The 144,179-nt window shown below is 38.6% G+C and overlaps 3 protein-coding genes and 1 pseudogene across 6 annotated transcripts; 1 reads left to right on the top strand and 3 right to left on the bottom strand.

Annotated features, from left to right (window-relative positions):
* Positions 1 to 53,562: 53,562 nt before the first annotated feature.
* On the top strand, positions 53,563 to 75,808 carry LOC122010422. 4 transcript variants are annotated; one of them, XR_006119887.1, is made up of 6 exons: positions 53,563 to 53,754; positions 65,850 to 65,915; positions 66,796 to 66,945; positions 74,957 to 75,024; positions 75,209 to 75,392; positions 75,666 to 75,808. XR_006119887.1 is itself a non-coding variant. In XM_042566953.1 (6 exons), exons 1-5 carry the CDS (start codon positions 53,647 to 53,649, stop codon positions 75,249 to 75,251), a joined length of 435 nt encoding a protein of 144 aa, XP_042422887.1. In that variant the 5' UTR covers positions 53,563 to 53,646; the 3' UTR covers positions 75,252 to 75,298; positions 75,666 to 75,805. The 4 variants fall into 4 exon arrangements, 1 of the variants encoding a protein (XP_042422887.1); XM_042566953.1 differs by having other exon boundaries at positions 75,209 to 75,298; positions 75,666 to 75,805; XR_006119889.1 differs by lacking the exons at positions 74,957 to 75,024; positions 75,209 to 75,392; positions 75,666 to 75,808 and adding exons at positions 71,135 to 71,647; positions 71,732 to 74,942 and having other exon boundaries at positions 66,601 to 66,945.
* Positions 75,433 to 77,732, bottom strand: LOC122010421 (UPF0481 protein At3g47200-like). Its single transcript, XM_042566952.1, has 2 exons — positions 77,316 to 77,732; positions 75,433 to 76,860 (listed from the first exon to the last, which is right to left on the bottom strand). The coding sequence occupies exon 2, from the start codon at positions 76,802 to 76,804 to the stop codon at positions 75,461 to 75,463; it is 1,344 nt and encodes a 447-aa protein (XP_042422886.1). The 5' UTR covers positions 76,805 to 76,860; positions 77,316 to 77,732; the 3' UTR covers positions 75,433 to 75,460.
* Positions 77,733 to 81,556: 3,824 nt separating this feature from the next.
* LOC122010420 lies at positions 81,557 to 95,345 on the bottom strand (annotated as a pseudogene).
* Positions 95,346 to 129,161: 33,816 nt separating this feature from the next.
* LOC122007898 (UPF0481 protein At3g47200-like) lies at positions 129,162 to 130,839 on the bottom strand. Its single transcript, XM_042563434.1, has 2 exons — positions 130,726 to 130,839; positions 129,162 to 130,543 (listed from the first exon to the last, which is right to left on the bottom strand). The coding sequence occupies exon 2, from the start codon at positions 130,538 to 130,540 to the stop codon at positions 129,281 to 129,283; it is 1,260 nt and encodes a 419-aa protein (XP_042419368.1). The 5' UTR covers positions 130,541 to 130,543; positions 130,726 to 130,839; the 3' UTR covers positions 129,162 to 129,280.
* Positions 130,840 to 144,179: the final 13,340 nt, after the last annotated feature.

Genomic DNA, 144,179 nt, shown 5'->3' on the forward strand with positions numbered 1-144,179 from the left:
TAGAATGGGTCACTTTGACAAGATTCTTCATGATTAGAATTGCCCTCACGGTTGGAAACTTTTTCTCCTTCAAGTCGGTCCATCCTTTCATGTATTTCTTCAAGTTGTCTTTGGAGCATTCTCTCAAACTGTTGAGTAAGTGCCTCCATTTGAAGCCTATTAAGATCTCGCCTAGGGGAATGAGGTGATTTTTCTCCACTCATGCTTGCAAAAAAAAAAAATAGAAGATGACAAGGAAAATTACAAAAGAAATGTTAGACGGACCTCACCACTCTACTCACATGGTTGCACTTAAATTTATCCACTCAGCTTCCTTTATAAGCTCTTAAGGAAAGAGCCTTATCAATATCTTTCTCAAGACAACAAGTAGACAATCAAGTGAATAAGAAACCAACAAGAGAAATATGAGTAGAACAAGAGAAATAAACGGATAAAACGAGAAATTCAGCAATGATCAAGAGCAATGGAAGGAATATATCTTTGAATTCAGATTTCACAAAGAAAGAATATTGAGTCCTTTCAATTCACAAATCCTCCTCCTTTTTTTTTTCCTTTTTTTTTAATCAGAAATCAATGACTCTAATGATTCTTTTTTTTTGTTCTTTTTGTTTTTTTTTTTCGAATTTTCCTTCTTTTTTTTTTTTTTTTTTGAGTTGAGGACCCAAATAGCGAATAGAAATTTATGATAGAAAGGGACGAAGAGATCAACAAATATGGACAAGAACAAAGATGAAAACAAGACACAAACCTGAAAATCAAGGAGCCAAGGCTCTGATACCAAATGATAAAGAAACCTTGTAAATGGATCGCCTTGAAATTCAGCTTGGGGAAGGGTATTGATGCCACACTCAAGCAAGATGATAAGGTGAGTGATAAGTCATGGAGTTTTGATCGCCACAAGTTGCCTTGATAAGATCGAAATTAGTTCTTTGCCTAAGAACAAGAAGGAAGCTCTCACAAAAGAGGAACTCAAATTTTCATTCAAACTTACCTGATTTGTCATACAAGAGTTCTCCTATTTAACATCCCTTAAGATCCCCTATGCACTAATTATGTAATAAATATCATGCTTGCATGCATGGGTTTTATTATCCACTAATGCAACCACTAATCCCTAATACTAGCTTAATGCAACCATGCATGCATGGTATTTGTTATACTAGCTTAGGAACTTTCAAAAATGCATTAAAAACCCACAAAGGACATCAAAAGTCACTTTAGAAATCCCCCCATGCATGCACATGAAAATGGTCCTCATGTTGGTCCAATTTCACTTTCAAATTGAAGGAATGTGATCCACTTAGTTGTTGCCTCCATTGTGCATTGATCCTCCTTTTCCTTGAGCCTCATTATTAAGTCTTCCAAAGCTTGCTTCATTCTCTTAGTCTTGGACCTTGTCATGGGTCCCCCAATTCCCTTCAATGCCTCTTCTTGGCTCACATCAGGTTCCAGGCATTCGGAATGGGCCTATATAAGGGCCTTTGACCAACAACTTCAGAAGATCATCTGCTATAAGCTTTCGAAGTTCGAAGAATGAAAGATTTCAATTTCTTTTCTATTTGTCAATAACAATTAATTTTAGTTCTTGTACTTAATATTTGTAACTCATTATTCTAATTAATAGTGATTGCCCAACGAAAATGATCGATGATCGCCGACCTTGGAGTAGAAGTCATCAGATGCTCTAAACCAAGTAAAACTTGGCTTTGTTAGAATTGTTTTTTGTTTTCTTTATTCTACTTTGTAACTTGTTTTAACTCTCAATTTTTGACGAATGTTATTCACCCCCATCTAGTGTCTTTATGATCCAACATGTTATGTATATCCTAGCCGGCCTTATAGGTCGGTCATCTTTATGCTTGGAATATGCTGGAGGTTTGTTTGAGAAGCAACATGATGCATCAGGCATGCTGGAAATCTGTTTGGGGATTGATATGAAGCTTAGTGGATTAGGTTAGACTGGCCTTTTATCTGACCTGGTCTATAAACTCATTCGGTTATGTTACAGAGCGGATACACAGGTATATTGTTGTGCAGATACTTATAGGGGCAACCAGTAATAAGATCAGACATTCTAGTTAGCCCATAAGGTTGGCCATCTCTTTAGCTCGGTTGGCTATTAAATAATCGGATATGCTATCTTTTATGTGTTGGGTTTTTCGGGCCGCAAAAATCACTTTTTGCGTTGCGAAAACCCCGAAACCCCCATGCCACAGATCCGTGCGAAGAATAAAAGTAGTAAAAACTTTGAGTATGAGTTTTCTAAGCCTAGATCTACAAGATAAGATCTTTACCCTTGATGCGAAGCCCTTCGCGTAATCCCGCTCGTCCTAGTTTCGCCGGATCTCGAGAGTATCAAGGTAGATTCTCCTCTATGTGTATCCACATGAACAAATCGATGGAGGAGAAACTTTAGAGTGTGCTAGCACTCTATGAAGTTTCGACCAAGGGTGGAGGAGAGGGAGAGAAGAAGAGCTTGAGGAAGAAGAAAATGGAGTTACCACACAAAATGAAACTCCTCACTAGCACTAAAGTGGTCGGCCACTTTTCATGAGGAGTTATATACTCCATGGAATTTCAAGAGTAAAAAACTCTTGATCTCCCTCATGAGGTGGCACACACATGTGCTATCCTTGATGATGTGACACATCACCATTAGCCACTTAATGCCAACTCATCAATGAGGTGGCAAATGGTCAAGTCAAACTTGACCCTTCATCTTCCTCTCAAGTCAAGTCAAACTTGACCACTTCTCTCCCTTGGTTGATCTAATCTAACCATTGGTTCAAGTCAATTTTAATTTAATAAATCTCTATTCATTGAATTAAATTAATTAAATGAGTCTAAGTCCAAATTAGACTCACTTAATACATGAACCAAATTGAGCCCAACTCAATTAGCACAATTTGGATTACTCTTAATCTAATTTGGTTCATCACATGAACCTAATCTCCATCTAATTCTCCTTTGTGTGTGACCCTATATGTTCTTATAATGTTGGCAATGCTCCTAAACCAATTTAGAAGCATAAGTAATAAGCGGTATCTAGCAACACATCATTACTACCCAAGTTATAAGAATGTTGAGATCGAACATCACCTTGTGACTACTAATTGTGACTTTTCACAATATATGACAAGTGTCCTTCTATCCTAGACATCTAGATTGATCAATGTGAGGTACAGACCGTGTCATCCTCTAATCAATCTAAATCTTGAACTCCAAGTAGACTCACTCAATCAAATGAGCTCAATATCTCATATTGACTCATTTGGGCATGGCCATGCACTTAGTGGTCTCACTCTATCAAGAATATCGATGTCACTCTCGTCATATAGGAGGGATAGATCTCATCTACATCACTCACATCCCTCTGCATAATTCGTTACATACCAGTAATCGCCTTTATAGTCCACCCAGTTACGGGTGACGTTTGACGAAGCCAAAGTACGTAACTCCTTATGTAGGGAACCATGGTGACTTCAGGTCCAAGGACTAGTAGTCATACTAATAGTCACATGAGAAAGTATATGACACTCATATAACGATCCATGATACTTTCTCATGGCGGGTCATTCAATATACATTCTCCAATGCATACCCATGTGTCAACTTGATATCTCTATATCAATGACTTGTGAGATCAAGTCATCTAGTTGACCTACATGCTAGTCTCATCGCATTAACATTGTCCCTGAATGTTAATACTCGACTAGGAATGATTAAGAGTAGTGTTCCCTATATCATCTCACTATCGGTTCAACTAACCGATTGATATAGGTAAGAAATCTCTACTCAAGGACGCTATTATACTTAGTTATTTGGCACCAATACAAGTAAGTATAATAACCAAAATAAATGCCTTTATTTATATATACAAGAATATGATACAATGAGTCCATACAACAAACATCAAATGATTGACTCTAGGGCTCTAACTAACAATCTCCCACTAGCACTAGTGTCAATCAGTGTAGGCTCTAAGGCCTAATGACCTAGTGTGACCATCATGCTTTCTATGTGCCAAAGCCTTGGTCAAGGGATCTGCGATGTTAGCCTCTATGGGTACTCTGCAAATCTTCACATCTCCTCTATCGATAATCTCTCGAATGAGATGGAAGCGCTGTAGTATGTGTTTGGTCCGCTGGTGTGAGCGAGGTTCCTTCGCCTGTGCTATAGCTCCATTATTGTCACAATAGAGCTCAATGGGGTCAGCGATGCTAGGAACCACCCCAAGTTCAGTGATGAACTTGCGGATCCAAACTGCCTCCTTTGCTGCCTCTGATGCAGCAATATACTCGGCCTCTGTTGTAGAATCAGCGACTGTGTCCTACTTCGAACTCTTCCAGCTCACAGCACCACCATTTATGCAGAATACGAACCCTGACTGCGATCGATAATCATCCTGGTCGGTCTGGAAGCTGGCATCACTGTAACCCTTTACAGCTAGCTCGTCATCGCCTCCATATATCAAGAAATATTCTTTAGTCCTTCTCAAGTACTTAAGAATATTCTTGACCGCTATCCAGTGACTTTCACCTGGATCTGACTGGTACCTACTCGTCATGCTCAAAGCATACGAGACATCAGGACGAGTACATAGCATGGCATACATGATAGATCCTATGGCTGAGGCATAAGAGATCTGATCCATGCGCTCTCTCTCCTCTCTAGAAGAGGGACCTTGAGTCTTCGAAAGACTCACGCCATGTGACATCGGTAGAAATCCCTTCTTAGAGTTCTGCATGGAAAACCGAAGTAATACCTTGTCAACGTATGTACTCTGACTTAGGCCAAGCAATCTCTTAGATCTATCTCTATAGATCTGTATGCCTAGAATGCGGGATGCTTCACCTAAGTCCTTCATTGAGAAACAAGTCCCTAGCCAAGTCTTGACAGACTGCAGCAAAGGGATGCCTTTCCCAATGAGTAGTATGTCATCCACATACAATATAAGGAAGGCAACTGTGCTCTCAACAACCTTCTTGTAGACACAAGGTTCATCTTCATTCTTAATGAAACCAAACTTTTTGATTGCATCATCGAATCGAAGATTCCAGCTCCGAGAAGCTTGCTTTAGACCATAAATGGACCTATGCAGCTTGCATACTCTGCCAGTATGCTGTGGATCTACAAAACCGTCAGGTTGTGTCATGTACACATCCTCGAGCAGGTTTCCATTCAGAAACACGGTTTTGACATCCATTTGTCATATCTCATAGTCATGGTATGCTGCAATAGCAAGCATAATCCGAATGGACTTAAACATCGCTACTGGAGAAAATGTTTCATCATAGTCAATACCATGAATCTGCTTGAAACCTTTAGCTACCAAGCGACCCTTATAGATAAGTCTATCCATGTCAGTCTTTCTCTTAAAGATCCACTTGCACCCAATGGGTTTAACCCCTTCAGGTGGATCAACCAAAGTCCATACTTGGTTGGTGTACATGGATTCCATCTCGGATCTCATGGCCTCTAGCCATTTCTCAGAATCTAGGCTCATTACAGCTTCCTGATAGGAGGTAGGCTCATCCTCTATGAGTACAACGTCATCATGGTCAGACAAGAGAAATGAATATCTCTCAGGCTGACGACGTACTCTATTAGACCTGCGAAGATGTATGTCTACTTGAACTGGTTGTTGTTCCTCAACTCCTTGTGGAACAACATCATCCACAACACTTTGTGGTTCCAGTTCAACTTCCATCAAGGCTTCAGTGCTATTGTTCGCATCTTGAACTTCTTTAAGATCGAACGTGCTCCCACTAGTCTTTCTAGAAACAAAATCCCTTTCTAGAAATACCCCAGTCTTAGCCACAACTACCTTGTGTTGACTGGAAATGTAGAAGTAATATCCCTTACTTTCTTTGGGATATCCAATAAAATAGCACTTGTTGGATTTGAGTCCCAGTTTGTCTGAGACTTGACGTCTAATGTAAGCCTCACAACCCCAAATCCTCATAAAAAACACTTGGGCATCTCTCCCAGTCCATATCCTATATGGTGTCTTTATCACAGCCTTGGATGGAACTCGGTTGAGTATAAAGGTTGCCGTGTCTAGAGCATAGCTCCAAAGGAATGTAGGAAGATCTGTGTGACTCATCATATACCATACCATATCTAATAGGGTACGATTCCTCCTTTCAGATACACCATTCCACTGTGGTGTTCCAGGAGGAGTGAGTTGGGATAGAATCCCACACTCAGCTAGATAGTCACGAAACTCATAGCTAAGGTATTCACCACCTCGATCTGATCGAAGTATCTTAATACTCTTGCCAAGCTGGTTTTGTACTTCATTCTTGAATTCTTTAAACTTTTCAAAGGATTCTGACTTATGTGTCATCAGGTACACATAACCATATCTGTTGGAACCCCAAGGTGTTTTGATGTGATCAAACAAGCTAAGTTAGGTCCTGCGTTTGTTTAACCCTTGTGTCTAAGTGTGCAGGAGCTTAGGAACACAGGAAGTCGAGCGGAAGACGCGGCTAACGAGAAGGACGACACGGGGAGAGAGCCGACGGGCTTGGTGCGTCCGAGGGACGAGAAACCGGGAAGGAAGGTTGCTCAAGGAGAAGGCCGGAACATGGGTTCGGGTGAGCCCTATTTCGGAAGACCGAGATCACCCAAGCAAACGAAGCCGGAGCGAACAGACCCGGACCGAGATGAGCTGGATCGAGACGAGCTGAACCGGAGTCAAAAAGTCAACCTATGTTGACCTTAGGGCTCCGGGCGCCCGGAACCGACCGGGGCGCCCGGAACCCTTCCGGGCGCCCGGAATCGACTTTTGAACAGGATCGAGTTTTGACTCGATCCGACCGTTGGGGGATAAAATTTATCCCCCCGAGGGCGCCCGGAACCCTTCCAGGCGCCCGGACCAAGACTATAAATATAGCCTTGGTCCAGAAGCAATCAAATTAAGAACAACTACTTGTAATCCAGTGCTTTCATTTGTGTTATTTCTTTCTGTGCTTTCAACGCTGTAAGAGGCTACTCCGCCCAGAGGAGAATCAATTAGTGCGCCTTCTTTGCCTTGGATTAGCAATCCTCTGATTGCAAACAAAGTAATTCCTCTGTGTCTATTTTCTGTTTTAATTAGTCTCTGCCTTTTTAATTACAAGTTCTTTTAAGTTAGTTAAATATCCGAGAAGGGTTTTTGGTTTTATTTTGTAGGGCAATTCACCCCTCCCCTCTTGCCGGCCTCCAAAGGGACCTACAAGTGGTATCAGAGCGAGGGCGCTTCAGGAGGACTAACCGCCGATCGAAGCAACAAGATGGTCGGACCAAGCATCGTTCCACCAAAATTTGAGGGGAACTTCGCAGACTGGAAGCGTCGTATGGAGGTATTCCTAAAAACAGATTTTGAAATTCGGTTTATTATGAAATATGGTTTTGTAGCTCCAATAGATAAAGATGGAAAAGAAAAAGAAGAGAGTGATTGGACAAAGAAGGAGCAGAATGAGTCGGTAGCAAACAGCCGTGCGGAACATCACCTGCTGAGCGTGTTACCGCCTCAAGAGGTCAACCGCATTGGAAACTATTTATCTGCTAAAGAACTTTGGGTGAAGTTCTTGGAACTCCATGAAGGCATGTCCGAAGCAAAGCTCGCTAGAAGGGACATCCTCCGCAACAAACTGATGAACATCCGTCTGGAGAAAGGTGAGAAAGTAGCTAGTTTACACACAAAGGTAAAAGAACTAGTTACTGGTCTCAAGAACCTCGGTGAAACGGTAACAAACCGAGACACTATACGCTACGCGCTCAACGCGTTTCCAAGAACTCCGGAATGGACATCAATCGTCGACGCCTACTACATCTCAAAAGACCTGGAGGTAAGCACTTTAGAAGAGTTGTTTTCTACTCTTGAATTGCATGAAACCAGGTATGCAGGAACGACAAAGGATACAACCCAGACTATGGCGCTGAACCCAACCCAGAAGGAACTCGAGTAGACTCCGAAGACGATCAAGAAGCATACATGGTAAGAAATTTTAAAAAGTTTTTTAGATCTAATAAATTTAAAATGCAGAATAAAAGGAATCAAAAAGGTGGAAGAAAGGTGCGGTGCTACTAGTGTCAGAAGGAGGGACACCTAAGAGAAGACTGCCCAGAACTCAAAAAGGCCAAAAGGAAGTCTCCCAAGAAACACAACCTAAAAGCAACTTGGGACGACACTTCTTCATCCGAATCAGAAGCTCAAGAATATGTCGGAATAGCACTAATGGCAAGCTACGATAGACAAAGTATATCAGAACCTAGCATCGATGAAGGGGGAGCGACCTCGGATGAAAGCAGGGGGAGATTCAGGCTTCAAGTCCGACATGGTAAGTGAGGTATGCCTCTTACCCCCTGATCAACTTTACTCTGGTATCAAAGCTATGACTAAATCCATGTATAAATTAGAAAATAAAAATGCCAAATTAGAAAATGAAATTTTAGAAACAAAGAGAATTTTGGCAAAATCATGTCTTATAGAGGATTTTGAAAAATTGAAAATTGAAAATGAAAAATTAAAAGAAGAAATAGAAAGATTGAAAAAATCTAATGGTTCAAATATTCCTACTTTTAGAAATTTAAATTGGTATTATAGATTTCATCAAAGTCAAATTAGAAATATATCAAAAATCTATATACCTAGGAAATACTTGGTTAATCCTGTAGGTAGGAACCTTTACTGGATTCCAAAAACCTGTTTAACTTAAAATTAAAGTCAGACTTAGCATTTTCAGCAAGGAAATTAAACAACTAATTTCTTTATAAGGCTTTGTCTAAGGAAGTGGTTGTTGCTCCAATTGTTAGAGTGTATACTAAAATCCTAGCTTTTGGTATAAACATTTATCTAGAAATAAGAATCACATTGGTCAAATGTCTACATTTGTGATAAATGTAGTTGTTCAATTAATTTATATTGTAGATAACATGGTGTGTGGTGTCACACACAGAGGATCATGTTATCAGTACCTTATAAATTATAAACAGTAGCTCACGACCGAAATGGAAAGGAACAAACCATTAGAAGGTCGTAGTGTAATTAGGTATCAGTTTATCTTGACTGTATAATTACACTAGTACACTTAGAGTGTATTGAGTATGACCATTTGAGGTCGTTTCTTTTATACTGATTTTATAAAGAAACAAAGACCTCGGTTATTATGGAAGTGTGTGCTCTTAATCCTAATATAATAACAAGCACATATATTTGATATTTATTTCTTTAATTTATCAATGGGTGAGATTTAGTTCGATGAATCAATAAGCCCGATAAGTTGGGAAATGGTATCACTTATAGTGTGTGTTGTTGATTATAGAAGGAAACTGTGTCCTAGAGATACTAGGTTGATAATGTCCTCAAGAGGAGCTCATAAGGATTGTCATGTTAAACCCTGCAGGTGGACCTAGTCCGACATGATGATAAGGTTGAGTGGTACTACTCTTGGACTAAGATATTAATTAAGTGAGTTGTCAGTAACTTACTTAATTAGTGGACATTGTTTATCTTAAACACAGGGAGACTAACACACTCATAATAAGAAGGAGCCCAAAATGTAATTTGGGATTGGTGCGTAGTTCAATAATAGTTCTCTAGTGGAATGAATTATTATTGATAAAATTAAGTTGTGTGTTGGCGAACACGGGATGCTTAATTTTATCGGGAGACCAAAACCAATTCCTCCTCTCGGTCCCTATCGTAGCCTCTAGTATATAGAGATTTATACCCACCGCATACCCACCTTCTTACCCATCCAATGGGGCCGGCCAAGCTAGCTTGGAACCCAAGCTAGGGCCGGCCAAGACCAAGTGGATGAGCCAAGAAGGTGGCCGGCCAAAGCTTGGGTCCCAAGCTTAGGTGGCCGCCACTGAATATTAAAAAGGATTTTTATTAAAATTATTTCTTATGTGGATATCATGTTTTTAAAAGAGAGTTAAAAAATTAAAATTTCCTTTTATAACTTTCTACAAAAGATTAAGAGAAGAGATTAATCTCTTTCCTTATTTGTAGTTTAAAAGGATGGTTTTAATTTTGGTAAAAACTTTCCTTATTTGTAAATCATCTACATGATTAAAGAGAGTTTAAAATTTGAAATCTTTCCTTATTTGTTGATTAAAGGAGGATTTTAAATTTTAAGAAAACTTTCCTTTTAAACATGTTCATGATTTAAAGAGAGTTTAAAATTAAATATTCTCTTTATAAGTTTCTACAAAAGATTAAGAAAAGATTTGATATCTTTCCTTATTTGTAGATTGAAAGAGATTTTAATTTTTAGAGATAACTTTCTTTTTATCCACATGTTTAAAAGAAAGATTTTAATTTATTAAATTTCCTTTTTATAAACCAATCATGAAGGGATAAAATTATTGGAGAAATTTTTATAAATTTCCGAAACAAATTAGGAAGTTTTAATTCTTGTTTAAAACTCTCCTTGATTTGAGGAAATAAGTGGCCGACCATGTTTTAGTGAGAAAAAAATTATTTTAATTAAAATAAAATTTTCCTTTTCATGGCAAAAGAATTAAGGAAGTTTTTATTAAAATTTCTTTATTTGCCAAGACCAAGGATTATAAAAGAGGAGGTAGAGGAGCCTTCAAGGGTGAACAACCTCTATTATTTTCTCCCTCTTTTCTTCCTTGGTGTGGCCGGCCTCCTTCCTTTCTCTTCTCTCCATCTTGTGGCCGGACCTCTCTTCCTCCTTGAAGATCAAGTGGTGGCCGGATTTTAGCTTGGAGAAGAAGGAGAGAAAGCTTACATCCCTTGGAGCTTGATTGATGGAAAAAGATCTTCATCTCTTGGAAGCATAGTGCTTGGCCGAAACTTGAAGAAAGGAGAAGAAGGTGCTTTGGTGGTTTCTCATCTCGGAAGATCGTTGCCCACACAACGTCCGAGGTTAGAAGAGGAATACTGTAGAAGATCAAGAGGTTTTTCTATAAGGTATAACTAGTAATTTTCTTTCCGCATCATACTAGTTATTTATGGAAATAATACCAAATACAAGAGGCTTACGATTCTAGTATTTCGAATATGTTTTTCGAAGTTGTGTTCTTTTATTTTTCTTTTCCTTGTGATTTGATTGTTCTTTTTGGTTGACCTAAAGTTATTTTAGGAAATTAAATATTAGCTTTCCATAAAAGGTTTTGTCTAGTCGGTGGTGGTTGTTCTCATATCCAAGAAGGCCATGTGCCTCGCCACGTCAGTACTGGGAACCAATTATGGAAATTAATATTTAATGGAATTAATAACTTAGGTGATTTGGATCAAACGTGTTAAGTTCCGCAGGAGATCCAAGTCTAAACCTTAAAGAACAAATAGATTAAGTTTTGGATCAAACGTGTTAAGTTCCGCAGGCGATCCAAAATTTAATTTAAAAGAACACATGGTAGCTAGGAAAAGGTTCAGACCTTTGTACAAAATTTTTGTACAGTGGAACCTCTAGGTTTTCCGAGTAGCAACCAACACCAATAACCAAGAAGGCCTAGTGCCTCGCCACGACCTGGAAGCCAACTATCGAAATGAAAAGTTTAATTGACTAACTGAAAAAGCATTAATTTAAATTACTTAATGCTTTAAAAGAGTTATTCAATTTATGTTAGAAAAATAAAAAAAATTTAATTTTTTTTTAACCTAGAATTTTTTTTTATCTTAGAAATTTTTATGAAAATTGACTTAGAATTGTTTCTTATGAATATTAACTCAGAATTTTTTTAAATTAGAATTTTTTTTTTTTGAATGTTGAGCTAAGTTTCAAAACTTAAAATTTTTTTTTTTCAAACGAAAAATTCTGAAAAGTGTCTTTACTAAATATTTTACACTTAAAAGTTCTTGTTTGAATTTACCTTAGACTTGCTTATAACCCTAATTTTTATGTGATCAAAGGGGGAGAAGTATGTTAAGTCTAGGGGGAGGTACTATAATTTTTCAATTGAAAAATATTTGGACTTATTTTAATATAAATTGTTTTTATTGCATATGGTTACCCTAACTTAACTTGGGTTGCTCACATCAAAAAGGGGGAGATTGTTGGAACCCCAAGGTGTTTTGATGTGATCAAATAAGCTAAGTTAGGTCCTGCGTTTGTTTAACCCTTGTGTCTAAGTGTGCAGGAGCTTAGGAACACAGGAAGTCGAGCGAAAGACGCGGCTAACGAGAAGGACGACACGGGGAGAGAGTCGACGGGCTTGGTGCGTCCGAGGGACGAGGTGACCACGGAAGAGTACACCGCGAACGAGAAGAACGTGCACGGCGTTCGAGGGATGAGAAACCGGGAAGGAAGGCTGCTCGAGGAGAAGGCCGGAACATGGGTTCAGGTGAGCCCTATTCCGGAAGGCCGAGATCACCCAAGCAAACGGAGCCGGAGCGAACAGACCCGGACCGAGATGAGCTGGATCGAGACGAGCTGAACCGGAGTCGAAAAGTCAACCTATGTTGACCTTAGGGCTCCGGGCGCCCGGAACCGACCGGGGCGCCCGGAACCGACCGGGGCGCCCGGAACCCTTCTGGGCGCCCAGAATCGACTTTTCAACAGGATCGAGTTTTGACTCGATCCGACCGTTGGGGGATAAAATTGATCCCCCCGAGGGCGCCCGGAACCCTTCCAGGTGCCCGGACCAAGACTATAAATATAGCCTTGGTCCAGAAGCAATCAAATTAAGAACAACTACTTGTAATCCAGTGCTTTCATTTGTGTTATTTCTTTCTGTGCTTTCAACGCTGTAAGAGGCTACTCCGCCCAGAGGAGAATCAATTAGTGCGCCTTCTTTGCCTTGGATTAGCAATCCTCTGATTGCAAACCAAGTAATTCCTCTGTGTCTATTTTCTGTTTTAATTAGTCTTTGCCTTTTTAATTACAAGTTCTTTTAAGTTAGTTAAATATCCGAGAAGGGTTTTTGGTTTTATTTTGTAGGGCAATTCACCCCTCCCCTCTTGCCGGCCTCCAAAGGGACCTACAATATCTACTGAAGTCATCAGTAAATGTAATCAAGTACCTATAACCACCTCTAGCAGTGACATTGAAAGGGCCACATACATCACTATGTATAAGACCTAACAAGTCAGTCGCTCTCTCACTGTGTCCACTAAAGGGAGTCTTGGTCATCTTGCCTAGAAGGCATGACTCGCATGTCTCATATGATTCAAAATCAAATGAGTCCAGCAAACCATCTTTATGGAGCTAGGATAAGCGCTTTGTTAGGATGTATACTAAAAGCCTAGCTTTTGGTATAAACATTTATCTAGAAATAAGAATCACATTGGTCAAATGTCTACATTTATGATAAATGTAGTTGTTCAATTAATTTATATTGTAGATAACATGGTGTGTGGTGTCACACACAGAAGATCATGTTATCAGTACCTTATAAATTATAAACAGTAGCTCAAGACCAAGATAGAAAGGAACAAACCATTGGAAGGTCATAGTGTAATTAGGTATTAGTTTATCTTAATTATATAATTACACTAGTACACTTAGAGTATATTGAGTAGGACCATTAGAGGTCATTCCTTTTATACTGACTTTATGAAGGAACAAAGATCTCAGTTATTATGGAAGTGTGCGCTCTTAATCCTAATATAATAACAAGCACATATATTTGATATTTATTTCTTTAATTTATCAATGGGTAAGATTTAGTTCGGTAAATCAATAAGCCCGATAAGTTGGGAAATGTTATCACTTATAGTGTGTGTTGTTGATTATAGAAGGAAACTGTGTCCTAGTGATCTAGGTTGATAATGTCCCCAAGAGGAGCTCATAAGGATTGTCATGTTAAACCCTGCAGGTGGACTTAGTCCGACATGACGATAAGGTTGAGTGGTACTACTCTTGGACTAAGATATTAATTAAATGAGTTGTCAGTAACTCACTTAATTAGTGGACATTCGACATCTTAAACACAGGGAGACTAACACACTCATAATAAGAAGGAGCCCAAAATGTAATTTGGGATTGGTGCGGTAGTTCAATAATAGTTCTTTAGTGGAATGAATTATTATTGATGAAATTAAGTTGTGTGTTCGGGGTGAACACGGGATGCTTAATTTCATCGGAAGACTAAAACCAATTCCTCCTATCGGTCCCTATCGTAGCCTCTTGTGTATAGAGATTTATACCCACCACATATCCATCTTCTTACCCATCCAATGGGGTCGGCCAAGCTAGCTTGGAACCCAAGCTAGGGCCGGCCAAGACCAAGTGGATGAGCCAAGTTGGTGGCCGACCAAAGCTTGGGTCCCAAGCTTAGGTGGCCGACCACTAGAATATTAAAAAGGATTTTTATTAAAATTATTTCTTATGTGCATATCATGGTTTTAAAAGAGAGTTTAAAAATTAAAAATTTTCTTTTATAGCTTTCTACAAAAGATTAGGAGAAGAGATTAATCTCTTTCCTTATTTGTAGATTAAAAGGATGGTTTTAATTTTTGGTAAAAATTTTCTTTATTTGTAAATCATCTACATGTTTAAAAGAGAGTTTAAAATTTGAAATCTTTCCTTATTTGTTGAAAAGGTGGATTTTAAATTTTTAAGAAAACTTTCCTTTTTTAACCATGTTCATGATTTAAAAGAGAGTTTAAAAAAAATTTAAATATTCTCTTTTATAAGTTTCTACAAAAGATTAAGAAAAGATTTGATATCTTTCCTTATTTGTAGATTAAAAGAGATTTTAATTTTTAGAGATAACTTTCTTTTTATCCACATGTTAAAAAGAAAGATTTTAATTTATAAAATTTTCTTTTTATTGACCAATCATGAAGGGATAAAAATTATTGGAGAAATTTTTTATAAATTTCTGGAGACAAATTAGGAAGTTTTAATTAATTAAAACTTTCCTTGGTTTGGGGAGAAGAGTGGCCGACCAAATTAATTGATGAGAAAAAAATTGTTTTTAATTAAATAAATTTTCCTTTTCAATGGCAAAAGAATTAAGGAATTTTTTATTAAATTTTCCTTATTTGCTAAGACCAAGGATTATAAAAGAGGGGGTAGAGGAGGCTTCATGATGAACGACTCTATTCTATTTTCTCCCTCTTTTCTTCCTTGGTGTGGCCGGCCCTTCTCCTTTTCTCTCTTCCTCTTGTGTGGCCGAAATCCTTTATCTCTTGGAGCTTGGAGGAGGTGGCCGGATCTAGCTTGAGGAAGAAGGAGAGAAAGCTTGCATCCCTTGGAGCTTGGTTGGTAGAAAAAAGTTCTTCATCCTTTAGAAGATATACTTGGCCGAAACTTGAAGGAAGGAAGAAGAAGGTACCTTGGTGGTTCTCGTCTCGGAAGATCGTTGCCCACACAACGTCCGGGATTAGAAGAGGAATACGGTAGAAGACCTAGAGGTTTTTGTTTGTAAAAGAAAAGGTATACTAGTATTTAATTTCCGCATCATACTAGTTTTATTTCTTTGTAAAAATATCAAATACAAGAGGCAAGCGATTCTAGTATTTCGAATTAGTTTTCGATGTTATGTTCTTTTATTTTTCTTTTCCTTGTGATTTGATTGTTCTTTTTGGTTAACCTAAAGTTATTTAAGGAAATTAAATATTAGGTTTCCTTAAAAGGCTTTGTCTAGGCGGTGGTGGTTGTTCCCATATCCAAGAAGGCCATGTGCCTCGCCATGCAGTCCTGGAAGCCAATTTTGAAAATTAATATTTAATGGAATTAATAACCTAGGTGATTTGGATCGAACGTGTTAAGTTCCGCAGGAGATCCAAGTCTAAATCTAAAAGAACAAATAAATTAAACTTTGGATCAAACGTGTTAAGTTCCGCAGGCGATCCAAGTTTAATTTAAAAGAACACATGGTAGCTAGGAAAAGATTCAGACCTTTGTATAAAATTTTTGTACAGTGGAACCATTAGGTTTTCCGAGTAGCAACCAACACGCTTGTCATTTATATGACATAAGCGACAGTGCCAGAGATAGGCTTGGTTCATGTCATTTGACTTGAACCTCTTGATACTTATGTTATAGATAGGGCTCTCAAACTCTAGAATATAGAGTCCGTTCATCAGAGGTGCACTACAATAGAAGATATCATTTAAATAAACTTGTACAAAGTAAAACCTAAAATCTCGTATCTTTAGGAACCACGAGTTAGGCCTTTATATAGAAAAGAAGAAATAAACCAAAAGACCAAACTACCCCTATACTTATTCTAACACTCCCCCTCAAGCTTGAGAATATAGATCATATACGCCAAGCTTGTTACATATGTAGTCAATCCGAGGACCTCTAAGTGATTTAATGAATATATCTGCTAGCTGATCATTTGAGTTGACAAAACTAGTAGATATTTCTCCAGATATGACTTTCTCTCTGACAAAGTGACAGTCAACTTCAATATGCTTTGTTCTCTCATGGAAGACTGGATTTGAGGCAATATGCATAGTGGCATGGTTGTCACATATGAGTGACATTTGTGTAACCTCTCCAAACCTTAGTTCCTGAAGCAACTGTTTTAACCATATAAGTTCTTGACTAGCAATAGTCATAGCTCGATATTCTGCCTCTGCACTGGATCTTGCCACAACATTCTGTTTTTTGCTTTTCCAAGAAACAAGGTTACCTCCGACAAATATACAAAATCCAGAAGTGGATCTTCTATCAGAGGGAGATCCTGCCCAATCTGCATCAGAATATCCCACGACTTGAGTATGTCCTTTGTCTTCATATAGAAGACCCTTTCCTGGTGCGCCCCTGATATATCGAACAATGCGAGTCACTACATCCCAATGTTCTTTGCATGGAGAGCTAAGAAACTGACTTACTACACTCACTGCAAATGAGATATCCGGACGAGTGACAGTAAGGTAGCTTAGTTTCCCTACCAATCGCCTATACCGTTCAGGATCTGAAAAAGGCTCCCCCTGATTTGGTAGGAGCTTGACATTAGGATCCATGGGATTGTCGACTATCTTTGAGTTTAACATTCCTGTTTCTTCCAAAATATCCATTGCATACTTCCTTTGGGATATAATGATCCCATCTTTAGACTGTGCCACTTCTATCCCTAGAAAATATTTGAGTTTGCCAAGATCCTTTGTCTGGAAATGTTTGAAAAGATGTTGTTTTACTTGTGAAATCCCAAGATGATCATTACCTGTGATGACAATATCATCAACATAAACCACTACATAGATGCAACCAGTAGACGAGTGGCGATAAAAAACAGAATGATCAGCCTCGCTTCGAGTCATGCCAAACTGCTGAATTACGGTACTAAATCTACTGAACCATGCTCTGGGTGACTGCTTGAGAACATATAAAGATTTCCGCAAGCGACATACAAGACCAGAAGACTCCCCCTGAGCAACAAAACACGGAGGTTGCTCCATGTAGACCTCCTCGAGCAGGTCACCATGTAAGAATGCATTCTTGATGTCCAATTGATGAAGAGGCCAATGGCGAATTGCAGCAATAGACAGAAAAAGACGCACAGAAGACATCTTGGCAACAGGAGAAAAAGTGTCTCCATAATCCAATCCAAATACCTGAGTATAGCCTTTAGCGACAAGACGAGCCTTAAGCCGATCAACCGTGCCGTCTACACCAATTTTTACCGTAAACACCCATCGACAACCAACCACTGACTTCCCAGGGGGTAGAGGAACGAGATCCCAAGTCCCACTGCTCTGTAAGGCACTCATTTCATCAAGCATAGCATGTTTCCATCCTGGATGAGCAAAGGCATCACCTGCAGTCTTTGGAAGAGAAACAGACGACAGGGAAGACAGACAATAATAATAGGATGGGGAAAGACGATGATAGCTTAAAGAAACATAGTGAGGAGAAGGATTACGAGTGGAACGCATACCCTTTCGAATTGCAATAGGAACATCAGAGTCAGGAGATGGGACCGGAGGAAACGACGAAGGACTTGGCTCCAAAGATGTGCCCACAGCAGTGTCAGTGTTGGTCGGCGGCAAAGCAGAACGAGGACGACGCTGATAAACCTGCAAAGGAGGAGATGAGGCCGGCGGTGATAGAGGCGCCTCCGGAGGGTAAAAGATAGTCACTGGTGCAGGTGGAGAGGGAGAAACCTGTGAAGCGGAAGGACCAAAAAAGGAAACCGACTCAAAGAATGTGACGTCAGCAGAGATGAAGTATCGACGAAGAGTAGGGGAATAACACTTGTACCCTTTCTGAGATCGTGGGTACCCAAGGAAGACACACTTATGCGACCGGGGAGAGAGTTTGTCAATGCCAGGATCAAGAGCATGAGCAAAACAAATAGAACCAAAGACCCGAGGTGGTAGAGGATGAAGGGACTGATGTGGATAAAGTACCTGATGAGGTATTTTACCCTGGAGAGTGGACGAAGGCATGCGATTGATGAGATAACACGCAGTAAGTACCGCATCACCCCAAAACTGATGAGGGACATGAGAATGGAGAAGAAGAGTCTGAGTGGTTTCAAGGAGATGACGATTCTTGCGTTCTGCAACCCCATTCTGTTGAGGGGTATGAGGGCAAGACGTGTGATGCAGTACACCATGAGATGTCAAGAAGGTACGAAACTGAGTAGACAAATACTCGCGTGCATTATCACTTTGTAAAGTTCGAAGGGAAGTACCAAATTGAGTTTTTATTTCAAAGAAAAAGGATTCAAAAATAGAAAACAATTCTGAACGATCCTTCATTAGATATAACCATGTACAACGGGAAAAATCGTCTATAAAAGTAACAAAATACTTGCCCCCATTGTAGAGGAAACACGACTCGGACCCCAAACATCAGAATGAACCAAAGCAAAGGGAGACATAGCCCGACTTTTAATACGAGGAGAAAAAAAACTACGAACATGTTTGCCTAATTGACACAACGCACAAGATAAAAACTCTAAGTGAGAAAGACTAGGATGTAACTGTTTCAACTTATTAAGACCTGGATGTCCCAACTGAGCATGGATAAGAAGTGGAGATGCCGCCGCCGAACCAACAAAAGAGGGTTGTTGAAGTCGATATAGGCCATGAGATTCACATCCGAAGCCAATCATCCTCCCCGTACTCCGGTCCTGTAAGGAAACAGACGTGGTAGTAAAAGAAATGACACAATCAAGAGATCGAGTAAGTTGACTTATCGACAATAGATTAAAAGGAGCGTCGGGAACATAAAGAACATTATGAATTGAAAGAGATGAAGAAGGATGAACAATACCAATACCCCGGGATTGAGTTTGGGAACCATTGGCCATGGTGACCATTGGTAAATTACCAGAAGTAGTGAGAGAGGAAAAAAGTGATTTATTACCAGTGATATGATCGGTGGCCCCAGAATCAAGAACCCAAGGACCTGAAGAATGAGATATGCCAGCAAAGGAAGTACCAGCGTCTGCAATGGTAGCAGTGGAACCCGAAGCCTGTCGATCCTCAAACCATTTCAGAAAGTCAGTATAAGAAGGTGTTGAAGTCGAATCAGGTGTTAACTATGAAGTGGAAGCTGAAGGAGCAACAGAACTCTGAACAATCTGAGCAGCACGAGGAGGACGACCATGTAAACTCCAGCATTTATCAATCGTGTGTCCCGGTCGGTGGCAATGATCACACCAAGGGCGTCCTTTGCCACCCTTGCGAGGTGGAGGTCCTTTGTGTCAAGAGACTAAAGCTGACGAGTCGACAGGAACAGAAGAAGGCATCGTCAAGACTTTGGCCGGGACACGGAGAAGAGTTGCCTAGGTATTTTCCATGGTAGCTTCTGTAGGGCTGCCCAGGATCTGGTCACGGACATGAGAATAATCTGTGGGCAGACCATATAAAGCCAAAGACATAAAAAATTTCTTCCGATTTTCAAGCTCTTCAACAGGATCAGCTGCAGGTGGAAGCAGTTCATTGAAGTCACAAAGAAGGCTAGACACTGAACCCAGATAAGTTGACATTGAATCCTTAATCTGATTGGCGTTGAGGATAGTCATGAGATCTTCACAAACTTGATAGAGTCACCGAGAAGTGTTTGTAAAGAGTTGTTGAGCTTGTGTCCAAACAGCTTTGCAGGTTTTGTGAGTACGGAAGACATTCCTAAGAGATGAATGGATGGTGGCTCGGATAATACAACACAACTGAGCGTCAACCTTCTTCCACAGAGGACGATCGACGTCTTGAACATCTTCTTTAGTTTGAGTGAGATGTGTCTCATACCCCTATCCAACAAGCCAAAGTTCAATGTGAGATGCCCAGGAGATATAATTTTTACCATCCAACTGCTCGGAAGAGAGGGGTGCAGTAATATGGTTGGTAAAGATTGAGGTATCTGGCTTTGGAGCGCCAGATGTAGCCATGAATAGAACTATGAACCAAACTGCGCTTGCTTGAACTCTCAAATTGGAAACAACAACCGGAAGGAGCTCCACCTCAATCGGAAAGGGCAAGGGCTGCTTATGACAGAGATGCTGCTGGTGGAGGTTCTTGGCTGCTGATGACAGAGATGCTGCTGGAGAAAGGCTGTTTGCTTGATCTTGGCGATCTCATAGACGTGGCGGAGGGTGAGGGAGGACGCGACCACATGACCGGGACGCTCGCTACCCAACTCGAGGCCCTATGATGGACTTGCAGATGGCCTCGATGGAGAGATGCTTGCAAGAGACGTCTGCTGGAGAGGCCACAGCAGAGGGAGACGACGCTCGCTGCTGGAGAGTTTGCAGCAGAGAAAGAGAAGGCGCTCGCTGCTGGAGAGCTCGCGCGGCAGAAAAAGAGAAGGTGCGCGGCAGCGAGGAAGGAGGCGACGCGGAAGGAGGCGGTGCGAGAAGACAGCGGCAGTGGGTGCGCGTTCGACGGAGGGCAGCGAGGCGACGTAGGCGGCGGCGTGTCGTCGACCGTCCAGGAGAGGAGGAAGCCGCGGAAGGAGTCACCGACCGCGTTGCCCTTGTTGAGGAAGGAGATGCTCGCGGCGGCGAGAGAGAGAGACGCGGTGAGAGAGAAGCGGCGCCGAGATAAGGGAATTAGGTTTAGGGTTTTAACCTCGCTCTGATACCATGTACAAAGTAAAACCTAAAATCTCGTATCTTTAGGAACCACGAGTTAGGCCTTTATATAGAAAAGAAGAAATAAACCAAAAGATCAAACTACCCCTATACTTATTCTAACAAAACTGAACAACATTTGTTCTTTATTATAAATGAGAAGCCTTTCTTGTCTAAACAAGAAACTGATATAATGTTCTTAGTCAAAGCAAGCACATAACAACAATCATCCAATTCTAGTACAAGCCCAGAGGGTAGAGATAGATAGTAAGTCCCTACAGCAACAGCAACAACCCGTGCTCCATTGCCTACTCGTAGGTCTATCTCGCCCTTCGTCAATGCTCTGCTATTTCTCAGCGCTTGTACATGTTAGGACCGAAAAGTAGCTAGAGGGGGGGGGGGTGAATAGCTCTTCGCGTGCTCGTTGCTCGGCGTTGCTTGTTTCTTCAAGGATGCGCAGCGGAAATACAAAGAAACAAATACAAACACGCTAACACTTGGATTTTACTTGGTATCCACCTCCAAGGGAGGTGACTAATCCAAGGATCCACACAACGCACGCACCCTCCACTAATGAAACTCTCCTTTATGGTAACTACCAAGGGCGGAGAAGCCCTACAAGACTCAATACAAGAAGAAGAAAGGGTAGTAAAGAAATACAAGCTTACAAGCTTACAATGAGTGCACAAACCCTAACCCTAGTTTCTTCTTCTTGCTTTGATCCGCCTCTTGACTTGGAAGAGCCTCCAAGAACCTTCAAGAACTGGCGATCTCGAGCTTGAGAAGAGTTGTGGAGGAGCTGGTGAAGATCTGAAATGAATCTGTGAAGTGATGCTGAAGGAAATGACCAGCAGCTTAAAACGACGCTAACGGCCGAATCCCAATCGATGGATTGCTCCCAATCGATCGGAGGCTTGGATCGATCCACGGATCGATCCGGAGCGCCATTCATCGATCGATCCAGATGCCTTCTGTGATCGCAAGAGCGTCCCAATCGATCCATCGATCGATTGGGACTGGATCGATCCACGGATCGATCCGGAGGGGTTCGACGCAGCATCACCGGATCGATCGGCGGATCGATCCAGATCTTCTGGATCGATCCACTGATCGATCCAGATCTGCTGGATCGATCCACGGATCAATCCAAACCTGCTGGATCAATCCACGGATCAATCCAAACCTGCTGGATCAATCCACAGATCAATCCAGATCTTGGTTTTTGCCCAAAACCAAGTCTAAAGCCCCCTAAACCAACATCTAGTCAATCATGACTTGTTGGTACATAAGACCTAGCATCCGGTCACCCTTGACCAGCTAGGACTCTCTCACCAAGTGTCTGGTCAATCCCTTTGACCCACTTGGACTTTTCTCTTCTTGCCAAGTATCCGGTCAGTCCCTCTGACCTACTTGGACTTTTCTTTCTCATGCCAAGTATCCGGTCAGTCCCTCTGACCTACTTGGACTTTTCTTTCTCGTGTCAAGTATCCGGTCAATCCCTTTGACCTACTTGGACTCTCACCAGATGTCTGGTCAACCTTGACCCATCTGGATTTCTCTTGCCTGGCTTCACTCACCAGGTCTTTCACCTGGCTTCACTCACAAGGATTTTCCTCCTGCCTAGCTTCACTCACTAGGACTTCCCAATTGCCTAACTTCACTCACTAGGTCTTTCACCTGGCTTCACTCACCAGGATTTTCCTCCTGCCTAGCTTCACTCACTAGGACTTCCCAATTGCCTAGCTTCACTCACTAGGTCTTTCACCTGGTTTCACTCACCAGGATTTTCCTCCTGCCTAGCTTCACTCACTAGGACTTCCCAGTCAAGTATCCGGTCATCCTTGACCTACTTGACTCTTCTTCAATCAACCTTGCATTGTCAAACATCGAAATCCAAACCAAGACTCAAGCTTGGTCAACCAGGTCAACCTTGACCTGAGGAATGTTGCACCAACAATCTCCCCCTTTTTGATGTTTGACAATACCAACACTATCACTTACAATACCACATGTAAGTTAGGCTAATCCCATAGCCTAAACTTTCTTCATGCCACTAGGTAATGAATACATAAGTTAAGCCCTTCATTCTCCCCCTAAGAGGGCAAACTCCCTCTAGGTAATGAAAGCCTAACTTACTCCCTTTCATTCTCCCTCTATTGGCACACATCAAATCATGCCCCATTTTTGGGCACATATCAACAAATTCACTTGTTGAAAACTCTCCCCCTGAAGAGTTGCTCATCGTTGTTCACAACTTCAAAACTCTCCCCCTGAAGAGTTGCTCATCGTTGTTCACAACTTCACTCGTTGTGATCAACACGATAATGAAGGTCACATACCCTTCATTAACCTTAACCCTACATTCTCCCCCAATGTAGGCAAATGCCCATCCTTGAGCATTATCCACTTGAAGCCACTTGAACAATGAGGATATCCACTCCCCATTAAAGTTCAAACGCTCAACCTTGAGCATGTTCTTAACGGAAGGTTGACCGCCTTCCAAGGTTCATGAAAAATAATTTTCATGTCTTTAAAGAGTCCCTCCCTCTAAAGACATGGTGGTAACTTCTTTCATTGCACCAACAATGACTTGGAATCCCCAAAACTTTAGGAAACCCAATTTTAGAAGTTTTGAGGTTCAAATATTCAAAATTTGAAACAAACCTCAACCTAAACTTCAACTTAGCCTTCCTTAACCAATCCATCCTTGTTTTCCACACGAAAACACCCTTTTTATGTATACAAATGTATTTTCAGGGGTTTAGAATGGTTACCTAGACTAAAATAGGTTTAGAGTGCTGAAAATAAGCTTTCCCAGCCAAAATCAGCATCTTCGATCGATTGGAGTTGGGTTCCAATCGATTGAGCCCTGCTGAATCGATCCACCGATCGATTCAGTCTTCTTGGATCGATCGGCTGATCGATCCAGCGAGCTTCTGCTCGCTAGAATTGCCTTCTGAATCGATCCACTGATCGATTCAGACACTCCAATCGATCCATGGATCGATCGGAGCTCTGATAGTTGCTGAATTTCAAATTCAGCCAACTTCAGAAACCCCTAGAAAATTCTACAAAAATCCAAAAATCATGAAATTTCGTGTAGACATTATTTAGGGCATACTTTATCATGGAAAAATAGTTTTCTATGAAAATATATCATATCTTCAAAGATTGACACAAGCTTGAAAACTTGCTAAAACTTTAGCGTTTTCTTCAAGTTTGTGTCTAACTATTCAATGGTGATTACTATCAAAAGATAGCCTTCACCAAGGTTTTCCAAAAGTCTTTTAAAATAATTTTCAAAACCAATATCCCATCACATTCCTTGGGCTTAATGCACATGACTTGTACATTAGCTTTCCCAATGATGGGAAAACACATAACTATGTGTTTTGATGAACCTAAAACTCAAAAGAATGCACTAAATCAATATGTTGAGTTTTGTTCATCATCCTAACATCTCACTTGTATCTATTGTGGACAAAACACATACAAGTCATCTTATAGGTCTTTGTGAGATGTAAAATTTGGTTTTGCCCTATTCTAGGGATCATGCATATCTATCTAGGCATTTTAGAAATATTAGACATCCACCCAGGATGTCACTTGTTAATAAGTGTTGTTAAATGTCATTTGTCCTTAATTACAAGGAATTAAACTTAATGCATGATCATGCTATGACATACATCAAAATGAAATAACTTTCAAAAGAAAGATTCCTATAATTACATGATGTATGTATGACATGACATGGTATTTTTGTATTTTCATAATAAGTCATGAATGCACAAATAAAACATGATGTCATGGCATATAATGGGCAACCAAACATGGCAAGATTTTGCATAATTAAAATATACCTAGATTATCTATCTAAATATCCTTAACCCTTAGCTAATTCTAAAGCATAAACCCTAGATTGCCCAATTTCCTTAGGAAAATGCCAAAACCCAACTTGACATTTCTTTAATCTCTTGAATTAATTATGCCAATTAAAAATTTTAAAACATTCCTCAAATGTTGGCATATTTCATTTTCCCATAAGAGTAATCACTTTAAATTAAGGCTTAGATTTGCCTTAAATTCCTAAGAACACTTGATTTCTTGTGCCATTTTAAAGTCATCTCAAATTTCTTCCTTTATAGCACATTTTACTCTTTCCAAGAGTAACAATAAATCCATTTCATTTTCAAAGGTTAACAAAAACCTTGAAAATGCTCCTTGAGTGTCAATTTCTTCAAAGTTGGGTTAACTACCTTTCTTCTCAGAGTTGACACTCTCTAACCCATCTATGGGATAGAGAAAATGCTCCTAGGAACCCAAAACCTATTGGTGCTCCTTGGATGCTCTAGGTATTCACTAGGGATAACTTCCCTAGATACCTTCCTAGTGACCTTGTGTGGTTTCTTAGAAGTCTTGGTCACTTTTTCTAGGTCAACTCTAGGGATTGCTTCCCTTGTAACCTTCTTTGTGACTTTCTTAAACTTCTTAGAAGTCTTAGTCTCATTTGTTGCAAAAATACTCTTAGGGATAACTTCCCTTGTATTTTTGGCTTGACCACTAGACCTAGGGTTGGTTCCATAACTATATGGAACCCTATGGTAAGAGATTACATCCTTCTTAGCCTTTGGTTTGTATCCCAAACCCCTATGGCCATTAGATGACCTTTGTGCTCCTAGACCTAGGCTATGCTCATTTTGCCCTTTTAGGATATTTTCCATCCTTTTTAGGGTCTTTTCCATTTTATCAAGCCTTGACCTCAAGACTTGATTTTCTATCACTAAGTCCTTAGTTTTTGGTTTTCCATTAAATTTATGAGCATTTTTATTTCTAGGCTTGTAGCTAAGGTCCTTAGTGTGTTTGCCTAGATTTTTATCTACCTTCCTAATCCTAGGTGTGGTAGTTTTAGCATGGTAAGCTACATTATTTTCCTTAATTTTACCATGCTCTCTATTCTTATGATAAATAGCATTAAAATGATATAAGTTAGAACTAGCATGCTTTTTATCATAATGTAAAGGGATAGGCTCAATAAAAGTTACCTTCCTTTTTACCTTAGAGGCTCCCCCTTGACTTGAGCTTCCTCCTTGAGCCTTGACCATCTTCTTCCCCTTAGGGCATTGACTCCGATAATGCCCCTTTTGATTGCAAGAGAAGCACACAATGTGCTCCTTGCTCTTCTTTGTTCCGGGGATGGTCTCCTTTGGCTTCTCCTTGCCCTTAGGTGCCACTTGGCCCTTCTTCTTGGCCAATTTAGGGCACTTGCTTTTGTAGTGCCCATGTTCCCTACATTCAAAACATATAATATGATTCTTATTATTAATTGAACTATTTATACCTTCTTGTGTAGGGGTGGCACTTGCTCCTCCATTTGATATGAATGTAGAGGCTTCCTCTTGATCCGAAATCGATTTCCCTCCAATTGATTTATCTTGACTTGTGGAGGTGGAAGCTTCTTCATCCTCTTCTTCTCTTGACCCGGATGTGGAGGATTCTCCTTCTTCTTGATCCGGTGTCACCAAGAGTTGCTCCCCCTCAATCCTAGTGGTGGAGGCTTCACCTTCTTCTTCATCCTCTTGTACATGAAACAAGGAATATGCTCCTTCCTTGCTCTTTTGATTACACTCCCTTGAGAATGAAGCTTCTTGGATTTCCTCTTCTTCGGAAGTTGAGCATCTCTCAACTTCGGAGTCCTCCTCTTGATCTTGCTCCAATGAGTCACCCTCTTTGGATTCTTCTTGGTTAGGTACAGTGGAGGGATCTCATGAGCCTTTTCCAATTTGCTCCATAGCTCTTTGGCATCTTCAACTTCTCCAATTTTCTCCAAGATGTTGCTCGGCAATAGATTGACCAAAAGCTTGGTCACTTTGTCATTGGCCTCACATCTTTGGATTTGTTCTTGGCTCCATTTACTCCTTTTGAGAACTTTGCCCTTTGAATTCCTTGGAGCCTTAAAACCTTCCATTAGAGCAAACCATTGCTCTATCTCCATCATCAAGAAATTTTCAATTCTTGATCTCCAAGAATCGAAGCTTGTGGATGTGTATGGTGGAGCCACCCTTGTATCAAATCCAAGTCCATCTTGGAATTGCATCTTGAAGTTGAGCTTCTTGAATTCTTTGACTTTGATGAATTTGCTCCAACTTCTTCACCCTCTAGCTTTGCTTGTTATGTTTGCCCCTTCCGGCGGTGATTCCGGTGAAGAGCAACCTTGCTCTGATACCACTTGTTAGGACCGAAAAGTAGCTAGAGGGGGGGTGAATAGCTCTTCGCGTGCTCGTTGCTCGGCGTTGCTTGTTTCTTCAAGGATGTGCAGCGGAAATACAAAGAAACAAATACAAACACGCTAACACTTGGATTTTACTTGGTATCCACCTCCAAGGGAGGTGACTAATCCAAGGATCCACACAACGCACGCACCCTCCACTAATGAAACTCTCCTTTATGGTAACTACCAAGGGCGGAGAAGCCCTACAAGACTCAATACAAGAAGAAGAAAGGGTAGTAAAGAAATACAAGCTTACAAGCTTACAATGAGTGCACAAACCCTAACCCTAGTTTCTTCTTCTTGCTTTGATCCGCCTCTTGACTTGGAAGAGCCTCCAAGAACCTTCAAGAACTGGCGATCTCGAGCTTGAGAAGAGTTGTGGAGGAGCTGGTGAAGATCTGAAATGAATCTGTGAAGTGATGCTGAAGGAATCGCACGCCAACAGCTATAAACGACGCCAACGGTCGAATCCCAATCGATTGGATTGCTCCCAATCGATCGGGGAGGCTTTGGATCGATCCACGGATCGATCCAGAGCGCCTCTGTGCTCTGGAAACATGCCTGGATCGATCCACGGATCGATCCAGCGCTTATCGCGCGAAGCAGCAGCGTCCCAATCGATCCACTGATCGATTGGGACCTCTGGATCGATCCACGGATCGATCCAGAGGGGTTCTGTTCACGGAGACTCACCGGATCGATCGGCGGATCGATCCAGATCTTCTGGATCGATCCACTGATCGATCCAGATCTGCTGGATCGATCCACAGATCAATCCAAACCTGCTGGATCAATCCACGGATCAATCTAAACCTGCTGGATCAATCCAGATCTTGGTTTTTGCCCAAAACCAAGTCTAAAGCCCCCTAAACCAACATCTAGTCAATCATGACTTGTTGGTACATAAGACCTAGCATCCGGTCACCCTTGACCAGCTAGGACTCTCTCACCAAGTGTCTGGTCAATCCCTTTGACCCACTTGGACTTTTCTCTTCTTGCCAAGTATCCGGTCAGTTCCTCTGACCTACTTGGACTTTTCTTTCTCGTGCCAAGTATCCGGTCAGTCCCTCTGACCTACTTGGACTTTTCTTTCTCGTGTCAAGTATCCGGTCAATCCCTTTGACCTACTTGGACTCTCACCAGATGTCTGGTCAACCTTGACCCATCTGGATTTCTCTTGCCTGGCTTCACTCACCAGGTCTTTCACCTGGCTTCACTCACAAGGATTTTCCTCCTGCCTAGCTTCACTCACTAGGACTTCCCAATTGCCTAGCTTCACTCACTAGGTCTTTCACCTGGCTTCACTCACCAGGATTTTCCTCCTGCCTAGCTTCACTCACTAGGACTTCCCAATTGCCTAGCTTCACTCACTAGGTCTTTCACCTGGTTTCACTCACCAGGATTTTCCTCCTGCCTAGCTTCACTCACTAGGACTTCCCAGTCAAGTATCCGGTCATCCTTGACCTACTTGACTCTTCTTCAATCAACCTTGCATTGTCAAACATCGAAATCCAAACCAAGACTCAAGCTTGGTCAACCAGGTCAACCTTGACCTGAGGAATGTTGCACCAACAGTACATTAGTACAAATGTGAGAAGTACATCCGGTATCTAATACCCATAATGAAGAAATAGATAGATTGACTTCTATAACATATATACCTGAAGTGAAAGTCTCACTTCTCTTCTTCTTAAGATCTTCCAGGTACACCTTGCAGTTCCTCTTCCAGTGCTCGGTCTGACCGCAGTGGAAGAAGGTAGCATCCTTGGCGACCCCTTCTTTAGGCTTCAGTGCTTTGCCTTTGCCCTTGGCTTGGGACTTTCCCTTGCCTTTAGGCTTGCCCTTGCCCTTAGGTTTCTGAACCATCAGAATAGAGTTGGGCTTAACCTTCTTAAGGTTGAGCTCAGCAGTTCGTAACATACTAAGCAGTTCGGGCAATGGCTTGTCAATTTCGTTCATGTTGTAGTTCGTGACAAACTGACTGTAGCTCTCTGGCAAACACTGCAAGATCAGGTCAGTGGCCAGCTCTTGGCCAAGTGGGAATCCCAACCTCTGTAGATTCTCTATGTACCCAATCATCTTGAATACATATGAACCTACGGGAGTGTCATCTGACATCTTGCACTGAAATAGTGCCCTTGAGATCTCAAATCTCTCGTGACGTGCTTGTCCTTGATATAGTTGACGAAGATGTTCAACCATATCATAAGCACCCATTAACTCATATTGCTTCTGAAGCTCAGAGTTCATGGTCACGAACATTAGACATGATACATCTAATGCATCATCTTGATGCTTCTTGTAAGCATCTTTGTCTGCTCGCGTGACATTGGTAGGAGGAGCCTCCGGAATGGGCTGCTCTAGAACGTACAGTTTACGTTCTTGGGTGAGAACTATTCTCAGATTCCTGTACCAGTCCAGGAAATTTGCTCTGTTGAGCTTGTCCTTGTCAAGGACAGAACACAGAGAGAAGGTGTTCGTGTTTGACGTCATGGTAATCTACAATAGAAAAATGCAAAAAATAAATAAACATCATATTCTAGTAATCATTTAATTAGGCATTTTAATTAAATGATGCTCCCATTGAATTCTATAATTTATGTGGGACAAGATCCACATCATACTACGCCTTGAGTTAGCTTTGGCTAAATCGTCCAAGACTTAATATGATCGGTAGGTAACTAATTTACCAATTACATCTCTATACAACTCTTGTTTATAGGATCAAGATCCGCATTTATATTAAAACTCGAGTTAGCTTTGGCTAATACGCCCAAGAGTTAATATAAATGTGATTTTATCCTATCTTCCAACTATTGGATACATGCCCACAGTTAAACTTGATTTAAGTAGTTATACTCAATCTAATTGAGTTTTACTCACCCATGCGTTGATAGGCGGGACCAAGATTGTCCCTCCGTACCCTACCAAGATAATATGTGTTGCTTTGCTTTGGCAGATTCAACAACTACATGTGATCGAGGTAGTGATAGGTATCACGGCATGGTAGGCATTACGATTTATCGTGATTAAGATCTAATCTAATCGACGAGGTGTATCATATACTCGATTTAGATCTAATTTAATCGTTAGGACGCATCATGTACGCGATTGATCGAATCGAATCGTTAAGGCGCTAATTAATTACTTATTCTAGCATGCATCACATATACACACACAAGCAATTAATTAAATGTTTTGTGATTAGTCATGACCCTACTACGATCTTCTCAAGCCAATGAGAAGATCGGATGGTCAATCTAAGGTTAACAGCTTCTCAAGCTCCTCCCTTTGACCAACTTGTGTTGCTCGCGCCCTCCTCGTAACTCCATCTCGCGTGGACCTTCCACCGCTCCATTTTGTACATTACAAAAGTGAAACTCGAGTTACATTCGAGTCTAAACCAATTTACAACATGAAATATAAAATAGAGGAAGGCACGACGCGCAGGTCACGAATCAAGTACAACACGCACAAACACAAAATGGCACGCAGACCATATTATGAATTACAACACAATTTTTCAATCTAATTGGGTCTTTTGGGCCATGACCATCATAAAATAATACATAATTCTAAATTATGTAATTTCTATAAATTTCTGTAATTTTTATTACAATTTTTTATGAATAAAAATTTCCGGTGGTCCCGTTTAGCGATTTTCGGGCGCAATCGCGAAACGAAGCCCCTTGCGGGGTCAGGGGCAGCGCCCCTACCCGTGATATAACCATTACGAGTGTTCCTAAGCGATCCTACAGCGCCTTAGTCCGCTGTCCCAAAAGGATTTGGGGCGAAACCTTGCTGTTTTGGAAAAATCTTCTCGGTAGTCGAAGCCTACAAGTGTCTAAACACTTGTGCTTCGCTTCTACGAGAAAAATATCCAGAAAAACTATAAAAATCATAAATTCACAGAAAGTTACAGATCTGTAATTTTCATAAAAATACAAATTAAAAACCATACTCGCTTCGCACGTGGCTCTAATACCACTGTTGGGTTTTTTCGGATCGTAAAAACCGCTTTTTGCGTTGCGGAAACCCCAAAACTCCCATGCCACGGATCCGTGCGAAGAATAAAAGTAGTAAAAACTTCGAGTATGAGTTTTCTAAGCCTAGATCTATAAGATAAGATCTTTACCCTTGATGCGAAGCCCTTCGCGTAATCCCGCTCGTCCTAGTTTCGCCGGATCTCGAGAGTATCAAGGTAGATTCTCCTCTATGTGTATCCACATGAACAAATCGATGGAGGAGAAAATTTAGAGTGTGCTAGCACTCTATGAAGTTTCGGCCAAGGGTGGAGGAGAGGGAGAGAAGAAGAGCTTGAGGAAGAAGAAAATGGAGTTACCACACAAAATGAAACTCCTCACTAGCACTAAAGTGGCCGACCACTTTTCATGAGGAGTTATATACTCCATGGAATTTCAAGAGTCAAAAACTCTTGATCTCCCTCATGAGGTGGCACACACATGTGCTATCCTTGATGATGTGACACATCACCATTAGCCACTTAATGCCAACTCATCAATGAGGTGGCAAATGGTCAAGTCAAACTTGACCCTTCATCTTCCTCTCAAGTCAAGTCAAACTTGACCACTTCTCTCCCTTGGTTGATCTAATCTAACCATTGGTTCAAGTCAATTTTAATTTAATAAATCTCTATTTATTGAATTAAATTAATTAAATGAGTCTAAGTCCAAATTAGACTCACTTAATACATGAATCAAATTGAGTCCAACTCAATTAGCACAATTTGGATTACTCTTAATCTAATTTGGTTCATCACATGAACCTAATCCTTTAGGTTCATCAAATGAACCTAATCTCCATCTAATTCTCCTTTGTGTGTGACCCTATAGGTTCTTATAACGTTGGTAATGCTCCTAAACCAATTTAGAAGCATAAGTAATAAGCGGTATCTAGCAACACATCATTACTACCCAAGTTATAAGAATGTTGAGATCGAACATCACCTTGTGACTACTAATTGTGACTCTTCACAATATATGACAAGTGTCCTTCTATCCTAGACATCTAGATTGATCAATGTGAGGCACAGACCGTGTCATCCTCTAATCAATCTAAATCTTGAACTCCAAGTAGACTCACTCAATCAAATGAGCTCAATATCTCATATTGACTCATTTGGGCATGGCCATGCACTTAGTGGTCTCACTCTATCAAGAATATCGATGTCACTCCCGTCATATAGGAGGGATAGATCCCATCTACATCATTCATATCCCTCTGCATAATTCGTTACATACCAGTAATCGCCTTTATAGTCCACCCAGTTACGGGTGACGTTTGACGAAGCCAAAGTACGTAACTCCTTATGTAGGGAGTCATGGTGACTTCAGGTCCAAGGACTAGTAGTCATACTAATAGTCACATGAGAAAGTATATTACACTCATATAACGATCCATGATACTTTCTCATGGCGGGTCATTCAATATACATTCTCCAATGCATACCCATGTGTCAATTTGATATCTCTATATCCATGACTTGTGAGATCAAGTCATCTAGTTGACCTACATGCTAGTCTCGTCGCATTAACATTGTCCCTGAATGTTAATACTCGACTAGGAATGATTAAGAGTAGTGTTCCCTATATCATCTCACTATCGGTTCAACTAACCGATTGATATAGGTAAGAACCCTCTACTCAAGGACGCTATTATACTTAGTTATTTGACACTAATACAAGTAAGTATAATAACCAAAACAAATGTCTTTATTTATATATACAAGAATATGATACAATCAGTCCATACAACAATCATCAAATGTTTAGCTCTAGGGCTCTAACTAACATTATGTTGAAGAGTTCCCTTACGTTCGACCGACTTAAGGGTCGGTCGAACCTCTCCCGAGTGACTTATAACCTGGTCGAGCAGGCGCTAAGAGCCTTAGCGTTGGGCAAACAACAAAGCCAGGTGGAGGATGCTCTCTCCCCTTGACTTTGACCGCCACATCTCCTTGACTTTGACTGTCACATCGTCGTGACCTTGATCGCCATGTCACCTTGACCTTGACCGCCACGTCCTCTTTTAGGTTTGCTCATTACAACCCATATCGCTAGCCTCCTCTCCAAGTTTAGTCAAAGGAGGTGTAGCCGACTGACTGAACCCAAGTCGAATTCCTATCCGCTCACCTCTTCTACTGAGGCCATCCGGGAATTCATATTTTATTTGTACCTGAGGCACTTAGTAATATTTTTTCAAAAATTTCTTGTCAAAGACGTGTTGCTTAGAAGTGAATACCGAGAACGCGTGGAGAAGTGCTTTGACAACGGAATGATTTGGTTGTCACCTCCATCATAAATACTCATTTATGGGTGGATATCACTGTTGGTGAAATTGACCTCTAGGGTTTTGATATTTCATAATATACCTAAGTCTGGTCAGTTTGACCAAGGGTTGATCCAAACAAGATTTGATATTTAGAAGAAAGAAGTCTAGTCAGGACTGTTGGTGCGGTTAGCACTAACGGTCTAACTCAGGTTTTGATGAATGACAAATCAGGTTAAGTTAGGTTTGTCGTGATCTAACACTCTGACCGAGTGTGCAGGCGAAGTCCAGACAGGTCGACGGGCTGACCGGATGTCTGGCACGAAGTCCAAGCGGGTCGACGGGCTGACCAGACGCTTGGCACGATGTCCAGCTAGGTCGACGGGCTGACCGGATAGCTGGCGAGAAGTCCAAGCGGGTCGACGGGCTGATCGGACGCTTGGCGAGAAGTCCAGCTAGGTCGACGGGCTGACCGGATAGCTGGCGAGAAGTCCAGACGGGTCGAAGGGCTGACCGGACGTCTGGCGGGTAAGTAGGTAGGTCACTGGAAGGGAGTGACTGTGAGGACGCGTTCCCGGGTAGGGAACATTAGGCGTCGATCTGACTTAGATCCATTTCAGATATCTAAGTCGAGATCGTGACTATATTCTGGTCTCGGAAAGACGGAATCTAAGTCATACTCTTTTTGCTAAACTATAAACTGAAGTAACACTCTGTTTTGCAGGTTATAATTTATATATTTGCCTCGGACTAACCTTGTTTTGCAGGAAAGGTGCTCCCTAGAAAAAGGTGGTCCGGGCGCCCGGGAGGAAAATTTCATCCAAACACATCTTCGCCACGTGGAGCTCACTGGTTAGACCTGCCACGTCCCACCAGGACGCCCGGAAGGGATCCGGGGCGCCCCGAGCGTTATATAAAAGAAGGGGCAGGGGTGGAGCTCAAAAAACAACAAAGAATTGACGATCTGCTCTCCTTTGTTCCTGCGACTTTGCGACGCTACTCCGACAAAGCTCTACTCCTTTTTATTGTCTTACATTTGTCGGTATTTTCATTCTATTAATTCCTGTACTTCAACATTGTAACTCTATTTTCGAATTGATAGTGATTGCCCATCGAAAGCACCCTCGTGTGCGGGCCTTGGAGTAGGAGTCGTCAAAGGCTCCGAACCAAGTAAATCCTTGTGTTCGCTTTGGCTTATTGTTTTACTTTTCCGCTGCGTTTACTTTGTTTAAACGTTTTTCGATATTCACCCCCCCCTCTATCGAATCTCACGGTCCAACAAGGACTAGATGACTAGCAAGGGTAAGTTCTAACTGAAGGATAGGCAGGTGAGAAGTCTACTGAGTGACTAGTCATAACTGGAGGTTAGGCAAAGGGAAGTCTTGGTGAGTGAAGCCAGCCCCTAGTGAGTGGAGCTAGATAGTGGAAGTCCTGGTAAGTGAAGTTAAGCCTTAGTGAGTGAAGCTACATAGTAGAAGTCGTAGTGAGTGAAGTCGGGCCCTAGTGAGTGAAGCTAGGTAGTGGAAGTCCTGGTGAGTGAAGCCGGACTCTAGTGAGTGAAGCTAAGTAGTGGAAGTCCTGATGAGTGAAGCCAGACCCTAGTGAGTGAAGCGAGGTGGTGGAAGTCCTGGTGAGTGAAGTTAGATAATGGAAGTCCTAGTGAGTGAAGCTGGACAACCCTAGGGGGAGGTAATCCTAGATAATATGTGACCGACTGGTTTCCGGTCGACCACGAGCGGTCGACCAGATCAATGAATTATTACTGGTAACACTATTATTTTTACCATTTTATATCTATTGTGCTAACTCAGTGTTGCAAGCAAGTCTTACTAGATCATCTTGGTTAGATACTAAGCAAGGCCAGAGAAAGTCCAAACAGGTCTAAAGGACTAGATGTTTGGCAGATAAGTGGAGGTAAGTCATTAGAGGAGAGTGACTCAGTGAGGATGCATTCCTAGTCGAGGGAACAGTAGGCGTCGATCCAGTTTAGATCCATTTGGAAAATATAAGCTGAGATCTTAACTAGATCCTTGTCTTAGGGAGACATGATCTAATTAATACTACTATCTTATTATGATAATTTTATTTTGTAGGATAAACATATTTTTATTGCCTAGAATAACTTTTTTTACAGAAAAATAGAAGATTGAAAAAGAGTGGTCCGGGTGCCCGGAGTTGATCCAGGCGCCCGGAGTTGATCCAGGCGCTCGGAGTTGATCCAGGCGCCCGGACCAGTTTTTGCCCAGACAGGTGCCTGGCCAGGCACCCAGATAGTCTAGGCACCCAGAGTTAGTCCAGGCACCCAGGCGGTCTAGGCGCTCGGAGTTTGTCAAGGTGCTCAGACCAGAAAATTCATCCAGAAGCTGAGTTGGAATGCGACGACTGACCAAACTCACGTCAATGGTCTAGTTATCCAGAGGGAGTCTGGGCGCTCGGAGGTGGATAAACTTTGTGGATGAAGTTTCGACAAGAGCTTGTCACGTAAGCATAGTCCAGGTGCTCAGGAGGGGATCCAAGCACCTGGATGAGGCTATAAAAGGAGCCTTCGACCAGCAGGTTCAGAACATCAAGTGCTACAACTTTCATTCCGCGCGCTGCTCCAGAAAAGCTCTTACGACACTGTAACACTCCTCTGACAACCAACGATTAAATTATATTTATTTTCTCTATTGTCAGTAACATTTTCTTATAGTTCTTATACTTAAATTTTGTAATATTTTGAACTATTAGTTGATTGCCCAACGAAAGCACTCAATGAGTTCAGTCCTTGGAGTAGGAGTCGTCAAAGGCTCTGAACCAAGTAAAAAACTATTTGTGTTAGAGCTTGGTTTTTCTTCTTTCTCTCTTCCTTCTTCTTAGCTTTATTTCCGCTGTGTATTCTAGACTTTCAAAAAAGCGACAATCGCTATTCACCCCCTAGCATCTTTAGATCTAGTAAGTAGTATCAGAGCAAGGTTTGATCTGAATTGGTGCAACCACCAATCAAGAAGGGGGCTTTTTTCTTTGTTTTTGGTTTTGAGAATTTTTTTCGATTATATCTAAACTTGTACGATTACCCCTTCAGATAAATCTTTCTTCGTCGTGGTTTTTGCTCGAAGTTGGTGCAACACCACTTGAGATATTTTTTACCTTTTTCTCCCACACTACTAATCCTAAGACAAAGTCTTGGAAATTGGATCTTGCATATATCTATCTTACAAGATATTCTCACATCAATGGCTCAAGGCGAAGGATGAAACATTCACGAACCTCCAACATACGAAATTGATTACTTCAAAATATAGAATTATTAGATAGAGTGTTTCATCATAATGGGTGACTTCAACTGTGGAATAGTATTAAAAAGATCCACCTAAAATTCAAAAGCAAACCACAAGATAATAAACTTTATTTTAGAATTATTTCCTAATAAAATTGTGTGCAGAATCAGAGAATTCAAATATGCCTATGACTTTAGACCTAATGAACTTCACGAGGATCTATCACAACTAGAAGATCAAGTTGAACTCGAGCTTGGATCTGAGTCTGAATCCCCATTCATTCTCAGAATCATACTTAGGAGAATCAAACCAAACTAGCTTCATGACATTAATGGCAAAGGAGGAGGTAGAAGGATCTGAATCATAATCAGAATAAAAGTCAGAATATGAATCTGAGACGATGGTGGACAAGGAGAAGAATCCTAATGAGGATTCAAAAGGTAAATTTATAAATTCAAAATTTAAAAATCATATAATATGTTTTAAATGCAGTGAAAGAGGGCATTACAAAAGTAAGTGCCCCACCTATAAGACTCGAACCACATAATCTGAGGAAAAGGAGAAGTCGACATCAAAAGTTCAAAAAGGGAAGGAGCATATCCAATGCTTCAAGTACAAAAAGATGGGTCATTACAAATATCAATGCCCAGAAAGAAGATCCAAGGATCTAGGAGGAGTAAAGGTTAGTAAGTTTACAATACATAAAAATCTTATTTTTTCTACACATCTTAATAACTTGGATAATCACTATTGCTCAAGTTTAGATTCTCCCTAGAAATTAGATATGCATGCTCACTCAAACAAATTAATTAATTTAATTAATCAAGCTAATTCAAAATCATTTAATAATCTTTCAAAGTTTAAAAATTTATCTTCAAGTTTTAGAAAATTAAAAAAATAAAATAAGCTTTTGAAAGATAAACTCGATAAACTAGAAAAAAAAGTATTGATAATTTCATCAACATACAGAATTTAGACTTGGGTTATAAGTCTAAATCAAATTTAAATTTAAACTACACAAATCTAAAGTTTAATAATTTAGGGGGAGACTCCAAATTAGTTGACACCTCTAATATAATAATTTACCTGGCTGGGTAATTAGGACTAAGTTAAATAAGAATAAAAGTTTAACTTGCTAAACAGTACTAGAGAAGTTTTTGATAATAGTAGGTTAGAGAAGCTCTGTCTATGCATGTTTATGAAGATATGACTTCGATCTGGTGCATTTGACTTAGTGGAACTAACTGAAGCTATCCCTTACTAATCCTAACTACTTAGACCAAAGTTTTGTATTAAGTTCAGTGGACATGACTATTTAAAAATTTTTGAAGGCATGATTACTCTAATGATGTCCAAGTAACTCACCACAGCTTAGACGCTTATCCAAATAATACCGGTTTGTTGAACTCAAAGCTAAACTTGAATCTAATACAAGTTAAGCCAAATCCTAAAATTTAATTTAACTCATCTCACAAAATTATAGGATTCCCCTGATTAAACATATAGATCGGGTGAGATGAATAAAGAATAAATTTAAAATTAAATTAAATTAAACTAAAATTTAAATTAAAATAAAAGTTAAAATTAAAATTTAAACTTAAAACTTAAAACTTAACTAAAACCTAAAACTAAAACTAAAACTAAAACTAAAACTTAATTAAATAAAACATAAATTAAATTTAAAATTCAATAATTGTTTATCTTATTTAATTATTTCAAAATCTATTAACTTATCTGAATTAAATCTATTAACTTACCTGAATTAAGTTAATTCAAGTAATAATCAATTAACTTAAATTTTAATTAATTAATCAACTGAATAAAGTTAATTACTTTTAATAATAAATTAAATGTTTACTATTAATCTAAAAATAATTTTAACTTATTTGTTAATTCAAATTAAGATTAAATTATAGTTAATCCTAATTAATAAGTTAATAAAAAAATTTAACTATTAACTCAATCTTAACTTAATACATTAACATTTGATTGATTCATTTACTCTAAAATTAATTTAATTAAATCACTTAATATAGAAATAATCTTAAATTTAACATCAATGCAACTCAAGATTAATTTAAAATTTTATTTCAAAATTCAGAATAACTAAGTAATTGACCTGATACTTGGCACAAGGAGAAAAGTCCAAGTAGGTCAAAAGATTGACCTGACACTTGGCATAAGGAGAAAAGTTCAAATGAGACAAAGGGTTGATTGAACACTTGGTGAAGAAGTCCCAGCATGTTAAGGTTGACCAGATGCTAGGGAATGAGAAGTCCCAATAGGTCACAGTTGACTGTATGTTGGGTAAAGGGAACCCTAGACTTAGGTTTGGAAGTTAGGGTTTAGTAATCGATTACAACATGTGTTAAGTGATTAAGCTATAGCTTAATCGCTTAAGGCTCAAAATCGCGAGAACAGAATGGAGTTGAATCGATTATGATAATTAATTCAGCATAGCTCAATCGACTAGGATAGTCGATTAAGGCTTTCCTGTGAGGAAATTGAAAGGGTCGTAATCGATAAGGGTAATCGATTACGACATGCTTAATCGATTATAGTAATCAATTAAGCCAGTTTCCATGAGTGAATAGAAAGTTTCCTAATCGATTAGGAAAGTTTAATCGATTAGGATAATTGTTTAAGCTTCAGAAAAATAGTCGTTATGCAGGTTGCTGACGTGATAGTCGATTAAAGAAAAAGTTTAAGCGATTAATGTTGGTTGCTACTCGGAAAACCTAGAGGTTCCACTGTACAAAAATTTTGTACAAAGGTCTGAACCTTTTCCTAGCTACCATGTGTTCTTTTAAATTAAATTTTGGATCGCCTGCGGAACTTAACACGTTTGATCCAAAACTTAATCTATTTGTTCTTTTAGGTTTTGACTTGGATCTCCTGTGGAACTTAACACGTTTAATCCAAATCACCTAAGTTATTAATTCCATTAAATATTAATTTCCAAAATTGGTTCCCAGTACTGACGTGGTGAGGCACATGACCTTCTTGGATATGGGAGCAACCACCACCGACTAGACAAAACCTTTTAAGGAAAGCTAATATTTAATTTCCTAAAATAACTTTAGGTCAACCGAAAAGAACAATCAAATCACAAGGAAAAGAAAAACAAAAGAACACTATATCGAAAACAAATTCGAAACACTAGAATCATATGCCTCTTGTATTTAGTATTATTTCCAAAAATAACTAGTATGATGCGGAAAGAAAAATTACTAGTTATACCTTTTAGAAAGACCTCTTGATCTTCTACCGTATTCCTCTTCTAACCTCGGACGTTGTGTGGGCAACGATCTTCCGAGATGAGAACCACCTAGCACCTTCTTCTTCCTTACAAGTTTCGGCCATCAAAACTTCTCCTAGGATGAAGAGGTTCGGCCACCACCACCATGCTCCAAGGGATGCTAGAAAAGAGGCTTCTTTTCTCTCCTTCTTCTCCTTCTTAGTTCCGGCCACCAAAGCTATCTCCACCATGAGAAGGTTTCGGCCACACAAAGGAGAGGAGAGGAAAGAAAGGGCCGGCCACACCCAAGGAAGAAAAGAGGGAGAAAAATAATAGAGTTGTTCATCCATGAAGGCACCTCTACCCCCTCTTTTATAATCCTTGGTCTTGGCAAATAAGGAAATTTAAATAAAAACTTCCTTAATTCTTTTGCCATGAAAAGGAAAATTTATTTAATTAAAAATAAGTTTTCTCTTCTCAATTTACAATGGTCGGTCATTATACAAATCTCCAAGCAAATAAAATTTTAAATACAAATTAAAACTTCCTTATTTGCTTCCGAAAATTTATAAAATTTTTCCAATAATTTTATCCCTTCATGATTGGTTAATAAAAAGAAATTTTATAAATTAAAATCTTTCTTTTAAACATGTGGATAAAAAGAAAGTTATCTCTAAAAATTAAAATCTCTTTCAATCTACAAATAAGGAAAGATATCAAATCTTTTCTTAATCTTTTGTAGAAACTTATAAAAGAGATTATTTAATTTTTAAACTCTCTTTTAAATAATGAACATGTTTAAAAAGTAAAGTTTTCTTAAAATTTAAAATCCACCTTTTAATCAATAAATAAGGAAAGATTTTAAATTTTTAAACTCTCTTTTAAACATATGGATGATTTACAAATAAGAAAAGTTTTTAATAAAAATTAAAACCATCCTTTTAATCTACAAATAAGGAAAGAGATTAATTTCTTCTCTTAATCTTTTGTAGAAAGCTATAAAAAGAAATTTTAATTTTTAAACTCTCTTTTAAATCATGATATCCACATAAGAAATAATTTTAATAAAAAAAAAACCCTTTTAATATTCTAGTGGCCGGCCACCTAAGCTTGGGACCCAAGCTTTGGCCGGCCACCTACATGGCTCATCCACTTGGTCTTGGCCGGCCCTAGCTTGGGTTCCAAGCTAGCTTGGCCGGCCCATTGGATGGGTAAGAAGGTGGGTATGCGGTGGGTATAAATCTCTATATACTAGAGGCTACGATAGGGACCGAGAGGAGGAATTGGTTTTGGTCTCCCGATGAAATTAAGCATCCCGTGTTCGCCCCGAACACACAACTTAATTTCATCAATAATAATTCATTCCACTAAAGAACTATTATTGAACTACCGCACCAATCCCAAATTACATTTTGGGCTCCTTCTTATTATGAGTGTGTTAGTCTCCCTGTGTTTAAGATAACAAATGTCCACTAATTAAGTAAGTTACTGACAACTTACTTAATTAATATCTAGCTCCAAGAGTAGTACCACTCAACTTCATCGTCATGTCGGACTAAGTCCACCTGCAGGGTTTAACATGACAATCCTTATGAGCTCCTATTGGGAACATTCTCAACCTAGATCACTAGGACACAGTTTCCTTCTATAATCAACAACACACACTATAAGTGATATCATTTCCCAACTTATCGGGCTTATTGATTTATCGAACTAAATCTCACCCATTGATAAATTAAAGAAATAAATATCAAATATATGTGCTTGTTATTATATTAGGATTAAGAGCACACACTTCCATAATAACTGAGGTCTTTGTTCCTTCATAAAGTCAGAATAAAAAGAATGGTCCTACTCAATACACTCTAAGTGTACTAGTGTAATTATATAGTTAAGATAAACTAATACCTAATTACACTACGACCTTCCAATAATTTGTTCCTTTCCATCTTGGTCGTGAGCTACTGTTTATAATTTATAAGGAACCGATAACATGATCTTCTGTGTGTGACACCACACACCATGTTATCTACAATATAAATTAATTGAGCAACTACATTTATCATAAATGTAGACATTTGACCAATGTGATTCTTATTTCTAGATAAATGTTTATACCAAAAGCTAGACTTTTAGTATACACTCTAACAATCTCCCACTTATACTAAAAGACTAAGCTGTCATATCTGCTGCCATACATCTGATTCCCATGCCTTTCAAAAAGCTCTTGCCTTAAGGACCTTAGGTTATCATCTGATGCAATCTAAGCGACAACAACTTCTCCTCGTTTATACGATTTCTCGTATTGAGTGGTACTTGCGCTCTATTGTGTTTACTTGCCTTATAGACTTATGGTTTCTTCGAGTTTGCTACTGCACCAATATTATTACAATAAATTGTAATAATCTTTGGGCAAACCAGAAATCATATCTAAGTCTATCTTGAGGTTATTGAGTCATTCAGCTTTTATGGCTACCTCAGAGGCTTGCCATATACTCAGCTTCTATGGTGGAGTCCAGAAAAACACCTATGTTTATCACTCTTCCATAGTTATAACTTTTCCTCCTAAAGTAAACACAAAAACCCGAGGTTGACTTATTATTGTCCCTATCCGATTGGAAGTCAAAATCCATGCAACCCACAAGGACTAAATTAACTGCCTTGTAAGCTAGCATATAATCTCTAGTGTCTCTAAGGTACTACAATATATGCTTTACTGCAGTTCACTGTCCTTGTCCAGGGTTTCTTTGATATCTGCTAACTATGCCCTTGGTAAAACAGATTTCTGATCTCGTGCATAGCATACATTAGGCTTCCAACAGCCGTAGCATTAAGAACTGCCTTTATTTCCTTTATCTCCTTTGATGTCTATAGAGACATATCTTTAGATAAAGTTACTCCATCCTAAAAAGGTAAGAAACCTTTCTTGGAGTTTTGTATGCTTAAAACGAGTAAGGATTTTTCCAATGTATGAAGCTTGGGATAAGTAAAATATTCTTTTCTTGCGATCTCTTATTACTTTGATCTCAAGAATATATGCATTCTCCCAAGTCCTTTATATCGAATTGTTTGGACAACCATACCCTTACTTCTGACAACATTTTGATATTGTTTCCAACTACCAAAAATGTTATCTAAGTATAGTACAAGAAATATCACCACGTTTCCATCACATCTTTTGTATACACAAGACTTATCCGTTACTCAATAGATGTCTGGATTACTTTGATAAACCGGATGTTCCAAGACCTTGAAGCTTTGCCTCCCATAGATCGATTGAGCTTGCACACAAGATGCTCTTAGCCCTTTGCAATGAACCCTTCTGGCTGCTTTATATGGATGCTTTCTTCAAGACTTCCATTAAGGAATACTGTCTTGACATCCACTTGCTAAATAGATAAAAGAATCAGGATAGAATTAAGCATGGCTACCAGTGAAAAAGTTTCCTTTTTCATCAAGCATTGCTTTGAAAGTTTTTACCTTCCTGTCTATCCCTCTTTTCCTAATATAGACCTTTTTCACCCAAAGGCTTTTACATCATTTGGTGGTTCTACAAGCTTCCAGATTTTATTAGAATACATATATTCTAATTCTTTTATTCATTACTCTTTGCCAAGATGCTGCATCTTTATCTTGGAGTGCTTCGTCATATGTCCGGAGATCAGGTTCATGTCCTCCAGGGATCGAGTCCAAAAACTCTCCCAAAACATGAATCTTTTTAGGTTGCCTAACAACCCTCCCACTACAACGAGGCACTATCTGCAATTGTGTATCATTTGTGATACGTGATGTAGTTTTCTTGTGGTATCTCATCTTGTACAGTTGGTACTAGATTAGATATGTCTTTTATTATTTCCTTAAGAACAAATTTTCTTATGGGCACGTGATTTATTACATAGTCCTTTTCTAAAAATCGATAATTGATACTAATAATGACCTTCTGATTTTTAAGACTATAAACCTACTTTCATTTCTCTAGGATAACCCACAAACAAGTGAATTCCTGTCCAACTTATCATTGTCTCTCTTCAACATATTTGCTGGACTACCTGAATCCGAATATGCTTCAAAATAGGCTTACTCTTATTCAGCAATTCTATATGAGTAGAGAGTTATGACTTTGGAAGGTACTATGTTCACTTCCGTTTCCAGAGCATATCCTTAAAATGAATTTGGTAATTCATCATCAATCTCCTTATTTCTATAAGAGTCTTATACCTTCTTTCTACTACACCATTCTGTAGGGGTGTACCAGGTGCAGTTAGTTGGGATTGAATTCCTACTTCTGATAAGTGACTCCTAAATTCTCCCAAGAGGTACTTGCCACTACGATCTTACCATAGTGACTTTTACTTTAACATTTCTCTGCATCAGTCTTGTACTCTTTGAACTAATCAAAGTACTTAGTCTTGCGGTACATTAAGTAAATTTATTTGTATCTTGAATAGTTGTATATAAAATAGACGAAATATTCAATACTACCTCTTGTCTGGATAGTCATAGGATCACACAAATCAGAATGAACCAATTTTAACATATCTTTGACTCTATACCCCTTAGACTTAAAAGCTTCTTGGTTATTTTTTCTTCCAAGTAAGACTCGCAGGTTGAAAAAATTTTCCCTACTAATGAACCCAAAAGTTCATCAGCTACCAATGAATCCTACTCAAGTTAATATAACCTAGCCTTAGATGCCAAAGATATAATTGGTTCATTTCCGTATGTTACTTTCTCTTAAAGTTAGAAAATGTGTTACTAATTTCCATTTGTTGCATCATGAGAGTTTTTGGATTTATAAATTGCCAACCAACGTACCAGAACAGATAACTTCCCTCTCTTTCTTAATAACAACTTTGTTATTAAAAGAGACAGAATATCAAGTTCTTTGAATAGTTTAGAAACTGAAAACTAGTTCTTTCTAAACTTGGTGCGTAAAGACAATTACTCAAAAATCCATGTTTTATTCTTATCAAAAGATAAACATCTCCCACTGCAACAGCTACCATTTTTACAGTAGTGCCCATGTGGACGGTGTTTTAATTTTCATTTAGTTGCTGGGTTTCCTGGAACCCTGCAATGAATTGCGAACATGATTAATGGCATCTGTATCTACACTCCAGGTTCTGATAGATAATACCACTAAACATGTTTCAACTAATGAATTAAATACACCTATATTGTTCTTAATTCTAAGAAGACAGACTATCTTAATGTCCAAGTCCTATTTTCAATCATTACAATTGGGACTACTAAGTCTTTTCTATAGTATGACTACTAGGGGATTGACAAACATTTTAAATCCTAAGAATCACAAAAATATTTGGTCAAGATCAACTCCTAAAAATCCCCATGAATTTTGTATGCCACGATAGTGTGAACGTATACAAAATCGAAGAGGAGATTTTATTCATTAATTTTATTATCTCGTCAACTTTACTTTATGACGAATAAATTTAATAGTTGATCTGTCTTTGATCAAATATTTGGTCAAAACTTTTTGAATTTAAAATAATATTGATTCCTCAAACAATATTATTTAAATTCACCAACACCTCAAACACCGTGAATTTTGCATGCCACGTTAGTGTGGACGTATACAAATTCAACATTTGTAAAAGGAGGGTTTTAACCCATTAATTTTATTATCTTGTCAACCTAACTTTTTGACAAATAAAATTAATAGTTGGTATCATTTGGTCATACAAATAATAGCAGTGACTCCGATGGGAGGATACTATTAGATGTGTCTAAGTGTATACCATTACTTGACCCTAAGTCCATTAATAAGATTATGCCCCTTCCGTTGGGGAAGATCACACGCTCTTAATTAACTTCCTATAGTCATCCAAAAATGGAAGTCTGTTCTAGTGATCCACAAACAAGCTCATCCGTTATGGAGGAAGGCACTCAGAGCCAACGCGCAAGCTTGTTTGCATCACTTACAAACCAGTAATGGAGACCATGGGATTTACTTAAAAATCCCTCTCCCACTTAGTTATTTATAAATGAGGAATTTTAACTATGCTAGCCTACTAAATATGTAAACTAACATGCATATTAACACAATATAAAAGCAATAAATAGAAAATCTAATTTTCAACTATTATGGCTTTTATCTCTTGTTGTCCTCCGTGTTGTCATCCCAAGCTACGCCATATTTGGCCACCGCCACCAGCTGTCGCATCCATCTTGCTCCTAGTTCCACTGCGCCTCTGGTCCTTAGAAGGTTCCACGCTTTGCAAGATTCGATCCGCGACATAAATAGAATTTTACATTTTGATCCTATATTCCTCGAAGGAATGTACATGTAAACTAGATCGAACATAAAATAAAATTTACATTCATCGATCCTATATTCCATAAAAGGAATGTACATGTAAACTAGATCAAAAATAAAATCCTAATAAAACTAAATACAGCTCCTGCTGTATTTTATAATACAATCATGCACACACAATAAATACCCTTGACATGTCCAATGGTCCAATCACACACATAATAACTATAAGCCATAATAGTTGGATCCTGCATCCACAAAGTTAGCACATCCTACTATTATCCTGCCTAAATTATGTATGACATGTGCATAATTAAACTAATACTAAATACACAGAGGCAAAACCCTAGCTCTGATACCAATTGTTGGTTGCTACTTGGAAAACCTAGAGGTTCCACTGTACAAAAATTTTGTACAAAGGTCTGAACATTTTCCTAGCTACCATGTGTTCTTTTAAATTAAATTTTGGATCGCCTGCCGAACTTAACACATTTGATCCAAAACTTAATCTATTTGTTCTTTTAGGTTTTGACTTGGATCTCCTACGGAACTTAACACGTTTGATCCAAATCACTTAAGTTATTAATTCCATTAAATATTAATTTTCAAAATTGGTTCCTAGTACTGACGTGGCGAGGCACATGGCCTTCTTGGATATGGGAGCAACCACCACCGACTAGACAAAACCTTTTAAGGAAAGCTAATATTTAATTTCCTAAAATAACTTTAGGTCAACCGAAAAGAACAATCAAATCACAAGGAAAAGAAAAACAAAAGAACACTATATCGAAAACAAATTCGAAACACTAGAATCATATGCCTCTTGTATTTAGTATTATTTCCAAAAATAACTAGTATGATGCGGAAAGAAAAATTACTAGTTATACCTTTTAGAAAGACCTCTTGATCTTCTACCGTATTCCTCTTCTAACCTCGGACGTTGTGTGGGCAACGATCTTCCGAGATGAGAACCACCTAGCACCTTCTTCTTCCTTACAAGTTTCGGCCATCAAAACTTCTCCTAGGATGAAGAGGTTCGGCCACCACCACCATGCTCCAAGGGATGCTAGAAAAGAGGCTTCTTTTCTCTCCTTCTTCTCCTTCTTAGTTCCGGCCACCAAAGCTATCTCCACCATGAGAAGGTTTCGGCCACACAAAGGAGAGGAGAGGAAAGAAAGGGCCGGCCACACCCAAGGAAGAAAAGAGGGAGAAAAATAATAGAGTTGTTCATCCATGAAGGCACCTCTACCCCCTCTTTTATAATCCTTGGTCTTGGCAAATAAGGAAATTTAAATAAAAACTTCCTTAATTCTTTTGCCATGAAAAGGAAAATTTATTTAATTAAAAATAATTTTTCTCTTCTCAATTTACAATGGTCGGCCATTATACAAATCTCCAAGCAAATAAAATTTTAAACACAAATTAAAACTTCCTTATTTGCTTCCGGAAATTTATAAAATTTTTCCAATAATTTTATCCCTTCATGATTGGTTAATAAAAAGAAATTTTATAAATTAAAATCTTTCTTTTAAACATGTGGATAAAAAGAAAGTTATCTCTAAAAATTAAAATCTCTTTCAATCTACAAATAAGGAAAGATATCAAATCTTTTCTTAATCTTTTGTAGAAACTTATAAAAGAGATTATTTAATTTTTAAACTTTCTTTTAAATAATGAACATGTTTAAAAAGTAAAGTTTTCTTAAAATTTAAAATCCACCTTTTAATCAATAAATAAGGAAAGATTTTAAATTTTTAAACTCTCTTTTAAACATATGGATGATTTACAAATAAGAAAAGTTTTTAATAAAAATTAAAATCATCCTTTTAATCTACAAATAAGGAAAGAGATTAATCTCTTCTCTTAATCTTTTGTAGAAAGCTATAAAAAAAATTTTTAATTTTTAAACTCTCTTTTAAATCATGATATCCACATAAGAAATAATTTTAATAAAAAAACCCTTTTAATATTCTAGTGGCCGGCCACCTAAGCTTGGGACCCAAGCTTTGGCTGGCCACCTACATGGCTCATCCACTTGGTCTTGGCCGGCCCTAGCTTAGGTTTCAAGCTAGCTTGGCCGGCCCCATTAGATGGGTAAGAAGGTGGGTATAAATCTCTATATACTAGAGGCTACGATAGGGACCGAGAGGAGGAATTGGTTTTGGTCTCCCGATGAAATTAAGCATCCCGTGTTCGCCCCGAACACACAACTTAATTTCATCAATAATAATTCATTTCACTAAAGAACTATTATTGAACTACAGCACCAATCCCAAATTACATTTTGGGCTCCTTCTTATTATGAGTGTGTTAGTCTCCCTGTGTTTAAGATAACAAATGTCCACTAATTAAGTAAGTTACTGACAACTTACTTAATTAATATCTAGCTCCAAGAGTAGTACCACTCAACTTCATCGTCATATCAGACTAAGTCCACCTGCAGGGTTTAACATGACAATCCTTATGAGCTCCTATTGGGAACATTCTCAACCTAGATCACTAGGACACAATTTCCTTCTATAATCAACAACACACACTATAAGTGATATCATTTCCCAACTTATCGGGCTTATTGATTTATCGAACTAAATCTCACCCATTGATAAATTAAAGAAATAAATATCAAATATATGTGCTTGTTATTATATTAGGATTAAGAGCACACACTTCCATAATAACTGAGGTCTTTGTTCCTTCATAAAGTCAGTATAAAAAGAATGACCTCAAATGGTCCTACTCAATACACTCTAAGTGTACTAGTGTAATTATATAGTTAAGATAAACTAATACCTAATTACACTATGACCTTCCATTGGTTTATTCCTTTCCATCTTGGTCGTGAGCTACTGTTTATAATTTATAAGGAACCGATAACATGATCTTCTGTGTGTGACACCACACACCATGTTATCTACAATATAAATTAATTGAGCAACTACATTTATCATAAATGTAGACATTTGACCAATGTGATTCTTATTTCTAGATAAATGTTTATACCAAAAGCTAGGCTTTTAGTATACACTCTAACAATTAACGCACCAACGGAAACCCTATAAAAGGGTTTGCATCCATTGTTCATCACAACTCTTCACTCCATCTTTTTTGGGCTAGGTGTTGTTGCATTTGCAAGCTTACAAGAGACATCAACAATCAATAAGAGATCAAGTAAGATGGTTTTTCATTTATATTTGTGTGTTTACTTCTTATTTTGAGTTGTATGCTTGTGTAAGTTGTACGAGGTTTCTCAACTTGTAGATTGTTTCTGAGAATGAGTATTTTTGATAGTAGAGAGTGTGCTCGGCGTGGATCCTTGGATTAGCCACCTCTTCTTGATGTGAATACCTAGTAAATCCTATTTATTAGCATTGGAGGAGCTTGCTTCGAGTATTTTCGCTGTAAAAGATTATCATCGACTAAGCGAGCAAGCTATTCATCCTCCCCCCTCTAGCTCCGAAGTGTCCCAACAGCTATGTCTTTCGCTCGACTTCTTGTGCTTCTAAGTTCCTGCACACTCAGACACAAGACATCAAACACACAGGATCTAACTTAACTTGGTTGATCTTATCAAAACTAATCTGGAATACTTACAATCTCCCTCTTTTTGATATACACACCCCGAGTTAAGGTTAGGGCAAACCAAACAAATAAATAATGAAAGCAATTATAATATCAAACATTGTATTTAAGTACAAGTATAAAACAATCAAAACATATTGCAATTGAAGACAAAAAAATATATTTTAAATTGTAATTAAATCCTCGTCCTAAACTTAACACTTATTTATTCTCCCCTTTTGATCACGTCAAAAATATAGAGAAAAATAAAAAATTATAGTAGGAAATTTGAGAAACTTTTCTAGGGATGATATATAGATGATCTGAGGTTCTGTAATTTTACTGAAATTATTTTTCAAAATCAAATAAATTTTAAAAATAGAATACCATAATGGCCAAAAATAATTTAAAATTTATTTTTAATTTTTAAAAATGTTAAAACTTTTTGTTAATGTCACACCGAATAATTTGGATCACAATTAAACTTTTCACGAGCAAACTGTATTTCTTATAATTAGAAATAAATATTTTGCAAAAAATAATTCTCTTTGGATTAAATCATTAAAAATAGATTTGAATTTTTAAAAGATCATTTTTTTTAACATCGAAAATATAATGATTATCTACAAATCATTAAAAATAGATTTAAATTTTTAAAAAAAATCATTTTTAACATCGAAAATATAATGATTATCTACCAGAAAAATAAGTTTTTCAAAAATCAATCTTTAAAATATTTTTAATTTAAAAATTTTAATTTTTGTTAATAAATTCATAAAATATTATATAACAGTCAAAATATTTTGAAAACTTTTATGTTAATAGATATCATCTTTATTTTTCACAAAACAAATTAAAGAAAAACTCAAAAAAAAATTTGCAAACCATTAATTTAGCCATGCTTTTAAAAATTCAACTAAAATGAATTCAAGCATACACATAAAATTAATTCAATAGGCTAGTACAGATTTTGAAATCCAAAATAAATTATTATTTACTAGATTAATTAAATATTTCTAGGGATATTATTCTTTTATATTTTTATAATTTGGACCCTATAATTTTTGATATACCAATTAAGTCCTCCATTATATCTAAAGTTTGAAACTTGTAAAAAAAATTGAATTTGAGCATACCCTTTTCTAATATTTCTATTTGTTCTTTTAATTTTATATTTTCATCTTTAATTCTACCAAAATGTCCTAGTAAGCATGCCCTTTGTTTCTTTGAATCAATATACTTATTTCTCATTTTGCAAAGTGATGTACTTAACATCTTTATAGTATCATATAGTTTATCAGGAGGTAAGATTTGTATCTCACTTACGTGTCGAATTTGTAGGTTGACGCTCCTCCTTCATCGTTGCTCTCCTCCGAAGTGGATTCGTTGTCTTATTCTTGGTGGCTAGCCATTAGTATAAGTCTGGTTTATTGTTCCGTCTTGAACTTCTCCGATGACGACTTGCTCCACTTTACTTTTAGGTTATTGTGCTTGGACTTTCTTGACCCTTTTTCTTTTTCTTTTCCTTTGCTTTTTAGTCTTGAACAATTGTCCTTTATATGTCTTTCTTCTTGACAATTATAATATCTCACTTTCCTTTTACCTCATAGAAACTTCTTGACTTGTATCTCATTAAATTTGTTAGTTTTAAAAAATGATTAACCTTAGCTAAGACTTCCTTTACTTAGCATTCAGTTAACCTTAACCTACCGATACTTTAGTATTACTTAGCATCCAATTAACCTTGACCTATTGGGATTTTATTGATGTCTATTATTCGATCAACCTTGTCCTACTGAGATTTTACTGTTGCTTAGCATCCTGTCAATCTTGACTTGTCAAGATTTTATTATTGTCAAACATCTAGTTCTCCTTCACCTATTTGGACTTTTCTCATTATCAAGTGTTCAATCAGCCTTGACTTACTTGGACTTTATGTTTCATGCCAAGTGTCTGGTTCTCCATGACCCATTTAGAATTCACCCTTACCAAGTCTATGTTAAACTTTCAGCCACCAAGTAGTCAATTCTGTATTACCCACTTGAATTTTACCTCTCATGTTAACTTCTTGCTAAACTTCCAACCACAAATGTCCACTCAACTGTAATACACTTTGACGTTTCTCTTGTCAAATTTCTATTGGACTTTTAACTGTCAAATATCAGGTCAACCGTGATCCACTTGGACTTCTCCACTATCAAGTATTCATTCAACTTTGGTCTACTAAATTTTCATTCAATCATCCACATCTAAATCAATCTTGCTCAATTTGACTTGAGGTCAATTGCATTAAAAATCTCCATCTCTAACAAACTTTCCTTCTACTTATGCTCTGTTTACCTTGAAGGTAAAGGCACGTTGGTGGCCCAACTCATCACTTCCTGGCCAGATGCTCTGCCACTTATCGATGGAGAGGCGGCAACTATTTGATGGTGTTGGTCTTGGGCTTCTTCACCACCACTTTCACAGAAGCCTCTATCTAAGACTTGAACTGCCACCCGCTGCCTTTCCTGATGAGCACGATGACGATGTGGAGCGCCAAGCCTTTTTTCTCAAAGATCTGGATCTTCTTGCAGCAGATCAAGCCAAAGCACATGCTGGGTGGTCGTCTGCCACAGCCTACTCCACCATTCGCACATGCAAAAGCATATTTTTCATGTCGAATTCTACTTGCACGCATAACTACGGAATCGATTCAAGAAAAGATGAGTTTTTAGCCTACCAAAGCTTCAAAAAGATAGCAATTGGCACATGCGAACATCCGTTGGGCAAAGCATCAAAATGGTGGTGAGCATTGGAGAAGAATGTCTTCGGCAGTTGATAGCCCATGTTATGTTCACTGTGGAAGAGGCGGTGGAGATGCCCTGGCGACTGCCCGATTTGGTGGAGATGTGGAAAGGAGGAGAAGAGAAAGGTGTTGGAGATGCCCTAGCGACCGCCTGATTTGGTGGAGATGTGGCAAGGAAGAGAAGAAAAATGTGTTGGAGATGCCTTGGCAACCACCTAATTTGATGGAGATACGACAAGGAAGAGAAGAGAAAGACCTTCCACCCAATTTGGATGGATGAAAATTAGTAAAAAATGATCCACGGATGGATTTAAGAATCTATCTGTGTTTTTGATAACGAGTAGACAGAAGAAAGGAAGTCTAATCCATCCTTCCTTGTGAAGTAAACTGTGAAATTTTTTCTTACAGAAACTTTTCTCTCACATTTTACATCCACCGTCTCAAGTAAACAAGACATTAATGTCTTATTTTCATCAATAAATATATTGATCAAATATCAAAATTTAATTGATCAACTTTATCAAAGGTTGATTGTATCAACAACTCATATATCAAGCTTTCTTACAAATGTTTAATTCATTTAGAGTTCTAATGACAATCCCAAACTCCGTACATTGAGTATATCATCTCATTAGAATACTTAAAAAATTTAACTTTTTTTAAAAAAAATATATATGATATCCATTTTATAAAAATTATAAATATGTATCATTTAAAAAAAATATTTCTACCATTTTTCATTTTTTTAAAAAAATCTTTTAATACTTTCATGTTGTAAAAAAAAAATAATAATAAAAGAGATGAACTTATGCGGCTATTTGAGCACGGCTCAATCGGGCCCGATCGGATGGCCAGCTACAATTCACAAATCTATGACAGTGAGTTAGGCCCGGCCCGACACGCGCTGTCAGGTGCCAAACACAGGACACCTCCATATTCTGCGATCTTTACGCTGATTCCTACTCTGTACCACGTAAGTAGCTCCTCAATCCTCAGTAGGGTAGCGCTCTAAGCTTCTCCCTTTTGTCATCAATGGCAATCGGACCCAAGATCTCTTCTCGGTGCCCTATCCCCGACTCGCCTACCGCCTACTCCAGCATCCCTTCCAAGGAGGATTCGGCCTCGGAGCAGCAAGGAAAAGTAAGAACCCACCCTCGATTTAATTTCCTCCTCCGTCCTCTATATCTTCTTATTTTGTTTTACAATTTTTTGGAATTTGGATGTGCAAAACTAAAATTTTGGGGGAAAACGTATTAGAGGTTTGTTTCTTGTTGGCAAAAATTATTATCACTTGTGAAACTATCTCTGATACCATGAGCTTGGAAGCTTACACGTTTATGGATCCAAAACCGACGCTTCTAGATTGTGGAATAACCTTTTACTCGTGATCACATGGTGAGATCCTTCTCCTTCCTTCGTAGAATAACAAGAAAATGCCAATTTATTGAAGTGCAGTTCAGACCTAGATCCACATAGACAATACCAATTTAGGATGTGGTTGTGAAAGTGAAATTGGTATGATCTAGAACATGAAATGTTTGTCTTGTCATACAGTTACTTGCAAATCTAGTTTGTCTTGTCATCGTAACCTTAGTCTTCATGGCGACGAGACATACATCCAGTATTGAATTTGGTGGTTAAGCATAGATGCACAATTCATAAATTTGTGTTATGCTTTATTTTTTCCTAATTTTCATCTAAAGGCATCTGGTATGCTCATTGATGTGCTTTTACTTCTTGTCATGCCCTCATTAAATAAAACAATTGGTTTGTGCACTGAATTTGGGAGCAGCCTACCTTACATTTTAGCTACAATTCACCCCAGCCAATTCACGAATCCCAATTAATTGACATTCTTGACTTTTCTTTCCACAGTCAAAACTCTCCCCCTTTTACATCTTAGTTTGGAACTAAAATTGGTTACAAACTGTTATTTTTAATAATGCTTGTTCTTATCAATAGCAGAATTGTCACACCCCAGATAATTCCTGTTAGAAGAAATTTCAGCAGCATCTCTTCTATACGGATGACAATCTAAAATTTCCTACAACACAACCATACACGGCCAACACGACCAGAAACATATATATAAATAATAAGCAAGCACCCACGCAGTTTAATAGTAAAAGCTAAAGCTAAGCAAAAACAACGATAAAAAAATCATCTTAAATATCCTACTCCACTACACCCATAAAACTCAAATTATATTCCTACTCAACTACACCCATAAAACTCAAAACTTATATTCTACTCAACTACACTCATAAAACACAAATCATAACGACGCAAATAAAATTAACTCACCTCTTCTGCCGTCCAGGCAGACATGTAGCAGAACATATCCAAAAAATCCATCGACAAATAAAAGACTATACAGTAATCCATAGAACAAAACTAGTACAAGTCTAAAACGTAGTCTATATAGCATCATAAAAAAAATCAAATGATCAAATAAATATCCTCGCGATCTGCAGGGGGGACTAGTGATTGGAGATCTCCGGACAACCTCAACCTAAAATAGTAATATCAACGGGGTGAGTCAACTCCTCAGCGGGTAACTACTGACATGCATAGTAAGAAATAACTAATAGCAATAACTATGCGTACAGTCTTCTGATATAAGAATGATAAATGCAAACTGAAAGGAATAGGGAGTATCTGTACTAACCAGGACCTGGTGTATGGATAATAGACCGAGAAGTATAGAAATCCTGTATGCATGTCAAACATATGCATCCACCAAATATGCAACATATAAGTGCAGCAAACACAAGTAATAAATGCATCAATGCGTATGATGCCAATGACATGTCCTGGTCACCCGTACTGCCAGTCAGTCGTCTCACACACGATGGTGAGACCGAGTGGGTAGGGTTGTGACAACCGTGCACTCTGCCATCACTGCTCCTGAGTGACCGAGTGGACGGGATGCTGTCGGAGTACACTTATCCTCCTTGCCCCAAATCATAAGTGGGGGAGCTCAATGATCTCATCTCCCTGAGCCAGTCCAGAGGAGGGATCCCTGCCGGCTACCACGCTGTGTCACACTACCCATGAGCGGACCAACGGAGTCAAACAGAGCAAAACTGTCTGCCGGCTACCACGCTGCGTCACCAGACCAGCAAAGCCTAACAGAGCAGAACTGTCTGCCGGCTACCACGCTGAGTCACCGGACCAGCGGAGCCTAACAGCAGAACTGCCACACACCATGTCTGACATACCACTAACCCATGAGTGGTGGTGTGTGCAGATCTATATAACTGGCGATGTGCTTAACAATAATGGAGTCAACTATCGCACAGCATGCAATCATGCGAGATGGTGCATCACACTAAGCATGGAAATATCCTGATCCTGTCCATCTCTACATAATGTGTACCATAGGATAAATAAATCCAATCAATGGTCTAGGTACACAGGACAAATATGGTATAAAAACCTAGGTCCTGAACATAATAAGACATGGTTATGTCACTACCTCTATAAGCATATATAATCATGTGGGTACTAACATGGAATGCATAACAAGTAAGCAAAAACAAGCATGTAACAGGTATTCGGTAGTGACAAACCGATGCAGATAAGAAACATAATTATTACCACTTGTTAAAACACTACTATACATATCAAATGACATATCTAAAAATATAAGTCAAAGTACTTGCTTCCAATAAGAGGATCGTATCCGAAATAGATCCCTCGTCGAGATACCGTCTTGAGTCAAAGTCCTGTGTCAAACAATACATATATATTTTTTATTTAGCTAAATTCGTATAAATAGCTAAATAAAATTTCTAACCCTAAATTAGGACAAAACCCTAATCAACACATAAACATAAACCTAATTCACACTTAACCAATTTGTATCAAATTCCCCTACACCTTACCTCAATTCACAACCCCCTGCTGATGCTAGAAAGAGGGGTTGTCGTATCCAAGAACAACCCACAGCAAAACCTCCCTATGGATTCCTCTCCCAAAATTCGGCAAGGGCACACAACTCTCTGTCCTTGAAGCTGTGTCTTCTCTGTGGAGGAGGCAAGGCACGGGAGGTGTGACCACAGTGAGGGAGAAGGTGCGGAGGCAGTAGCGTGAGGGAAGAAAAACTCGCCACTGGATGGCTAGTCAACCGGCGCTAGGGCACAAAAACGGTGGCGCTGCTTGGGTCAAGAGACGGCAGCGGCGTCATCAGGGCACAGTGGCGGCAGCCGACGTTAGGGCAGAGGGAAAGAGAAGCGGAGGTCGGCGAGGGCTCGTCTAGGGGAAGGGCGGCGCCGTTGGGTGGAGGAGAACGAAGGGATCGGGAGGGCGGCAGGAGTCGGCGCCGATCGAAGTCGAGGAAGATGAAGAGGAATGGGAAAGTGACTCTGGGGCTTCGGCTTTCCTTTGGTCGGGGGTTATTAATGTGGGGGAGGCGAGCAACCGTCGCGTGCAGTTAGGGCAAGGATCGGCGCGAGTTCGACGTGAGGAAGCATCAGGGACGACTCGGGCACGCGGAGGGGGGGGGGGGGGGGGGAGAAGGAAACGACGAAAAAGGAATAAAATAAAAAGGAAAGAAAAAGGAAAGGAAAAGGGAAAATCCAACTTTTCCTCGTTAAAACGGGATAGTCTAAACAGGTTTTCCCGGACCCAATATTTGATCCCCTTAAACTCGTCATACGAGCTCCGAAAAATTCTCGGAAAATTTTTAAAAATTTCAGGTATCCCCTTATGGTGATTCACCCATTTCCGGTATTTTACATTCTCCCCCACTAATAAAAATTTAGTCCCCAAATTTTCGTTATCTACCATCAGCAAGTACTAACAACAGATAAAGAATACAAATGCTGAATGGTAAATTAACCCACATACCTCAAGTGAAAAGATGGAGGTATCGAGGTCGAATCGTATCCTCGAGCTCCCAGGTAGCCTCCTCGTCCGAATGATGCTGCCATCCGATTTTAACCAGCCGGATAGTCTTGTTCCGCAGTTGACGCTCTTTCCGATCCAGGATCTGTACTAGAACCTCTTCATAAGTAACGTCAGGCTGAACAAGAACTGAGATATCTGTCAACATATGTGTCGGGTCGGATATATATCTCCTCAGCATAGACACATGAAATACGTCGTGCACGTCTGCTAGAGCCGGTGGTAGCGCCAGACGATAAGCTACTGCTCCAATCCTCTCCAAGATTTGGAAAGGCCCAATGTATCGTGGAGCTAACTTACCTCAGAGGCCAAATCTCTTCACCCCTTTTGTGGGTGAAACACGCAGAAAAACATGGTCGTCAGTAGAGAACTCCAGTATCTCCGTCTCCGATCAGTATAACTCTTCTGGCGGTCCTGCGCTTCTGACATTCTCCGTCTGATAGTACGGACCAACTCTGCCTCCTGCTGAGCTCTATGAGACCCTAGCAACTGAGCCTCCCCAACCTCCTCCCAGAGGGTGGGTGTCCGACAAGGCCTACCATACAATGCCTCAAATGGTGTCATCTAGATAGTCGAATGAAAGTCGTTGTTGTAGGCGAACTCTACGAATGGCAAATGGTCCTCCCAACTGCCTCCGAAATCCAATATACAAGATCTCAGTAAGTCCTCTAGAGTCTGAATGGTCCGCTCTGACTATCCATCTATCTGCGGATGGAAAGCTGTACTGAAACGGAGGTGAGTGCCCAAGGCCTGCTGCAGACTCTGCCCGAATCGGGATGTGAACCGAGGGTCTCTATCCGAAATAATACTCAAAGGAACTCAATGTAATATGATAATCTCTCGGCAATACAGATCTACCAATCGATCCAGGGAATCAGTCTTCCGGATCGCTAAGAAGTGCGCGGATTTGGTTAATCGATCAACGATTACCCAAATCGCATCATGGCCTCGTCGTGTCCTAGGTAAACCCACCACAAAGTCCATGGTAATATGTTCCCATTTCCACTCAGGAATAGGAATCCGTTGAAGTAATTCGGCAGGTCTCTGGTGCTCAGCCTTCACCTATTGACAGACAAGACATCTGGCTACGAATTCCGCGATGTCTTTCTTCATACCATTCTACCAGTAGGAACACCTCAAATCTCGATACATGCGGGTCTCGCCTGGGTGGATAGCAAATCGGGAGTGATGAGCCTCCTGAAATAGCTCCTCCCTGACTGGGTGAGATGGAGGTACGCATACCCTGCCTCGAAAGTAAATAATGCTCTCCTCATCTCGAGTGAACTCGGTATGCTGCCCAGAAGCTATCTGACTGCCAATGGACTGAAAATGCTGATCATCAGCCTGGGCCTCTCGGATCCTCGTCCTGATCGACGACTGAGCAACCATAGTAACCAAAACACCTCGCTCTGTCTGTCCCTGCTCCTCAAGGCCCAACTCGGAGAAACCTTGAATCAAGTCCGTGACTGAAGCTCGGTGGCAAGCCAAAGTCCCTCTGGACTTTCTGCTGAGTGCATTGGCAACCACATTAGCCTTCCTTGGGTGATAGCTAATGGCACAGTCATAATCCTTCAGGAACTCCATCCATCTCCTCTGTCGGAGATTAAGTTCCTTCTGAGTAAAAATATATTTGAGACTCTTATGATCCGTGAGAATCTCAAAGGTAATGTCGTACAAATGATGCCGCCAAATCTTCAAAGCAAAGATGATGGCGGCTAACTCTAGATCATGTACAGGGTAGTTCTTCTCATGCTCCTTCAACTGACGAAAAGCATAGGAAACTACCCTGCTGTGCTGCATCAGGACAGCGCCCAACCCCTGAAGAGATGCGTCGGTGTAGAGCACGAATCCGTCCTCTCCGGAAGGTAAAACCAAAATCGGAGCCGACACTAATCTCCGCTTCAGCTCCTGGAAGCTGGTCTCGCAATCTTCTGTCCAAGTGAACTTCACGCCTTTCCTGATTAGGCGTGTCAGCGGTATAGCAATCCGGGAGAAACTCTCGACGAATCGTCTGTAATATCTAGCTAGTCCCAGAAAACTGCGGATCTCCTGTACTGATTTCGACTGCTCCCAACTGGTGACAGCCTCGATCTTCTGAGTGTCTACTGAAATACCTCGGCTAGAAATCACGTGACCCAGAAAATCGACTGAAGATAGCCAGAAGGCACACTTGCTGAACTTCGCATATAGCTGATGTCGTCGAAGAGTCTCCAAGACTGTGCGAAGATATTGTGCATGTTCCTCCTCGGAACGCAAGTAGACCAATATGTCATCGATGAAAACAGTAACAAACTGATCAAGATACTCCAGGAAGACGCGGTTCATCAAATCCATAAATACCACTAGAGCATTGGTAAGCCCAAATGATATTACCAAAAACTCATAATGGTCGTATCTGGTATGGAATGTTGTCTTCTGAATATCAGATTTTTTGACTCTCAGCTAATGATATCCGGACCACAGATCAATCTTAGAATACACTGAGGTACCTCTGAGCTAATCAAATAAATCCTCGATCCGAGGTAAGGGGTACTTATTTCTGACGGTCACTGCATTCAGCTGTCTATAATCTATGCACAACCTCAGAGTACCATCCTTTTTCTTAACAAATAATACCGGAGAACCCCGCGGTGAAGCACTAGGGCGAATGAATCCCTTGTCCAATAACTCCTGGAGTTGGACCTTTAGCTCGTCCAACTCTTTTGGTGTCATACGATATGGAGCTTTCGATGCTGGCGCGGTCTCCGGAATCAGCTCAATAGCAAACTCCACTTGCCTTCTGGGAGACAAACCTGATAGCTCCTCTGGAAATACATCCGGATACTCTCGAACTACTGGAACGTCGGAGAGTTGAGAACTACTGTCGTCTTCAATAGTAATCAAAGATAACAGAAAATTCTGACAGCCATGTGACAGTATCTTCTGGGCCTGAATCGCTGAAATAGTCGATATGTCGTCGTCTCTGATGTAAGTGAAATTCCACGAGGGTTGGTTCGAAGGTCGGAAAGTAACCACCCTCGTTTGGCAATCAATAGTGGCATGATATGCTGACAGCCAATCCATGCCAAGAATAATTTCAAACTCAACCATTTCCAGTACTAAAAGATTTACTGTAAGTATCTTGTTGCCAAAGTCTAACGGGCAACCTCTGACCTCCTGGGTGACGTCCAAAGTATCACCGGATGGTAGAGAGGCGGTCAATCGCTGTGGTCTGATAGTGGGTAATCTACCAATTTCCCTCATAAAGGTACGAGATATAAAAGAATGCGAGCTACCAGTATCTATCAGCATATCAGCAGATAAGGCATAAATGGAAATCGTACCATGGAAAACGGATCTGTCGGCCCGCTGCGCATCCTCTCTGGTGACCGCATGTATACGTCTAGTCTCTGGCGGCGGTGGAGGTGGCAGCGCTGCCAGAGGTGGTTGCATTTGAGCAGGAGTCGGCCAGTGAGGTGGTGCTGGATACAAGGCCAGAGGTGGAAGAGAGGACTGCGACTGATACTGTACTGGTAGTTGGGACTGCGTCTGGTACTGAACCAACGGCTGGGGCTACAAATACTAGGCTCGGGGGCTGAGGCTGCAGCTGATACTGAGGTCGCACGATAGAACTCTGTGGTACTATAAGGGCACTGGGGTGCTCCTGTCCATACATGTCATAAGCAGCAGCAGGGGGAGCTGTCCTCTGCTGACGATGTGAAGATTGGGTTCTGTGCCCTCCTCGTTGAGTCTCTGTCTGACTGAGTTAAACTCCGTGACCAGAAACTCCGGAAGCAATATGCTGAGCCTTCAGCAAACAATCTCGGCTCAGGTGCCCAGGCAGTTTGCAATAATAGCAAACTGAATGTCCCAGGGAGCAGGCTGAGGTGATGTGGTCTCTGGACCCACATCTGGTGCAGCGAATGTCGCTGGCGGGTTGTTTCCGGTTCTGCTGAGAAGACCGTAAACGTCCTGATGTAGATCGCTCTGACTTTTGAGGTTGACCGGATGCCCTAGAAGTACCCTGACCTGGCCGACCGCGACCACTCTACTGCTGTTTGGTAGCCTGTGGCGGCTGAATCTGCCCTGATGTCTGACCCGTCTGCTTCCTTTTCTTGTCCGAATACGCTCTCTGGTGAGCTGACTCTAGCATCAGGGCTCTGCCCAGTGTCTCTATATAAGATGAGTTCCCAAAACCAGCAAGCTTTACTTGTAGATGTCCATCCAGTCCCTGAATAAACTGCTGCATACGGGAACTGTCCTCAACAATTAGTTCTGGACAAAATCTCGTCAACCGATTAAACTCGGCATTGTACTCTGTCACCAAGCGGTTGTTCTGTCGCAGACTCAGAAAATCCTGACGGCGAGTCATCTGATATGCTCGTGGGAAATAGCGGCTCTCAAAAGCCTCTCTGAATCTAGCCCAAGTGATGTTCTGCTCGCCTATACTGGAACGCTGCGAAACCCACCAGGTGTCGGCCTCATCCCGTAAATGGAAAGCAGTCAGCTCTGCTTTCTCCCACTCGGAGCAAGCCATGTAGAAGAAGGTCCGCTCCATGGTCTCTATCTAGGACTAGGCCACACTCGGATCAATCTCTCCTCGGAAGAGTGTGAATCGACTCTTCATCGACTCTGCCAATGCTGGGACCCGGGCTCGTGCCACGACAATATCTGTGAGGTGGGTAGGGATCGACGCGAAAACTGGCAGAATCCCTGAAGCTGGTGCTACAGGTAGTACCGCTGGATAGACCGGGGGAGGTACTCCCGGTGCTGTTGCATAAGCTGGAGCATGTACCACTGGTGGTACTGTAGGGTCGATATGGGTGGCCGTGGCTGGAGGTACGGTAGGTGGTGGTACCGAAAATGGAGCAACCGGTACTGCTGGTGCGGGCGCTGGGTACACTGTAGGCACTAGGGGCGTGGGTGCTGCTGGTGTCGGGTACACGATAGGTCCAGGTGGCGGTGGTGCCTGGTACGCCGTAGGCTCGACCGGAGCATGTGTCGATATGCCGGTGGTACCCCTGGTGGTACCGTAAATATGGTAGGGGTGGGTACAGTGGGTGCAACCGAGGTAGGTACCTCTAAAGGAGCCATCGGGGTCTGAGAGCCCGACGCGCCTGTAGTGTCATGAGTCTGTCCCTAACCGACAGACTCAACCCCAGTAGGGATCTCTGGCAAGTCTGTTGCCAGAGATTCCAAAGTCCTCTTACGTGGTCGTCCAGCACTACGTCTCGCAGCTACTCGTGTAGATCTCCTCATATCTGTTAAGTTATAACTCAGATATTAATACAAGTCAAAAAATTATAAAATTACCTTTATACCTATTTGTCGTCTAGAGATGTTCCGTCGCTGTCCAGTCCCCCTTTATGACCTCAGAACTCCGAAACGAGAAAATCGATGAAAATCCATACAAATCCAAAACGGAATTCTGAAACATAATCATAACGGAAATTCGTACAAATCCGAAAATACCAATTTGACTCGCAAACCTGGCTCTGATACCAAATAAATTGGTATCAGATTAACACGCAAAACCAAAATACGAAAACCAGCATCCAAAACTTGGCTCTGATACCAAATAAATTGTCACACCCCAGTTAGTCCCCGCCAGAAGAAATTTCGACAGCATCTCCCTTATACGGGTGACAATTTGAAACTTCCTACAACACAACCATACACGACCAACACGATCGGAAACATATATATAAATAATAAGCAAGCACCCACGCAGTTTAATAGTATAACTAAACCTAAGCAAAAACAACGATAAGGAAATCATCTTAAATATCCTACTCCACTACACTCATAAAACTCAAATCGTATTCCTACTCAACTACACCCATAAAACTCAAAACTTATATCCTACTCAACTACGCCCATAAAACACAAATCATAACGACGCAAATAAAATCAACTCACCTCTTCTGCCGTCCAGGCAGACATGTAGCAGAACATATCCAAAAAATCCATCGACAAATAAAAGACTATACAGTAATCCATAGAACAAAACTAGTACAAAGTCTAAAACGTAGTCTATATAGCATCATAAGAAAAACCAAATGATCAAATAAATATCCTCGCGATCTGCAGGGGGGACTAGTGACTAGAGATCTCCGGACAACCTCAACCTGAAATAGTAATATCAACGGGGTGAGTCAACTCCTCAGCGGGTAACTACTGACATGCATAGTAAGAAATAACTAATATCAATAATTATGCGTACAGTCTTTTAATATAAGAATGATAAATGCAAATTGAAATGAATAGGGAGTATCTGTACTAATCAGGACCTGGTGTATGGATAATAGACCGAGAAGTATAGAAATCCTGTATGCATGTCAAACATATGCATCCACCAAATATGCAACATATAAGTGCAGCAAACACAAGTAATAAATGCATCAATGCGTATGATGCCAATGACATGTCCTGGTCACCCGTACTACCAGTCAGCCGTCTCACACACGATGGTGAGACCGAGTGGGCAAGGTTGTGACAGCCGTGCACTCTGTCATCACTGCTCCTGAGTGACCGAGTGGACGGGATGCTGTCGGAGTACACTTATCCTCCTTGCCCCAAATCATAAGTAGGGGAGCTCAATGATCTCATCTCCCTGAGCCAGTCCAGAGGAGGGATCCCTGCCGGCTACCACGCTGTGTCACACTACCCATGAGCGGACCAACGGAGTCAAACAGAGAAAAACTGTCTACCAGGTACCACGCTGCGTCACCAGACCAGCAGAGCCTAACAGAGCAGAACTATCTGCCGGCTACCACGCTGAGTCACCGGACCAGCGGAGCTTAACAGCAGAACTGCCACACACCATGTCTGACATACCACTAACTCATGAGTGGTGGTGTGTGCAGATCTATATAACTGGCGATGTGCTTAACAATAATAGAGTCGACTATCGCACAACATGCAATCATGCGAGATGGTGCATCACACTAAGCATGGAAATATCCTGATCCTGTCCATCTCTACATAATGTGTACCATAGGATAAATAGATCCAATCAATGGTCTAGGTACACAGGGCAAATATGATATAAAAACCTAGGTCCTGAACATAATAAGGCATGGTTATATCACTACCCCTATAAGCATATATAATCAGGTGGGTACTAACATGAAATGTATAACAAGTAAGCAAAAACAAGCATGTAACAGGTATCCGGTAGTGACAAACCGATGCAGATAAGAAACATAATTATTACCACTTGTTAAAATATTACTATGCATATCAAATGACATATCTAAAAATATAAGTCAAAGTACCCGCTTCCAATAAGAGGATCGTATCCGAAATAGATCCCTCGTCGAGACACCGTCTCGAGTCAAAGTCCTGTGTCAAACAATACATATATATTTTTTATTTAGCTAAATTCGTATAAATAGCTAAATAAAATTTCTAACCCTAAATTACGGCAAAACCCTAATCAACACATAAACATAAACCTAATTCACACTTAACCAATTTGTATCAAATTCCCCTACACCTTACCTCAATTCACAACCCCCTGTTGATGCTGGAAAGAGGGGATGCCGTATCCAAGAACAACCCACAGCAAAACCTCCCTATGGATTCCTCTCCCAAAATTCCGGCTAGGGCACACAACTCTCTGTCCTTGAAGCTTTGTCTTCTCTGTGGAGGAGGCAAGGCACGGGAGGTGTGACCACAGTGAGGGAGAAGGTGTGGAGGCAGTAGCACGAGGGAAGAAAAACTCGCCATTGGATGGCTAGTCGACCGACGCTAGGGCACAAAAACGGCGGCGCTGGTCAGGTCAAGAGACGGCAGCGGCGTCATCAGGGCACAGTGGCGGCAGCTGACGCTAGGGCAGAGGGAAAGAGAAGCGGAGGTCGGCGAGGGCTCGTTTAGGGGAAGGGCAGCGCCGTCGGGTGGAGGAGGACGAAGGGATCGGGAGGGCGGCAGGAGTCGGTGCCGATCGGAGTCGAGGAAGATGAAGAGGAATGGGAAAGTAACGCTGGGGCTTCGACTTTCCTTTGGCTAGGGGTTATGAACGCGGGGGAGGCGAGCAACCGTCGTGTGTGGTTAGTGCAAGGATCGGCGCGAGTTCGCATGAGGAGGCATCTGGGAAACGACGAAAAAGGAATAAAAGAAAAAGGAAAGGAAAAGGGAAAATCCAACTTTTCTTCGTTAAAACGGGATAGCCTAAACAGGTTTTCCCGGGCCCAATATTTGATTCCCTTAAACTCGTCATACGAATTCCGAAAAATTCCAGAAAATTTTCTAAAAATTTTGAAAAATTTCCTTATGGTGATTCGCCCATTTTCGGTATTTTACAAGAACTGCCTTGCAAGCATTGTTAAACATTATGCCTATTTCAGGTTGCTACTAAATCAGTTGATGCAAAAGGAAGAAACTCTAATGGAGGCATTGCAAAATCTATATGGGTATGGACCTCATAAGAGCACATTCCCTTTTCATTCTCTCAATTGCCATGACATGTACATGAATGAAAATTTCTAGTTTACATGTAATAATCTCTCAATGAGATAGAAGGTCACATAATCCAAGACCTTAGTTAGACTAGTATTGTGTGATTGAGTACTTCTGATGATATATTTTCTTTGATTCATTGTCTTTTCACATGTCGCTATGGCTACTACATGTTCCATCAACATTGGAGACCATGTTGTAAACAGGAACACATTTGACATTCGATGATAGCAGTGCAGGCGTTCTATATTTCTCCTAGCTTTCATACAACAACATTGGCATATGATATTAGTCATTAATAGGCTATCACTCTTTTGCTTATGCTCTCAATAAATCAAAGAAATAAATTCTGTTGCATGTTCGTAAACAATATAGTTTACATGCTTGATGTTGTTCTATGCTTTTTTGTTAGGTCTACAATTTTTTCCGTCTCCACGTTTTTCATATTTGGTTGTTAACTAGCTAGCATGTGGTATCGTGTGTCCACCCATGCACATTTCATCTATACTCGTATCTGTATCCTACTTGGATTATATTTATAGATTTTTTTATGAACTACTTATTTGTAGAAAATAATCCATAGATTTTTTTATGAACTACTTATTTGTAGAAATGTTATCTGTTTTCTTGGACATGTAGCCTCCTTTTCTGTGTTGTTAAAGGCGCGCCCGAGACGTTAGGCGCATGAGGCGCCGGGAAAAAAGCCTTTTCCCACGCGAGGCGGGCGATGTTCGTCAGGCGCGTGCCTAGGGCGCCTTCGCACCTCAACGGAGGCGCGATCGTAGGCACGATCATGATCAATATCTAGATTCTTAAAAAAAAAACATGAATTAGGGCATGGGGAGAATAAAAGAACACAAGAAGGGAAGAAGAGAACGCAAGAAGAAGAAGAAAGGGATAAAAGAGAACGCAAGAACTAAGACGAAGAAGAAACTTGAACCGTTCGCCGTCGCCGTTGCTGAGTCGTGTCGTTGCCCAGCCCAGGTATGTGTTTTTTTCTTCCTTTTTTGTTTTTCTGCTCTTCACTTCTTCCTCTCTTCTTCGTCTTTCTTCTGCTATCTTCTTCTTCTCTTCTTATTTCTTTTCTTCTCTTTTTCTCTTCTTCGTTTTCACTTTTTCTTCGTTTCTTCTTCTTCTTTTCTTTTCCATGGTCTGGTATCTTCTTTTCTCCTTTGTTTTCTGTTTTTTCTTCTCGTTGAGTTGCTTTTGTGTTCTTGCTGCTACCATATTTTGTTTTCTTCTCCCCGTTTTTGCTATTTTTGCAGGTTGTAATATTGCTTGCTGCCCGTTTTTGCTATATTTTTTTATCCTATTTTATCATTTTTGCTGGTTTGTGCTGCTGTCAGTTTTTTATTTATTTATTTTCCATGTTTTTTCATTTTCTATCCTGTTTTTTTTTTTCCATTTTTCTATTACTGGTACAGTATACTTGTGCTGTCCGTTTGCTATATTTTTGTTCCTGTTCATCCGTGCGGCAGTTGCAGTTGCTGTTCGGTTATTAATTTGTTTTTTTTCCTGTTTTTCAATTTTTTTTATTCTGTTTGTTTTTTTTTTCAATTTTTCTATTACGGGTTCTTGTTGTACTGTCCGTTTTTGTTGTATTTTTTGTCCTGTTCGGGCTGCTGTCCTATTTTTCATTTGTCTTTTTGTTCTCTTTTTACTGGTACAGTGCTTTTCTAATCCAACATTGGTTTTATTTTATTTTTAATTTTTCAGGCTATTTTCTTATTCAATTATCATGGAAGGTAGTAGTGATACTCCAACATATATATCAAATGATCCTAGATGGAATTATTTTCAAAAAGTTAATTCGAATAACAAAATGATTTGATTTGTAACTTTTGTCAAAAAATTATCAAAGGGGTATCTATCATGCAAAACAACATCTTGTTGGAGGGTTTCGAAATACTACGACTTGCAAAAGATGTCCGCCTCATGTACGTGAAAAATTAAAATTTTCATGGAGAAAAAGACGGAGAAAAGTAATCTTTCTAAACTTGCAACATTGGACTTTGAGGATGTAGACCCTCTTGGTGATGATATTGATATGGATGATATTGGAGCTAAAGTTGTGCTGCCTATAAGTACAAGTACAAGTTCTAGATCAGTGAATATGCAAAAAAGGTCAAGACAAATAGGTCCAATGGATACGTATTTTGCTCTTAATGTGCAAAAAAATATTGAAAGCAGAAAGAGTAAAGAGAGACAAACTACGATAAATGAGGCATACAAGAAAGAATTGAGGGAAAAAGCTTGTATGACCATAACTGAGTGGATGTATGATGCGGTGATTCCTTTTAATGTCGTTAATTATTCAAGCTTCAAAAAGATGTTGGACTTGGTTGGCCAATATGGTATACGTCTAAAAGAACTTAGTTATTATAAGGTGCAGGTTCCTTTTCTAAAAAAAAGTTGTTGATAGTGTGACAAATGATTACATTAAGTCGTGTGAAACAGAATGTGCCAAGTATGGTTGTAGTTTGATGGCAGATGGGTGGACAGACAAAAGGCATAGGACATTGATTAATTTTTTAGTGAATTCTCCTAAAGGTTCTGTTTTCATCGAATCAATTGATGCTTCTGATTATGCAAAGACTGGAGAGAAAATATTTCAGTTGCTTGATTGATTTGTGGAGCGTGTATGTAAAATACCGAACCAGATAAAAATTAAATAATAAGGCTTAATAGGCTAATAGCCTTAACGGAAGTTTTAGGAATTTTTAGAAATTTTTCTGGAATTAATCGGAGCTCGTACGACGTATTTAGAGAGGATGCACTTATGGGCTCGAGAAAAGCCTATTTAGAATACCCCTTGAGTAGAGTTAATAAATTTCATTAACGCCCAATTAACCTAAGTGCTATATGAAAACCCTAAGTTTTCTTCCTCTCATCCCTGCCGAGATCTCCTTGTTCCCGTGCCCTAAGCCCGACACGCCACCATCCCTCTCCCTCTCGCGACCTTGTTGTTCCACCCCTCGCCGCCGTGCGCGATCATCAGCCGCGACCGCCCCTCCGCGTCGACCGCCTGTAGCCGTGGGTCATCGCCAGAGAAGAAGACGCCGCCCCCTCCTTCGTCGAACCCTTCTCCCCAGACCCACCGTCGGCCTCTCTTCTATCCGCAAGCAACAGCCGGCGATCTTTCCCTCACGCGAGCACCAAGACGCCGCTGACTCTCCTCCTCACGCAAGCACCACAGCTACGGCTCTTCTCCCCGCTCGAGCACTACATACCACAGCCGCCGATTCCTTTTTCTTCGAGTCGTGCCCTAACCGATCCAGTAAGTAGATCTCATTAGTAGGTATAGAATGAATGTTTCTTCTTGTAGGATTTCAAATGATCCGAGTGATGTCCCTGTTTTGGCACAAGGTTTTCTTGATTTTCTACTGAGATTCGGGGAGGTGTGTTTGAATTTTACGTTCGCATTGTCTCCTCATAATAGTTTGATTCATCGGGATAAATTTGAGGGATTTGTGATCGGTTTAGTTTTCTTGCACGACCTTTGGAAGGATTTTGATTTTGGCTTAGATTAAGAGGATGTGGTTCGAGTTTGTTGATTGTTCTTGCTTCCCAACAAAAAATTAGTAGTTGTGATTTGCTTCAAGGCTACTCTTGTTTCTTCACAATGACCTCTGATTTCTGGATCAGATTGCGGTGAATGTGATTTGGTTTTTTGATGATGCTTTGCTTCTTCATGATGATTTCAAATGTTGGTTCCGAAATAGAATACATAGGTGGTAGTTCGATTATGATGTTTTTCTTATGGCTCCATGACAGCTTTGGGATTTCCAGATAATTATGGGGACTTTTGGTTCGATTTGGGTGATATGAACGCTTGCTTGTGTTGGCTAAATTTCGTGGGCAGTTTTAGTAGGGGGGTAGCAAGATTTTAAATATGGGTTTGCTTTATATGATGGCTTCGGGTTATTTGAATAGATTGGAAGATGGAGGAATTGTTTTGAGGATAATGATGCTAGGATTGGGTTAGACATGGTTTGAGAATTGGTGTTAGCTATTTAATTCATTTGAAGATAGCTAATTTGTGTGCGCTGGTGCAGGACGTTGATTGAGACGGTTGTCGTGACAGGGCATGATTTGGTTCAGACTACATATAAAGGCGGGTACTTCTTACTTTGATTCTTTAGTTCTTTGAACTTAGTGCATGAGCTATTTTGGATAAAAACTACTTTACCTTGACTCCACTCGTAGTTTTTCCTAGCTTGATACTTCCACTCAAAACTTTTGAGATATTCAATTTTATATCCATACAGTCTCTTATTGTTATCAATGTAGCAGATACTCTATACCAACCTTGTATGTTTTGTTGGTTGTTTATTTATGTACCGTATTTAGCATGCTGGCTTCATGTAGCATACCTTATACTAGATTTTAGCTTATGTTTATACGATGATTGTTGCATTGTACGCATCATGTCATTGCATGCATGCAGGCGACCACTTCTTCCTTGTGGGGGAGTGAGCCGTCGGGCCGCACCGCACACTCGGCCACTCATGGGTAGTGGTAGCTAGAGGAGATGCCGCTTGACTCGGCCACTCATGGGTAGTCAGGGATCCCCTTCGCTTGGTAGCTAGATAGCTACTTAGCATCTGTCCATCCGGTCACTCGAGAGGAGTGGCGGCCTTTGGGTGGTACAGTTGTCATCGATCCGGCCTCTCCACCATACAGGGGTCGTGGTGCAGAGAGGTGGGCGGGGTGACCATCCGTGCATACGCTGTTATTATATTTGCTGTGCCTGTTGCTGTTTACATATGCTGTTATTGCTTATTTATGTTGCTGTGGAATATTTATGCTACCATTGCTTTTTGCTGTTGTTCACTTATGCCGATAGGTTGTCTTATGCTGAGATATGCTTTCGTTGTAGGTGGTTAGACCTTGGTTTATTTATTGGAAATGTTTACATACCTTACACATTACCTCTGTAGTTATGGGCAGTACTGTAGCAGAATAGTACCATTTCTGACCTTCTATATCTAGCCTAGGATATGGTTTTAGGTATGAGCATCTAATGTGGTTCTGTTTTAGTATCTGCTATTTCTTTTATGAGACTGTATACTCTTGGCTCACTTTTTAGTGGTATGTTATGTTTATGCATTATCTTTCTTTACCCGCTGAGTTCCAATACTCACCATCCCATAAAATGATTTTCTTTCACCAGGTAACAGGTAGATGATTGAGAAGTTGCTTGGAGAGATACCGGCTGTCAGTCCCACGTCACACTCGACAACAGTTACTTTTTGATCTTATTTCTATTTGGTATTATAGTGGTTTTGTGCATTTTGTTTTTCAATAAGTCGATGTGGATTTTGGGGTCTAGTGTGCCGGATTGCAGGTATTTTATTAGTGTCGTCATTGGTCTTATGTTCGTATGATTTTGTGTTTTCCGTTGTGCATGTTTACTTTCAGCCGTGTAGGCTTATTAAACTGTGTGGTTGTGTTTATTTTGTTCCAGTCGAGTAGATTGATGATATAAACTGCGTGGTTGTGTATATATTCCAGCCGTATGTGGCTAATGTATATTTTGTATGTAGTAATACTTCAGATTGTCACCCGTACAGGGGAAATGTTGTCGGATTTTTGTCTGACAGTGACTCCTCTAGGGTGTGACAGTGCAGGAGAGCAAATGTTGTTAAAGTTGTTACGGATAATGCAAGTAACAATGTACTTGATGGTAAGAATCTATCTAATTATTTCTTATCAATATGATTTTTCTTATATATGTTAAACTTATCTAGTTTTCTAACTTCTTTTATAGGAAAATTATTAGAAGCAAAAAGGCCACACTTGTATTGGACTCCTTGTGCTGCTCACTGCGTCGACTTGATCTTAAAAGATATTGGGAAATTGCTTGATTTTAAAGCAACATTGAAGAAGACAACGAGTGTAAATGTTTACATTTATGTTCACCCAAGCATGGTAAATATGTTGAGGCAATTCACAAGACAAAAAGAGCTTTGTCGGGCGGATGTCACAAGATTTGCTACTGCTTTTCTCACTTTTGAAATGATGCACCTACAAAAGCAAAATTTAAGAAAAATGTTCATTTCAAAGGATTGGACAGAGTAAATGGACAAAAGAAGCGGCGGGGAAAAAGGTAACTAAAATCATCATGACACTTAAATTTTGGAGCAGTGTTGTGCATATTTTAAAGATATATGGCCCTTTAGTTCGTGTTCTGAGATTGGTTGATGGGAAAAGAAAACCTGCAATGACTATATTTATGAGGCTATGGATAGGGCAAAAGAAATAATTATGAAGGCCTTTAAGGAGAAAGAAGAGAAATACAAAGAAGTGTTTGAGATCATTGATACGAGATGAGAATGCCAACTTCATCAGCCTTTGCATGCTGCAGAACATTATTTGAATCCAGAATATTTTTACTCATACACAGATTCAAATATCTATAGAGAAGTGGATGGTTTATTTGAAACTATAGAGAGATTGGTTTCAACCGCTGCTGAGCAAGATAAAATTACTACCCAACTCTCTATATATCGAAAGGCAGAAGAGCTATTTGGGAGGAATGTGGCAATTAGACACAGAAGAGCATTATCTCCAGCAGAATGGTGAGAATGCTACGGAGCAAATACCCCAGAATTGCAAAAGTTTGCTATTAAAGTGCTTAGCCTCACTTGTAGTGCTTCCGGCTGTGAACACAATTGGAGTGTGTTTGAGCATGTATGTAATAAATATAAATATATAATACTATTAGTATGTTACTTTTATAAGTAGAAAATATTCTTTGTTATTTTATTATACTTATTGTGATTTTTGACATTTTGTAGATTCACATAAAAAAAAGAAGGAATTGACTAGCTCAACAACACTTAAATGATTTGGTGTTTGTGAAATACAATTGTGCCTTAAAACTTTGGTATGATGCACGTGATAGGATTGACCCCATCTCGTTGGCAGATATTGATGATAGTAATGAATGGTTGATGGGTAGAATGGATGGAGAAAGTGATAATGAAGAAGATGAGTTGGTTTTTGAAGGTGATGACTTGATATGGGATGTCGTTGCTAGGGCTAGTGGAGCTGAAGAACCTGAATATTGTACTAGAGGAAAAAGCATTGCATCCCTGGCCTCTTCTTCACATGCTAGGCCTAAACAAGTCGAGAAGGAAAATACATCTTCCTCTATGAGACACTCATCTCTAAGACTTAGAGATGAAGAAGAAGAAGAAGAAATTGAATTTGAAGAAGATGGAGATAAAGAAGAAGAATACAATGAGGATGATTTTGAGCTTGATGATTAATTTGACTTATTGCGCTTGTTTTGATGAACTTCGTTAGTTTAGATTAGAAAGTTGAAACTTGAAAGTTTAAAACTTTTATTAATTTTATCATGATGTTATTTTGCTTGTTATATTTGATATTTGTGTGTATGGAATATTAATAGTTATCATTTTGACATATCATATGAGTGTGTCAATAGTTAGTAATCACCCTCATGTTCAAGAGGCGCGCCAATTTAATAATCAACCTCATGTTCAAGAAGCGCGTGCCTCGGGTGCACCTCGCACCTCGGGCTCTAGGAGTCCTTTTGCGCCTCGGTGCGCCTCGTGCCTCTAACAACACTGCTCCTTTTATAGATGAACTTGTTCTTATAAGATCCATTAAATTCGGGATAAACTTTCCTACTTCAGTCTTACGGATAATTCTGTACAGAAAACTAATTAAATAATTCAGATTTTATTCGTTGCTTCGGTTCAGTCTGTTTTGGTTCGATCCGATTCGATTCACTTCATCCACTTGAGGTGCCTCCCATCATAGAGCAACACAACAATCTTCCGGAGGTCATATCTTTTGACTCCGAAATCGGAATCAATCTCTGTTAGTGGCTACGCGTACAGAATTTGAAGATCTGCATATTTAGCTACTTAGAAAAATATATGCACAAACAATTTATTTATGAGTTAGATCCTGTCTTATCAAAACCAGGATCTAGTCATGGTTTCAACTTAGACTTCCAAAATGATCTAAGTTGTACCACCATCTACAGTCCCACTAGGACTCGTCTTCACTAGATCACTCTCCTCCAGTTTACTTACCTCACTTACCATTTACAGTCTCTTGACTTGTCTCTTAACCCACTAGGCGTCGGCCAATTGTATGGAATCGAACATCCCGACTGGATTTCAGCCAGCTGTCGGGTCCCGCAAACCCAGCTGGACTTTCTGCCAGAATCGTACATTCGGGCTTCATTTTGGTGTCAAGTCTTCTAGACCCGTCAATTCTTGCACACTCGGTAAAAAAATTAGACAAACATAACATCTAACTTTAAATCATTTGTTATTTATCAAAAACTGAGTTTGACCATTAGTGCTAATTGCACCAACAATTAAGACTTTCCTTTGCTAATGTGTGGTCCTTCTTGATTCACTTGGACTTTCCTTTGCCTAATCGCAGTTAGAACTTCCTTTTGTCTAACCTCCAGTAGGACTTTACCCTTATCTAACCCTCGGATTAGGACTTTACCTTGCCTAACCTCTAGTTACTTTTTCCTTATCTAACCTTTGAGTTAGGATTTTGTCCTTGCCTAACCTCCAATTTTGACTTTCCCAGTTAAGTATCCGGTCCTTCATGACCTACTTGACTTTTCTTTCACACATTGTCAATTATCCGGTCAACCTTGACCTCGTTTCAAATATTGTTCAAATATTAAAACTCAAGCTCGAATTTACTCAAGCTTAGTCAAACTGTTCAACTTTAACTCGAGAATGATTGCACCAATAATCTTCCCAGAAGTTGTTACTTTGTTGGATGGACTATTCTATTTCTTAGTTTGTACGTATAAGAAAAGACCGTCCTTTTACGAGCACGGACCTTTGCGAATCCCAATTATCCGACATACTTGACTTTTCTTTCCACAGTCAAAACCCTCCCCCTTGGTTACGAAGTATTTCTGTGTAATGTCCTTTCTTACCAGTTGCAAAACTGCTTTACTAGCATCCTTACAAAATTATGTCTACTTCAGGCTGCTATCCTAAATCTGCTCGCGCAAAAGGAAGAAACTCTAATGCAGGCATTTCAACATTTAGATGGGTATGGACATCATAAGAACACATTTCCTTTTCATTCATTTTCTCGCTCTCTTTCTCAATTGAGCACTGGCTTATGGAATACAGCTAGCTACTCATACTAAACTGATGAATGACTTGGGATTGTCATTTCTAGTTTATAGTTTAATCACTTGCCAACTAAAAAAATCTCCTTCATGCTTTGCCAGTGACTGTGGAGTGGGCGTTCCAAAAGTTGCTCCAACTGGGTGAAAGACCATCCCTTCAAAAGGAAGAATCTCTGATGCAGTCATTTTGAGGTTATCGAGAAAGTTATTGGCTTAGTGTCAACCAATAATCAGCCCAATGGCTTATCATATAAATCACATTTGATCTGCTACAAATTATAGCATAGTAAGAACTATTTAATTACAAGCAAATAAAGTGACAAAATATCTTATTTACAAATATACTGTCGTTTACTATGAAAATAATAAGGCAAATTGCATTATTGCAATGATAAAGAGCAAAATAACTATAAATGAGGTACATAAGCTAGGATTAGGAAAGTATTTAGGATTTAGGTCTGCACACCATGTGTTCCATTTGTGGATATTATGCTCATTGACCCCCTTGAAGATGCCGGAAATATAACAGTTTTCGTGGTCAATCACCACCTCCTTGCAGAGCTTGCTGAAGAGATTGGCTACTTTCTTTTTATTTCCAAACCCGTTGATGATGATGGCTTTCTCCTGGAGCAGTTCAACATCTGCAGCAGTGTCAATGATGCAAGACATGAATGAGGCATAGGCTGAAATGTTGCCGTTGCCACTGGCATCCTTTTGGCATTGCTCAAATGCAATGAGGTTCCTAAAGAGGATGTTGGTGTCATCATCAATCTCAAGCGGAGGTATCTCTAAAACCCCTTTATTGAAGGTGATATCTAAGAAAGATGTTGCCTTTTGCTTCCTCTTCATCTTTATGCCGGTCTCCGCTAATCGAGTCGCACTCGGGATCCATCCCAGCCTCGGTGTCAGCCAATGATGATTGTCATCATTTTGAAGGCGCTCAAATACAGTCGATTGAGGAGCAACAACGATGCTACTTTTGTTTAATGACACAATACATAAATAAAAAAGATGGAGAATGTGATGAATTGTGTTAGTGCCCTTAGGTGCTTCTTGTATCTTATCATTTACAAAGCCACTGAAGAATTGAACCATCCATTGCTTTAGCCTACCATGCTTATTAGGAAATGCCGAGTCGAACAAAGTCTCGAGCAAAAAGAAGGGCAATTGATTCTCCAAAAGCAACATGTCTCGTGCCACTACTATCCATGATCGCTGGCCGCTCATAAAGACCGGGTTTTCTATTGCTTTCAATCCATTTTGGTCCTCCTTCCAAAACCACAAAATCATAATGACAAATACACAGTCTAGCAACATCATTTCAATGAAAGTTTCTTCGCACATGTTGATTGGTTGCACTGAGTAAGTGTTTCGCACTTGGATTTCTTTTTCCTTGATGAGTATGAGATAGTCCCGTAGACCTTTCTTAGGACTTTTTTCCAACAACTTGTTGAGCAAAAGCCACTTGAGCTGATTTCTAGCTTGAAGGTGAGGCTTATGATGGTGGTAAGGTCCCAGTGAGACAAGCATTGGCTCGTATGCCTCGGGTTGGGCAGCTCGTAAAATTTCTGAGACTCTAAAGATTGTTGAATCTTGATCCGTAAATTGCCTTTTTGCTTCATAGTTTGCAATATTTTCCAATTTCCTGATCCATTCCTCATCTATGTTGATCACAAAAGTACTATCTTTATTCTTCATTAGTTATTACAAACAAAGGCGAAAAGGCTTTGGATGGTGAACATAAACTTCGTTATCTGTAGAAAAAAAAAGAAATTAAACAGATTTACTTTTGGAATATTTCAGTAAACATTTTCGGAATACATCAGTAAAAGTTATCCGATAATTGTCGTAACTCTCTCTTCATGCGTTCAGAAGAAAGAACACGATGTTTACTGGTAACTGCAAGCTGCAAAAAAAATGGAACCGTCATCCTAGCGGTCTCCTGGGCTTGGCCCTCCAGAATTTCAGAGGGAGTAAATCATGATTAATGCTGGGCAAGAGAGGTGACTGGGGGTCGCAAGAATTTTTAGCATCAGGATTTTAACCCCATGTATAACTGGCGACCTTTGACCCCAGAACCTTAACTGCAAGAATCAAGCACCTCTCCAGCTGATCCAGCCCGTGAGGGCGATGTTTACTGGTAACGAGAGAGAGAGAGAGAGAGAGAGAGAGAGAGAATACATAGAATTAACAATACATAGTTACATACAAGTACTGAAGTAATTGCCTGGCGATATATCCTGCGTATGCACATCTTGATGCAACCGGAGAAGCATGAGCTGAGGGTGCACTTGCCTCCTGTACGAACCGTTATATAAACCAAAAGAAAATTAAAAAAATCGAATCATTGACTAAAAAAAATTGACGGTAGAATAGTAGAGACGTGCACTGCATCTCTGCAAGTAGCCGAAAACAAATAAAAAAATAATAATTTTTATAATAAAAAAAATACTGTGCATCAACTACTCTATTTAAAAATTTTATTTTAAATTTAAAATAGTATAATTAAAAATTATTTACATTATCTATCCTATTTATTCACTAAATTTAGAATTGATAAATAGTAATTCTCTAAATTTAAATAATAAAATATTTACCCTAAAAATAAAATAATATTTCTTTTCAATCTCTCTCCTTCTATTCATTTTTTTCATATAATAATAAGAAAATAGAAGAAAAAAAAGAAAATAATAATAAAATTAAAGATAATAAAAATTTTAAAATAATTGATATAGTGTGTAGTAAAAAAAAATTCTCTAAAGTGAATTATTTAACCTAAATTTTAGATATAGTGATAAAAAAAATCTGATGGGATGTAGAGACCCAATTTCAAAATATTCATTTTTATTAGAATTTAAACTTTGAGTATTTTATTGTTCTCCTAAGTACTTATCATTACATCATACTCGGAAAGGCACAAGTAATAGATTTATAGTTATATAAGAGCTTAATGATTTTGAATAGAATTTCAAAATATTAAAAAATATATTTTTTAATAAAAATGAATAAAATATAGAAATTTTAGTTGCTTAACACAATTATTTTAAAATTTTAGCCATAAAATATATTTTGAAAAAATGGTAAAATTAAACCAATTTCATTATAAGAAATATAAATAAAAAGGCGTATTGAGTATTTTTGAGTAATTCTGAAACAGCAGGGGTGTTTTACGGCCATCTCCTATTGTTTCGGGGGAAAAAATTTTTTCCTGGCCCCCACAAAAAAAAGACTCTAAATGAGGAACCCGTTCCTAATTTTTATTTGATGTCAACACTTGTCAATTTAAGGAGCTCCTAATAAAATAACTCGTCACATAAACAGCCCCTAAGTAGCCACGGATATGAAAACACAAAAAAAATCAGATATACAGAAGATGCCCTAAGAAAAATTCAGGTCAACTTAAGGAGCTCCCAATGAACTTGCAGGAGATGCCCTAAGAAAAATTGACGAGCAAAAAATGTAAATTAATGGGCAATTTTCTAGTTGAAATGCCGTGGAGTTACTTTTAAGTGACTCACATCACGACGTATTCAAATTGTGAACTAGCCACCATTTTTAATAATATCATTCTCATTCAACTATAATTTTTTTATTTTTGAACACGTAATAATATTGTGATTGTCTACATGTAAGTGGGTGAGCTAATTATGATTTAATTATTCAAGCCTCCGGTCTCGGACAATAACTAGGACCATTTTTTTGATTAATTTTCATATATTATATATTTAAAGATTAAATCTTAACTTTAAAAAATTAATTTTCATATATTATATATTTAAGGATTAAATCTTTAACTTTAAAAATTAATAGATAATTTTTTTTAATAAACAATTAAGTTAAAAATACTTAAAAATACTGAACTAATAGACCCTCCATTATAAGTTTTTTCTGATTTAACCTAATTACCGATATATAAAGTCAAATTAATCATTCTTAAAATTAATTGAAGTAAATTGATAAAAAAATTATTTAAGCCTCACAAAATTTGAGAGTGTTCTTAAGTCATTCAATATTCAATATGCTGATTCAAGCATTTGACTTTGTGATAACGAAGCAAAGGAAATTGTCAAACTACCTTCATCTATTCGCCAAAGTCAACATTTGGCAGGCATACATTAAATAAATAAAATATGTCTATTGATTTTAAATTACATGATAACTTGATAATGGTGCTATTTAGGATGACGAAAGACGATTCACTTGCTCATAATACCTTCATTAATCTATCCTCAAGTCAACGTAAAAGAGATAAATTATAAATGACTACTAATCAAAACAAAGGATAGACATTCAATTACTAGTCAAGATTTAATCCCTAGATTTTATAATAATAAGATCATCGTGGACTAATTAATTGTCCGTCCGAGAAGACATGCTATTCACACAAGTATTCAAAGTTCTCAGAGCACATATAAAATATAACGTGGCATAAATTTAGCAACCGTAGGTTCCATATTACGAGTCAATCCTAATTTTAATCATTTGGACAAGTGTTCCCAGGGTTGATGAAGAAAACATATCATCCATAAGAATTTCCAATTCCCAATATGTTATAATGATTCATTATCATTATTCGCAGAGACGAATCTTAAATAAGATTGTCATGGGCTCTAACCCAGTCCAAAAACAAAAATTTTACTATCTATATAATTTTTTTATTTAGACCATTAAAACCCATATAAATATATTTTTCAATTTAAAACTCACCAGGTTACGATACTTCATAGAAAAATTCATGTCAGTCTTCGCAGAGTTAGCTAAGTTTTATAGAAAATCATGTTTGATGATCTAGGTGAGTTGGTTGAGTTGGATGGTAGGCTAAATGACCTAGTTGATCCTTGTGGGTAAAGTAGGGCAATCGATTCAGTTGCGCCAGACCAAACAAGCCAATTGATCTATTAGGCTGTAACAGTCTAAGATAGCTAGGTTAGTCCAGGGGGGTTGGGTCGATTGATCAAGGCAAGTTGGTCGACTAGTGTGAGTCAATCAATCCAAGCAAGTCAGATCATGTTGGAATCGATATAAGATAGCTAGGTTAGTCTACGTGGGTTGAATAGATTGATCAAGGCAAGTTGGTTGATCAGTGTTGGTAAATCAATCATGTTAGGATTGATACATAAGAGAAAGCAAATGGGCACAAGCAACAGTATGTAATTTTATTTTTGTCAGCCTTTGATCTTTGCATACATTTAAACCAATGAAATGGAACAAAACTTACTCATATCCATATATGCAGTAATCCCACCCTCTACTTTGTCCAGCCCAATACCTTGAGTAGCCTACAAATTTAGGCCACCATTAGAGAGGAGTTAAGAGGGATTAGAGATATGTCAAGAATTCCTTCATTTAAAGATATGGATCATAGTGATTAGTGAAAGCTTATATAGCTTAGTCACTTTTGAGTCACCCCAATTAGCATCCATGGTAGCATTCCATCCATGTGACAACATCCCATACCTTAACCACCGCACCGCCTCGAGAGCATTGGAAGCATTTCATCCATTGTGGCAAAAGGCGAATACGCTCGCCCTAGCACCCCCACCAACCCATCCCAGGACCAACACGGAAGCGGTAAATCACGGGCGGCTATTAGCCTTTGGAATAGTGACTAGCACATAAGGGAGGTATTTACCTCGGCTTTGCCGAAATTCAAACTCCAGACCTCATTATGGCAACACCTCATGCGCTAGCCACTAAACCCATCCGAGGGGACGGAAGCATTTCATCCATGCATCAAGATCATGATGATGTCAATTAGAGCTAATCCATTAAGATCCAATCTACTTATTAGTGATGAGATCCAATCTCATCCATTATATTAAATTATATGGAGAATTAATTAGGAACATATCTACATAATTTCTCTAATTTACTCAATTAAAATTTTAAGTAACCATTGATTGATTTTTTTTTTTATTCGCTTCATCCGTTTGCACAAATTAACCTTTAATTTTACAATGGATCTCTCTAAAGTAATATGGACAAATTAATATTTAACGCCTCAAAGCAATCTTCTACTAATCAATATAATTAACTCTTTTAGTTATCCGATCAATAAGTTGGGAGAATTGGCACTAATTATCCCTTCATGGCATTGCAAGATTCAATGGTCCAATTTAAGAACAACAAAGATAAATAGAGCACTAAACAATTGCTTAGTCCTTTATGTTGGTGAGGTATTGTTTCTTGGTTCTCAATGGGATTCTCCATAATAGGATCTCATAGTGACGATCTATAAACTGATATAAGGATCAATAGGAATAGATACTCCTAAAGTTTGTACATTGATGGGTGCTAAAAAAGTCCGTATGAAAAAATCCTAAAGAGAATTAGCTTCATGATACAATTAGAAGGGCCTAGTCATCTCAAATGCCAAGCTATAACCTAAATCAGATTCTGACATAATTAGTGTGAGCAGATGCATTACTAGGGGTTAGAAAGGTCAGATACTAAGGTTTTAAAATTCCAAAACATTTATACTAAAGTGTGACAGATTTAAATACTATAGTTTTGAAGACATTTGGGTTCCTGCAGAATCTATTTACTACAGCTTGGCAAAACTAAAATTAAAAAACAAATACTTTTCAAAAATTAAAATATATATAACTCCATCTTAAAGTTCCAAACAGAAACACTAGAACTTGGAAGGCCTAAATACTGCAATTTGGAAGATCAAGCATCAAATTTCAAGTCTCAAATACCTGCTTCAGGATCAATGTCACCTCTACTTCATTCAAGATGCGAGTTTACCTGTTATAAGGGATGTAGCCGCCATCTTCTTACGTATGAAGAGGATCTCCATAGATTCAAATAGGTCTCCGTAAAAGTCTCAAATACCTGCTTCAGGATCAATGCTACCTCTACTTCATTCAAGATGCGAGTTTACCTGCTATATAGGGATGTAGCCACCATCTTCTTACATATGAAGAGGAGCTCCATAGATTCAAATAGGGCTCCCTAAAATTGTAAATGCAGCTTCATCAGAGTTTCACAAGCGCCTCAGGAACTAGCATTTCCATCTCCAGCTTCTTTGACATTAATTGCAAACTTGTATTCCTGATCCCAGCCCAGATAGGAATCAAACATGAAGTAGATGGTAAAGTTCTTCACCCCAACCTCCGAAGGAGCAGTGAAGACGAGCTTGACTTTTATCTTCCTCTGCAATGCCTACTCTTTTGGCTTGGGATTCCTTGAAGCGTCAATAGGTCCAATATCAGCTCGTCCTTCATGGTCACATTCCAGCATAACCTGCATTGTCACATTTCCCCCAGGCCTAATATCTTCAGCCTCCAGTACTTAATATACCATGTCAATATTAGGATAAGGGTTGCAGAATCGAGCAATATCAAGCAACTGGGAATCTGACATTTGCAGCAATTCGTGCCTTTGATCATCTTCCATTTCTAACAGATCAACAACAGACACAATACTCCTCCCTAGGTTTTCTTGGCATCTCTTAACCAACTCCTTAGTGAAATGTGGAATTTGTAAATGCGTGGAATCCCGATCCCACATGCCCTGGGTGACCATTTGACTCAACTCCATTGCAGAAAGGGCAAGGCTTAGCCATCCATTGCTTAATATAACATCAACCATATCTTGAAGCAATCTATGAGCAGAAAGGGAAACTTCTTGTTTGTCTGTTGCAAGGTTCCCTAGCACTGTGTGACGTGAGAAGTGAGCTTGCAGTGAGCATTTGCTTTAACATGAGGATCAGTGCATCTAGGGTTCTCAAAGGAAAACCTCTTATGGTTGATCGACTTTCTAATCAGTTCTTCCTCACCAGGTCTAATGGCAAGCTGTGCATACTCTGTAGCTGATGCCAAAATATCCAGGAGACCTTTCATCTTAGTTTTGGAAGTTATGGAGGAACTGAATCGTTCAATAGTGGTGTAACTGATGTAATAATATGAAGCAACTAAACCAAGATTCAGGGGTTTAAGGTACATATCCTCCTCGATTGCAACACATCTGCTTGCTTCTAAGTCACTCAGAACATTCTCTACGAGTTCAGAAAGGTGATCAGAGAGATGCCTATGACTGACACCCTGCAGATTATAGTAGTTCGGATTCTTAGTGAACCTCCTGTACATGAAGGTCCAGGTAAGATAATCAACAGCATCTTGTTTATTCTCTACAACCCCAACTACTACTTCAACATTCATATGATCATGCAAGAAATGATGCAAATGGCTCTCTACTGGGATGGCCTCAAAAAGGAACTTTTTATAATATATTCTTTCCTAAGAGAATCGCATAAGATGACGCATATACCAGAATTATCTTCCATAGTTCTGCTGGCATGACCATCATCTGCAGCAGATCAGTGATCGGATAGTCAGTATGAGCATTCTCTCCTCCATTGTAAAATTGAGTACCCATCACTACCACCAAGTGTGCTGGCAATGACTGACCCCAGCTCATTGAATTCTTCCACCAAGAAACAATTGCTTTACAACTTCGGAAAAGCTCTATATCACCCATTGATGGCTTTAAATACTCATTATATGTGGAGTTATATAATAATAACTTGCAATTCTTTCCAGGTCTGAGACCTGGAAATACCCACTCTTCCTGTCGGTACTTGACTAAATTGTTTTTGTCCAATATGTTTGCAGCAGTGTGAATCTGCAGTAAATAGAACAACAACACGGAAATAAGAACATACAGGATGAAATATTAAAGAAAGATTAGGCAAATGCAGTCAATAAGATTGAAAACAAAAGATGTTAGCACAGCAGAAATAAGAAATTAGAGTAGGGATACACAAAATTCATCCCGATAAACCTTCAAGGATAGGTATTTCATAGATGAGATACAAGAAACAAAACTAAGAAATATTGACAAGAAAACTGATGTGGCGGAGATAGTCGTCACCACGCGGCATGGTCAAGTTAAAAGTCAAATGGAGCTAGACAACATGATCAACAAAGCTCGAGTGAGGTCAAATTGAGCTCGGGTCAGGTCAAACCAAACTGGGGTCAGGTCAAACTTAGCTCGGGTTAGGTCAAACCTAGCTCCGGTCAAATAAGCTCCCGATAGAAGACCTCACGTCAATTTGAGTCGCATCCGAGTTTGGTTTGCCCAAATTGGAACTCTGATTCAACATGACAGTTGTCGAAGTGTCGATCACTAAGAGTCAACATGTCTTCTCCTAGGGCCTAGACATAAAGAAATTAATGGAATTAAAAAACACGTAATATTGTTTTCTTCTAGAATCTTTTTGATCCCCAAATACTCTTATTTTACTTTACATGGTGGGGCAATCCAATAATTATATAATTAAAATGGTGTGCTTAGAGAATAGTTTAGGCAAAGACAGTAAATTTCATTCCAACACCTATACTTCCATCATTCTCATTCCAACCTCTAATTTTCCATCATTCTCAACGAACTTTGATGGTCTCACATCAAGAGAGGTATGCTCAGCATTGGCATGACCTCCTTGCAGAACACTCTCTTCCTTACTCTCTCTAGCTCACTTTTTCAAACAATTTTTGCACCATATCTTTTTAGTTGCATTTACACCTTGAGCATCTTGTCATTTACATTTACACCTTGAGCATCTTGTCATTTAGTCATTTTTATCTGTACGTGGACATTCATTGCTATTTTTCTTGTTGATATGATCATATTGAAATGCAATTGGTTTCTTTGGTTGATGTTGCTTTTATCATTTGTGAAAAATGTTTCACAAACATCTTCCATCATATCTTCGATAAGAATTTCAGAATGAATTAGCAAGTCATTTATCTTGAAAATTATCGTCATCAGGCTCAGGCGACGCGTCCGACGCCGAAGTTGATCGCCGAATAGAATAGTTTTTTTTTAAACTTAGGATTTAATCAAAACACTTGCTTAATAATTTAATCATGATTGGGATAATTTAAATAGCCTTAATTAAAGCTCAATAAAATTAACCTATTAATTTTATATATATATATATATTATTTATTTTTAAAAAATATATTTAGAATTAACTTTTTTATTTTTAGTTAATATATGTATAGTATTTTTTAAAATTTTGATTCTTTATTTAATTTTTTATTCTTTAGTTAATATATTATTTAATTATGTATAAAAATAGTAAAAAAAATTCAATCGCCTAGGCACTGCCTAAGCACCGCCGAGGCCGTAAGCAAGTCACTGACCACTGCCATTTACAACACTAGTTTATATTTAGTCACCTCAGACCATAATTAGATAGTGTATCTCAAGTCTGAATTAGGAGTTCAGTGAATTAGTACTTCAATATAATATATTTTTCGATTACAAGTTATGATACTTAATTGGGAAAATTTCATGTCACATTTTAAAATAATTATAGAATATTAAATTTTATGAAATAAATTAAATTAATCTTTTTTTCAAGAGTTAAGAGATAGAAGATGAAAAATTCATATTCTTTTAAAATGGACATTGTTTGGATTTTTACCCTTATTGAAGGAGAACCTTGACGTAACGGTAAAGTTGATGCTTTATAACACATGTTCGAATCACAGAAACAACCTTTCACAATGTTGGGTAAGATTGCGTAGGATTCCGTATTGACGAAAGCTTCATGTACTGAGTTGCTCTTTATTTTTCTTCGAGAAACTACTTATAATCAAGTAATTCAATGAATATTTAATGAATTTTAGTATTTTTGAGTGTGAAAAAAAAACCCGACTTAAGTGCTATTCACGATGCTACTAATGCTAGAGCTCCTTGCCACAAAAATGACAACACTGTCCACTCTTTCCCATCTCCAAATCCAATCCCCCAAAACCCTTGAATCCTAATGCCTTCCCTTCTTCTCCTCCAATCTCCGCTACTATGCTCACTTCTAGAAGAAGTGAATCATTGATCTCCACCTCGTCCATTGCCTCTTTGTTAGTACCCTCGCCATCTTGTGTTCAAGCGGCTTAGACAAATATGAGTATGATCAAGAGGTGTTCTCACACAAGAGATGCCTTGGAGCAAGGATCTTGCCAACTTCGTCTACCTAATTGACATTGTTGGTGCGCCTAGATCAAGCACCTTACTAGCAAAATGATCCTCACTTGAAACCACTTCAAATTCAAAATGTTAGCTTTTGAGACCTCGTGGTAAATTTATTTGTCATCTTGTATTTTAAAATCGAATTTTTATTATTTCAAAAAAAGCCCGTGTTTCTGAGCACAAGCATGTCCAAAATATCCCATTGCCAGAGTCGAACACGGGTGTCCATGCTGGTGAGCATGGGTCGTGTTCGGTTCGGCTTGCACTGCGGACCAAAACGTCCATAACTTTCGGCTCGAGTGGAGTTACGGGTTGAACCACCTATGGAAATGCAGATAATTTCAAAATCCACAACTTTGATTCAGGGCCCAACTCGAAAAAAACAGGGTCTAAGGGTCGCAAAATCCATTTTGGTGGAGTATATAAACCTGCAGATTTGGACAACTTGGTGGAAGTATAAAAGGGTCAAGCAAACTCTTGTTGGGCATCCTAGACCATTCCTCCTCATGGGGAGAGGGTTTTCCCCTCTAGGGGAAACCTTAGAGTAATTATCTTCATCCACTCCAACGATCCTTCCACCTCTGGTGCAAGGAACCACTCCGAAGACACCGAGAATCTTCTCCCTAAGCATTTCTCTATCTCTAGTCTTTATTTTGAACTGTATGAATGCTTCTCTTAGTGCCTTTGGATTGTAATTCCTTTGTTTAAGAGTAGTTCTCTTGATTCTAGGATGCAAATAGTTAGCCCTTTTGATATGAGAACATACTTTCGTTTAATCTATATGTTTGCATGTTTCTTGTTTGAGGAAATGTGTATTTGTGGTTCGAATCTACCGTATTAACACGATCTTGATACCAAAAGCATGAAATTCGTATCCCACGAGGGGTTGGAATGAACCGAAAGGAGAACCCAACCCGCCGACCAATAGAAAATTGAGATGCGAAAAGTCGGATACAAAAGTGCAACCCGATATGCCGCGAGGAACCCTAGGCCGTCATTGAGTTTAATGGATCAAACCTAATTCGTTGTCATGTGGTAGGAAAAGTGGATAATTAGAGGTCGAGCGATCTTATGACAAAATCCCCCTAGGTTTCAATCACTAGTTGCACTCCGTCCGAAAGTAGATAATGATTAGGATTGATACGCCGGTGTAGTTCCAAAAGTCCATATCGGATACCATAGATTAGTTTACCTACATAGATACCCATTGAGGATAAGAAATCAAACATAGATTAGGTGTTTACAATCAGTTGGGTGAAACCGAAGTTCTAGAATCACTTTCCCCTTCACTCACTTCCCTGACTCACTCTCTTCTCTGCTTCTCTCCCAAACCTCTCTCAACTTTCTTAACTCTCATTCTCTTAAGCTTTCTTGTGACACACACAACCCATGATTCTCTGAATAACCAATTTTGCTATTCCGATTAGTACTTGATTCACAGTCCTTGTAGATTCGATCTTTTATTACTTGACGATATTTCCGTGCACTTGCAGATTTATCACCCATCAAAATGTAGGGACGTGTGCTGTGGAAGCAATGCACCAAGAATTACTTCTTTTACCCACACAACCCCTAGACACTATAGATGTTGCAAGATTCAAATTTTGTGATGATGAAAATGTAGGGACTTGCCTAGTTGAGGCGAAGCCCCAAGAATAACCTCTTTTAGTGGCATCACCATCGGAGCTAGAGCCTACTCTACCTTACCCACATCGAAAATCATGTTCGATAATTTACTCTCTTTAGTGGTTGGTGATAGTAAGATTTTATTTAATATATCTAAAATTACTAACCAATTCTTTTTCAAGCATGTTTGTGGTAGGACAGATTTTTCATAGCAACCACATGGACCTCATGATGGGCTATTGAAGGAGAACATATTTGACAAAAAGCTAAGAACCCTTAGCAAGAAAGTTTGGAGATATCTTACCCTGACAAGAGTGAGATTTAGATGAACCTAATAAGGGGTCAAGCTAATGACTGTAAACAAATACTTCTTAGGAGGCAACCCACGTTTCTTTCTTTTTTTTTGTTTATGTTTTTCTCTCGTTTCGTAGTTTTAACTTTTTATTTTACTTAATTTCAAGCAAGGAGCATGATTTTGAAGAGCGGCTCATGTTAATTTTCCTTGAAAGGGCCAAGGAGAATTTCCAGAAGCTAACACAAGCACCCATGTCATTGGGCACAGGTCGTGCCCAATTTCCAGAAGTTGACATAGGCGCTCGTGCCATTGGGCATGGGTCGTGCCCAATTTCCAGAAGATAATATGGTCGCTCGTAACATTGGGCATAGGTCATGCCCAATTTCCAAAGGGTCATGCCCGACAAGGGTCATGCCCGTCGGCATGGGATGTGTCGGACACCAAAAAAAAAAAACGATCTCTTTCGTGCCAAATTTCGCCAAGAGCAAATATGGGCTATGCCTCCTTTCATCTCCCTTCTTTCCTTTTTCCTAACCATAACCGCCTACTTGGTTTTTCTTATCTAATTTTTTTTTAGGATTCAAAGCAGTGTTCTAAAAATTAGCCTAAGCGGCCACCTAAGTGCCACCTAGGCGCTAGGCGTCAGCCAACCGCACCGAAAACATACTAGTCGGCCAGCCTAGGCGGCCTTGCGCCTAGGCAGGATTAGATGGCCCTAGGCGCTGATTAATCAGTGGAATTGTCTAGGCACGGTGAAAATAGTGCAAGGTTTTCATGATTTTTTTTTAGTTTGGGCTTTTAAATTTAAAACTCAATTAAAAAAATAGAAATGTAACATTTTTTTATTGGGCTTAAGTTTTATAAGTCATAAACTTTGGTCTAACAAGAAAGTGGATTTGTTGGCTTGCCCTAGCAGTTGGCACCAAACTTCATCTTATCGCACTGAGTAACCAAAGTTGGAGAAATCAGAGCAAATGAAGGAGGCCACATTTATGAGAAACCAAAGAGCTAAAAGGCTAGAGAAATCGATTTGAAGAAAAATTTATTGTCTGATCTTTTATTACCTGAGCGACTTGGAAGCGATTGAATTAAAGGTTGGTCAAAGCCTCATCCTTTGGAAACGTCATTTCATCATACGAAGAAGCTCTAGAGTGAGAGAACTTCACGAGAATGATTTTGCATCCGAAGAAGAAGAGGATCACAACGATGATATTGAATTTGTGTCCGATGAAGAATAAGTTGTTAAAAATTATGGAGAAGTAGAATAAATTTGTGATATTTTATTAGTTATGTAATTTTAAACTTATTTTAAATTTGATGTTATTATGTTGGAGTTATAGTATGTGATTTATTATGTAATTTATGTTGATACCATGGAATCCGCCTAGCGGTGCCTAGTCCACGCCTAAACGGCCTGAGCACTAGGTACTGGTCTAGCGCCTAGCAAATTTTAGAACCTTGATTCAAAGTTGAGGAAGAAGTGAATACTGGATAGGAGGTGTCTTCAGCATATGAATGACTCAAACATTTGGTCTACATCACTTGTTAACTCCCCTTACTCTAAACTTCTTCCAAATTAGAGTTATGATTATCTTTGAGATATTGAAAAATTTAAGTTTGGGATGTATATATGTTCTATTGTTGGTTAATTTTGTCATGTTTAGTTCTTGTTGATATTTTGGATTCGAATAGAAGCACCCATGCATGTTTTGTCCATTAAGTAATATTTTGATGTATTTAGTATTAGTGCTATCACATGGATGGATTCTCTCGTTTTTAGTGATTCATGTTTTCATATCTAATAATAAAATTTTATAGAAGTGATGTTGAGTTAATTTATATTTCACCATATGCCTACTTGATAGTTTGACTATTACACTTCATTTTTTATTTGTGTCCGAAAGGTTGATTTAGTACAACATAGTCATGACTCATTTTGTTAAACTTGTACCATGGTGATCATAGGTGACCTTTTTCCAATATTTTAGTTACTGTATTATACTCGATTTATGATAGCCCATTTGAAAAAATCAAAATCCTAAGTGAGAGGAAAAAAAAAGAAAATATAAAAAAAATAGAAAAGAAAAAAATAGCAATAATGGGATAGAAAACAATTGTCATGGGTCGAAAGGATGATATACCCCTTTGAGATTGAGTTAGGTTACTGGAGAAACATTTATCCATCTCTCAACACCGAACATACCTTTGAGGCTGGGAAGAGGGGATGAAGCTCGCATATGGCAAGTAAGAATCCAATGTTGGAAACTATAGGAACAAAATGGATGACAACTTGACTTAGGGAGGAACTTGAAACCTTAGGAACAAATTATGCACTGTGCATTTAAACTAACTCGTTAGGTTTGGTGAAACTAATTGTATGCCTTAGCTAAAAGATGATACTACTTGATAAAATTAGATGAATTTATTGAAGTTTGTGAGATATGAATTCACATGCATTCTTGATATTGATATTTGCTTGAGAACAAACAAAGGTTTAAGCCTGGGGATTTTGATGAACGTATTTCATATAGGCTTTTATCATGATTTGACACACATCTTGTCTCATTCTATATGTATATATTTCATGTTTTCATCTCTATGTGCTTCATTTAGTTCTTTTAGTTCGAAAAACTACTCTTTCCTTGTTTTCATTGATAGGACGTGAGTCTGAAGCTAACATGGAGCATTGAACATCAAGCCTCATTATCGAGCTGAACACACGAAGCGTCTGCGAAGAAAAGGATTCAAAAGACCATTAAAATGAACAAGGAACACGCTTCGGCAATGTCCCTTGACACAAACATGTTCATACAGAAGAAATCGGGCGCAAAACAATACCAAAACACCCCCAACATAACCCACCACAGGTACCCATGATTCTACGCACGAGCGTGGCCAAAATAGCCCATTTTTAGAGCCAAACACGGGTGCCCATGCTGGTGAACACGGATTGTATTTGTTTAAGCCTACACTGCAGACCAAAAGTAAAGCGTCTATAACTTTTGGCTCGATTGGAGTTACAAGTCGAACCACCTATGGAAATGTAGATAATTTCAAGATCTACAATTTTGATTCAGGGTCAAACCCGAGAAAACCGGGTCTAAGGATCGCAAAATCCGCTTTGGTGGAGCCATATAAACCTACAGATCTAGACAGTTTGAGGGAGGTATAAAAGGGTCAAGCAAACCCTTGTTTGGGCATCCTAAACCAGAGGATTTTGTCCTCCTCCTGGGGAGAGGGTTTTCCCTTCTAGGGAAAACCCTAGAGCAATCATCTTCATCCACTCCAGCGATCCTTCCACCTCTGGCGCAAGGAACCACTCCGAAGACACCGGGAATCTTCTCCCTAAGCATTTCTCTATCGCTATTCTCTATTTTGAATTGTATGAATACTTCTCTTAGTGTCTTTGGATTGCAATTCCTTTGTTATGGAGTAGGTTTCTTGATTCTAGGATGTAGGGAGTAGCCCTTTTGATATGAGAACATATTTTTATTTAATTTATATGTTTGCATGTTTCTTGTTTGATGAAATGTATGTCTGTGAACCGGATCTACTGTATTAACATGATCTCGATGCTAAAAGCACGAGATTCGTATCCCACGAGGGTTTGGAATGAACCGAAAGGAGAACCCGACCGTCTGACCCGTAGAAAATCGAGACACGGAGAGTTGGATACGAAAGTGCAACTCGATATGCCACGAGGAACCCTAGGCCGTCATAGAGTTTAATGGATCAAACCTAATTCGTTGTCTCGCAATAGGAAAAGTGGATAATTAGAGGTCGAGGGATCTTATGACAAAGTCCCCCTAGGTTTCAATCACTAGTTGTGATCCGTCCGAAAGTAGACAATGATTAGGGTTGATACGCTGTGTAGTTCCAAAAGTCTACATCGGATACTATAGGATAATTTACCTACATAGATAGCCATTGAGGATAGGAAACCAAACATAGATTAGATGTTCACAATCATTTGGGCAAAACCGAAATCCTAGAATCACTTTCCCCTTCACTCACTTCATTGACTCAGCTCTCTTCTCTGCCTTTCCCTCAAACCTCTCTCAATTTTCTCAACTCTCTTAACTCTCATTCTCTTAAACTTTCTTGTGACCACACAACCCATGAGATAACCTATTTTGCTATTCCGACTAGTACTTGATTCATAGTCCTGTTGATTCGATCTTTTATTACTTGATGATATTTCCATGCACTTGCGGATTTATCACCCATCAGCAACATTAGTCTACCCTTGATTTTAGATCTCAAGCTATTGATTTTAGATTTTGACTATATTCCCCTCTAGCCACCATATTGATCCTATGACTAGTGTTTAAAATATCGTGTCATGTCGCCCGGTACGGGCAAAATATATCATTCGGCCTGCCAACCGAAATCGGCACTAGCATGCTAGAGGTATCGCGGCTGCAGAGGCATCGCACACGCCTCGCGGAGGCCTCACAAAGGCCTCGCAACCACCGCTGAGGCCTCGCAATGGCCTCATGACCGCCACAGAGATCATGTGATGGCCTCGCAACCATCGTGATGGCCTTGCGGCCTCCACGGAGGCTGCATGGTTTATCTGACCCAACCACTCTACTCGTGCCAATTAGATTACAACACATAGTTACTTTGACTGAAGTAAAAGTTAAATCGACCAAATTTGTATTGGAGTTAATCTAATTGAGGCTCAAAAAAGTTGGACTTGATTCAAAGAAACAACCAACAACCAATTAAACTAAACATATTACAGATAAATTGTCATGCAATAATGAGAAGGAGGCTATGAAGACAAATCAATAGAACTATAGCAAGTATGCAATACAATGAAAGCTGAATTTGTCTAATCACATGATTGAATTGCTACGATATATACTAATTGAACATCATGTAAGAAGACTGCACGTATTGGAATTCTTAACACGAGTTGAACAAATGGCCAGATTTGCTACAACCAATAATGCCTAATTCTTTAGAAACTTGTGTTGTTGAACAAATGGCCAGATTTGCTACAACCAATAATGCCTAATTCTTTAGAAACTTGTGTTGTTCCTAAGTTCGATAACTCTCATATAGTCTAAGCTACATTCAGCAACTAATCAACAAACAAAGACTAGAAGTTAATTACCTCTCAATTTTAGAACAATAATTCTTTGCAGACATGTTGGATCTAAAGGTTTGCCATCAGTCAGTATTGGTATTGCTGCAGAAGTATCTGAAGACCTGAAAAAGCAGAACACATGAAAGCATTTCACCTTTTGAGCTAATAAATACTAATAGTATTGCAACAAACAGTACAGAAAATCAATTCTATTACACTTGCGTATTCCGTTCTTTAGATAAATGTTGAAGGAGAGTTTGACCATAATTTGGCAATAGTAGCGTACATGAGAATGCAATATATGTAGGTGACCAGTAGGTTATGGAAATATTAACAGAAAAATAACTCTGATGATGATGCATATACCTTTGTTGCTAAAGTTGACAAGAATCCCTTTGAATTTGCAACCTAACAACAAGGGAAGTGATTATCAAAAAAAATCTCATGGAAGGAAAATGATAAATATTTACTAAGATGAGGGTGTAACCAGAGGAAGGCTTGTAAATTATTGCCAGAGACAAAAGAGATGCCATCTTGGAAATTAAACAAAAAAATGCCTGTTTAATTGATGAGTACTCAGACGATTGACTTGAAACAATAAAGGATGCACTTTATCAGATAAAACAGGATATTTTCTTAGCTCTCTTAAAACAATAAATATGACACAAGATCATGTATGGCACTAATTAGATGTCAACGAGCATTTAGACAAGGGAGATAGATTGAAAGTATATTTTAAGAAAAAAATTGAATGACTCTAGTTTGGTTTATTACATTTCTCAAGCACTAAGAGTGTAGTAGCCTTACAAAACAAGGTTTAACCATGCTTCGAAAAATCCAGGCTTCTAAACTGAAGACAGTTATTTTTCAACTGAAACTAAAAATTCAGCGATGTGCTTGCAACACCAGTTCTACTAGCAACCAAAATGGAACTTCAATTGGAGGTACAATTATCTTTTAAAAATGGCACCATAAACTTAGCTATGAGCAGGAAACTTAGATACCAATATCTAAGTTAATAATAAAAACTATAGTCCTTCGTGACAAAAGATATCAATATAGCCACAGTATTTAAACTCCTAAATTTCAAAATGTATCCAGCAGTTAGCCCTTTGTCACTGCCAAGTAGAGTTCTATGTAAGTTCTCATTGTTATTCTCCTTGAAGAAGCATGATTCTCACAGCCCATATTGAATGAGAACACCATGAAAAACAAGTACGAATTTCAAGAAAGAGCCTTGTTGGATAAACTTGTTTTGCAGAATGATTTCTAGATTTGCTTGCTCCAACCTCCAGCCAGCAAGCTACTCTCAAGGAAATGTTTATCAGATTCCCAATCTGCTATATAGCTAAGGGGATTCAAGGGTTTGAATGCCAATAGCTCGTTCAAGATTTCAAAGGTAAGGGAGCTTGCAAATGGTGTCATGTAAGTGAATTGGACCTGCAGCATATGAAAAAGTAATTTTCCCTCTCGAAATCAAGTTTAGGACCTGAATCTTTCTGACAAAGACAATTTTGAAAGTGAAACATACATACTTAATCTGCATTTTTTGTATGGCAGAAAGCATAAGTGAAGGATGGAAGATTTACTCAGAGGAAAATGTCAACCTTTTCCACTAGGACGGATTTTTTGCAGCGATAACTAGAGGATACGAATCATCTTAATAGGCCACTATGAAAAACCTTCCAATTGGCAACGGTTCATTAGCTATAACATCGGAACTAAATTTCAAGGACCAGAAATCTTGGGGATCGCTGCTTGCAATTATGTTTCTCGATTTTTGCTATCCAAAGACCAGAAATCTGATATAACATAAAAATTCAACTCAACAAATCCCTATCGTTTCAAACAAACTTAACCCGCAGCGTAAAAGGAAAAAGTACTAAGATCACGGACTGTACCGCTCGAAAACCCTAAAGTTTACTCCAACAATTTACAAAGCAGCATATCGCACCAAAACAGCCGATTGAAACAGGAAACAAAGATCGAGGCAGTAAGGATTCGGGCAGAGCAAAAAAACACAAAAAAAAAAAAAAAAGCAGCGATCACCTTTGCTTTCTTCTCCGATAGGGCGTCAGTCGTGGGAGATTCGCCCCCGTGGGATGAAATTTTCGGCCTGACAGGCATCGTATTCCCGTTCGGATAAAGCCGGTGGTCGAACTGAGCACACTACAGCCGTTTCGGAAAAATAGCATTTGGAAACCTGTGGAAGCGTGGGCATTGCCCCATACGATATTCTCAGTTGACACATTTTATTTAAGGTAATTCGTTTATTATATAATTAAAATAGTGGAGGTGATATGTCATCTGTTGACTCCAACCGTCCATTAAGAAATGCTTTGTCCTTGATGCAGTGCCCCTATACGGAAGAGGTCAGTAACCCAATAAATATTTTGCTATTGAGAATTAGAGTAAGGGTTCTCTAATCTATGTTTTATGGATCAGAATAGTTCATAAAATATGATTAGTCATTAACATATGAGATGTAGATATCATAAAATTTGAGTTTGAATCTTGATAAAATTAAGATAAATATTTTTCTTATATGCTAGTTACTATTATAAAAATTAATAGTCATCCGTAATTTATCTCCTCTGTATTAGTCCTGAGATAGATTAGCAGAGATGCTAGGATGAAGATATTCGTCTTTTACCATCAAAATAGTCCATAATATATTAATGATCAGATTATAGTTATAATTTAGTCCTAATTAATTATGATCTCTTTTTAAATTCATCTTTTTATTCAAATTATAGTTTGGATCATATTAAACGGTCAGATGCTACTGACGATGAACAAGTGATCGGATTATCAGACGTCGAGCGGGGGGCGGCCTCCAATTGCTCATCCTGACCTACACTATAATATAAATGAAAAGATAAACTCAAAGAGAAATCATCACTAATTATAATCAAATCACGATTATGATTCGACCATAATTATATTATGAATTATCTCTAATCCATAAAAAATTGACCAAGGATCCGATCTTTGAGAATCGTGACAAACGCTAATGCATTTGTCAAATACATTATCCCCTGAAAACTAAAATAGTGTTAACAGAAGCAGAGCAAACTTTTAATTAAATCTAATTAACTAATTAAATCAATCAAATTTTAAATTTTAAAAGCTTAATGATTATTTTGATTTTTTTTAGATATTAATTATTTTAGTTAATTCGATTTATTTTTTGTTTTAGAATTTCTAATTCAATTAATTGAATAACTAATAAATCGGATCTCAAATCACTAAATCAAAAAAATTTTAAGTTTTTAATTTTAAATTAATTTAATAGAAAATTAGATTAAAATATATAATTTTAAAAAAATAATTAATTCAGTAAAAATTAAATTAATCAATCATTTCAATTTCTTCAATTTTTATTAAAAAATTTGATTATTTAGTTAGTTAAAAAATTTGATTTGCTCGATTTTGAATCGGTTTTAAATTTATTATTTAGCCTAAGCATAACTTAGGCCTTTGTCATTCTTGCAAGTCTAGCTAGTCTTCAGATATTCAATAAGATATTTTATATCTATTGAAATAATCATTTATACATGTATCAATTGAATCCGTGAGAGTTTAGTTGCATTTATACTCCTTGTCACAAAGACATTTATTATTAATATTTTTGTCACCGCTTACTTTTTTTATCAAATGTCACTCATCTCTGGATTAATGGATTGTGGTTATGATGGATTGTGAGACTGATAATATTGGATTATTTGGGATGAGTGATATTATCTTTTTACTCAAATGGATTGTGCTGATGAAAAAAAAATCTTTGATAAGTGTTCTTGCCTGAAATCGCTAGAGGATGAGCCACTGGTGAGTTGTCCCTGATGTTGACAAAATCACTTATCACCAAGAATAGGAATGGGCTGTCAAAGATGCTCACCGATCTTGAGAAGGAGAAAAAAAGAGAGAGCTAGAATAGAGGCCATGGGTGCCCTGGTATTGTCGTATTTCCATGTATTTTATAGTCACATAGTCTATATGTTATATTAGTATAATCATACCGCTCCATATGCTCTGACGCCTCACATGTTCTCCCATGTGTCACATTAACCCTAGTGTTGGCACACCCCCATAAGGTATAAAATTACTTGGGCCCAAGGGCCTTGCCTTTTAAGCAACGAAGGATTAAGTCGAGCTGGTATGGATGAGCAGAATGACGTGGGCTTGTTAGATCGGTAAAACCAAGCATGGTGTTGCAGATTATTGAAGGAGTTGAGCCCTTGGAGTCAGGTGGAATTGCTAGAGGAATTGGAGAGCTAAGCTGATTGAGCAAAGTGAGTTCTTGGAGAACTGAACCCTTGGAGTTGAGCAGATCGACTGAAGGAATCGGAGAGCTGGGTTGACTGAGAAGAGCAAGTTGTCAAGGGAGCTGAGGAGTAATCGGAGAGCTAAGCTGACTATGTGAACCAAGTTATCAGGGGAGTTGAGCCTCTTGGAGTCAGGCAGACTGACTAGAGGAGTTGGATGTACCTTTGAAGGTCATTCTTGATGTCTATTCATCTTGTTGAGTAGGTCGAGTGGAGACAAGTGGAGTGTCTTAGCTTGTCTGAACCGAATGACCACCTGTCTTATCTCTAATAGCCCAACCGGAAGCAATCAGGTTGGCCCATTTGGACCTCTATCTTAGTAGTGTTGGTTGCTACTCGGAATACTTGCTAGTTCCCCTGTACAAAAATTTTGTACAAGGTCTGAACATTTTCCTAGCTACCATGTGTTCTTTAGAAATTAAACTTGAATCGCAAGCGGAACTTAACACTATTGATTCTAAGTTTAACTTATCTGTTCTTAGAGGTTTAGACTTAGATCGCAAGCGGAACTTAACACTATTGATCCAAGTCAGACCCATGTTACAAAGTTGATTAAATATTTATTTCTAAAATCGGCTTCCAGGACTGCATGGTGAGGCACTAGGCCTTCTTGATTATGGGATCATCCACCACCGCTTAGACAAAGTCTTTTAAAGAAATTCAATATTTAATCTCCTTATAGTAATCCTAGGTTTAACCACTAAGAACAATCGAATCACAAGATCGAAAAAGAAAAGAAACACAAATCGAAACATAAATTCGAAACCTAGAATCACTAGCCTCTTGTGTTTGGTATTTCAAAAACTATACAAAGAAAAACTAGTATGATGCGGAATTGAATTACTAGTTATACCTTTCTTTGTAAGCAACAACCTCTTGATCTTCTATCGTATTCATCTTCTTATCTCGGACGTTGTGTGGGCAACGATCTACCGAGATTAGAACCACCAAGCCTCCTTCGTTGCAAGTTTCGGCCACCAACCTTCAAGCTCCAAGGGATACTAGAACAAAGCCTCCTTTCTCTTCTTCTTCTCCAAGCTAGAATCGGCCACCAATATCTCCTCTAGTGTTGATGCCGTCGGCCACCAAGGAAGAAGAGAAAAGGAGAAGAGTAAGGGACAAGGGTCGGCCACCACCAAGGAAGAGAGGAGAGGAAAAATAGAAGAGAGTTGTGTCTCATGAAGGCACCCTTACCCTCTCTTTTATATCCTTGGTGATAGCAAATAAGGAAATTTAATTATAATTAAAATTTCTTTATCTTCCTTGCCATTGGTTAATAAGGAAATTTTAATTAAAAATTCCTTTTAACCCATGCTATGGCCGGCCACCTACAAGAGCTCCAAATAAGGAAAATTTTGAACACAAAATTAAAACTTCCTTATTTGCTTCCGGAAATTTTTAAAATAAAAAATTCTCTTTTTTTTTAAATTCCCTTCATGGTTGGTTATAAAAGGAAATTTTATAAATTAAAATATCTCTTTTAAAACATGTGGATGATTATAAAAAAGGAAAGTTTTCTCCAAAATTAAAATCTTCCTTTTAACTACAAATAAGGAAAGATATCTAATCTTTCTCTTAATCTTTTGTAGAAAGTTATAAAAGGAAAGATTTAAATTTTAAACTCTTTTTTAAAATCATGGCTTCCACATAAGGAAAGATTTTAAATAAAATTTCTTTTATTTTTATATGGCCGACCACACCAAGCTTGGGCTCCAAGCTAGGGCCGGCCACCTTTACTTGGCTCAACCTTTGGCTTGGCCGGCCCAAGCTTGGACTCCAAGCTTGCTTGGCCGGCCACCTAAGGTTGGGTAAGAAGATGGGTATAGGTGGGTATAACACTTTATAAATAAGAGGCTACGATAGGGACCGAGAGGAGGAATTGATTTTGGTCTCCCGATTAAATTAAGCTTCCCGTGTTCGTCCCGAACACCCAACTTAATTTCATCAATAATAATTCATTCCACTAAAGAATTATTATTGAACTACCACATCAATCCCAAATTATATTTTGGGCTCCTTCTTATCATGAGTGTGTTAATCTCCCTGTGTTTAAGATATCGAATGCCCATTCATTAAAATGAGTTACTGACAACTCACTTAATTAATATCTTGCTTCAAGAGTAGTATCACTCAACCTTATCATCATGTCGGACTAAGTCCACCTCAAGGTTTACATGACAATTCTTATGAGCTCCTCTTGGGGACATTATCAACCTAGATCACTAGGATACAGTTTCCTTCTATAATCAACAACACACACTATATATAATATTATTTCTCAACTTATCAGACATTTTGATTTATCGAACTAAATCTCACTCATTGATAAGTCAAAGAAATATATACTAAATATATGTGATTATTATTATATTAAGATTAAGAGCACACACTTCTATAATAACCGAGGTCTTGTTCTTTTATTCAGTCAGTATAAAAAAATTACCTCATAATAGTCCTACTCAATACACTTAGAGTGTACTAGTATAATTATATAGTTAAGATGAACTAATACCTAATTACACTACGACCGTTTCGATGGTTTGTTCCTATCCATCTTGGTCGTGAGCTACTGTTTATAATTTATAAGGAACTGATAACATGATCTTCTGTGTGTGACACCACACACCATGTTATCTACAATATAAATTAATTGAACAACTACACTTAGCATATAAATGTAGACATTTTTTACCAATGTGATTTTTTATTTCAAAATAAATGTTTACAAAAAGCTAGGCTTTTAGTATACACTCTAACAATCTCCCACTTATACTAAATGGCTAAGCTGTCATGTCTACTGCCATACATCTGATTCTCATCCCCTCCACATGCCGATTAAAAGCTTTCGCCGGAAGGGCCTTAGTGAAAGGATCTGCCAAATTATCTGCTGATGCAATCTTGGTGACAACAACTTCTCCTCACTTTACGATGTCTCGTATCAGGTGGTACTTGCACTCAATATGTTTACTTGCCTTATGGGCTCGTGGTTCCTTCGAGTTTGCTACTGCACCACTATTATCACAATATATTGTGATAATTTTGGGCAAACCAGGAATCACATCTAAGTCTATTAAGAAGTTCCTAAGTCACACAGCTTCTTTGGCTGCCTCAGAGGCTGCCACATACTCAGCTTCCATAGTGGAGTCCGAAACGCATTTCTGCTTGACATTCCTCCATGCTATGGCTCCTCCTCCTAAAGTAAACACATAGCCTGAGGTAGACTTACTATTGTCCCTATCCGATTGGAAGTCAGAATCTGTGTAACCCATAGGGAGCAAATTATCAGACTGGTAAACCAGCATATAATCTCTAATCCTTCTTAGGTACTTTAATATATACTTTACAGCATTCCAATATCCCTGTCTAGGATTACTTTGATATCTGCTAACCATGCCCACGACAAAATAGATATCCGGTCTCGTACACAGCATTGCATACATAAGGTTTCCAATAGCCAAAGCATTAGGAATGTTTCCAATAGCCGAAGCATAAGGAACTACCTTCATGTTCTCTATCTCCTTTGATGTTTTCGGAGACATCTCTTTAGATAATGTTACTCCATGCCGAAAAGGTAAGAAACCTTTCTTGGAGTTTTGCATGTTAAAATGAGCAAGGATTGTATCTATATATGAAGCTTGAGATAGGCACAACATCTTTTTTTTGCGATCCCTTATGACTTTGATCCCGAGAATGTGTGCGCATTCTCCTAAGTCCTTCATATCAAATTGTTTGGACAACCATACTCTTATGTCCGATAACACTTTGACATTGTTGCCAATTAACAAAATGTCATCTACATATAGTACAAGAAATACCACTACATTTCTGTTACACTTCTTGTATACACAAGACTCATCCGGACACTGAATAAATCCATAGGTCAGGATTACCTCATCAAACCGGATATTTCAAGATCTTGAAGCTTGCTTCAGTCCATAGACCGATTAAGCTTACATACTAGATGTTCTTTGCCCTTTGCATAAACCCCTCTGGTTGCTTCATATGGATGTTTTCTTCAAGACTTCCGTTAAGGAAAGATGTCTTGATATCCATTTGTCAAACCTCATAATCCATATGAGTGGCAATGAATAAGAGTTTCCAGATAGACTTAAGCATAGCTACCGGTGAAAAGGTCTCCTCATAATCAATTTCCTCTTTCTGAGTATACTCTTTCGTAACAAGCCTTGCTTTGAAGGTTTCTACCTTCCCGTCTGCCCTCTTTTTCTTTTGTAGATCCACTTGCATCCAACGACTTTTACACCATTTGGTGGTTCTACATGTTGGTACAGTTAGCACTAACGGTCTAACTCGGGTTTTGATGAATGATAAATTAGGTTAAGTTAGGTTTGTTGTTGATCTAACACTCTGACCGAGTGTGCAGGCGAAGTCCAGACAGGTCGACGGGCTGACCAGATGTCTGGCACGAAGCCCAGCTAGGTCGACGGGCCGACCGGATAGTTGGCACGAAGTCCAAGTGGGTCGACGGGCTGATCGGACGCTTGGCATGAAGTCCAGCTAGGTCGACGGGCTGACCGGACACTTAGCACGAAGTCCATCTAGGTCGACGGGTTGCCCGGATAGACGGCGCGAAGTCTAGACGGGTCGAAGGGCTGACCGGACGTCTGGCAGGTAAGTAAAGGTAAGTCACTCGAGGGGAGTGACTGTGAGGACGCATTCCCGAGAAGGGAACTTAGGCGCCGATCCGACTTAGAACCATTTCGGAACTCTAAGTCGAGATCTTGACTAGATTCCGATCTCGGAAAGATGGAATCTAAGTCATACTCTTTATGTTGAACTTATAAACTGTGCTAATATGTTGTTTTGCAGGATATACATTATATATTTGCCTCGGACTAACCTTATCTTGCAGGAGAAGGACTTTCTGGAGAAAGGAGGTCCGGGCGCCCGGAAGGGATCCGGACGCCCGGAGGCGAATTCTATCCAAGTCGCGGCATCGACACGTGGAGCTCACTGGTTGGGACTGCTACGTCACACCAGGACGCCCGGAAGGGATCCAGGCGCCCCGAGCATCCTATAAAAGGAGGGTCAAGGCTGAAGCTTCAAACATAACTCAGAATTGACAATCTGCTCTCCTGCGACATTGCGACGCTACTCCGACAAAGCTCTGTTCCTTTCTTATTGTTTCATAATTGTCGGTATTTTTTTTACTAATATTTCCTGTACTTTCATTGTAACTCTGATTCTGAATTATTAGTAATTGCCCAACGAAAGCACCCTTGTGTGCGCGCCTTGGAATAGGAGTCGACACAGGCTCCGAACCAAGTAAATCGACTGTGTTAGTTGTGTCCTCTTTTCTTATTCTTTTTCCGCTGCGTTTACTCAACGAATTTTCGTAATCGATATTCACCCCCCCCCTCTATCGAAATTCACGATCCAACAAGTGTTATCAGAGCAGGTGCCGCTCTGATTTGGTGCAACCACCAGACAAGGGTGTGATCTATTTTTAAATTTTTTTCTCTTTCTTTCGGATTTCAATTTTTCATATAATTCCAAACTGATATTATTACCTTTTTGGAAATCTCCTTCCGTCATAATTAAATCTAAATTGGTGCAACACCAATTTAGTTATTTTTATTTAATTCTTCTCGCACTACTAATCCAAGACCAAGTCTTGGAACCTCTCTTTTTTGTTTTTTTTGTATGCAGATTAAAATGTCGTAGATTGAGGGCTTCAGCACAGTGCGACCTCCCCTGTTCAACGGGGATTATTTCTCGTACTGGAAGAAGCGGATGGAGGTGTATCTCAATAATTATTGATGACTACTCTAAATATACTTGGGTTAAGTTCTTAGCTAATAAAAATGAAACTTTTGAAATATTTAAGAATTTTTGTAAACAAATAGAAAATGAAAAAGAAATTAAAATTAAGAAAATACGAAGTGATAATGGTGGAGAATTCAAAAACCTTAATTTTAATAACTTTTGTTTAGAAAATGGGTATCACCATGAGTTTTCATGTCCAAAAACTCCACAACAAAATAGCCAGTCGAACGTAAAAATAGAACTTTACAAGAAGCTACAAGAACAATATTAAATGAATATAATTTATCTAAATGTTTTTGGGCTGAAGTTGTTAATACAGCTTGTTATGTCCAGAATAGAATTACAATTAATAAAGATCAAAATAAAATATCTTATGAAATTTATTTTAATAAAATTCTTAACATCAAATATTTTAAAGTATTTGGCTGTAATGTGCATATTTTAAATCTTAAATATTACTTAGGAAAGTTTAGTTCAAAAACTCAACAAGGAGTGTTTCTTGGTTATTCTTCTACAAGTAGAGCCTATAGGGTTTATAATAAGTCCACTTTGAAAATTGAGCAAACCACAAATGTAACATTTAATGAAAATGATAACAGTTCTATTAATCAACATGGTTCAGTTGATCAAGAAGAAGAAGAAAGAATAACACAGACCAACCCGATTCAAAATTCTAATCGACGAGTATTGAAATCTAATCCAAATAATCCAATTAACCAAATCATAGGAAATCTTGAATTAAGGGTTCAAACTAGATCTGCTCTAAGGAACTTAAGTCAAATAATACTAATATCCAAAATTGAACCTAAAAATATAAATGATGCATTGACAGAACTTGACTAGGTAATTGCAATGCAAGAAGAGTTAAATCAGTTTGAACGAAATCAGGTTTGGGATTTAGTACGTCCACCAAAAGATAAGTCAGTTATTGACACAAAATTGGTGTTTAGGAATAAAATCGATGATCAAGGGGAAATATTAAGGAATAAAGCTCGTCTAGTAGCCAAAGGATTTAGTCAAGTCGAAGGACTAGATTACGACGAGACTTATGCCCCGGTGGCCAGACTTGAATAAATTAGAATGTTGCTAGCCTACGCAGAATTTAAAGGTTTCAATTTATACCAAATGGATGTTAAATCCACTTTTTAAATGGACACATTAAGAAAGAAGTCTACGTAAGTCAACCACCCGGATTTGAGGACATTGAGAACCCAACCTATGTCTTTAAACTAAAAAAGGCATTATATGAACTAAAACAAGCACCTAGGGCTTGGTATGAAAGATTGTCTAGCTTTCTAAAATCAAAAGGATTTAAAGAAGGACAAATTGATCCTACACTTTTTATTAAAACCTTTAATTCAGACATTTTCATAGCTCAAGTCTATGCTGACAATATTGTATTTGGTTCAACCAACTCAACATTCTTAAAGGAATTTGTAATTTTAATAGAAAGTGAATTTGAAATTAGTTTGGTTGATGAATTAAACTATTTTTTAGGTCTTCAAATTATACAAACTAAAGATGGTAACTATGTACATCAAACTAAATATACAAAAGACCTTAATAAAAAATTTAATATGGAAAACTCAAAAGAACTTAAAACACTTATGGCAAGTAACATTAATCTTGATAGTGACGAGAATGGTAAATCTGTTGACTTAAAGTTTTATAGAAGTATGATAGGAAGTTTACTTTACCTAACCGCGAGTCGACCCGATATTTTATTTGCAGTCAGTATGTGTGCCCAATACCAAACTTGTACGAAAGAGTCCCATTTATCCTTGGTTAAACGAATTATTAAATATTTAAAAGGAACTGTTAATGTAGGAATATGGTACCCTAGAACTTCACAATTTGACTTGGTAGGGTATTCTGATTCTGATTATGCCAGGTGTAAGTTAGATAGAAAGAGTACTAGTGGAGGATATCAATTGCTAGGATCATCTTTAGTTAGTTGGTTTAGTCGTAAGCAATAATGTGTTGCATTATCTACCACCGAAGCCGAATACATAGCAATGGGCGAATATGTAGCCAAATTGCTATGGATGTCTCATACCTTAAAAAACTTTAATCTAAATTATAAAAATGTAAAAACTTACATTGATAATATTAGCTCTATAAATCTAACTAAAAATCTTGTATATCACTCTAGAACTAAACATAAAGAAGTAAAGCATCATTTCATTAGGGATCATGTTTCCAAAGGGGATATTGAACTAAACTATATTGAATCTAAATCTAACTTGGTTGATATTTTCACTAAACCATTACCTAAAGCAGAATGTAGTAACTTAAGAAGACAATTAGGAATGTGTTTTATAGAATAGGTTCTCTTCTTTTTTTAAAAAAAATACTTGGTTTATTTTTTAAAATTATTTTTGTAAAAATTCTCTTTTCAAATTTTAGTTTTCAAAACTCTTTCAAAATATTTTTCATTTTCTGGAGTAGCCTAGGTTCTACCATAGAATTGCATGATCCTATAGTTCTAGGAGCCAGCATCTCACAAGCACAGTGGGATCCCTTGCTTGATAACTTAGAATGGGTGAGATGCTTAGGACCTAGCCTAAGATTTTAGATGCTTATATCAGTGCATCGCTATAAATCTGAGCTTTAAACAACATACATGGATTAATTTGAGTTAACTAGCTATTAACAACCTAGATATTCCTAAATACTCAAATTGACCAACCTGAGTCAATAGCTACTATCTTGTGGTAGTGAGCCTTGAACAAAGGTTGGACATTTCATCATAAGGATATTTTTCCTTAGTTTTTCTAACCATGCTTGGACTTTTAGGTTGTTGTCAATTTTAGGTGGAGCTTTAACTATATTTTTAAAAGTCTATCTTATAAATTTTCAAAATTTTTCCTTTTTATAAATTCATTTTCAAAATCATTTTTGAATTTTTTTTCTCAACTTAGTGGTAATTTTCACAATTTTACACTTCTCAAATTTTTCAACATTACTTTTCCTTTATTTTACTCTTCCTAACATTTTCTTAAAAAAAATCAAATGTTACTATTTTTTTTAACTTGGGGAAATTTTTCAAATTTTTCTATCATTTTAACTTCTTTAACTTTTCAAAGATTCTTCATGTTTTCAAAATTTTATTTTGCCCTTATTTCGAAAATCATAAATTTTATTCCTTTCAACAATGTTAATGGTAACTTTACATATTTACAAACTACTTTACTTATGCTTGATATTTATTTTTACAATTTTACACTTTTTCACTAATTTTCGACTTTCAAATGATCTATCTAATATTGTTACAATTTTCATAGATTACCATACTTTTAAACTAAGTTATTAACTTTAACTTTTTGCACTCAAAGGTTTTCTCAGAGCTTTATTATTTTTCCTTGGTTTTGAGGTCTTCTCCTATTTTTGATGTGTGACAAACGGGGAGAGTTAAAAGTTAAATTACTTGTTTATTTAATTTTTACATATTTTAACTTAACTTTGAACCTTGGTTGACAAACATCAAAAAGGGGGAGATTGTTGGTGTAAGTGACACTAAAATCAAACCTAAGTTTTGATGTTGTCAAACATTCAAGTTAAGTCTTGTTGTGATCTAACAAGTTGACTGAGTGTGTAGGATGTTTACTCAATAGGGAAAGACCTAGTTGGAGGCTAGGCAGGAGAAATCTTAGCAGATTGTGGAACCCAGGTGAAAGTCCAAGTGGGTCGAGGGGACCCGATGCTTGGCGATGTTATCGAGAGGTCTGGAGGACCGAAGATCAAGAGAAAAGTCCTAGTGAGCCGATCAAAGCTAAGTGTAAAGTCCAAACTAGATCTGGAGGATCTTTGAGCGGAAGTACCACCTAATACGAGACATCGTATAAACGAGGAGAAGTTGTTCTCGCCTAGATTGCATCAGATGATAACTTGGAAGATCCTTTCACTAAGGCCCTTAAGGCAAGAGCTTTTGATGGACATGTTGAGGGATTGGGAATCAGATGTATGGCAGGGTATATGGCAGCATAGTCTTTTAGTATAAGTGGGAGATTGTTAGAGTGTATACTAAAAGTCTAACTTTTTGCATAAACATTTATTTTAAAATAAGAATCACATTGGTCAAATGTCTACATTTATGATAAGTGTAGTTGTCCATTTAATTTATATTTGTAGATAACATGGTGTGAGGAGACACACAGAAGTCCATGTTATCAGTTCTTTATAAATTATAAATAGTAGCTCACAACCAAGATGGAATGGGACAAACCATTGGAGTAGTTGTAGTGTAATTTGGTATTAGTTTATCTTGACTATAAAATTACACTAGTGCACTATGAGTGTATTGAGCAGGACCATTTGAGGTAGTTTATGTTTATACTGACTATATAAAAGAACAAAACCTCTGTTATTATGGAAGTACGTACTCTTAATCATGATATAATAACAAGCACGTATACTTAATATTTATTTCTTTGATTTATCAAAGGGTGTGATTTAGTTCATTAAATCAATAGGTCCGATAAGTTGGAAAATGATATTATTTATATGGGGTGTTGTTGATTATAGAATGAAACTATGTCCTAGTAATCTAGGTTGATGATGCCCCCTTGAGGAGCTCATAAGGATTGTCATGTAAATCCTGCAAGTGAACTTAGTCCGACATGACAATAATGTTGAGTGGTACTACTCTTGGAGCTAGATATTAATTAAGTGAGTTGTCAGTAACTCATTTAATTAGTGGACATTTAATATCTTAAACACAGGGAGACTAACGTACTCATGATAAGAAAGAGCCCATATTGTAATATGGGATTGGTGCGGTAGTGCAATAATAATTCTTTAGTGGTATGAGTTATTATTGATGAACTCGAGTTGGGTGTTCGGGGCGAACATAAGAAGCTCAAGCTCATCGGGAGACCAAAGTCAATTCCTCCTCTAGGTCCCTATTGTAGCCTCTTATATAAAGCCTTATATCCACCCAAAGCCTAGCTTCTTAAAGCCCAAGCTTGGGTCGGCCAAGCCTTACTTGGAGACTAAGAAAGGGGCTAGGCCAAGCTAAGCTTGGAGCCCAAGCTAGGGTCGGCCAAGCCTTGCTTGGCGCCCAAGCAAGGGGTCGGCCACACCATGATAGAGAAGGAAGTTTTATTTTTTGCAAAATCTTTTCTTTTATAGAGATTCATAAAAAGGATTTAAAATGATGAATTTAATATAAAACTTTCCTTTTTAGATCGGTCATAAAAGAAAATAAAAGGGAGTTTTTATTTTATTAAAAACTTTCCTTTTATGTTGGTTTTAAAAGAGAGTTTTAAATTTTAAGATCTTTCCTTTTATAGCTTTCCACAAAGTAATAAATGAGAGATTTGAAATCTTTCCTTATTTGTAATTATCTAAAATGTGAAAGAAAGATTTTAATTTTTGATAAAACTTTTCTTTTGTAACCATATTTTATTTTAAATCTTTGCTTTTATAGATATCCATAAAAGGATTTAAAAGAGAGAGATTTTAATTTATAAAACATTCCTTTTATAACTATCCACAAAAGGGATTTTAAAAGAGAGATTTTAATTTTGTTTAAAATCTTTCCTTCCTTGGAGCACAAGCTTGTGGCTGGCCATGCTATAATAGAAAAGGAAGTTTTATTTTTTGTTATAAAACTTTCCTTTTTTGTAATCACCAAGGAATATAAAAGAAGGGGAGAGGGTGCCTCATGACACAACACATATTCTATTCCTCTCTTCCAATCCTTGGTGGCCAGCCCGTATTCTTTCTCTTCTCTCCTTTTGTTTTCTCTCTTAGAGGCCAGCGGCATCAAGGTGGTAGATCTCTTGGTGGCCGGTTGATTGAAGGAGCATAAGAAGAGAGAAAAGGAAGTTTTATTTTTTGTTATAAAACTTTCCTTTTTTGTAATCACCAAGGAATATAAAAGAAGGGGAGAGGGTGCCTCATGACACAACACATATTCTATTCCTCTCTTCCAATCCTTGGTGGCCAGCCCGTATTCTTTCTCTTCTCTCCTTTTGTTTTCTCTCTTAGAGGCCAGCGGCATCAAGGTGGTAGATCTCTTGGTGGCCGGTTGATTGAAGGAGCATAAGAAGAGAATGAAGCTCTCTTGTCTAGCATCCCTTGGAGGTTAGTTAGTGGACGGATCTTGGAAGGTAAGGAAGAAGCTTGGGTGGATTTCCTCTTGGAAGATCGTCACCCACACGACATCCAAGAGAAGGAGAGGAATACAATAGGAGATCAAGAGGTCTATAAGCTACAAAATGTATAACTAGTTATTAGTTTCTGCATCATAACTAGTTCATCCTTTTGTATAGATCTTGAAAAACCAAACACAAGATGTTATCGGTTTTAAGTTATCATTTTTGTTATCGATTTTATTTTTCGATTTCATGTTTCGATAATGTGTTTCTATTGAGGTCTCTATAGTTAAACCTAGTTTACTGTAAGAAGTTAAATATCTGATTTCTTTGTGAGGCTTTGTTTAGGAAGTGGTGGATGATCTCATACCCAAGAAGGCCTAGTGCCTTGCCATGTTTAACCTGGAAGCCGATATTCAAAATAGATATTTGATAACTTCTGTAATATGGTTTAACTTAGGAATATCACATCGGTTGAACTTGGAGTAAGAATGTTAAGTTTCATTCCCAATCCAAGTTTAACTTCTAAAGGACGATTTGGATTAATAATGTTAAGCATCGTTTGTAATCCAAATCTAACTTCAATAGAGCACATGGGTAGCTAGGATAGTTCTATGCTTGTACAAATTTTTGTACAGGGGAACTAGAACGGTATTCTGAGTAGCAATCAACAACAATAAGTTTGATGAGTAGAACAAACAAACGAACTTGAAACTAGTGTCTACTCAGTCAGTTATACCTCCTTCGATTAGACTTGAGGGGGAGACTAGTAATATGGGTTATGATAGGTCAGCCTATCGGATGACATAGAGGTCATGACTGAGAAAGAAAGGATAGGTCCATGGCTGAGTGAATATATGATTAATAGAATAATGACCAACCAAATAGAAGGTTTTCCACAGATGCTCGGTCAGGCTACACCTAACCGAGCGTAAAGGCACTTAGCCTTATACATCTTTTAGTATATTACCGAGCGAGTGAAAGCCTAGCAAGCATCAATGTATTTATATGTGCTCGACCGGACAAAGTTCGACTGAGTATAAAGGCACTTAGCCTTATAAAGCCTTTAGTATATTACTGGCCAAGTGAAAGCCAAGCGAGTATCAATGTGCTTATATGTGCTTAGACGGACAAAGCCCGACCGAGTATAAAGGCGCGTAGCCGTATAAAACCTTTAATATATTACCGGCCAAGTGAAGGCCGAGCGAGCATCAATGTTCTTATATACGCTCGGCCGGACAAAGCCCGACCTAGTATAAAGGCGCTTAGCCTTATAAAGTCTTTAGTATATTACCGATCGAGTGAAGGCCAAGTGAGCACCAATGTACTTATATGTGTTCGGCCAGACAAAGTCCGACCGAGTATAAAGGTACTTAGCTTTATAAAGCCTATAGTATATTATCGACCGAGTGAAGGTCGAACGAGCATTAATGTGCTTATATGCGCTCGGCCGAACAAAGTCCGACCGAGTATAAAGGCGCTTAGCATTATAAAGCCTTTAGTATATTACTATCCGAGTGAAGACTGAGTGAGCACCAATGTGCTTATATGCGCTCGGCCAGACAAAGCTTGACCAAGCCTAAAGCGCTTAGCCTTATAAAATCTTTAGTATATTACCGGCCGAGTGAAGGCCGATTGAGAACCAATGTGCTTATATGCGCTCGGTCAGACAAAGCCCGATCGAGTATAAAGGCACTTAGCCTTATAAACCCTTTAGTATATTACCAACCAAGTGAAGGCCGAGTGAGTACCAATGTGCTTATATGCGCTCGGTCGGACAAAGTCTGACCGAGTATAAAGGTACTTAGCCTTACAATCCTTTAGTATATTACCGATTGAGTGAAGGCCGAGCGAGCATCAATGTGCTTATATGCGCTCGGCCGGGTAAAGTCCGCCCGAGTATAAAGGTGCATAGCCTTATAAAGTCTTTAGTATATTACCGGCTGAGTGAGCACCAATATGCACATATGCCCTTGGCCGGACAAAGCTCGACCGAGTATAAAGACATTTAGCTTTATAAAGCTTTTAGTATATTACCGGCCGAGAGGAGGCCAAGCAAGCATGAATGTGCTTATATGTGCTCAGCCAGACAAAGCCCGACCGAGCGTAAAGGTGTTCAGACTTATAAAGTTTAAGGTACATTCTCAAGCAAAATGTGTTTAGCAAAAAGTCTTATTAATATATACACAACCGGCTTGAATGAACGACTGAAACATGCTTAGAAGAAGGTATTCTCAATATATATACGGCTGACTTAAATGATCGACCAAAACATGCTTAGCAGAAGATATTCTCAATATATATACGACCAGCATAATTGACCGGCCGAAATATGCTTGGCAGAAGGTATTCTCAATATATATACGACTGGTTTGAATGACTGGCCGAAACATACTTAGAAGAAGGTATTCTCTATATATATAGGATCGGCTTGAATGACCGGCCAAAACACGCTTAGCAGAAGGTATTCTCAATATATATACTGTTGGTGCAAGTGGCACCAGAATCAAACCTAAGTTTTGATGTTGTCAAAGGTTCAAGTTAAGTCTTGTTGTGATCTAACAAGTTGAATGAGTGTGCAGACTGTTTACTCAATCAGGAAAGACCTAGTTGGAAGCTAGGTAGGAGAAATCTTAGCAGATCATGGAACTCAGGTGAAAGTCCAAGTGGGTCGAGGGGACCCGATGCTTGGCATTGTGATCGAGATGTCTGGAGGACCGAAGATCAAGAGAAAAGTCTTGGCGAGCCGATCAAAGCTAAGTGTAAAGTCCAAACTAGATCTGGAGGATCTAAGTTTGGCAGGTAGGTTGAGGTAAACAACTGGAGGAGCGACAGTGATGTCGAGTTCTCGAAGGGAACAACCTTAGGTTGCTGATCCAACTGAAGAAACCGGAAAGGTTTCCAAGTTAAGATTAAGATAGTTCTACTGTCTTATATTACTCATGCATTATATATATTACTGTGCTAACCTTTGTGTTGTAGGGAAACTTTGTTTAACTTTGTGTTGCAAGTTCGGCAAGATCGGTCGACCGAACATAGGCATCGGTCGACCAAACCATGATGATTCAACACAGGCCAGTTCATCAACATCGATCAGAAGCAAAAGGAAAAAAGAACTGATCAATCGATCAAACCCATGGATCGATCGATCGAACCAATCAACATTAAAGCACCATTAAATGAGGATTTTGGCAAATCTCGACGAACAGGGAAGGAGCCTGTTTGGTCGACCGAACCCTTGAAGGACTAACAGCCGACTGAAGCACAACGATCAAGACGATGGCCGGAGCGAATATTCATCCCCCGAAGTTCGACGAAGACTTCGCGACGTGGAAACGCCGGATGGAGGTATTTTTCAAGACAGAATTTGACACTTGCTTAATTATGAAATATGGCTATGCAGTTTCTAAAGATAAAGAAGAAAACACGTGGAGCAAGAAGGAGCAAGCCGATTTTGTCACCAACGGAAAGGCAGAATTCCACCTGCTTAGCGTGCTGCCACCACAAGAGGTAAGTCAAATCGGAAGCTATGACTCCACGAAAGACCTCTGGGAAAAATTCCTGGAACTTCACGAAGGTACCTCAGAAGCTAAGCTAGCGAGGCACGACATACTCCGGACCCAATTAACGAACCTCCGGATGAACTAAGGCGAGAAGGTAGCGCAACTCCAAGCAAGGATCAAAGAGCTGATCACACAACTAACCAATCTTGGAGAAGAAGTAACGAACCGGGACTCGATCCGGTACGCGCTCAATGCCTTCCCCAGAACTCCAGAATGGGTGTCCTTAGTAGATGCATATTACATCTCTAAGGACTTCGAGGTAATTACTTTAGAAAATCTGTTTTATACTTTTGAACTTCATGAATCTCGAGTTACAGAGCCCAATGGTGTAGAGAAGACTAGTCAGAACATTGCCTTAAAGGCAAGAACAAACGATTCTGACTCTGAAGCCTCGATCGACGAATCTGAAGCTGCATTAATGGTAAGACGATTTAATAAGTTTTTTAAATCTAACAAATTTAGATCACAGAAGCATGAGCGAAAAAGGAGAACGGTTCGTTGCTACAACTGCAACGAAGAAGGGCACATTAAGGATGACTGCCCGAAATTAAAGAGCAAGTAGAAAGAAAAGGAAAAGGTCAAGTACAAAAATCCAGAATCCTCCAAGCACAAGAACCTGAAGGCCACTTGGTCAGATTCGTTGTCTTCTGAATCAGACATCGAAGCCTTCTCGGGGTTAGCGCTAATGGCTAACCATCAGATAGAAAAAGAGTCAAGCTCAGAGATGAGCATAGATGAAGGAGGAGGAACATCAGAAGAGGAAAGCTGCAGTGAAGGGGGAGCCTCACCAAGTCAGGTAAGTAAGGTACGTAATCTAATCTCGACTCAGTCTTTTCGCTTTATTAAGTCTCTTTCTAAAGACTTATTCAAATTAGAAAAAGAAAATGCTGAATTGAAATTGAACCTAGCAAAAGCATGTCCACTAGAAATGTATGATAATCTAAAATTAGAAAATGAAAAATTAAAAGTTGAAATTGAGAAATTGAAAGATAATGATGCATGCTTAAATAAATTTCCAAAATTAAAATTAAGAATTTATGAAAAATTGAACTGGTATTTTAGCGCCCGAAAATTCTCAAAACTATTTTAGAAATATTCTACGATTTTTCTGGAATTTTAGGATATTTTTATAGAATTTTTAGAGTAGCGAAGGTAGCAAAAACAAATAGAACCGTAAAATAGTCTACGCGGGAATTGAACCCGAGACCTATTGGGTTCTATGACTTATGGTAAATCTTAGTAACCAGGTGAACCCAGCAGGGCCGTGCTGAAAGGAAAGGGAAACAATTAAATTTATATTCAAGTTGGGCCGGAATTAGATCACTTAATATAAATAAGAAATAATTAAGTGAAGGGTTATTTGGATCGTGATTTCTCCTCTCCTCAAAACCTCACCGCCGCCCACCTCTCTTTTCTTCCTCTCTCGGCGCCAACCACAAGAAGGAAACCTAGGGTTCCTTTCCTAGGGCTTCAAGGACACCTTCCGGCGACGACTCCGACATGAGGACGCTTCTCTCTGCAAGAGGAACGCGTAGACGCAAGAGAATCGTCGAAAGGATCGTCTCCTCCGGAGATCTAGCGATTAGAATCGTAAGAAAATCCGAACAGGAGATAAGAAACTCCTCACCTGCAGTATAAGTAGCTCTCGTGTGAATTTCATGTATTAGTTTAGTAATATGTAGATTATCAACACAAAGGATGCGAATTAGCGCATACCAAGTGTTCGATTTAAATGGTTTAGCACAGGAAAATGCAGCTTAGGCATTTTAGTAGCCCAAATAAATGCAATAAAAGCATTTTATAGCTTATTTAGTCTTGCTCCAGCTTTTACAGGACCAGATGTCCAATGGGAGGGCTCCCACAGTCGCCTCTAGGTTTAGATAACCTAGTTCTAGGTTTAGACAACCTAGTAAAAGCAAGACAAGAATTTATTAGCTTATGTTCAGTATTTTACTTTTCAGTGGCACTGTACTGGATTAGATATCCATTGGGTTGGGCTCCCACAGTCGTTCCTAGGTTCAGATAACCTAGTAACCCTACTAAATTCGGGACTTGCAAACCCGGGTCTAGTTAGGGATGCGCGCACAGCACGTACAGTTGCCGGGCCCATTAGCAACATGATTATGTATTTTAATCTATTATGATAATAGCTTTCCAAACTCACAATCAGTCATGTGATTATATTTTAAAATCAGTTCTACTTCAGCTCTAGTTTAACTAAGTTATATTTCAGTTTAGTCCTTTCTTGTTGATACTTCAGTTATTGCCATGATTAGCTATTGGTTTCTATGTTTAGTATGATAGTATGCCATGCCTAGCATTCTCCATCATGTTTTCAATCAGCATCTTTCAAAAGCATGAACTCATCGTATGCATGTTTTAGTGAGGTAGATGGTTTCTTACTAAGCGAAAGCTTACAGATACTTTTCCTTATACTGCAGATAAAGGTAAAGGAAAGGTGGACTAGCGGAGGCTGGAGGTCAATGCAATGATGAAGATGTGTGTGGAAGGAACCTGGAGTAGAGATCTTGGAGAGACTAGCAAACTAAAACTTTAGTTTTATATAACGTTATTTCCGCATTTTTTTTTTTAGTTATTTTGATGCATGAATCATGAAAGACCTGTTTAGATTGTTAGTAATCATGCTTAGAATGTCAGTTAAATGTTGTTAGTATGTTTATAGCCATGTTAGAACTCACGTGTATGAATTTGGCACGAAACAGTGCTGAAATCAGAGTTCTGGTATGAAATCAGAAACCCCAATCGATCGATCGATCGATTGGAGGCTTCTCAATCGATCAACCGATCGATTGGGGAGTTCGTACCGCGAACAGTAGGCTTCTGGATCGATCAGCCGATCGATCCAGCAAATTCTGTCGCGAACAGTAGGCCCTAGGATCGATTGGCTAGTCTGGATCGATCAACCGATCGATCCAGAATATCGCCCCGAGCACAGTAGCGTGCTGGATCGATCACTGGATCGATCCAACCTGACTTCCGCATACAGTAGCCACCTGGATCGATCAATGGATCGATCCGGCCATTCCAATAGATCCGTGGATCAATTGGGAGGCTTGATATCAGCAAGAAACTCTTAGTTAAGTTACTTGACCATGGGGGGAGTATAATATGTCATGAATAGTTAGATTACACCCCTTAGCATGTATAGAATCAAGAAATGTCAATAGTTTAGCAAAATTTTAATTAGTACAGCTTCCGCACTTAGATTTAATGATGGTCATGGAATAGTTAGCACAACATAATGTAACGATCGGCCTCACAGCCTAGTTAGTAGGAGGCGGGTCGTTACAGGTATATAAGAAAACATCAAGGCCAACTTAGAAGAATACCTAAAGGATATGTACCCCCTAAGTTTTTTACTAACCCTGTAGGAAGGAACCTTTATTGGATTCCGAAATCTTTGCTAGTTTAAAATTTCTCTTTTAGTTAAAAGCTTACAGTGAGAAAATTAAACATTGAGTTTCTTTATGGAAGCTTTGTCTAAGGAAGTGATTGTTGCTCCAATAACCAAGAAGGCCTAGTGCCTCGCCACGACCTGGAAGCCAAAATATCGAAATAAAAATGTTTAATTAACTTTATGATAAAAGCATTAAAATTAGAATTAACTAATGCTTTGAAAAGTTTTTAAACATTTCCTTAGAAATTCTTTAAATTTTTTTTTATTATCTAGAAAAATGTCTCTTGAAAGTTTTATTTAGAAATTTTTTTTTGGGAAATTATAAAAAATAATTTTGACTTAGGAATTATTGTGAAAATTCTAAAAATTAATTTTTACTTATAAATTACTTTGAAAAATTCTAAAAATTTAGTTTACCTAGAAATTTTTTTGAAAATTCTAAAAATTCATTTTTGCTAAGATATTTTTTAAAATATTCATTTTTCTCTTCTTTTACCTCGTTTTTGCTGTGATCAAAGGGGGAGAGAGAAGTACAAGTTTAGGGGGAGAAAATTTTTTAAAAATTTAAAATATTTTTGAAAAATTCTGGTTAACTCTTAATTTAGTAGTTACAATTTTATTTATTACAAACTGATGCTTAACATGTTAGTTTAGTAATTTTCTTTTAAAATTACTTTTTTGTCTATTTTTAACCATAACTTGAACTTGGGTTGATACACATCAAAAAGGGGGAGATTGTTGGATCCCGTGGTGTTTTGATGTGATCAACCAAGTTGGTTAGGTCCTGCCTTGTGTTTGATCCCTGTGTCTGAGTGTGCAGGAGTTAAGGAGCACAGGAAGTCGAGTGGAAGACGCAGCTAGCAAGAAGGACGATACGGGAAGGGAGTCGAAGGGCTGGGTGCGTCCGAAGGACGAGAGAGCTGCGGAAGAGTACACTGGTGGGCGAGAAGAACGTGTGCGGCGTTCGAGAGACGTTAAGCCGGGGAGGAAGACTGCTCGAGGAGAAAGCCGGGAATTGGGTTCGGGTGAGCCCTATTCCGGTTGGCCGTAATCACCCAAAAGATCGGAGCGTTGGAAGTCAAAGCAAAGGAGAAAGTGGGCTGAAAATAAAGCTCAAGGTGCCTTAAACCAGTGCTGGAGGCGCCTCAAACAGCATTGGAGGCGCCTCCACATTGGAGGCGCCTTCAATATGGTTTGAGGCGCCTCTGACTGGTAAAAATGATCGTTTTCGCTGCGGATAAAGTTTTATCCGCTGACCGAGCTGGAGGCACCTTGAACCTTGTTGGAGGCGCCTTGGACCTTCGGGATAGACATTCCAGGAGCTATATAAAGGCCCCTGGAGCTAGGAAATATTCAACAACTCAATCAATCAACTGTGTAGTCTTTCCTAGCAATAGTTCTAAGCTTCCAAAGTGTAAAAGGCTTCTCCGCCTTAGTGCGCGCTTTTCATCGCCCTGGATTAACAACCTTCTTGGTTGTAACCAGGTTAACTCCCCGTCTTCTCTGTCCTTCTGTTTTTGTTTTATTATTTTAGTTATTATTATTATTATTGTTATTGCACTTTCGAGTTGAAAGATCCGAGGAGGGTAGTTTTAATTTGTGCAGGCAATTTACCCCCCTCTTGCCGGCCTCCGCTGTACCTTCACGATCGACCGAACATTTGGATCGGTCGACCGAACCCCCAAGCAATAAGTCAGATTTTCAACGAGTGGACTGGGCTCGACCAAGGGATCGGTCGATCGAACTTGGTTATCGGTCAACCGAACCGAAGATAGGAGTTGACCAGATCGAAGCGGAGCGAGCGGATCGGGCGAATCAGATGAGGGGGAGATCATCTGATCGGTCAACCGAACGTGGGGATCAATCGACCGATCCGCTTCGGGTGAAACCTGATCCCGACCTTTGAGGATCTAGATCAGTCTTACAGAAGCTATAAAAAGGAGCCTTGGGAGCAACTTCGAAGATCAACTCGAACAGAACAATTTGTGCTCTTGTACGCTGCTCTGAACGCCTCAACTGCGCTTTGCTACTCCGACAACTGACGACCATTCTCTTCATCTTTTGTATTGTCGGTATAATAGTTCTTTACTTCAACACTTGTATTTTAAAGATGTAAAAGATTTACGGATTGATAGTGATTACCCACCGAAAGCGATCAACGATGGCGGGCCTTGGAGTAGGAGTCGCCTAAGGCTTCAAATCAACTAAAAAACTTGGTGTCTTTGTTCTTTGTGTTTGTCTTTATCTTATTTCCGCTATGCATTTACTTGTTACGAATCCGAAACGCATGAAAGCCACGAGCGTTATTCACCCCCCCTCTAGCGCTTCTCGATCCAACACAAACCACCCCCAGGTGCTCGGACCGTGACGTAGGTCCACCATTCATCACGCTTCAGCTTGCTGCGAAGATCTATTTTTGATCGTCCAGATGCCTGGAGCAACTCCGGGGGCCTAGACCATGAGGGAGCCTGGCCAGGCGCCTTGTTGCTCTGTGAAGGCATCCCGGGCGCCCGAACTCTCTTCGGGCACCCGGACCACCATTTTTTGCCAACTTCTTTTTCTACAAAACAAGGTTAGTACAAACAAATAATATTTAAAAAATGATAAGATTTGATAGCCTTCAGATTGTCCGATCATGAATTTGAGTTTTGTCGAAACTTTAGGTTGGATAGACACCTACTGTTCCCTCTTTGGGGAATGCGTCCTCACCTACTCCTCTCAGGAGAAATTACCTTTTACCATACCAGTCCTACAGACCGTCTGGATTTGTTCTCAGTGTTCGAGACTCAAGGATTTTATGCTGAACATTCAATCCATGACCTGTCTAATCTTCCACCTGGTGTCTGCAAACCCTAGGATTTTCACATAGAGTCCTTGACTGTAGGATTTTGCCTAAAGTTTCGATACGCCAAGACTTTGCCCAGTCCCCTGGACCAGGACTTCGTTGCCTAATAGCAGCTAGGACTTTTCACCTGCCTAACTACAACTAGAACTATTCCTTTGCCTAAGATCACTTAGGATATTTTTACAAACTCAGTCACACTTGTTAAATCACAAGATAGTTTAACTTTGAACCCTTTACCATAATCAAAACACAGATTTAATCGCCTGGTGCTTCCTGCACTAATACGAGCTTAGTTCATTTAGATGTTATCGAGCTCTCAATTCAATCTTGGCTTGAGCTTGGTTCATTTAGATGATATCGAACTCTAAATTCAAGTTTGTTTGATTGTTTGAAACTTTTAGTTGTTTAATTGGTTATTGAGCTTGATAATTCAAATTTATTTATTTTATTTTATTATTTATTATTTATTTAGTATATTGATAAGAATTTTATTAATGAATATGATTCGTGAACATTGTTCACGAACGTTAATGAACTGAACACAGATGTATTCAAGCTTATTTGTTTAGTTTAATGATCTATTTAAGCTTATTTGTTTAATTGATTCTGTGTATATTGAACGAACATAAATAAACTCTTACTAAGCCGAGCACCAAGCTTGTTCACGAACGCTTGGTTCATTTACAACCTTAGAAAAGATGTGTGAAAATGATGAAATAAACTCTCTATTATAGAGTTTGGATAGTAACAGATACTAAATCATAGTCGTTGATCAAAAACTGATCTTAACCATTGAAAAAAAATCCTCACCCCCCTTGACGGCTAGGAACCGGCCCAATGGCCAGTGGTTCCAACCGCCACAAAAAAGAAATCGGCGGGCTGAATAGGCGGTCTGCTAGTTTTGGAGGCGGATGCCAGACCAGTTTCGATCCAGCCCAGTGACTCGGGTCAATGAGCAACTGGCCCATTGACTTGGTTACTGGTTCGGGCCAGGTCTGGGCTGGACCCGGCCTGGGATCAGGTCTATGCGTAAGCAAATTATGCAAATGAGAGATATTTTAGTTCAGTTAAAAAAACTTAAGGTTGAGATTTCTAAATCTTTCCTTGATCATTGCATTCTGAATCAGTAAGGATTTATTTTTTTAATTGATATTTGGATTTTCGAACTTAGATGATCAATTGATTGATCAAGGTTTTAGTCAACTAAACAACGTAATTTGTGATATCGACCAAGTCAGATCAAAGCAAACAAGGAAGGGAGCAAAGATTAGTTGCTTGATGGAGGTTCAGTCGACTGAAATGATTTTTAGTCGACTGATGAAGACTTATAAAAGAAATCTCAAGCTCTGATGCTCAAGATCAATTCTCTCTACACTCCATCTTGTTCCTGCTGCAATTGTTTGTACAACATTTGATACTACAACACCGAGAGGATCTCTGACAACCCGTGCTTCATTTTCTACCTTGTGTTGTTAGTATATTTTATTTTTATTTGCATTCTTATAGGGAGATAGTAGTGTTGTTACTATCTTCCTCATACTTGTACGAGTTTGCTTCTTAGTTTTCGGAGAGAAGAACTATAGTAGATTGCCCATCAATAGTAAGTAAGAATCACAGACCTTAGAGTAGTAGTCGCTAGACTACGAACCAAGTAAAATCCATATATAATATCTATATTGAGAGATAAGAAGTCCCCTCGGGCGGTACAGTGGTTGAGGCATGAAGTGTTGTCACATGAGGTCTTAGGGTCGAAACTTGGCACGTCCGAACATGTCCTTCCTCATGCCTTGACCATTTGCACTAATGGCTAGTAGTCATCCATGATTTACCTTCTCCATATTGACTTATGGATGGATTGGAGGGGGTGCTAGGACACTGATTATCTTTTTGCCACATATAATGAGAGATAAAAGAAAACATACCCAAATCCATAATGCGGAGGATTTCCTTCTTGAGGTACAAAGGTTCTCTTCTCTGACAGACGAGGGATTTGTTTAAATAAATCCCTTGATTTTAATTATCATTAGACCAAATAATCATCACATTAGGTTCTCTTATATTAAAGTCAATTCTATAAGTTACATGGCCCTTGGAGCTATGGTTCATTGATAAGGTATTCAGGTTGTCATTTAGATATCCACGATTCGATCCTCGACTATAGTAAATTTGGAGGAATTTTTCTTCTAAATGAAATCAATGAGGTTAACTAAATTTATCATTCTATAAGTTACATAGATCACAATAGATTATTATCAAATAATCTAACATGTTATTCTTTCCAATTTGCCTTAGTAGTTTGAATAATTGTAAACTAAGTGAGTTTGATTCTATGGCTAACCTCCCTACGCACCCATGGCCATTGCTACTTCAAGAGCAGATCCCTAGAGTGTATGAAGCTGGATTGCCTCTCAATCACTACAAGAATAACCGAATTTAGTTATCAAATTTTGGTCGCTAACGATCGCTAATTGCAATTAGAGATTAAAATTTTTTTGTCACTAATATTTTAGTTGCCAACGTCATTTAGTGACGGAAATAAATTTAATTACTAATTTTAAATAAAATTTTGACAGAATCTCCTCTAATTGAGCTTTTATTTACATTCAATGATACATTCAAAAGACAATATTAAACATCAACCGTTACAACCAAGGATACATTCAACATTCACTGTATTAACAAAACAAACATATATTAGCCAACCAACGATACATTCAACAGTTACAAATTAATATTATATTCAACATTCAGATCAACAAAACGTTGTACATGCAGATTCAAAAACATTTCAAGTACTCCGCAAACACAAACGCAAATGCAAACACAAACACATAAAGTTCAAATCCAATACATCCTATCATAATCCAAAACTAGTACATTCATTATCGTCACATCTTATTATTCGATCTGGCAACAAAGTTCAAATCCAATACATCCTATCATAATCCAAAACTAGTACATTCATTATCGTCACATCTTATTATTCGATCTGGCAACAAGTACAATATGATAGGCTATTGTAAAATATAAACACATAGTTTAAACTTCGCTACATTTTCTATTTTAAAAATAATCCTAGTTATATATGAATCTAAAGTTAAATTAGACTAGGATAAACTGATAAACATAAAGTCAAACTATTTATAAAAAAAATACATAAACTAATAAATATAAGTTTAACACATTTTAAAAAAATGTACTTTAATAAGAGTTTGGAAACTACTAATGCTGATAGAATATATTCTTATCTACATTGTTCCTAAAAAGATGTAATACAATTAGATAGCATATAATCATTTTGCATGTTTATGAGTGATAAACAAAAAATCTAAGTCAGCACATGTTATATGAGTCACTTATCAGTAGAGTTTAGGTTTTGAGTCTCCTAGGAGTCAAAATCATGCGGCGTTGAAAAAACAAGACTCATTAATGGGAAGCGAAAGAAGAATTCTTGCATTTGTCACTCTATTATTGTCTTTACCCAATCATCAAACGATTGCTCACTAATCGAGATTCCTCTAATGTCATGACCCGATCTCTCAATTTTGGATTTTCTTGTATTAATGCTTCCACTCGAGTAAATGAAGAACTAGGACGACCTCTGAGCCTAGATAGCATAATCCTACTCATATATGAATCTAAAGTTAAGCTAGACTAGGATAAACTGATAAACATAAAGTCAAAACTATTTATCAGAAAAATACACAAACTAATAAATACAAGTTTAACATGTTTTTTTAAAAAATATACTTTAATAAGAGTTTGGAAACGGCTAATGCTGATAGAATATACCTTTATTTACATTGTTCCTAAAAAGATATAATATAATTAGATAACATATAGTTTCAAAATTAACAGAACAATTTTGCATGATTTATAAGTGATAAATAAAAAAAGCTAAGTTAACACACCTCATATGAGCTACTTATCAGTAGAGTTTAGGTCTTAAGTCTCTTGGGAGCCAAAATCATGCAACGTTGAAAAGATAAAAGGACTCATTAATGGGAAGCAAAATCAGAATTCTTGCATTTGTCACTCTATTGCTGTCTTTACCAGATCATCAAACGACTGCTCACTAACCAAGATTCCTCTAATGTCATGACCCGATCTCTCAATTCTGGATTTTCTTGTATTAATACTTCCACTCGAGTAAATGAAGAACTAGGACAACCTTTGAGCCTAGTAGCCATCACACAATCATATACAACTTTTTCATAATAGCCAAGATCATAGAGGGAGTTCTTTTTCCTTCTACCGACAACCTCATAATATATATCATCTAGTACATTGTCTGATAGAGTTTGTAACTCTTCTCCCTCTATAGCAGGTTAAGACGTCTATGTAGCTTAACAGTAATTTCTTCCTATGTAAAAAAATATTATTAATATCTAATATACAATTAATAAAGCTTGTAATTGTTAAATATGAGTCGTAATAAAGTTTATATTATTACGTATATGACCTTTGATCAACAATCGACAAAAGTGTCATCTTTTTTTTTATGTGTATTACGAAACACCTCCCAACAAGTGGGAAATCTTTATAAAGTACAAATTGAAATAATATTAATAATTAAAAAACTCTTATATAACTTTATTGTAGACTAACCAAATTTATTGCATGCTCTATGATAAATTATGATCCAGTTGTATGCTTTGTGTCTATCATGCCTGCGCCACAACCTCAGTATTTCTGTTGGTTTGAGCAGTCACTAAATTTTGCTATCATTTTTCTATAGTCCAATTGTTCCTCCATGCATCCCAAAATTTCTTCGGTACATAGGATGACTTTGTACCCTTCCTTCTTCACTTGTATAACAAGTCCTTGTATAATTTGATACAATAATTTTTCCATATTTCTTTAAATTATTCCTTGTATCCTAGCTCCCAAATATATTTTTTCTATAACAATATCATGGAAATAGAAGGTCAAATTGGGCTAGATGACAAAGCAATAGAAAGTCTAATTAGCTCAAACAAATAAGACTCTCCATGATAATAAATTATAGTAATTTGAAACAAAATTATTTCTATCTAGATGTACTTTTAAGGTACTCTATCACTTAAAAAATTATATTTCTACATTTACAATGATTACACAGATAACGTAATTGGTTATCATTCATACAGTTTGGATGACACCTAGTAAAGTTCACAAACTTTTCAACTCCATCAAAATATTCTTCTATATTAAATCTATTTTCTAACCTATTGTACATTCAAACTTTATTTATATATATTGTAACCTTATCAGAAATAGATTTGCAACATTATTAAAGGTGTAAAACTAAGCATGAATATAGTTTAAACTTAATCTTAAGTAAATCATTAAAATCTAATACTATTAATAACACTTAAACTTAAACTAAACATTAAGTTTAAACCACAAAAGAAGTGTGATAGCACCAAAATAGAAAGATCAGAAATAGTGTCACCTCCACTGATAAAAGAGGTCAGATCAAAAAATGCAATGTGCTTGAAAATAACAAAAAAAAAATTAGTAAAATCAATCACATTACATAATGTAGGATCGTTATGCACATGAGGGGGGGGGGGGGGAGAGGGGTGATTTTAGAAAATGTCTTTTTTTATTTTGAAAATAAGTACACAGTGGAAATAAAACAGAGACTAAAAAACCAAGAACACAATGACTCGAGGAGTTACTTGGTTCGGAGTCTTCAGTTACTATTACTCCAAGACCCAGGTCCTGTGGACCTATCAATGAATAATCCATTAATGACCTTTTCTGGAACCACCGAAAGAGGATATCAAGTATAGTAAAAAAAAGATATGATAACTGTAACAAGCTACACTTTCCTTTATATAGTAATTAAGTACACAAAGAAACTTTATTGCCCAATACGTGTAGATTTAATAGATCGAGCTCAGTGTTGGACCGCTTCTCAGTAGTAGTCGAACCCAATAACGTTGTAGCAGAGTAGCAGCATGAAATTGGAGCGGTCGGATCGTCGAATGGTTGTGCCAAGGCTTGTAAAAGAGATCTGTGTAGTGCATTGGTCGAAATTGTCTTTTATTGAGCATTGAAGGCTCCTTCCATGGCATAGGAGGCACCTTCAACCCTACAACTTTTATCCCGAACATCGCACCTCTTATCGTCGACGAAGTCCTCAATGTTATTCGACCGAAGGTTCCTTCAAGCCTCTCCAAGGGGCGTTCAGTGTCAAGCTTCAGGCGCCTTCCTTCGCATGGAAGGCGCCTCCACGCCCTTCTGCACATACTCTTCGACCAGGCATCCGAGGCGCCTCCACTCGCATAGGAGGTGCCTCAAGCATTGTTCACCTGAGATATTTTGTACTCATTTTCTCCTGCAAAATGTGTTAGTCCAAGAAAAAATAAAGTATACTTTGTAATAAAGTTAGTACAATAAAATAAACAATATAATTAGACTCTGCCTTTCTAAAACCAAGATCTAGTCACGATCTCAATTAATTATATTTCCAAAATTGACCTAAATTGGGCCTACGTCTAAAGTTGTCAAAAGAGAGTCGTCCTCACCGGAACACTCTCTTCCAGTACCTACCTTCACTTACCTTCCAAACATCTACTCCTCCATATCTATTTAGACTTTTTCTGGTTTTACTTAGTATCTAACCAAGCTGATCTACTAATACTTACTTGCAACACTTGGTTAGCACAATAGATATAAAATAGTAAAGAAAAGCAGTGTTAGCATTATTAATAATTCGCTGGATGGTCAGACATGCTTGGAGTTTACTCTTCCAAGATTTTTCATTACCCAGGGTTAGCTTCCCCTAGACTTGCCCAGCTTTACTCACTCGGACTTCCATTGCCTGACTTCACTCACCAAGACTTTTACCATCTAGCTTCACTCACTATGATCTGATTTCACTCAACAGAACTTTCACTACCTAACTTCACTCACTAAGGTCCGACTTCACTCACCAGGACTTCCACCACCTAGCTTCACTCACTAGGACCTGACTTCACTCACAAGGACTTCCACTACCTAGTTTCACTCACTAGGACCCGACTTCACTCACCAAGACTTCCACTACTTAGCTTCACTCACTGGGGTCTGACTTCACTCACCAGGACTTCTCTTTACCTAACCTCTAGTTAGGACTAGTCACTTAATAGACTTCTTACCTGTCTTGCCCTTTCTAGTCATCTAGTCCTGACTAGATTTTTCTCTTCCAAATATCAAGTCCTATTTAAAGAAACCCTTGATCAAACTGACCAAACTTAGGTACATTGTCAAACATCAAAATCCTAGAGGTCAATTACACCAAAACATAATACCTCTTTTATCATGCATAATCTTAGTTATGTGATTACCAAATAATCACATAACCAAGGTTATAGAGAATAACATATAACTTAATATTATTTGGTTGAGCCTTTGAAATACACTAATCTCACCACCTACAAGGCGTCTAGTTCCCCCTCCTGCACTCGTGTCGGAGCAAAGGAAGTTCTCATCCATGAATAGAAACCAACCAGAAAGCTTCTCCTCCTCTACCCCGCACAACCACCACCATAGAATGATAAGATATGCCTTGCCATCCGCCTACCCCATGGCGATGTTTAGCTTGGAGGAAGATAGCTTGACTCATCCTGTGATAATGGATGTTGTCTTCTGGTGTTGTGGAGCCTTGCCAGAGAACATAATCGAAACCACGTCACCCTTTGTCGACACCTCTGCGCTTGCCACCAAGAACCCGTTCTCCCTGAGGATCGAAGTAGCAATTCTTGACTCCGTCAATGTCCTTGTGACGAAGGTAAAAGAGAAGGAACTCTTGGCCGAAGGAGAAGAGGAGGAGAAGGTTGAGCAGGGAAGGGGGAAAGGGAGTGAAGGGATTGATGGATGAGGAAAGGGACAAGAGGCCAGTGAAAGAGTATACAAGGAAAGGGGTGACAACACTAAGGGAGGAGAGGGGGAGGGAAGCTCAAAGGGGATCATTGGCGGTGGTTGAGGAGAGGGAGGAGGAAATGAGGCAAAAAATCGGGGGTTAATTTTGGGAAATTTTTTTGTTAACCCAGAATCATGTAAAATCTAACACTTCTGAGGTAATTAGATTCCTGATTTATGCCACCATTTACTGACGTGGCAGACATGCTCTATTATTTGGGAATCACTCGTTACCTAAACCAAGCAAGGCTAAATAACATAATCTTAGATAGATTACTAAGGTTGTCAACTATAACCTTGAACCAAATGCACCCTTAAAGACAACAAGGGATACAATAGTGCGAGCTCGCAATCAACCAAGCTTGCGGACAGGATTAACTGAGGCCGCAGCTGAGCTCGCGACTAGGGCTAACTGAGGTCGTTACCGGCCAAGCCCGTAGCTGAGCTCGTGGTTAGGACTAAGGTAAGCGATGAAGTCTTGCGGTCAACCAAGCTCGCGAGCAGGCAAAGCTCATGGTCAACCAAGCTCGTGGCTGGCCAAGTTCGCAGTTTGAGCTTATGACCGGCCAAGCTTGCGTATTCAAGCTCGTGGCCGACCAAGCTTGTGCATTCGAGCTTGTGGCCGACCAAGCTCACGATAGACCCCAGCCTTGCAATCGATGGGAAGGGGATAGGAGAGGGGAGAGGAGAGGAGAGGAGTATACCAACGGATAGGAGAGGAGGTTGCGTGCAAGAGATAGGAGAGGAGAGGAGTGTGCCAAAAATCGGAGAGGAGAAAGATTAGATCGATTGAAGAGGAAGAGTGGTCGAGAATCAAAATTAGGAACAAACCCTAATTTTGATCCATAAAATAGCGACGGAATTTAATTTCGATGCTAAAATAATGATGGAATTAGGCTTCCCTCGCTAATTTAGCGACGTAATTAAGTTTCCGTCTCTATTTTAGTAACGGAAATTTAAATCTGTCGCTATTTGTTAAATTAGTGACAAAATATTATTCCATGGCAAAATTAGCTCGGAATGTTATTTCATTACAATTGTAGTGAAAGGAACTTAATTTCATTATTAAAATATGTTGATGCAATTTGCACTAATGATCTAATTCATGTTTAAATGAATGACAAGGGGTCTAAAGTTAGAGTGTTTTGTTATCTAACCTTTCTACCAAGTGTATAGGAGTTGACTGGTCTGAATGACCTAACACCAAGATGAAATCCAGCTAGGTCCGCGGAGCCTAATAGCTGGTGGGTAGTCCAGATAGGTCCGCGAGACCCAATATCTGGTGGGAAGTCCGGTTGGATAGTGATCGTCAAAAATTCGATTTAAAAACTAAGTCACGCAATAGAAAATAGAAACAAGAAAAACAATGTTAATTGTTTGGTTCGGAGCTTTCGACGACTCTTATTCCAAGACTAGCTTAACTGGTTTGAAGAGGGGGGGGGGGGTGAATAATAATTGTTGAAAATTTTATTTAAAAACTAAATTACGCAATAGAAAAATAAGTTAAATATTAATATTGGTAGAATTAACGATGAAATTTATATTTCATCACGATTTTAGAGTATTCTGATAGTGACTTCCCTAAATTCCACCGGCCTCTCTACCCGTAGCAAGGGCATGAAACCCGTGGGCTTGTGTCACAGGCACAACCCTTATGTTGAACATGTTCCAGATGGTTGTCTAGTTAGGGCCACAATTTTGCATCAACACATTACTTTGTTCATACTTTATGGCAACAACAGTATATGAGTGTCTCACACACTGTTTCTCTTCCTCTTCGACAAGTGACCGTGGTCGAATACCTTTATTTTTGAATGTCCTTCGACACCCGCACTAGCGCCATAGGTGGGACCCACGCTCAAGGACCTTGAGGTCCTCCTCGATAGAGATGGAGAATACCGTTCCTTATTCTGTGTAAAAATCACTCCTTTATTCTTAAATTCCTGAATCCGCCAATGACTGGATGGTTTCATTCAATTCCACATATTGTTTGTTCTATTAAATCAAAGCATAGTCATCCCAGCATCCATGGCTCATACGATGGATGGCCCAATGGCCTAGCTTGGTTAGTTTCAACCAGTAGTCTGCCAAATGACATATTATATTAATTTGTCATATTATACAAATCAATCGCACTTTATCTCTTACAAAATATCGCACAATAAGAACTATTTAGCTTTACAAGAGACTTAATAATACTTCCTATTTACAAAAATATTGTCATTTACAATGAAACACTAGTCAGGCTAATTGCATTATTGCAATGACAAGGAGCAAACTAGTGACATGACCAAGGATTTAGAAAAGCATCGCATCTGTGATGTACATCTACATACCACGTATTTCATTTGTTGATATCGCGCTATCTCCTTGAAGACGCTCGAAATGTAGCAGTTTTGGATGTCAACCACCACCTCCTTGCAGAGCTTTCTGAAGAGCTTGACTACTTCCTTTTTACTCCCAAGCCTGTTGACGATGATGGCTTTCCGCTGGAGTAGTTCGACGTCTGCCACAGTTTCAGCGATGCAAGACAGGAACCAGACATAGCTCGAAATGTCATTGCAAATGGCGTTATTTTGGCACTGCTCAAACGCAATGAGGTTCCTAAAGAAAATGTTACTGTCGTCGTCGATCTCTATTTGGGGGATCTCTAGAACCCCTGTCTTGAAGGTGATATCTAAGAAAGACATTGCCTTTTGCTTCCTCTTGAACTTTATTCTTGTCGCCTCCAATTGAGTCGCACTTGAGACCCATCCCAACCTCAGGTCCTCAACAACAACATCATTGCTACTTCTGTTTGATGGCACAATACATGAATAAAGAAGATGGAGGATGTGGTGCACTGTTACATTATCAAGATTCGATAATAATGTGTGCTCACTACCCATAAATCTACTGAAGAATTGGCTTATCCATGTTTTTAGCCTGCCGCGTCTATTAGGAAATGCTTTGTCGAACAAAGCTTCAAGCAAAAAGAAGGGCAGTTGATTCTCCACTAGCAACATGTCTCTCGCTAGTAAAATCAAAATTCGTTGTCCGCTCCTAAAGATTGGGTCTTCTATAGCTTCCAATCCGTCATTCTTCCAAAACCACAAGATCATGATGACAAACACAGAGTCCAGCAACATCATCTCGACGAATTGTTCTTCGCAGATGTCGATCGGTGGCTCTGAGTAAGTATTTCGCACTTTGGTTTCATTTTCCTTGATAAGTATGAGATAGTTCCTCAGACTTTTTTCATGGCCCTTTTCCAACAATTTGTTGAGCAAGAGCCGTTTGAGCTGATTCGTACTGGCTTGAAGGCGAGGCTGGTGATGGTGGTAAGGTCCGAGTGAGACAATCATCGGATCATAGGCACCAGGCTCGACATCTCGAAAAACATTCAAGACTTTAAAGATTGTTGGATTTTGATGCTTAAGTACTCGCCTCGGTGCTTGGTAGATTGCATTATTTTCTAATTTTCTTTCCCATTTCGCATCTATGTTGATCGCTGAAGTACTATCTTTGTTCTTCATTAGCTATAACAAATAAGTGAAAAAACTTTAGATGTGGACAATAAACAAACAACTAAAAGAGTTAACATAAAATTTAAATGGTAAAATTAAGATATAGAATGTAGATAAAACAATAATAATAATAATAACAGGAGGAAAGTAAGAAGAGAATGCATATGCTACTTTCAAGGATTAATAAGACATACAACTCAAGTAGATGCCTGGCGATATTCACATCTTCGTCCAACAATGGAGAGAAGGAAATTCAGACTTCACCAGCTGAGGAGCATGCTTACCTGAACTCAAATACGAAAAAAAATGAATAAGTAAATAGTGGTACAAATTCAAACTCTTTAATTTACAGCTATCCCAATATTATATATACCAATTGCATCATAAGAAAATAGAGGCAGGTAGCCCTCCCCTAAGTTGCCCATTAGGTATATTGGAAATGCAGCCGACTTTCATAGTCTTCGTCGTCCCTGTGAGGTCGTTCCAATGTCGAACAGAGTACGATGCTCGTAGGGATGTAAATGAACCAAACAATTCGCGAGTTATTCGGAGCTCGATTCGGTAAAAAGTTCATTCGAGTTCGTTCATTTATCTTATCGAGCCGAGCTCGAGCTCGACAATTTTATCGAGCCGAGCATGAGTTTAAGGATATTCGGCTTGTGAGCTCGTGAACATATTCGTTTATAGGCTCGCGAGCAAAAAAAAATGAGCCTTAAACCGAGCAAAAAAACGAGTTCTCAAACGAGTCAAAAAAACGAGCTCTAAAACGAGTCTTAAAATGAGTTTTAAAATGAGCCAAAAAATAAACTCTAAAACGAGCCAAAAACGAGTTCTAAATGAGCTCGAAAACGAGCCCGAGCTCGCTTAACGAGCTAGGCTCGTTAACTTTGATAATCGAGCTAATAACGAGTCGAGCTTGACGCGAGTTTGATAATTCTAAAACGAGCCGAGCTCAAACCTTGTGATAAAAGCTCGATTCAAGCTCGAGCCGAGTCCGAGCCTGAATATAACTTAAACGAGTCGAGCTCGAGTCTAATATTGTTCGACTCGGTTCAACTCGTTTACATCCCTATATGCTCGTAACGACAAACTCATGAGTTTTTTTCGCTCATGAGTACTTCGGCCCACGGCCCATGGCCCACGGCCGATCCATCCCAAATTTTCCACCGAATTCAACTTCAATACATACCCAATAGAGGATCAAAATGTGGTGCTATCGAATTTTCCCATAACGTCTTACCACTGTGCCGAACCTGCCGGGAAATGAATAACATTTTGCATTGTTATTGACATTCTATTAAATCTAACCGGCGGCCGTTGCAACGACTGATGAGCTGCTCGCTAGTGCTACGAGGCCCTCTCCCCTCATCAACATTATAAATTAGTAGACTGAAATTGCTGGGAAGTTTCCCTAATATATTTAACTAGGTTCAATGCCAAATTGACAGTTAGACTTTGATTAACAAAACATTAGGTTCGAAACTGAGCACCCAAATGAAATAAACAAAGGAAAAAAATATATATATCAATTCTTTTGGATACCAACTGTCAAAATTGTAGATTATAAAAAATCTATATAATTTTTTTTTTGATTGGGCTAATCCCACGACAGCACTATTTTAAATCCATTTTGTCGTCTGTCATCGTTTTTTACAATATCGTTGACTGACACGATGTGTATTTTTTAAGTGGCGTTTGGGGTAGGGAGTTAGAAATAAAAGAATAAATTTATTTTTAAATTTTATATTTGGTTGGTGAGAATAAAATTAAAATTTTGAAATAAAATTTAAAAATTTAGGTATATATGAAATCTCAACTCCTCTTTTTAATTTTGATAGAATAAGAATGAGAATTAAGTTTTAGATGATGTGTTTAAATTTCTTTTTATATCATTTTCTTTCATGATATTTTCTCTCTCTTTATTTTATCATCACACTTTTTTTCTTCTCAATCTCTCCCATCATGCACTCTCTCTTCATTTTCTCTTATCACATTTTCTCTCTCTTCACACTTTCTCTCTTCTCGTCCTCTGTCATCATGCATTCTCTCTTATCACACTCTCTTTTGCCATTTTTTCTCGTCATATTTTCTTTCTCGTCACATTGCCTCTTTTATCATACATTCTCCTCAATCTCTCCTCATTTTCTCTCATCACATTTTCTCTCTCATCATATTTTCTCTCTCCTCATCCTCTCTCATCATGATCACTCCCATCATGTCCCATCGGATGGGTCTAGTGGCAAGCGCATAAGGTGTTGCCACCATGAAGTCTGGGGTTCGAATCTCGGCAAAGCCGAGGTAAATGGCTCCCTTATGTGCTAGTCACTATTTCAAAGGCTAGTAGCCACCCGTGATTTACCTCATCCGTGTTGGTCCTGGGACGGGTTGTCGGAGGCGCTGGGGGACGAGCGTATTCACCTTTTGCCACTATGATCACTCCCATCATACTCTTTTTTCTCATTTTCTCTCATCACATTTTTCCTCTCTTTATTTTTTCCCATTACAAATTATCTCTCATCGTATTTTTCTCTCACATTCAACTTTCTTTCATATTTAGTTTTTTCTATTATTTTCCTCTAAAAATAAAAAAGAAAAATTTTAATTTAATCAGATAAAAAATATTCAATTAATCAAATATTATTTTTAAGAATAATATCCATACTCATACTTATTCTCATTCCATAATATTATAATACTCATTCTCATTCTAATTTCTAGGAAAGAACCAAACACCATCTTAATATTGAAAGTTTACACGACAATTAGATTGAATATTTTACTAGATTCAATTGAATTCACTCCACTTATTTGTTTAACTTGATCAAATTAACAAATCCATCTGCCCAATCACTCTACTCGCGCCAATTAGATTACAACACTTAAGTCGCTTTGATCAAGTCAAAATGAAATCGACTAAATTTGGGTTAGAGGTATTCCAATTGAGGCTTGAAAAAGAGCTAACACCCAATAAGATTATACAAATTATTAAACATAAATTATATATGATTCCATACAATTGCATTGTAGGAAGAATATGGAAACAAATTACAAAGTTTGCTCACAAGTTATAATAAAAGACAATAATGAAAAAAATGTCAATCGATTCTCTCTTATCTATCCGATCTATAACTAATTAGAAAGTATCCAACCTTAATAGGGATGAATATTCTAAGGTAGGTCTCTAAGTATGCTTAAGTAGTACTCCAAATTTAATGTAAGCAAAATGAGAGAAAGACGTCTACTTGTAGGGTTAGTTGGATGAAATTTGGACACTTAAATTATTGAAAAAAAATATATCCAACCGACCTTTAAGGGTATGGTGTAGTGATAAAACAATTTAGAGAACAAATAAGAGAATCAAAATTTAAATTCCAATGAGAACAAATATTTTAATGGTCAATCTTTAAGTGTGTATAAATTGTACTTTAAATTTATCCTATAAATAAATTAAGATGAAAGATCATTTATCTCCCGGATTAATTAGATGAAGCTCGGATTATTGAATTATAAAAAAAAATACATCAATAATTCTGTAGAGGCACGACTGGGGATTGCATATGATCGCTACATGATGTATGATGTCCCTTTCTCCTTCATCAACATTCAACCACTCTATAAATCCATGATGAGTTAATTTTTATCCCTTCGAATGGGTGGTCTAGTGACTAGCACATGAAGTATTATCATAATGAAGTTTGGGGTTCGAATCTCGACCAAACCGAGGTAAATACTTCCCTTATGTGTTAGTCACTATTCCAAAGGCTAGTAGTCGCCCGTGATTAACCTCCTCCGTGTTGGCCCTGAAACGGGTTGGCGGGGGCGCTGGAGGCCAGCGTATTCGCCTTTTTACCACATGATGAGTCGGTCATCGTCATTTTGCAAAAAGATGATTGGTTCTTCTCCAATATCTCTATCAATCTATCCCTAAAATAAATAATAAAAAAATAATGATTAATCAGACTGAGTAACGTCGAACCTGGGATGACCGATCTGGTCTAACGGAACCACGAGTGTCTGGGAGACAACCTGGATGTCCAACCACGACACCAGGGACGAAACTAAGGTAGGGTAAACTTTTTAACGTGACTGGGCTCACCGCTTCGCGGCCCCATATCCCAAAAACTCCTGAAGGAATTTTTTTGGGAGCCTAAGTACCACGTATCCGATGGATAAAGAGTTGATAAGAGGGCTCGACACCTCGGTCAACATTACTCCAAATTGGGAACTTTTTAATTGATAAAAGCCTGTGCAAGTGGGGGCTCGAACCTGACACCTCAGTCAATGGATAACAACGTCATAATCAGAGCACCCCTAGTTCAGTTGTCCATCAATCCATCTCTAGATCTATATGGAGCACGTAAATTGTAGGTGAAAACATGATTAATTAAGTTGGACAATATTGAATCTGGGGTAACCGATCTGATCCCATAAAATTTTTTTGCCACCATAATTATTATGTTGCTTGCTATTGCTACAAGATTTATCATGTCTCCTTCCTCCCTCGTACACATTCAGTTGCTTTGCAATTTGCAAATCCATGGTGATGCAGTGGTTGCCGTGATTGTCAAGTTGTTTGCTATTGCTATGAGATCCATATGCTGTTTTTTTCCTCTATCATCAACATTAACCCATGGTGAGTCTTAGGATACTCCGGGAGTTAAAAGGGGATGATTAACTCCAATCACTTCATCTTATTGATACGTTGTAGTGAAAAACTCAGCAATTGCTAATACTAGATTTTACTTGATATCTACCTTCTTGAGATAACTAATTCAAGGATCCACACAGTGCACCCACTCCACTATAAAGAACACTCCTCAGAAATAATCCGGAGGTAGAGAAACCTCGTACAAGTTCACATACAAGAAAATAATGAAAACAAGATGTAAATACACAATACTGTTAGGGTCGAAATGTGCTAGAGGAGGGGGGGGGGTTGAATAGCTCGTTGCGCTTGATAGATGTGCTTCTTGGAGATGTGCAACGGAATAAACAAAAAAGAAACACACTTACAATGCTAACACGAGGATTTACTTGATATCCACCTCAAGAAGAGGTGACTAATCCAAGAATCTACACACGACACACACTCCACTAATCAAAACACTCCTTCTCGGTCGCAGCCGGAGGCGGAGAAGCCTCGTGCAAACCTACACAACGAAAATACAACACACGCAAGAATAAAATACAAAGATATAAAAAAAAAACTCTTTCTTCTTGCTTACTTGTTGTTTGTCATTGCCTCTTGAACTTTGGAAGTGCACCAGCACTTTCTCCAAGAGCTTCCAAGAACTGGCTGTGAGCTGTGTAGTAGAAACATTGAAGATCGGTGGAGAGGAATGGAAGTCGTGTCGAAGGAATCGCTCGCCAACGACTATAACCTGCAGAACGGTCGAATCCCAATCGATTGAATGTCTCTCAATCGATTGGGGAGGCTTTGAATCGATCGGGGAGGCTTTGAATCGATCGGTCGATCGATTCAGAGCGCCTCTGTGCTTTCTGGAAATCGCATGAATCGATCGACCGACCGATTCAGCTCAATCGTGAGATTTCTAGTTCCCCAATAGATCAGCTGATCGATTGGAGGTGTCCAATCGATCAGCTGATCGATTGGGAGAGGTTCTATGCGTGCGATTTAAGCTCCCAATCGATCCATTGATCAATTGGGCCATCTGCTTGTCGCTACGCACATCCAATCGATCAACTGATCGATTAGACTTCGGTTCAATCGATCGGTTGATCGATTGACCCACCTTTGACTTGCCTAAACTCAAGTCCAAGGTCTCCAATTCCAACATCCGGTTAATTGTGACCTGTTGAAACATTATGTCTAGCATCCGGTCAACCTTAACCTGTTAGGACTTCTTCACCAAGTGTCCGGTTAATCCCTTTGACTCACTTAGACTTTTCTTCTCGTGCCAAATGTCCGGTCAACCTTGACCCATTTGGACTTCCTTCCACCAGATGTCTGGTCATCCTTGACCCATCTGGATTTCTTGTGCCAAGTATCTAGTCAACCCTTTAACCGACTTAGACTTCCCACACCAGGTGTCCGGTCAACCTTGACCCACCTGGATTTTCTTGTTCCAAGTATTCAATCAACCCTTTGACCTACTTGGACTTCCCACACTAGGTGTCTTGTCAACCTTGACCCACCTGGATTTCCTTGTGCATAGCTTCACTCACTAGGTATTTCCATTGTCCGGCTTCACTCACCAAGACTTTCACGTAGCTTCACTCACTAGGATTTTCCCAACTGCCTAGCTTTACTCACTAGGTTTTTCAACTGCCTAACCTCCAGTTGGGACTTTCCCAGTCAAGTATCTGGTCAATTCTTTGACCTACTTAACTCTTCTTCACATCAATCTGATCAAACCCTGACCAGAGGGGAATTGCCCAAACAATCTCTCCAATCGGATGATTACACCTGCAATCTCCACGTATTGTCAAACATCGAAACCCAAATATCAAGACTCAAGCTTGAGCCAACTCAAGCTTGGTCAACCAGGTCAACCTTGACCTAGGGATATTGCACCAACAATCTCCCCCTTTTTGATGTTTGACAATACCTTTAAGTTAGGTTAATCCCATAGCCTCAACGTTCTTTCATGTCAAAGTATGAATGAGGGTCTCCTTCATTTTCCCCTTTTCCTAGAGGGCAAACTCCCACTTTAGGTAATGAAGATTTAACTTAAACCCTACATTTCTCCCCCTATTGGCACACATCAAAAAGAACTCTCCCCCTGAAGAGTTACTCACCGTTGTTCACAACTTTACTTGTTGCTCACAACACCACAATGAAGGTCTCATACCCTTCACTGTCTCCAAATGCTCAACCTTGAGCATTAATGCTTATCCTTAAGCATTCATCATTTTAACAATGAAGGTCTCATACCCTTCACTGTATCAAATGCTCACTCTTGAGCATTACTTCATGTTTTGATGCTCATCCTATAGCATCCATAACTCCATAATGAAGATATCCACTCTCCATTATTTTTCAACGCTCAACCTTGAGCATTTTATCAAGAGAAGGATATACCACCTTCCATAATTTTGGAAAATAATTTCCATATCCTTAGTGAGTGTCTCCCCCTAAAAACATGCTCATAACTTTCTGTCATTGCACCAACATGACTTGGAATCCCTAAATCGTTAGGAAATCCAAATTTAGATGTTCTCCCTTAACCAATCCATTCGTGTTTTCATCATGAAAACTCCCCCTAAATGTATATAAATGTGTTTCAAAGGGTTAGGAATAGTTACCTAGACTAAATATGGTTTAAAATGCTAAAATCATGCTTTCTCAGCCAAAATCAGCGTTCCCAATCGATTGAGGTTGAGTCTCAATCAACTGAACCAACTTCAATCGATCCACTGATCGATTCAGAGAGGTTCTGTTCGCAGAACCAGCCTCTAAATCGATTGCCCGATCGATCCAGGAGAGACTGGATCGATCGACTGATCGATTCCGTGAGCTACTGCTCACGGAAAATACCTCTCAATCGATTCGCTGATCGATTGGAGCCCTGATTTCTTGAAAATGAATTTCAATCGAAATTCAGAAACTCTCCAAAAATTCTGCAAAATTAAAAAAATTATTGTAGACATTATTTAAGGTATATATTATCATGGAAAAATAATTTTCTATGAAAATACTTCATATTTTCAAAGATTGATACAAAATTGGAAACTTGCAAAAACTTTAATGTTTCTTCCAATTTTGTGTTTAACTATTCAGTGATGATTTCTATCAAAAGATAGCCTTCACCAAGATTTTTCAAAAGTATTTTAAAAGCATTTTCAAAATCAATTTCTAACCACATTCTTTGGACACAATGCACATGACTTGTACATTAGCTTTCCCAATGATTGGAAAACACGTATCTATGTGTTTTGATGAACCTAAAACTCAAAAAGATGCACTAAATCAACATCTTGAGTCTTTTTCTTCACCCTAACATCTCACTTATATTTAATGTGTACTAAAACACATACAAATCACCTTATAGTGTTTGTGAGATGTAAAATTTGATTTTGCCCTAAACTCGGGATCATGCATATCTATCTAAGCATTTTAGAAATTTTGACCATCCACCTAGGATGTCACTTATTAGTAAATGATATTTGTTCTTAATTGCAAGGAATTAAAAATAATGCATGATGAGTTATGACATACATCAAAAATAATAATTTTCAAAAGAAAATTTGTTATAACTACATGATGTATGTATAACATGACATGGTATTTTTGTATTTTTCATAAGAAAGCATGACAATTAGCATAAATAAAATATACCTAGATTATCTATTTAAGTATCCTTAAATCCTTAGCTAAGTCTAAAAGTAATCCTAAATTTGCCCATATCTTCTTAAGAAAATGTCAAAATCCAACTCGATATTTCGTTTGTACTTGATTAATTTGTGCCAATATAAATTACATCAAGTTTATCAAATAATGGCACATTTTACTCTACAAAGAGTAAACAAATTAACTTAAGGCTTAAATTTACCCATAATTCCTTAAGAAAATGTTAAAATCCTAACTTGGCATTTCTTGTATTTTTCTTATTTGTGTCAATTAAAATTAAATTCAATTCCTCAATGCTTGGCACATTTTACTCTTCCAAAGAGTAAACAAATAATCCATTTCATTTTCAAAGGTTAATAAAAACCTTGAAAATGCTCTCCGAGTGTCAACTTCATCAAGGTTGGATTAACTATTCTTCCAATTAGAGTTAACACTCTCTAGTTCATCTAAGGGGTAGAGAAAATGCTCCTAGGAACCCAAAACCTATTGGTGTTCCTTGGATGTTCTAGATACTCACTAGGGATAACTTCCCTAGATACCTTTTTAGTGACCTTGTTAGGCTTCTTAGAAGCCTTAATTACTTCCTCTAGGTCAACTCTAGGGATTGCTTCACTTGTGACATTCTTAGTGACTTTATTAGACTTCTTAGAAGTCTTAGTCACATTTGTTGTTGCAAAGATACTCCTAGGGATAACTTCCCTTGTATCCTTGAGTTGACCGCTAGACCTAGGGTTGGTTTCATAGCTATATGGAATCCTATGATAAGATATTACATCCTTCTTAGCCTTGGATTTGTATTCCAAACCTCTATGACCATTGAATGACCCTTGTTGTTTTCCTAGACCTAGTTTATATGCTCATTTTGCCCTTTTAAGATATTTTTCATTCTTTTTAGGGTCTTTTACATTTTATCAAGCCTTGACCTCAAGGCTTGACTTTCTTTCCATAAATCCGTAATTTTGGATTTTTCTTTTAGTCCTTGAGCATTTTTATTTCTAGACTTATAACCACGGTCCTTAGTATTCTTGCCTAGGTTTTTATCTACCTTCCTAACCCTAGATGTGGTAGTCTTAGCATGAAAAGCCACATGATTTTCATTAATGTTATTATGTCTCCTATTTTTATGATAAATAGCATTAAAATGATATAAACTAGAATTATCATGCTTTTTACCATGATTTAAAGGGGTAGGCTCAATAAATGATACCTTGGGTTTTACTTTGGAAACTCCCCTTTGACTTGAGCTTCCTCCCTTGACTTTGACTACTTTCCTCCCCTTAGGACATTGACTCCAATAATGTCTTTTTTGGTGACACAAGAAGCACACAATGTGATCCTTGCTATTCTTTGTTGTGGGAGCGGTTTCTTAGGGTGTTTCCTTGCCCTTTGGTGCCACTTGGCCCTTCTTCTTGACCAATTTAGGGCACTTGCTCTTGTAGTGCCCATGTTCCCTACACTCAAAATATATAATATGACTTTTATTTTTAATTGAAACATTTATACCTTCATATGTAGGGATGGCACTCGATCCTCCATTTGATTTTTCATGACTTTTGGAGGTTGCATCATCTTCTTCTCCACTTGACCCGGATGTAGAAACTTCTCCTTCTTCTTGATCAGGTGTCAAAGAAGGTCGCTCCCCCTCAATCCTAGAGGTGGAGGCTTCTTCATCTTCATCTTGTATATGGAACAAAGAGTATGCTCCCTCCTTGTCCTTTTCATTGCATTCCTTTGAAGATGATGCTTCTTGGACTTCTTCTTCGGATGTTGAGCATCTCTCAACTTCCGAGCCCTTCTCCTTTTGGTCTTGCTCCAATAAGTTGCCCTCTTTGGATTTCTCTTGGTTTGATGTAGTGGAGGGTTCTTCATGAAGCTTGGGCAATTTGCCCCAAAGCTCTTTGGCATCCTTGAATTCTCCAATTTGCTCCAAGATATTGCTCGGCAATAGATTGACCAATAACTTGGTTACTTTATCATTGGCCTCAAATCTTTAGATTTGCTCTTGGCTCCACTTGCTCCTCTTGAGAATTTTCCCCTTTGAATTTGTTGGAGTTTCAAAGCCTTCCATGAGAGCAAATCATTGCTCTATCTCCACCATCAAGAAATTTTCGATCCTTGATTTCCAAAGATCAAAGCTTGTTGAAGTGAATGGTGGAGGCATCCTCGTATCATATCCAAATCCATCTTGGAATTCCATTTGAAGTTGAGCTTTAGATGAAGTCTTTGACTTAATGAACTTGCTTCAACTTCTTCACCCTCTAGCCTTGTTGCCCCTTCCGGCGATGATTCTGGTAAAGAGTGACCTCGCTATGATACCACTTGTTAGAGTCGAAATATGCTAGAGGGGGGGGGGGGGGGTGAATAGCTCGTTATGCTTGATAGATGTGCTTCTTGGTGATGTGCAGCGGAATAAACAAAAAGAAACACACTTATAATGCTAACACGAGGATTTACTTGGTATCCACCTCAAGAAGAAGTGACTAATCCAAGGATCCACACACGACACACACTCCATTAATCAAAACACTCCTCGGTCGCAACCTCGTACAAACCTACACAACGAAAATACAACACATGCAAGAAGAAAATACAAAGATAGAAAGAAAAACTCTTTCTTCTTGTTTACTTGTTACTTGACGTTGCCTCTTGAACATTGGAAGTGCACCAACACTTATCTCTAAGAGCTTCCAAGAACTGGCCGTGAGCTGTGTAGTAGAAACGATGAAGATCGGTAGAGAGGAATGGAAGTCATGTCGAAGGAATCGCTCGCCAACGGCTATAACCTGCGCAACGGTCGAATCCCAATCGATTGAATGACTCTCAATTGATTGGGGAGGCTTTGAATCAATCGATCAATCGATTCAGAGTGCCTCTATGCTTTCTGGAAATCACGTGAATCGATCGACCAATCGATTCAACTCAATCGTGTGATTTCTAGTTCCCCAATCGATCGATCGATCAATTGGAGGTTCCTAATCGATTAGATGATCGATTGGGAGAGGTTCTGTGCGTGATATTTAAGCTCCCAATCTATCCATTGATCGATTGGGCCATCTCCTTGTCATGGCACACATCCAATCGATCAACTGATCGATTGGACTTCGGTTCAGTCGATCGATTGATCGATTGACCCACCTTGACTTCCCTAAACTCAAGTCCAAGGTCTCCAATTCCAACATTCGGTCAATCGTGACCTGTTGGAACTTTTGCCTAGCATCCGATCAACCTTGACCTGTTAGGACTTCTTCACCAAATGTCCGGCCAATCCCTATAACTCATTTGAACTTTTCTTCTCGTGCCAAATGTCCGGTCAAGTTTGACCCATTTGGACTTCCTTCCACTAGATGTCCGATCATCCTTGACCCATCTGGATTTCCTTGTGCCAAGTATCTTGTTAACCTTTTGACCTACTTGTACTTCCCACACCAGGTGTTCGGTCAACCTTGACCCACCTGGATTTCCTTGTGCCAAATATCTAGTCAACCCTTTGAACTACTTGGACTTCCCACACCAAGTGTCCGATCAACCTTGACCCACCTAGATTTCCTTGTGCCTGACTTCACTCACCAGGTCTTTCCACTGTCCGACTCCACTCACCGGGACTTTCACCTGACTTCACTCACCAGGACTTTCACCTAGCTTCACTCACTAGGATTTTACCAACTGCCTACCTTCACTCACTAGGTCTTTCACCTAGCTTCACTCACCAGGATTTTCCAACTGCCTAGCTTCACTCACTAGGTCTTTCAACTGCCTAACCTCCAGTTAGGACTTTTCCAGTCAAGTATCCGGTCAATGCTTTGACCTACTTGACTCTTCTTCACATCAATCTGGTCAAACCCTGACCAGAGGTGAATTGCCCAAACAATCTTCCCAATCAGATGATTGCACATGCAATCTTCACATATTGTCAAATATTGAAATCCAAATATCAAGACTCAAACTTGAGCCAACTCAAGCTTAGTCAACCAGGTCAACCTTGACCTAGGGATATTGCACCAACAAATACAAATGAAAACATTATTGTCTTAATCTCTTGTTGCTTGAAATGTCTATTGTAGACTCGAAAATGCAACAACATTTCTCTCAGAATCTTCCAAGAATTGGCGGTGAAGAGTGGCAAAGAAGAGATGTCGAAGTCAATGTAAAGATGTCTTTGATCTCACGATCAAGAGTTCCCAATTGATTAACCTTACTCCCAATCGATTTTCACGTCAGATTCGTCAGTTCAAATCTCGCAACAGCTCCTTTTTGCTTCTTCCAATCGATTACCTAATTAATTATGTAGCTTCAATCAACCATCTAATCGATTTAGAAGCTCACTGTTCACTAGTTATTTTCTCCCAATCGATTCGACACTTTCCCAATCGATTTAGAATAACACTGTGCTTCGCAAAACTCTACTTCAATCGATTGACCAGGGTTAAATCGATTGGTCAATCGATTCAGTACTTCTCTATACTCTCACAATGATTACCCTAATCGATTGGGGAAGCTTAATTGATTGTCCCAATCGATTCAGCCATTCTCCTTTCTCATGACAAACAACTTCCAATTGATCACCTGATCAATTGGGTTTGGGCCAATCGATTGCACAACCTTAACTCACTTAATTTGAATCTAGGGTTCCTTTGCCTAACATTCGATCAACTGTGAACTATTGGAATTTCTCCTCAAAATATCTGGTCAACTTTTGACCAACTTGGACTTTGTCAACTTTCCATTAGACTTCCGATTATCAAGTCTGGTCCTCCTTGATCCACTTTGATTTTTCTCTTGCCTATACATAGTTAGGACTTTTCTTTTGCCAACGTACGGTTCTTCTTAACCCACTTGGACTTTTCTTTACCTAACCATAGTTTGGACTTTCCTTTATCAACATACGGTCCTCCTTGACTCACTTAGACTTTCGTTTACCTAACCTCAGTTAGGATTTCCCTTTGCCAACGTGCAATCCTCCTTGATCCACTTGGACCTTCCTCTAACCGTAGGACTTTTTCCTTCCCTAATCCTCAAGTTAAGACTTTGCCAGTCTAGTATTCAGCCCTCCATGATTTATTTGACTTCTCTCTCATACATTATTAAGTATTCGATCCATATAAATCTACTTAATTTTTTTCTCACATATTATCTAAATATATTATCTAAATATCATAACTCAAACTAAACTTAAATATATTTAAACTTAATTAAATTGATCAATCTTAACCAAGGATAAAAATCTCCCAAGAATGAGGTGAGTATCGCCTAGACTGTTGAACTGCATGCTGTCTCATTTTCCTCAACTCCAATGAGACGACTCATTTTCGGCCGCATAATTCCATTAAAAACAAGTAC

Source organism: Zingiber officinale, chromosome 8A, assembly GCF_018446385.1.
Source record: "Zingiber officinale cultivar Zhangliang chromosome 8A, Zo_v1.1, whole genome shotgun sequence".
NCBI classification, from domain to species: Eukaryota; Viridiplantae; Streptophyta; class Magnoliopsida; order Zingiberales; family Zingiberaceae; genus Zingiber; species Zingiber officinale.

What these genes read in the sequence shown, in the direction of transcription:
- LOC122010422 (XM_042566953.1), top strand. Translation starts at nt 53,647, where the DNA reads ATGGCAATCGGACCCAAGATCTCTTCTCGGTGCCCTATCCCCGACTCG. An exon ending in GCATTGCAAAATCTATATGG is followed by an intron (nt 65,916 to 66,795) that starts GTATGGACCTCA and finishes AACATGAATTAG; the next exon opens with GGCATGGGGAGAATAAAAGA. An exon ending in CGTGTCGTTGCCCAGCCCAG is followed by an intron (nt 66,946 to 74,956) that starts GTATGTGTTTTT and finishes TGTCTACTTCAG; the next exon opens with GCTGCTATCCTAAATCTGCT.
- LOC122010421 (XM_042566952.1), bottom strand. Translation starts at nt 76,804, where the DNA reads ATGAAGAATAAAGATAGTACTTTTGTGATCAACATAGATGAGGAATGG.
- LOC122007898 (XM_042563434.1), bottom strand. Translation starts at nt 130,540, where the DNA reads ATGAAGAACAAAGATAGTACTTCAGCGATCAACATAGATGCGAAATGG.